The sequence below is a fragment of the Asterias amurensis genome, chromosome 5, assembly GCF_032118995.1.
Source record: "Asterias amurensis chromosome 5, ASM3211899v1".
Classification (NCBI taxonomy): domain Eukaryota; kingdom Metazoa; phylum Echinodermata; class Asteroidea; order Forcipulatida; family Asteriidae; genus Asterias; species Asterias amurensis.
In genome coordinates, this window is record NC_092652.1 from 4,664,193 (window position 1) to 4,780,649 (window position 116,457).

Below are 116,457 nucleotides of genomic sequence, written 5' to 3' on the forward strand. Positions count from 1 at the left end.
TTATTCATCGACCATTTTTGCACCCAGATCGGAAAATTGAAGTCGGCGACGCTATTAATTCCGCCGTAAGTAGAAAGATGGAGGAAAGTTAACCGTTGCATAGTCTATAGCTCTTTTCACACTCTAGTTATTTCCCGGGAAATTCACGGGAACTTTTGGTCGAGTTTTTTTCACACTACAACACACTCCCGGGATTTTCCCGGGAAATAAATTATTCCCAGGAAATACTTAACCCTGCTCAGGGGTATGGTTTAGGGAGTTAAACGAAACGACCATGCATATATTCACAGGAGATAGTACTCCCGGGAGTTACCAAATTGGGATAGTGAGAACGGTTGCTGGGGTGGCGGTGTGGATACTGCCGGGATTTTCCCGAGAGTTAACTTCCCGGGAAATGGCTCAGAAGTGTGAAAAGGGTTATTGCAGCCCAAAAACATTTTCACACAACTCTATCTCCCGGGGTTGCCCCGGGGAATAACGGACGGCCCGGTTCACACTTTCTCCCGGTAAATGGGCATATTTGGGAAATAGCCACCTCCTGATCTGGAGTAGGGGTGAGCGGTAAAACCCGGGGTATTGGGGTAAAAAAGTCCCTGGCCTCTTCAGGAGAACTGTATGCCTATTTCAAGGGGATAAGAGTTAGTATGAAAAGATACAACTGGTTTTCAATCGCTAATGAGATGCAAATGAGTCATTATAATAGCCTGGTAGTAGAGCCACATAGACAATCTTTTTAGTTTCATTCCGGAAGCTAAAGTTGGTCATAATTTGTGGAGCAGTACCAATCCCGTACCAAAAGTACCCTGCCTTTACAGCGACTCCGTCCGTTTGGTTTTATTATAAAGACTGCCCTCACTCGGTCAGCTGTGATGGCGAGTTGATCGTCTGTTTCCAGTTTACTCTGCGAAGAAAATATTGCCCGATACTTTGCTCTCTCTGATATGAGTCTTTAATTGTGACCCCGTCTTGCTCGATCTTCAATGGCATTTTAAAACAAATATTGCAAAAGGGCATGCCCACCCTCAAATATGGATTTTAATGGTTTCCATATATACCTTTGAATATGATAGTTTACCTTCCCCCCTCGCCCCTGATCAAAAAGAAGAAAAACTTCTATGGCGTGGACTAGGGGGGTCCAACACCAATTAAGTCCCAAATCTATAGCTGGCCCGTCGAAAGGGACCACCGCTTTTCTTCAAACGTAATGAAAACACAAAGAGTGCCCGGGCAAGTTTTATGGCTTCACCCAATCCCAGCTCGTTCTCTTCTTGTTGTACTGTCAATCCCCACACGGAGCATCCTCCCGTGGTGGTCTTAAGGGGTTGAACAAAAGCTCTCTCCCAGACAATCCTAGAACCGGTCCAGTGACATCACTTTGCGGGAGATTAAAGTATAAAGCTTTTATCATTGCTTTCTTGTCCGCATGAAGTGCTAACTTCACATGAGTCTGGTGTCATATCATCGCGTAGACCCATGGGTATTGGTTTACTTTTTGTTCATCCTCTAAACCTCCACGTATTAGAGTGAGGGTCTCTTTTTACACACAGGGGATGGTCTGCCCATACTGAATGAAGCAAATGCAAGAGAGGAGATCTTTTTGTTGCTTTCTGTGAAATACTATGGGAAAGAATTCGACAACTCAACTCCTCGTTCGATCACTTTGTTCGGTGTCTCAATTGTGTTCGATCACTTGGGTGTTTGATCATTTCACGGTCTGTAGTTGTGAGCCATTTACCAGGAAATGTCAGAGACCTTACACCAGATGTACGTGGTCAATAACAAACGTGTTGTGGAAGTACTGTTTGTGACTTCATGATCTTTTATCCAGCCCTCATGAATTGAGACAATACTTGTGTATGTTCATGTGGTTTATAGCTACGAGCAGAGAATGGTATTATATCACGCAGTGTGCAACAACGTGTTTGCAGTATATCCAGAGGACACTGGCACACAGTTGCCCGTGAGGGTAGGCCTAAACTCGTTGTCTCGAAGTGGGTTTATCTCAAAGTGAAAAAGGCAACAGGGTCGTCTCATCGTTTCTGATTAAGTCAGGTAAGAATTTTTTTTAAAGTCATCTGCTTTTTCGTTTTCGTATTTTGTTGACATGTTCTTGTCTCTTTGAGATACTACCTCTATGCTTTTGACAGTCAACATATTTCAATGATAATTTCAATTGACTTATCTGTCAGTCATGATGTCAGTGTAACAGGAAAGATGTCAACGGAGAGCAAAATTAACGATCTTTCAAATCGAACTCTCAATTTGTGTTACAATTTCCATTGGTAAACGTCGATTACTTATGACCAAAGATGCACATCAAACAAAAACACATAGGCCGATATAGTCGGTATAATTTCGCCAACGTCACCATAAATTATGTTAAAAAACCGTCACAGCTTTTAATGTTATTTTAAGTTTTTATTTGAGGGCTTGAAGCACCACCAACCATTAAAGGCAGTGGACACTATTGGTAATTACTCAAAATAATCATCAGCATAAAACCTTACTCGGTAAGGAGTAATGGGGAGAGGTTGATAGTTTAAAACATTGTGAGAAACGGCTCCCTCTGAGGTAATGAAGTTTTCGAGAAAGAAGTAATTTTCAATGAATTTGATTTCGAGCCCTCAAGTTTAGAAATTGAGGTCTCGAAATCAAGCATCTCAAAGCACACAACTTCGTGTGACAAGGGTGTTTTTTCTTTCATAGTTATCTCGCAACTCCGACGACCAATTGAGCTCAAATTTTCACAGGTTTGTTATTTTATGCATATGTTGAGATACACCAAATGAGAAGACTTGTCCAGTGTCTTTAACTATCAAAGCCAGTTTCACATCTTAATTTAGGACAGTAGGTCTACGCTTCTACCAAGACTTTGTTCCAAATTTGGATCCTTTGCCCAATATTACAAAATATTTTTCCCCCATTATTGCAACAAAATAGCGCCCGGCCGAGTCATGTGTTCTAACCAACGGCGCTCTATGATCTTTGGTTCTAACCAAACGAAAACAACAATCGTCCGGTTCGCAAATGCAAAAATAGACAATGCTTTACAGAAAGAAAAAATCAATCATCTTCCTATAGATTGACTGTTGATTTGAAAAGACAAATAATCGGCAACACTCCACTCTTACTAACTAGGGGTATGTTCAGACAGCGTGCTAACTTAGACCCGAACCGGTCTAACTTTTACGAGCAGCGGGGGGTGGTCGTAAAAATAAAAACCCATTGCGTTCAGACAGCACAGAGTTAAACCCGATCCGGTTTATCTTCGGTTTTAAGAGGTCAAAGTAGACGCGACCCGTTGCTCTAACATCCGGTTTTGTTCATCAGATTCACGCACCGAGTATGCCGAGATACTGAGTGTCCCATGCCCTGGATGATCAGACAGGGCATAATTATTGGATACAAATGGCTCAATCGAACGCGGTAACAGTTTTACCGTTAGGAGGATATGGGCACTTAAAACAAACATGAACACGACTCGAAATTATTTTTTTAAACAAACAAAATATTGATACAAACCGCCGAGAAAACTCACCAAAATATTGTCCATATTCCATGAAACAGAACACGTTTCATTTTTGTGTTTTGTTTTATACCACTGTTTCCGATTTAATAAATACTTTTAGTTTGTACTTCAATCGATTGGAAGTTGCGATCTCTCAAAAGCTGGTGCCGCGATTTTTATTCTGATTCGTTCATAAACACAACTACACACGTGCAAGTTACGTAAATACATGTACTTTGCAGTATTTTCCCAACTTCCCAACAACGTGGTGATATTGCTGGCGTAGGGAATTTCCCCTACACACAGCCTCGCGCCCACTGCAGTTCATTCTCCAAGATTGAAAGTAATAGAAAGGCACATCCACGGGATCGGTGATGGATAACTATGGGATATCAGAGAGTGATCACTATGGGATGGCAGCGCTGTACATGTGAGAAGCATTACAAAAATGCTTCTTCGCTGCGCTCGTAGTATACGCATGAAAAACAGTTTCAATTTATTGTAGGACACTCAACAAAAAAAGCTTGGAAAATATAATTTTGTTTCAGAATTTAATAAATCATGGGCGTGGGCCTGTGTTAAACTGCATACACCGATCGAGAGGGTTTCGCCAACTCGGTAAGCGGCAAGAAAGTAATATAAATACTCGGTGCTTTTCAGCATCAGAGGCAACAGAAACCGTATACAAATACTCCGGGTCCCGGGCGTGTGCATTGAACCACACATAGGGTCGTCCGTTGTGAGTTAAAACCGGATGTCATTCTGTCCACACGCAGTGTTAAAAGATAAACCCGAACCGGTTTAGACTTAGACCGCCTCGCTGGACGGTTTAGGTTTTGGGGTTTAAACCCGATCCGGTCTAACTTTATTTGCGTTCACACGCACAAAAGTTGAACCCGAACCGGTCTAAGTGGACTTAGACCAACTTTAGTACGGCGTGTGAACGACCTCATAATGGGAACCCAATCGGATTAACGTGAGGATTATCTGGGATAATCCCTCACATGGATACATTTTTTTTTAGACTCTGAGCTAACATTGTAAATGAACAAAATGGGAATTGTCTACATCATCTCAGCGATCAATACAATCCGAAAGGTAAAGAAACACTTAAGTCACGGCACACGGTTGAATTGGCAACCTCAACTCCAAAACCCAGTTGCAGTATTCCACCCCACCATTGCGATGTCTCAATAATAATACGACCATACGACAGGTAGAATGTCAGACAACTCGTCAGTCGGACAACTCGTCCGTTCGGACAACTCGTCCGTTCGGACAACTCGACGGTTCAGACAACTCGACGGTTCGGACAACTCGACGGATGATTTATTCAACCGTCAGACAACTCGACTTGGGGTCAAGACAAGTCGACGGATGGCCGTGACGGGGCTCAGCGCGGGGCGGGAGGCGGTAAATAGCGGCCTGGGGTTGGGATGTACTTGCATGTATTAATTACATGTACATGAATGTTGTAAGGGCCTTGTCACAGTGATTAGCAGGCAATGGAGGGACGAACCAACCGCGCGCAGTGCGGGCTACAAGATCACTTTGCATGCCTTCTCATCGCCTCCATGCCCCCTGGTCATCGGCTTGGTGCCCTTGAAATGCTCCAGTAGAAATTTACAATTTCCTCACAGGGTTCCCTTTTACCATTGAAAAACACCTTGGTGCCCTTACATTTCCTTAAAAAGGTGACGCAGGAAGCATATACAGGCCTGACTTTGGTAGCACATGAGTAACTTTTCAAACAATGCAATGAATGTCTTGCGATCACCAAGTTCTGTAAACGTTCAAATTTGAATTGATTATCTTTTTTGGGGATTGTCTTGAACTGGTTGCCTGTACATTGCCTCATGGACATGGCCCTTTTAAGACGCACCCAGTTCGTTTGAAGATAACCTTCTCTGAACCGCAATTCAGATGGAAAAGTTATCTTCTGCAAAATCTGATCCTTAGGGTCAGGGGACTACAGCATTGTTGTTCGAGTGCAAAAACTTGACAACACTTTCAAGAGCAGATTTTCATGGTTATATAAACCAGACAATGCTTGTATCGGTAACGAATCTTTTTATTATTATCTTTCAAGTCAATAAAGCAAGACATTTAGGATGAATAAGACAATATTAAGCCTTCAATCCATTTGTTTTGAACATCCCATTCTGTGACAAGCCTGCATCTAGCTGTCTTTTCAACTTCGGGCAGAATATTATTCTCACAAATAATTAGCAGACGATAACCAAACAACTGTGCAAAAGTGATCACAATTTATGCTGACCAACGAGGCCCTCCTATTGGCCAAGCGATCTGTAGAACACGCCTATTTATATTAGTTTTGTATTTCTATTGGATGAGGGCAATGATTGACAGTTGGAACGCCAAAACTTTTGCATGCATTTTATATCTACGCGCACGTGATTAAACACACGAAGCTTGACTGTGACAAGTTTGTCTGTGTTGGCCGTTCATTGTGCAGTGTGGATTAGTTTCATATGCAGGTGAATGCATACAATTCCAGGGGACGTGGGTCGAGATAGACCATAGACATACAAACACGTGTTGACACAATTCGTTGCTGGGAAAATTTAAACCGTGTTCGTTGAAGAAAACATTGCAATATCGTTCTCGACAGAGCTAAAATCAGATGGTAAGTCACTTATCTTGGGGATGGTCATGAACTTTACCTTTTCCCCACGTACTGTATGTTTTTAATGGTTGGCAATGGTCCCGAACCTAATGCATGCTACAGGCATGACAGACGTTTGGGAGAGGCATATCTTGCTAAATTCAAAATGCTTCTCAACTTAGCTCAAGTTTAAGCATCTATCACTACTGTTTGGGTCTACAAAATATGCCCTAAATTTTTCGTTCACCAAGCTTGACAATAGATGAACAGTTGGGCAATGCAAACCGTTTGGTGAATGGGTTTGTTCAACCTTGTCGGGGTTCTACCCTTGTCGTTTGTTGAACGTGGACAGTTATACAACTTGAAAGATAAATTTTTGTTTGTGCGTGTTTTTGTTAACTTTTGTTTGGTGCGGAATGTGCCACTGGTTTGTTATTGAACGCAATTTCAATGGGCCAATCAATCAACTCAAGTTCAGCAAGATCATATCACTAGATTTTGATCGATTTAACATATGTTTTTACAAATTGAATTTTGAGGGGTTGTCCTCGATCTTTTTGCCAGTAAAGATAAGAAAATAATTGACTCTCAACCCTGCTGTTGAGTTGTTGTAAACCACTTCAAATATGACAGATATTCCATCAAAATAAAGGCCTACAATGAAAGATATGTCAAACTTTTAATATAAAAACACAAAGGGAAAAATATAAAATAATTGCAAAACTAGAAGAAAAAAACAACAACAAAGTTTTTAATTAAATCTTGCTTTTCCTTGATGGAAAGCTAACTTAAAATTCGCAACTGTATTTCAACAGTTATTGTTAAACCCTTCACCGTACAGTTTAGATTTGAGTGGGACAATTTCGCTTCAATTACCATGATTTGCAGAGTGCAGCCCTTCAAAGTTCCATGTGGTCACTTTGAACAAAAACAAGCACAGTGATTATCTGTTTTGCAATACTACCAGGGCCCAATTTCATAGCGCTGCTAAGTACACAAATTTGCTTAGCATTATGATTTCTCCCTTGGTAAAAACAGGAATGCCAACAAAATTTCCACGTGATTTTCAGGACAAGCAAACAGCAGCTGAATACCAGTAAGTAGCAACATGCAACAACTGGAAATTTGGTTGGTAATCTTGGTTTTTTTTTTAAGGAAGAAATGCCATGCTAAGCAAATTTGTGTGCTTAGCAGCTCTACGAAATCGGATTGGTAATTACTCAAAACAGATACATGTATTATCATAAAACCTTTCTTGATTACGAGTAATAGGGAAAGGTGTAAGTATAAAACATTGTGAGACACAGCTCCCTCTGAAGTGAAGTAGTTTTCGAGAAAGGCTTAATTTTCCACGAATTTGATTTTGCGTCATCAGATTTAGAATTTGAGGTCTCGAAATGAAAGCACACAACTTAGTGTGACCATGATGCGACAACGGTGTTTTTTTCTTTCATTAATATCTCGCAACTTCGATGACCGATTAAGCTCAAATTTTCATAGGTTTGTTATTTTATGCATATGTTGAGATACACCAACTGTGAAGACCAGTCTTTGATAATTACCAATAGTGTCCAGTGTATTTTTTTAAAGAGGCAGCAGAGATAGGGCATGTTATATTCACAGTATTTATTTACTTGAAATCATCATTGTTGTATTTTTTGTTGTACAAATGGAAATAAAACAAACAAACAAACATCCATCCAAAGTCTTTGAAACTTTGAATCAGAAAAAGCACCCACAGTTTACCCAGAAATGGTCTGATATAAAAAACCTACAGTTTTGATCCAAGGGTTGTTTTGCCATTGGAAGGGCCGAGTGATGGCAATGTGTTTTTTAGTGTACATTTTTTTGTGCAAAATAAAATCTTGACAGTTGGAATGTCATTATCAGTTGGCACCTGTGAATATATCAAATTTTGTAAGATAACAAACTCTGATTACATAAAATCAACAGAAAAGCAAGATAAATCAAGCAATTACAGCCGTTAATCAGTACTCAAAACACTCTGGTCAGATGTATGTCAGCAGTTAATAGCAGGAGAGGGCGGGGCCAGCATCATATGGTATTGTGGAACGCTGATAAAAGAACTTGTTAAAACACAATTTGTCATCTTTTTAACCACATTAGTAGTAATGCAATTGCTGTTTTGTTTTATGGAAGCCCACTTTGTTCACAATCTACCTAATGTACCTCCTTTTTGGCATAAACAGTTTTTTCTTTATCATTAGCAAAACAAATGTTTTTTTATAAACCAGTAAGTTATTTTCAAGCAATGGGGATTTACTGTTTAAAAGCATTGTCCAAATTGAGCACATTTTTCTTATTTGAGAGAAGAAATACAAACGGTTCTTGGTTGCAAGATAATACAAAAATAACTTTGTTATAAAATTTAGGTACATTCATGTTTTGTTCTGTCTAAATTTTTTTTTATGTGGCTGTGTTCTTGAAACAATGGTTGAGATTGTTCATCAGCGTGGGAGGCATGAAAATGTTAAGAGTCACTTTTCACTCTTGAACATTTGCAGCTTGTCAGTGCATTTTAGATGCCATAAATTACAACAATTTTCAAGTTAATATATAGCTAGGTTTAGTAGCTAGACGTCACCGACCATTACCCCTATTTAGTGTGAACAATAGGTGCATGTATGCCTTTATTTTTACCAACCAAAGGGACCTATGACTGGTGCATCCAGACATTGATGAACATAAAAAATAGACAAAAAATAGTTAATGGCCTGGCATTTCGACCCTACATGTAGCAGAGTTGTTGCTCTGCTAGCAAGGGTCGAAACGTCAGGCCATTAATTATTTTTTGTCTATTTTTGATGTTCATCAATGTCTGGATGCACCAGTCATGGCCATCTTTCAGAAAACAAAATATCGTACTAGACCAGTTATCATGGTCATCGGCTATGTAAACATTACCATTTGTAGGGAACCTAGTTTTTATCAGCTTCCTTTGTTGATACAAAATGGGCTTTGTGTGTGTTTCTATAGCAATGGTCAATGGTGATAAGGATCATATCAAACTTGCTGGAGGTCCAGATAGCGCACCAGCAAACACCACAAAAGAATTTTAAGTGACCCTGAAAATTTGTCTAATATAAATATTTATTTTATAAGCAATTTTATAAAAGGAGTGCTTAGTGGGAAACGCTTGTCTTTTTAAGTGAACTGGAAAGTAGTGAATGGTTTGACATTGTGTAAAACCATCTAAATAGCTAGGTGTTATACCCATACAGCATACATTTTTATTTTATGAATATTACTTTGATCTATATACACTGTAAATCATTCCTGTGAGAAAACTTTAAGTTTCGACTGTAACATTTCAAAGGCATTTCAAAAAATTTGCTTAAGCACGGAAATAGCTCGCTTGTTTTACACATGTTACTGGCCAAAATTTCATGCCATATACATTGCTTGTGACTGGTAATTAGCTGTTGTTTACTTAGCATAACAATTGAATGGAGTCTTGGCCGGTAATCTGATTTTACTAAAGCAAGGATTTTTTTGCTTAAGCAAAATTGTGTGCTTAAGCAGCTCTATGAAATTGGGCCCACTGGTTGGTGGCATTTCAATCGTGATGCAGCATTTGTTGTATACAAATCAGGTGGAAGAACTTTGGAGATGTTTTTGGACCATTCCTCTTTTTTTATTGGCTTGGTGTTTGTTCGCTGTTATGCATCCTCCTGTAAAGCAAGTATTCAAAGTCCTTAATTTACCAGTAATGTACTGTGAGATTAGCATTCCTGCAGTCTTTACATCTAAACTGTTTGCCGGAATGGGAATTCTTTCTGAGAATTCCTACAATTATAGGGATGCAGCTAGGCGTACAGTCGTACCTAATACCCATAAGCTGGAAAGTTTACAACCAATTTACCCATTGAACAAAAGCAACAAGCATGAATTCCAGGGACAATACCTGCTGCACAAAGTGGTGACCACCTATTGCTACAGGCAGCAGACTAAATTGGTCGAATAGATTGACGACCACCATAAAATGGATTTAAGGAAGATCCACGAATTATTCTTGTTTTGAAGTGAATTGAGGAAGAAGTAGATCTTTAATGAGGCCGGATAAAGTCTGTCATTTACAAATTGATAAATCAGCAGCTATGATTGAAGAAGCTTGTAGTTACATGTATTCTTGAAGTGAAGTATTGGTGTTTTTATTCAGAAAGGCTGTACTGCATCCCTCCTGAGATGTATCTTTCCACTTAAAAGTATGTCATTTTGAACAAAGTAGGTCATTTTGATCGGATGGCCATAGTGATAATGTCATCAAAGTTTGTGACCATCGTTGTGAAAACAGTAACATCAATGGTTTATAAAAAAAATTGTCACAGAAGTAATTGTGTATATCTGGGTTATTTCAATTGCAGCAGTTCAAAAAGGCAAATGATTTATAGGGCTTCAAATGCTGTTTTCTTTAATAAATTTTCTCTTGAGGATCAGGGACTGGTATGAACTATAAGTGATATCCAGATTGAACCTAATAACATTTTTATCCACAAGTACAACGCATTAAAGGAACACGTTGCCTTGTAACGGTCGAGTTGGTCTTTGAAAAGCGTTTGAAACCGTTTGTTATAAAATGCATATGGGTAGAAAGAAGTTGCAAAAGTAGAATACAATGATCCACACAAACATGCCTCGAAATTGCACGGTTTTCCTTTTACCTCGTTAACTAACACGGTCGGCCATTTATGGGAGTCAAATGGCCGACCGTGTTAGTTCGTAAAGTAAAAGGAAAACCACGCCATTTTGTGGCAAATTTGTGTGGATCATTGTGTTCTACTTTTAAAACATCTTTCCAACCAATGTATTTTATAACAAACGGTTACAAACGCTTTTTATAGACCAACTCGTCCGATCCAAGGCAACGTGTTCCTTTAATATTTTGTGCACAAACAATACATTATGAAATAAACTTGTTTAAGCTGTGTATCAATTAAATCTTCAAAGCCTATTTTTGAGGGTACATGTATGTTTCTTGGAAACTACATTAGGATTAAAACTGTACTCTTCAGAAAACAAATAGGTCACCCCTTTAAGCATGGTCACCAGACTCTTATTAATATTTTTGCAAAGTCTCCAGTGATTTCTAAGATCAGACAACCTGAGATGTCTCGTTAGATGCTTTTCTTTGATGTACTCCATGTATTGTCTGGGATAACTATCACCCGTAGATCAGGAAGTTCAATTTTGTTTGAGTCACTTCCCTGTGCAGACCTGATAACCATACAGGTGGCCAAAACAAACAGTATAGTTTCTGTCTGGTGTATAAACCCCAAACACCTCCAACTGAATCGTGTTCACATGAATTTTACGCTGGTATTATTTCTTGTGGCGCAGTGTTATTTTTACATCCTTGAAAACTGTTATTTGGAAAAGATATAAAAAATGCTAGTTTTATAAACCTCTGGTTGTAACCCATGGGGTTCTCCTCTTTGTTCAATTGTAAATATTATCATAGTTGAAATTTCAGACCTTCAAGGATCTCAGCTTGTTGGTTCAAGGTCCATCCATATGCTGTCATAAATCTAGAGCCAGGAAAGACCAGGGCCCAATTTCATAAACCTGCTAAATTTTGCTTTTAAAGCAAAAAACTCCTTGCTTAGTAAAATCAGATTACCGGCCAAGACTCCACTCAAGTGTTATGCTATGCAAACAACATCTAAATACCAGTCACAAGCTATGTATATGGCATGAAATTTTGGCCAGTAACACGTGTAAAATAAGCGAGCTATTTTCATGCTTAAGCAAATTTTTTGCTTAAGCAGCTCTATACGCCTTTTTGAGATATGGTGGACACAATGCTACAACACTGTAAAGTTGTTGTAAATTTGTGCGTATTGACCATAGAAATAGAACATATGTTATTCAGTGAAGTGCGCATTTTAGGCGACGCGGCGTTTACACGTAAACCTAATGACCACCAACATGGTGAGCGTGGCATCAGTCGCGGCGTGTGATGCGCGCGTATCACGTCCGCCATACCTCAAAAAGGCTTATTAAGTTGGCCCCAGGGTCCAGTTTTATAAACCTGCTAAGCACAAATTAGTGTGCTTAGCTTATTAAAAATCTTGCTTGGCAAACAAAGGCAGCCAGCCAAAATGTTGTGTGATTTATGCTACTTGTGGCTGATATTTCCCTTACAATATTATTTGCTTACAAAATTAACTTGTTAAGCAAGTGTTTCTGTTTCACAGCTTTGTGAAATTGGGCCCAGTTGTGCACAGAGTCTATGGTTGGGTTTTAAAAGAAAAATCCATCAAGGCAAAAAAAAAAAAAACTAAAGAAGATAAAATTAAACTTGACAAACCATCTGGATAGTTTTTAATACCATCTACAAAATTCACAAGGTGCCAGACTTGTTCAACTTGCAACCCTAAACTTGTTTCAATCTAAAAAATTCTTTTTTTTAAATTATAGAATTCACCTTGACCCAACGCTTCCAGGCAGTTCTCAGATGCCACAGATGTTCAAAGCATGATGTTTTAAACAGACTCTCGACAAGATGCGAACTTTTCGGCTGAGGAGGAAGCTCACCCATCTGATAGGGCTTCTTCTATGCTGTTTCCTTGCCATACAGTTTATCAGCGTCAGTTTAGGATCATATGAGCGCGAGGTGAAAGACTCTCCTAACCTTGCCCTGCCAACGTCTCTAGACCCATGGAACATTGAAACCAGGGGAGAAGGCGAAGGAAGAAAAAACGTTGGCAGGGATCTGAATTTATTTCGAGCTGGATTATTAGAACAAGCGCGTTCGTATGAAGATAAGAATTTAATAAGTGAAACTTTGGAAGTGTCCAAGAAGGATGAACATATTGAATCATTGCAAGCTTCTAAGAGGGCTCCTTCAACAATGAGACGGTTTTCTAGGGTACCACCAGCAGCCCTCCAAGAGGAGACATGCCCAGGCTGCTACGGCACTTCACTCTGTGATAAATTTTACGCTGGAAACATCACGCTGGATATGGAGACGGTTGGTCTCACCAAGGAGAAAGGCGTCTTTTACGGTGAGATGGATGGACAGAAGATCGTCGGGAAATACTTGGCGAACCAACAAGAGTTCAAACGTTTGGATCATTTTATTTGTCAGAACAGTAGCCGTAGAGTCCAACCCAATCAGCCGTGTGATGTGAGCTGGGATGTTCTACACTCTCATCTTGCTAAAAGGGCAGCGTTAGATGTCCGATATATAAGAAATGATTTACACAAGGTGGCGCAAAAAGAAGCATCTTCCTTGAGGTAAGTCTTTGAAAAAGTATGATTGTCTATCAAAATGTTTACTCTGGACAAGCTACTATTCATATGTCTGGCCTGGAACTTAGGAGGGCACGGAGGCCATCTGTTGCCCCTTGAACTTAGCCTTGGTGCCCCTTCAGAAGTTTCTAACAGACTTTAAGATTTTGCAATGCTAGTGCCCTATGCAGGATCAAGATTACCTACATTTTATGCCCACTTAAATATGAAATTCCAGGCCTGTATTGTACTAGCTTTAAATTGCTGTCAGTTAAAAAAAAAGTTTTTTTAGTTTACTCTTGTTAAATGCATTTTAAAAGCATTTTCAATTAATCAGTTTTGTTTCTATACAAAAGGTGGGTGTTTTTCCCAATAGTCAAATCCTATGGTGATTCTTGATTGAAACCACCTTGGACGTCCTAGTCATGAGTTTGTACTTCCAAACCCGAGTATTTATAAACTTCTAATGTCTGAAAGCAGAATCAAAGCAAACAAATTTGACTTTGACAATGACAAGCAGACCTTCGTTTCCAATTGTTGATATCTAGAAATCCACTGGCTTTGGTACAAAGCCTGTTATTTAAACCAGCCATCCTGACGGCATCAGTGAAAATCCAAAGGGCCAAATGCAATATTGATTTAATTGGTCAGTCGGATCTTTTTTTAGGCTGAAAGAAAGAGAGGGTACAAGCTTTAGTAACACTACAGGGCACAGAAATGTGATCTACATGTATATACATCAATATCAAAACAGGAAACTTGTAAAACCATGACTGGACAGGCTTTCAGGGCAGATTGGCAATTACAGGTTCTTCAGTCTAAAACCATCACCTGTGAAGGTTGTTGGCGCTCATTATACTTCCCCTGATGGTGAACTCATGCAGTGAAACAAATAAATTGAATTTTATGGATGAATGTTTTTGTATCATGTCCAAGTTTCAATCTCCAATCAGCAGGAAGTGAAACTGTTGTACACGTATCGTAATGACATTGAGTCTTCCGGTACCATCCATGAAAGGAATTGGTAAAGGAATTGGTAGTGTCTGCTCAGTGACCGCTATGGTTTGCATGTGTCTCGTGGACCTTAAATTTGTAATGACTACCACTTGTTTGATAAGCCACCTGTTTTAAAAATTCTATTCGTTACAGAGATCGATTCAGTGAAAGAATTCACACCCACAAATTTTGCGGTTTCTTACATGGCTTTTTTTTTTATATTGAAAGCGCCGTATTGGAAAATACAAAACAACAAATGAAATTCCAATGGCAACAAACCCTTGACTTGGTATTTATTTACCCTTTTTCCTCCTTTTTTGTTGTTGTTGGGGGGGGGGTGACAGGGTCCAGAATTAATTGCATGAGCTTTCCAGCTTGTTTCTTAGGTCAACCTTTTAGATGGGGCTTGGAAGAGGTATTTTAAGTTTCTTATCAATGTAGTGACATCAAGTAATTGAACACAAAATCTAAGGCTAGATTTCTGTCATCAATCTGAAACTGAAGCATCAATCACTGCCACCTCCTTGACATTTGAAAATATAATTAACTGCTTTCTTCTCTGATTTATTTCTCATCGCTGTAGTTCTGTAATGTCAGTTTTTGTGAACCACACAACCCACCTTTTAAAGGGTCTATGTAACTTTTGTGGGACAAAAAATACAATGTCCACAGATTTACACTAAACTTACACAGTTTGAAGATAATGATAGTAGACAGCTTCCCTGAAAATATTACGAGCTGAGGTGCTGTTGTTTTTGGGAAATGAGTAAAACAATGTCATTAAAATAATTTCTGTCTCATGAGACGAAAATTATTTTAATCATTTACAAACGTATTTTCATGACATTGTTTTACTCATTTCTCAAAAACTACAGCACCTCAGTAAGTAATATTTGAAGGGAAGCTTTCCACTATCATTATCTTCAACCCCTAAGTTTAATGTAAATCTGGATGCCTGGTGTTGGGTTTGGTTTATTGAGTGACTACTGACAAAAACACACATTGATACCCTCCCTTTTGACACCGGGGCCCAATTTCATGGCTCTGCTTACCGTAAGCACGGAATCGGCGCTTACGGAAGCAGGAAATTTTGTGCTTACAGCAAGCGTATTTCACGGGTTAGCGGAAAATTTTGGCTTCTGCGCGTGCGTACTCCACGTTACTAGGCATTCTACGCTTACAAGGCTAGCGCAGAAATTTGGCGCTTACACGTAAGCGGGGAATCGTGATCGTAAGCGTGGAATTCAGCGGTAAGCAGAGCCATGAAATTGGGCCCTGATATTCAGAGGTGTACCTGTGTTTCTATCTAGACAACCAGCAATGCTATGCCATACAGGGCTGAAATTTTACACTGGACTTATGGCCGAGGCCAGTAGTTTCAGTGTCAGACCAGTAAACTAATGACTGGACAATACATTGGTCTTGTGTTTTTTTCCTGTTGAAAAGGAAAACTCTTGTGATGTCATGTTCAAATGTTGACTTTGAGTCTGATAGAATACTTTTCATTTCTCGTTAGGAACAGGGTAGGTTGACTGACACTTATAACGACTCACTCATTCTCAAGTTTAGTGTCGACTTTAATGTATGTCATGGTGACAGCGAAATGGCTTATAGTGCTTAGTTTCGTGAGGATATAGACCTTTATCATAGTGCAGCCACCTTGAATTTATCCCAATGATGTTACCAACCCAGTCTGGTTTCTTTTTGCAAAATGATTATTAGCATTCATTATTGTCAATCGATACGAGGTACATGACCAAGATGGAGGCAGCATGATAAAGGTCTCTTAGTTGTGAGACAGTCATTTCGATATCACCATGACAGACATTTTAACAACTTTCAAGTCTCTTTCTAGTGGTGGCTGTAGCCTTGCTCAAGGCAGTCGAATTATTTACTCAGAAAAAAGACCGCCGCTGTATAAAAACCCACACGTATTCACTGTGCGTAACATCGCACGAAACGATGCCCCCATACACTATCCGCATGCGCCTGACGGCCTCCGCATGCGGATAGTGGTACGAGTGCGATGAGTGTGTGAACAGTATTCGTACGATGTAACTGTGTGTGTACTGGTGGGTAATGCGGTGTGATTCACGCACCACGCACAGGGTATACGGGTGGGTTTACAGCGGCGTCTTTTCGGAGCGAATGCGACTGCCTTGAGCAAGGCTATGGTGGCTGCTGCAAGAGCATGTGAGGATTTCCTTTCTGTATTTTGTGTGTCTACAAATAGTTTTTCTTTCTAGGCAGGGAAGGTTTATCTCTGTCCTTACTCTATAGATGCACTTACAACATCTCCTTTCTTGTGGCATGTTAGGATTTCCTTCCTTTATTTGTCTGCATGTCTGTGGTGAAAAAGTGACCACTGTCACCCTGTCCATGTCCTAGAGGAATCCTTAATCTCTATGGATCCAACAGACCCAATGGGCCTCTAATGGCTACAGTATTTTGTAAACAACCCCACTGGGTGATGACAAAGGAAGTCAATCAGACCATTGGGTCCAGGAACAAAGACTAAACAATAGGTTTGGTTAAAAGCTGAGAATAGCCAGAGAGGAGATCTAGAATTGAGTGGGCTTGGGAGGTAGGGAAAGTGGGTTGAATGACCCCTTGGGTGTGTGCGCTTAGGGAACGTCTGTGTCTCATCAGTAGGTTTACATCAACTGATTCACCAGAGGTTAATTGACAAGGGATTAGTGACAATGTAACCCTCTGGGCTGGGAAACCTGCTTCATTGGAATTGACAGACTTGGACAGAGAAAAAAAACACATGAGAAGAAGATAGACAAGTCAGAAAATGACAGGAAATTTCTTTCGCCCTGGTGTAATTTATAACACTATATAACAAACCCTATTCCTAGGCACAATACTTTTCATGTAGGTGACTCTAATTTCCATTCTTGTTTTTCTGGATGATGGGAGTATTTACCAACTGGCCACACCCAAAGGATCTCAAAGGTTTATGTCCTGGGGACCTGTTGATTTGGGCAAGTGAGTACCAGGAAAGGTAACATTTAGTACACAATACTGGCTGGATCTGTTGTGCCAGGGGATTTTAAAGTCCTTCCTCTATGCTACAATTACAGGCATTAGGGTACAATTGTTCGGGATGGTACAACAGAAGCTTTACATGAAGGTTCCAATCAATCCCATCCCAGCACAATATAAATAAATGAATACTTCCCAAAAATATTTCATTATTACAGCACTGCCTGCTTATTATTGAGATAACAAGTAGCCGCCCTCAGGGCCTGAATTTGACACCAGAACCAGGGCCAGTGATTATTGCCCAGGGCCAGTATTCTAGCCAGTAACCTCATAACCTAACAAGTCTGGCAGTCTTGTTTGTGTTTTTCATGGCAGTCTTGTTTGTGTTTTTCATGGCAGTCTTGTTTGTGTTTTTCAATTGAAAAATAACTCCTAACTGTGTATTATTTTTAACAGAAAGAAATGACGTTCAATTGTTGCATTTGAGTTTGGTGATTCAATTCTGTTGAGTATCAAAATGTACTCGCCCATATTAAGACACAAATGAGAAAATACAAACTGAAACAATTTACATAGAAAGGTCTTTCTTATGAAGATTGTGGTCTTGTTTGTAAAGTAATGTTCCGGTCCAGTAAACATTTTAAGCAACTTGAGTTCCTCTGGTCATCAGAGTTTTACTTGTGAAATCTGGTTCTGAATTGTACTTTTGTCAATGCTAAACTGGAAAACCACCCTTTTTAGGGCTAGATAGCTCTTTGGGTAGCGTGCCGGAATGTATATCTGGAAGTTACAGTTCAAATTGTACTGTGCTGGTAGGAAATTTCACGTTGTTCACCCCAAAATTAAAAGTTGCTTTGCACAAAGATGTTTTTCAAAGGGTTCTGTACGTCAGACACATTCTTTTCAAGTAGTGTTAACGTCAACACATTATCCCTGGCTAGTTATTTCACTGATTGAGTTTATTTATTGGTGAAATGTCTTTCTAGATATTATTTCTTTTTTGGGGGCAAAAATAAACTTCGTTTTTTTATGAAGACATTATTCTATTTCACCTTCAGCAGATTTTCGTGTATAAATACTTATGAGTAGAATGCGGCGCTGCAAAGGTCATTACATTGGGTGTGTATGTAATTGTAGTTAAAACAACAAACGAGCTCTAGCTAGCCACAAATGGTTCTGTTTTTGGGATGTGGTTGACAATCTTTTTATTTGTACAGCTTCCTTGACGTAAGATTTACAGCAGGATTGTCTTTCAGTTTCAAATTCTGAGAACACCCAGAATAACAAATGTATAAATAATCCAGCCAGCCACCATTGTCAAGCTGAAAATGGACAGCCAAGTTGGTAATTTTTGTATTAGACCTCTACACAATTGGCATTCAAGATTACCGGTAAGATAACATTGAAACAGGAATAAAAGAATGTTAAGCTCCGGGGCCCAGCTTTTGACTCAAATTAATGTTGTTGGGTAACAAATTTTACGCCTGGGTTCTCACAAAGTGAGTCATCATGTGTACAACTAAATAAACAATAAAATCGCAGAGGGCTTAAATCTGAAAATAGTAAAACCCAGGCAACCGTCTCGACAACTTGTACTTGAGAGAACAATAGTTGCCATGGTTACTTTTGAAACATAGCTTTTTTGTTATCGCCTGGATTCTAGACTGATTTTGGTTCAGAGCATGGGAGCTAGGCGTCCCTGTGGGGTTGTTTGACTAATATCTTGTGGAGTGGCATTACATTTAAGTGACCCATTGTGATGGGAAGCCCACTGTTACAATAGTTCTTTTTGGTGCTGTGTAGTTACATTGTGTCGGTATAAGTGTGCTTTTCTTTGACAAAGGGTGGTGAACCTTCACCGAAGGGAATTTAAAGTGACAAGTAAAATCATTCAGGGCAAAGAGGTATATAATACATGGTGGGGAAAAAGGGGATAATGACATTTTAGTTTGACAGACTATTTGGAATGTATTTTACACCTTCATTTGAGTTGACTATCACAGGTAATACATGAACATAACAATTCTCCTCATGAATGTTACAAACAAAATAAAATAGTGGGCAGACAATCTAATTTCACACCACTTTTATTGAGATTACAGGCCTACAAAAGCCAACGACACCCACAGCAATTGTCGTGGTGCCCTGAGCTTTTGCTGTGGCGCCCTTTGCAAAGTTTCAATACAAATTTACATTTTCCTCATAAAAGTGCCCCTGTACCAGAGAGAAATTGTCCCTTCAACTGCAAGAGGGAAGTTCATGGTCTGTGATCATACACTTTAAATCTAAAGATCTTTAAATCCCAGATCTTGGGTAGATCTTGGGTAAAAAAAACACCTCTGATATTACAGCTCATGCGATAATCAAAATTGCTATTTTATAAGACCATGTTGTTATTTTATTCCTGTGCAAACATTTCACACTTTGGGTCAATTTCTTAAGAATTCTAGTTTATAGCGTGCACATGAGTGAAATGTGTGTCAATCCGAGGTGTTTGCCAGAGGGGTGTCTGGGCATCGTTTGGGTTTGGTCGGCCCTGTGTTTTTGATCATGTCCCACTTTATCCATTATTTAGGCTACATGTAAAAGTTGTGAAAACTTTTCCACAAATTTTGACACCCAAACTCTTTTTTCAGATCCTGGTTTTACCTTTTGTCAATCTGCCCATGGACTGACCATACAATATTTGTGGCAGGTGTTGACACTAAACATTTACATGTAGCTTGTGATCATCCATTTGGGGCAAAGAAAATTACCAGAGAATTTAACAGAACTCTGTGAATGAGCACACACTGTATTTTGAGCAGAGAGTGACCTGTTCACACCTGCCAAGTCTATTGTGTAATTGGATTATTAACTCGACCTTTTTTTTCAAAGGCTGAGCGAATTATTTCGGAAGGTCACAAATTTCACAGGGTTTTAAGGAAGATTTAATTCTTTGACAGGGATTTGTTGATTGTGTCTCATTCCGGAAATAAAATACTTTGAAAATTGAGGAGTGGGTTTTCTGTCCCAGTCCTTTTGATGTCAAGGCGATCGCCCCTGCCATCAATGGCAAAGTGACAATGGGGAATACTAGGTTATGATCCACTGAAAAGAAAGTTTTTTTTCTGAGTGAACTAAAGGGATTTCTGAAATCTAAAGTTGCGTTAGAATTTGCCATGAAAAGCAGGATTTGCATTTCGTTTCCCTCTCTTTGAATCTGTGGCCTGTTTTATATATATTACAACTTTAAAGGTCATTTTTTACATTTTATACTAATGCAAATTTGTCCCAAGCAAGGCTCAGTACCAATTCACAAAAAAACCCACAATAGTATGAAAATAAACCCGAAGAGCTGAAGGTGGGAATTGATATTCCTCTTTACAGTCTAATTTGATTGTTAAATGGGGACAAACAGGCAAGAAGATACAAAGAGATGCATATGTGGAAAGGCTCTTCGTTCTACATGATCTTAGCTTTTGGATCAATTTGAAATGAATACTATATGTAAAATGAGAGTTTTTCAAGAAAACTGTGAGTTCATGTTAAAAATAGGGATAGGTTACAGGACTAGGATTTGTACCTTAAATAGATCCAAAGTTTGTGCTCATATTTTTAGGGTAAATGCATTAACATCTTTCAAACTAATGCTATGCTCCTTTGACCTTAAACTCTGAAAATGGTTTGTGTAAATAAAGTATGTGGAAGTTTTTGTGAACCCAGTTCAATAAAGTTCATTATTTCACGACTGTCTTGGGATTTTGCAATGCATCGGTAAATATGGAAGACATTTATTGTGGCATCCAGCCCATGGGGCCTGAACCATATTCCACAAATTCCTAGTCATTTATTAATACCGAGTGGAAGAAGGTCATAAATAGTGCGAGGTGTATATATCAACATAAAAATCCATAAAAACCACCAAACCATGGTTGAATTTTATTAATTTCTGCCTTTTCTTCCTTTCAGCATGGCATTGTGTGTGATCGTTTTATGGGTTAGCTGAAAGAGTTCACCTATATTGGAATAACAATCCATAAAAACCACTAAACCATGGGGTTAATATTATTAATTTCTAACTTTTTTTTTCCTTTCAGCATAGCATTGTGTGCCAGTGATCGATTTATGGGCGAGTTGAAGGAGGTTTACGGTTTGAGCAGGTGGAACCGAGAAACTTCCCCTGAGGTGGCTACCCTTATGACTTCACTTCTCCTGAACCCAGAAGGGTTACTACTCAAGGTAAATGCTCACTTGACAGGATCCTGGTTCTTGAGAACCAAGACTTAGGCTGTGTGTCCGAAACGGACACTTCGGCTACAGCTATGGCTAGATCGCGCATGTCTTCCTATTTTTCAACACTGGCAGACGCTCATGTACATGTAGCTGTAGCCGAAGTCACCGTTTCGGACACAGCCTACACCCAGAATGGGTGACTTCTGGGATGCTAGGTGGCAGCAGAGTTAAAAATACCAGCAATTCATTGTTCCATGTTCTCTGTAATGTGCGCATGCTCAGAGCGTAGAGCAAGGACCGGCAGGACTACTTATACAATTAAAAGTCTGCTTTACTGGTGTACGTTAGAGGGAGGGCGTGGTGGCCAAGGAACAGATTCATTCTTGGGCTATATTGAGAAGATTGGATGCACATCTACAGGCCTTATACTTCACAGAGGCAACAAAGATGATTGCCTATTTGCCCCCTGGTCATTGCCTTGGTGCCCTTCAAATGCCCCAGGAGAAATGTACAATTTCCTCATAGGGTACCCTTTACCAAAGCGAAAATGACTTGGTCTTCTTTTGAGTCCATCCTCTACTCTAATTCAAATGTTTGGCCAGGCTGGGCGCATCTCACAGCCATCTCGATTGCTGCCATCAGATCTTCTGGGCAGCACTGCTTCTCCAGGGCTGGGCATCGTAGAAGGTGTGGCATAGATTTACTTGGTGTCCTTGGCTTTTCAATAACGAAGTGTACACAGGCCTGCATGAGGGCATCAACAAGTTTGGTCATCTAGAGGAGGCATGGAGTGGTTCATTGATGAGGGCTCTATTTTAAGAATGTAGGAGGATGCATTGTTGTAGATATTCCAAGAAGAGCTGGCGATTAACAATATACATACCTAGGGTAGGCCATAAATAAGATTTAGGTGAGAATAGTGGAGAGGGGTTGGACAGATGCACAAAAAGGCTTGTCAAAACAGAGGGTGTGGTACATGAATTCATCTTGTGCTGAACAAGCATATGGGACACTAACCTCCATTCCATCGATTGTGATAGCTCAGAATCACCTGATAAAAAATGTGTACAGGTAGCAATTAACTGAGCTAAATGGATTCCAATGGGAGGTATTTCTCAGCGAGAGTGCTGTTTTTTTAAAGAAATAAAGCTTTGTTTAAATCTTTTTCTGTATCTTTGTTTAGAGTATGTGATCTTTGTCATCAGCCTGTGTACACCGTATTTCGTGTTTATTCTCATCCTATATAGAGCCCCTATTGAATACACTTGTCTAACTGTTGGGGTTTTTTCCTTTTTAAAGTTAGATTTAGGAATTCTGAGTAACAAAGCTTATTGTTTGGGTTGTCCAGATGAGCGATTGACATGCTGGCTGCTGTAGGTATTCACGATCCCACATTGAGTGGTCGTATATCAGCATTTATAGCTTAGAATTAGTTTTGTCAGATCCATTTAATAAAGAGAGGTACTCTATAGATTTGTAAATTTGTGAAGAGGGACGTACTCGTGGGTGGGGTGGGTAAAAAAAGGGCTAATGGAAGATAAGGTAATACAGTGAAAATTCACTCTGTTATACTCTGGCGACACAAGTGGCTACTTGAGATGAGCACACAGCTGTGTTTATGGTGTCAACCTAGGACTTCTCTTTGTTCTCCCATTGTTTGGACACAGTTTTTTTAAGACGTCCCCATAGGTTTTGTACACGAAATCGAATCAAGGACGTCCTCGGTGTGACTTTTCCCATATTATCCCTTTTTTTTTTTAAAGTCCTCGGTTTGAATGCATAGACATGATACACACGCCACACATCAGCATCACTTTTGTAGGCTGTAGTTCATCTTAGTATCCAAACCTGAATCTTTCATCGTCTTCCCCATGTTCTTGTTTGGCCTCCTGCTGCTTGGTTTTCGGTGTTTTGATTACAGAGAAAATTGGTTCTATGTAAAACAACAAGTCATTTCCAGCCTTGGCTGCAATATGGTGTTTATAGTGAATATACAAACTCAGGAAAAAATGCAGTTGCATGTGTTTGTAAGATAAACCCTAAGTGTTGAGGAAAGAAACATGCCCTAAAAGATATAAGGTTGTATCATGGGCAGGACTAAGAGTAAACAAAACTTTTTCTGAGAAATATTCAACTTCTATTTCATGGGGACATTTATAACAATAATACAAAAAAGTGCACATCTCCTATACAATGTAGATAAATAAAGAATCAACACTAAACAACAGTTAAGTGTTCAACAGTTTCTTGAATTTAATCATTGAGTCAGACTGGCAGACTTCTGGAGGGAGTTTATAACCAAAGGCGCCCTGACCAACCAGTTTATGGGGGCAATCACAAATTTGGGGGGACATTTATGGGGGCAATCACAATCAAAACCAGACTAATTTTGGCAGAGGCCTGACTACACAAGTTTCTTTAGCCTACGAGTAATTTCAGACCTGGTGTTTTAAAAGTTGTACAGTTAACATGATTAATAAGTAGGGCAACATAACCAAGGGCGCCCTGACCAACCAGTTTATGGGGGCAATCACAAATTTGGGGGGGACATTTATGGGGGCAATCACAGTCAAAACCAGACTAATTTTGGCAGAGGCCTGACTACACAAGCCTCTTTAGCTTACGAGTAATTTCAGACCTGGTGTTTTGAAAGTTGTACAGTTAAAGGAACACGTTGCCTTGGATCGGTCGAGTTGGTCTTTGAAAAGCGTTTGTAACCGTTTGTTATAAAATGTATGTGATTAGAAAGATATTTTAAAAGTAGAATATAATGATCCACACAAGAATCACTCGAAATTGCGTGGTTTTCCTCTTGTCTCGTCGACAAACACGGTCGGCCATTTATATGGGAGTCAAATTTTTGACTCCCCATAAATGGTTGACCGTGTTAGTTCGCAAAGTTAAAGGAAAACCATGCAATTTCGAGGCAAATATGTGTGGATCATTGTATTCTTCTTTTAAAACATCTTTCCAACCATATGCGTTTTATAACAAATGGTTACAAAACGCTTTTTATAGACCAACTCTCCAATCCAAGGCAACGTGTTCCTTTAACCTGATTAATAAGTAGGGCAACATGTAATGCTTGGTTGCTTACACTTTATCCAGCGGCATGCTTTTATCTTTATCCATTAGCCTCTGCTAGACACTCACGCCCCTTTCTCCAGATAATGAGAAGCTTTATTACTTTAGTAAACTGAGTGTGCAATCATTTCTATTTGAGGAGGGGGGGGGGGGGGGGCTTTTAGTACCCATTCAGGAAAGTTAATCATGCTTGTGGTGAACTGTTTGCTTTTATGAACAGTTAGGCATACATCTGATATTAAATTTTTCTTTAAAAATTACACAAAGCTATGTCCATTATGCCATTATCAAATGATAAGTGCAAAGAGTGGCATTTTTGTTATCACAATGTTGTACAGAAAGATGAGTTCAGCCCCGGTTCAGAACAAGCTGGATTGAATTCTGAGTGGCTGACTAACACACTCATTTAAAAGGCACTGTACACTTGGTATTAATTAGCAATGGAGAGCTGTTGATAGTGTAAAACATTGTGAGAAACAGCTCTCTCGTAACTTAGTTTTTTAGAAACTGGTAATTTCTGACTCAAATATTAAAAGACTTCAGGCCTAAAGCCTTTTCCAGGCATTTTAAAGAAAACTTATTTTGTGCAACAAGGGTGTGTTTTATTTCATAACTATCTTGCAACTTTGATGACCAACTAACTGACCTAAAATTTGCACAGGTTTGTTATTTTATGTACAAAACTGTGAAATAAAAAGTTTTAAGGAAAGGGAAGGGCAAACAATTTTGAAAATTTTGGACTTAAAGGAACCTGTTGCCTTGGATTGGTCGAGTTGGTCTTTAAAAAGCATTTGTAACAATTTATGGTTAGAAAGATGTTGTAAAAGTAGAATACAATGATCCACACAAATTTGCCTCGAAATTGCGTGGTTTTCCTTTTACTTTACGAACTAACACGGTCGGCCATTTATGGGAGTCAAAAATTTGACTCCCATAAATGGCCAACCTTGTTAGTTGACGAGGTAAAAGGAAAACCACGCAATTTCGAGTGATACTTGTGTGGATCATTGTATTCTACTTTTAAAATACCTACTAACCCTATGCATTTCATAGTAAACGGTTTCAAACACTTTTTAAAGACCAACTCGTCCGATCCAAGGCAACGTGTTCCTTTAACTAAGATATTAAAGCCTATGTAAACCTCAATAATTTGTCTGCTGTTTTACAGTGGAGAAAATAGCCACAGTATTACAAAGCATGGTCAGCGTTTATCTCATCTGTCACTACAATAATCCAGTAATTGGCTATAGAGACTTGTCCTGAGCCGTTTAAGGTCAATCCGAGGTCATTAACCAGGTGTTAACTGATCCTATTATCTAGCCCCTGGGACCACGAGGGTGGTAGAACCTTAATTTATGGACAACCAGAACCAATAGGGTCAGTATAGGAAGCCCTTGAGGGCCCAACCAGGAAATGGAACTTAATATGCCTTATGATTGCAAATTTTTCCCCATGGGCAACTTCATGCAATAACATCCCCATATGGGTTAAAAACACTGGCCATTGGTGTTGGGGTATCCAGTTCCACCTTATTACTAGCTCCATGCTTCCTTCCCATTATGATCTAGGCTGTAGCTTTTGTCAATGATCTAGGCAGTGGCTAAAATGATCTAATAACAGTCTTCAGTCTAGTGACAACTTTATCAAGTTGTAGACCCCTAATTACTTGCTACAGTTTCCAAGTACCCCAAAGTACAACAACAAATCAAACTATTATCCGTTAGCATTCTTAGCAAAAGTAAAACATTTTTGTGCAAAGACCAATGGTTATTATTTGTATATCCTGTGTCTCAATGATTTCTGCCCTACTTCTCCCCTCTGAAATTCTGCCTCGCCCCATTTAAAAAGTTATCTACAGGCAGTAGAGTTCTTTGCAAAGTGTTCTTTCTAACACCCTTTCAGTCCAGTGAAAACATTACCAAGTGGTATTTGTTTCCAAAAAAACAATTATGATTATAGCAACATATCTTAGAAAGAAATTCCTCTAGGTAATCCAACCAACAAATTAAAATAGTTTTGTGCAAAGAGTTAAAGGGACACACCGGCTCACCGTTTACGCAATTTTGGGGTGTAGAATCATAAATAATGTTTTTATAGATGGTTGCTGTAAAAAAAAATCATCAAAATGTCACGTATTTAGCGAAAAATTATTTTAAAAAACCAAAGCGGCCATATAACAAGCTTCCGTTACACGGACTCTTTGAATGTGAATCTTACGTTAGATTTCTCACCATTATTTACATTTTGTAGCGATAATTTGAATACATGATCTTTTTCGTCAATTATTCGTAAATAATTTTGTAAAAAAAATATTTAAATTTGGTTAAGTAAGTTACTTTTAGACGGCTGAAAGTAAAACTAGCCCGTGTTTGTACCACTTTTTGGTTAGAACAATCACGCGACCTGCGTTTTTGTCTTAAAATGCTCAAAAACGGCTAAATTTGATGATTTTTATTAAGGACTGTTCGTCTTCATTCCTGGAAGACCGTTGAAGTCATATCTATTTTGTAGCCCAAATAGCCCAATTCGGCCGGTGTGTCCCTTTAATTTGAGCTAATCAAATGCTACAGCTATGCCTGTTGAAATCATTAAAAAGAAGTACAACCCAGCTTGTTCAATGGAATTTAGTGTACTTTGATGATAAGGTTGTACTTGCTGAATGATGTTTTTTTCACAACAGTTGAGGTGAAGTTTGCTAGGTTTACAACCAGTCATGAGTCAATTCAAATTTACTTTATTGCCCCAGCTTGCTTTATTATATATAATTGGGTATATCTTTTGGGCATGATGTAGTACCATGATATTGTTGCACCCTAGTGAACAGTTTTTTTACCAATTGCTACTTGAAGTCTCAGTTGTTATCATTAATTTAAAGGCATATGTTGAAGCCAGTTTTTGAACTCTGTTTTTAAAAAAGTGTATTCTATGTTTCATTTTGAATAGGATTTTTTGAACAGTATGTTATAATGCATGTTGACAATTCTACTTTGGGGGGAGGAAGGTGGCTCTTGCATTCTGCTTTCTGATAAACCTTGACAGCTGGAAAACGTTGGAATCTTCAATGACACAACAACATACCAAAATAGAAATTGTAAAAGCTCTTAACTTGTCATCAAGTTTTGTTTTGAGGATTTGATGTCTTTCTTGTTGATTGATCTGCTGCTTAACTATTCTTAGAATGAAGGATGGTGTGTTTTAAGAATGACTGTAACTGTGTAGTCTGACTCATCATGGGACACCCATCCAACTAAACTCCTGACTTTAAAATGGCAACTGTAAAAGGCCACTCATTTCTGCAAGGTCATATTTTGTCTAGAACAGGCCTAGGCACTGGACTTTATTGGCAATTGCTCAAAACAATTGTTAGCATATAAACCTACTTGGCAATGAGCAGTGGAGAGCTGTTGTTGGTATAACACATTGTGACAAATGGCTCTCTCTGAAGTAATGTAGTTTTTGAAAAAGAGGTAGTTTCTTACTCAAATAGTAAAAGACTTCAGTTGAAGCCTTTTATTGTGCACCTGAAAGCACACAATTAATGCAACAAGGGTGTTTTTCTTTCATTATTCTCTTGCAAATTTTATGACCAATTGAGCCCAAATTTTCACAGGTTTGTTATTTTTTCATAAATATTGGGCTACACCAAGTGAGAATACTGGTCTTTGACAATTACCAAACGTGTCCAGTGCCTGGAAATTGGAAAAAGTCACATTTCACTGGAGATATGTTTTTCAAAGTGGTTTGAGCTGTAGCATGAGTATATTATTAATCATCTAAAACAATTACTTCTTGGAGTTCTTTCCAAGATACTTTTTAAGATGTCTGGGTCTCTGCCCTTGCTCTATGGCTGAGGGAAGTGACTGATCCCACTGGATCCCCAAGGATGTTGTCAGAGAGAACATTATGGGGCGTGAAAGTACTTATACTCCTCAAGTCCAAAAGGATTAGTGACTTGCCAAGATCTTTTTAATTGATGATGGGATACCCTCTGGTTTCCTACACTACATGTAGCTCATATCCTGATCTAGGGAAGCGGAGATCCCAAACTAAAATCTTGCTGAGGACCTAGGTCATTTAAAGGAGCTGAAGAAACAAAATGAGAAACCTGGACTAAAATTAACTTTAAAGCCTGGTTCATACTTCCTGCGAATGAGAATGCAATACAATTTTGACGTCTCAAATTTGCAATGAGTAGCTTGCAACAGTTGAGCTGTGATCAACTCCTGCCAAACATTCACTACGGAAACAGCCATGTGACGTCAAAACATGCTTCGCATTTGCATTCGAGGGAGTATAAACCGGGCTTTGAGCCCTTTTCAGACATCAGCAATTTAGCAAGGGCCCTTTGCTTATTTTTTAGCATGGTTGCAAAATTTTACAAAACGCACCTCGTATGAAAGGAAAACAATGTTTGAACTGTCCATAAAGATCCGAAAGTTTGAATGGGGACCTTGGACACGAAGTTCAACTTGTTTCACAACCATGCTAAATAAAGCATGTGACCCCTGACTAAATTGTTTTTGTATGAAAATACAACAACACTAATACTTCACGGAGGCAGCTAGGCGATGGTCTCCATGCCCTGGTCATTTCCTTTGTGGCTTGAAATGCTGCAGTAGAAATTTACAGTTTTCTCATAGGGTGCCCTTTACCAAGGAGGAAAATGCCTTGGTGCCCTTGCCCTTTCAAAAATGAATCATACAGGGTTAATAATAGGGCTAAAATGTTTTTGTTAAGGATGGTAGAGTGGTGGGCAAGACAGATATTTGGAGATAATGAGATGCCATTCCAGTCCCACACCCTGGGGGAACATGGCCCTGTAGATTCCTTTCTAAAAAGGACTAATCTGTCTGTGCTGGATCATTGAATGGGAAAGTGATCAGCAGACCAAAAGATGCTAATCCTCTAATGCTCTAATCAGCTTGTGATGATCCAGTAATCTACAATGACATCACAAAGCTAACCTCCTAAATAGGTTAGAGACATCAATGATCAACCATTGCCCGTGTCCACTGAATGGGTTTATTGTACTTATTGTGTGGTAAATTTGTAATCAACTTAAACCCCCTGTCTGTGAAACTGAAAGGTATAGAAGAGAACCGGTCATTTCTTGTCAACAGATAGAGCCAAAGAAAAACGTGTCTGAGAAAGTTGTCATTGATTTCAAGGGACTTGATCATAGGATGCACAAAGTAGTACCACCTGTTGTAATGTTCAATAAGTTAAGCTGCATTTATCTTGAGTCTGTCAAGGGATCAGTAGTCTTTTGGATCTTTAAGATGGCCTTTTATTAGTCACAGCTGGAAGGTTACTGAGTAGGAAGAAAGATTCTCAGAAGAGGCTTTTTGCCTACCGTAATTTCCTGTTCAGCTCAGCTCGAGCGATCGGTCATCTCCGACAAAAGGTCTTATGTAGCCAATCTCGATTATCCTGCAGTTTCTGAAAGACTTTATTTTAACTTTAGTAAGTTTTAGGTTTAACAACTGATTAGGTAGAATGCACTTGTTGAAAAGGTGCTGGATCAAGCATGCATGGAACAACTTTAAGAAAAGTCCTGCATAACCATTTCTTCTTAGAAATTGTATAAAGAACTTATTACAGTCTTAGACCAGATAAGTTTGATCTTCTTATTATTGAAAAAGTCAGGTATTGCTGAAAGAACCCAAGGGGGAAAGCCTTTCAGTCCAGTTCGAGCGATCGGTCATCTCCGACAAAAGGTCTTATGCAGTCAATCTCGATTATCCTGCAGTTTCTGAAAGACTTTATTTTAGCTTAAGTAAGTTTTAGGTTTAACAACTGTTTAGGTAAGAATGCACTGGATCGAGCATGCATGCAACAACTTAAAGAAAAGACCTGCATAACCATCTTGTTTTCTAAGACATTGTATAAAGAATTTATTACAGTCTTGGACCAGATAAGTTTGATCTCCTTAGAATTGAAAGAGTCAGGTATTCCTGAAAGGACCCATGGGGGAAAGCCTTTCAGTCCAGTTCAGATAGGAGATTAAGATTAATGGGGGATTTTTGATTCTCAAATCCTGCAGCAAGTTAAAAGAAAAAAAACAAGAAATAAGCATAACCTTTTGCGAACACTAGGAACACCATATACTTTAGATAAAGGAGAAAATGATTATTTCTGTTCTTGTTTTAAACCCTCAACTTCTAACCTAAAAGTTTCCACTTTATAAATGTTTCACTTTGAATGTATAACAAAAAGTACTTTCCCCTTTACAAAAACTGTTTGTCTTTCTTGTGCCTATGTTCTATTACTGTTATTTGAGTAAACCTGAATGTCTTAAGATTTTAAGAATTCTTTGAGCAACCTCTTATTTATTTATCTATCTTTTAAACTTAAATTCAATCACTTTTTTCCTTGTCTGTATAGTTCTTTGAACAGAAGGTTCCAGAACTCCAGAAGTATTTCCCTGCCTACCTGGGAGAGTGTGGTCGGATGATCGTAGTGGCGGAAGCCGGCGTACCTCTCAGCGAGTACCGCAATGCATCCTGGGACATCCGGGCAGATCTCGCCAGACAGATCTTTCAGATGATTCACGACTTCCAGCACGCCAGTCCTGATTGGATGGTCATACTGGCTGATTTCAGCTTTGATAACTTTGCCGTGACGCCAGACCGACGCATCCAACTTCTGGATCTGGAGGATATTTCAATCGTTGATAAACAGGAGATTGCTTCAGGTTTGTTTGTTTCATGTCAAGACGAACCACAAATGAAATGATTAATACTTAAAGGCCCTGGACACCTTTGGTAATTATCAAAGATCAGTGTTCTCACATGGTGTATCCCAACGTATTCATAAAAAACAACTCTGTGAAAGTTTTGACTTATGTAATTGGCCATCGAAGTTGCAAGAGAATAATGATAAAAGAAAACACCATTATTCCACAAATTTGTGTGCGTTCAGCTGCTTAATTACAGGCTTCAGCTGAAGTGTTTTATTTTTTGAGTGAGAAAGTACCTCCTTCTCTCAAAACTATGTAATTTCAGAGGGATCCATAATTCACAATTGTTCATACAATCAACAGCGAGATCTCCATTGTTCGTTACCAAGTCAGTTTTTATGCTAATGATTATTTAGAGTAATAGTGTCCAGTGCCTTAAAGTAAATGATTCCAGATGAGAAAAAGAAACTTATAATAACAACTTTATTTTTTTACAAGTTAGTAGGTTCTTCTCATTTCCTATTTATCCTGTTATTTGTGCTAATTTTGCTGTTAAGCAATCTTCTACCTAATTTATTTTACTTTTATGTTATTTATTTATTACTCATCCAAAAGTGCCAATAACAGAATGGATAGGAAATGTGATGAAGTGTTGAGTTTTAGATGTGGGAGGAAAACACTAGGGAAAACCCACATGATCAGGTAGGGAATGAAACCAAATCCACGAGCAAGGCCCGGGGTCTGAAGTGGGATTCGAACCAGGGTTCACAGAGGTGAAAGGCAGGGAAAGAAACCACTGATCCCATGATGATTATATTGCAACTAATGACAGATTTCTAAAAAACTTACATGGGAAAAGTTGTAAACTTGGGCAAAAAGATGTTGGCTGTACTTTTCAATATATAACGTCTGCCTGGCAAAGCTTTCCCATATTTATAAATCGCTGTATTTGGAACATAAATCAGCCTTTGGCAGTGATGTTTGAATGTTTATAATAAACCAATAGTAACAATATTTATCCCTAACAGATAACAGGTGTTGTATCAATAAATTCTTGCCTTGGACTAATTTTCTGCTCATGTTCTTGTTAAACCAGTTATGCCACGTTGAAATTGCCCTTTTCGAAATGCCAAATGAGTATTTTTACCAGCTTGGCATTTAAGCCTAAAAACAATATCCTGCTTAAGTCACATGATTGACAAGTTGTTAAACACTAGCCTTGTCATCTATAAATATAAATTTCTTCTAATACCCAGTGAAGGTGAAAGTGTCAAAGTTGAGCCCAGTGTCAAACTTTCCCTTGTAAAAGTGTCGAAGTTGAGCCACCTATAAATACATAATTGGTAGAAAACTTAAATTTGTTTTTATTTTTCACCCCAGCCAAGAAACTACCTCCCTTCAAGGAGCCTTGCAACGAGGAATGCTTTGTGACTTTCGTCTCAAATCTATACCAGAGTGGTGGCAAGGACTGCGCTCATGTTCCTATGTATTCTCAGATCATGCTGCTACACGCTTGCCATAGACTCCTATCCGACTTAGAATCCACCAAGTACCTACGGTTCTTCTATCCGGAGAGCGAGAAACAGAAGCCCAAGGGTGAGATTATTAGTAAAGGGCTTTTATTTTGATGACAATATGGGAAAAGAAGGCGGGTTGACCAACATTTTAGGGGGGCCAACCGTTGACCAACATTTTAGGGGGGCCAACCTGATGGAGCGAGTGAGAAGGTTTTTTTCTGTGGAGTCTATAGGGCCCGCTTAAGGGTCCGAAATTTGCATTCTAAATGGCCAGTTAGTGACATAATTGACAAAGGAAATAGAACAAAAAAGCCTTCAAAATTCAAGCTGTAGAATTTGGGCTTTTGGGGTGTTGGCAACACTTTAATTTTCATCTTGAGCAAAGTGCAGCATCAGTTAAAGATTTATGCAACACAGTAGTCAGCATAAGGTCTCTCAAGTTGGCCCCCCCCCTGGATCCTCCCTTGGGTTGATAAGAGGGGGGTCTTTTGGCACAACATTGGCCCAATTTAAAACAATTGCTACATGTAACCATAAAAATCAGCGCATACAATCCCTTGCACGATCTCCCATACTACGCATGCACTTTTCCTTTGTTAATACATTAAAGATGGCAGTCTGCAATCCATCTGTAGAATCGTCAAATTGGGACCATCCTCCATTCAACCGCAATCTAATTAAACTTAGTCCGGACTGAACTAAAGAAAAAACAAATCATCATTTTCATTTTGTATCTTAAGAAATTTGATGAAGATAGATGCAGTAGAAACGTGACAGGAACGTGTAAAAGGAGGGGTGGGGAGCAAAGTCATAACAAATTACTTCCATGTGCTACTTCCCCAGTTGTGAAAATGTTTAATAATGATGTTGTGGCAAAACGTTGGACGGGATGGGATGGGTGTGTAGAATAGCTAGCTTTTTAAACTGGTCTGGTAAGGTTAATGGCTCTCACTAGTGTTGTAGCCACGGTTGGCGGTGCCGCAACTAACAAATTTTGCCCAGCACTCTGAGCAAAGTACACTGTGCTGCCCCCAGCACAGATTTCCCCCAGATTGCACTTCAGCAATGATGGCCCCATTTATTATAAAATTTTGTTGAACTGCTCGTCGTTGGTGGGCTGAATTGTAGAGCCCACCACTAAAATTATTTTAGCTACAACAGTGACTCCTACCCCCATCCCATTCCTCCACCCAAATCAAGGGTACTTTAAAACGTTTCCACTTACTTACTTTGGCTCTAATGTCATAAAATTTCAAAAATCAAGGGTCAAAATTACGAATTTTCATAATCTGTTTTTGGAGGAATCTCTGGTCTTTTTCTTAGTCCTCCAGCCAGGCTGCTCAACCCTGGAGTAGGGGAGAAAAGGCCTTGACCTTTTCAAAGTAAAACCAGGAAGGGGAAAAACAATCCGTCCTGTTGAAAAAATCAGCCCTCTACATTAACCACACTTTTCGGAATTCAACGAAATTGATCTAAAATTAAATCTTGTTCTTCCCATTAGGTTTGATCCGTTAGGGATCCAGGAAGTGTCAAGTTAACAGTGTTTTTATTGCTGCATCAAGGAAGGGCAGTAGGAAATAAACTATCCAACATCTCAAAGGAACCTTGCAGAAATTAAGATGAATGTCCAAAACTGTTTTCCTTCTCAGATTTTAACTTGTTTTGTCGTTTGTTTGAGATATAATTGGCTTATCCACCACATATCTGAAGTAAACAAATTTTGCAACCTGATTGTGTTGATCATGTGAAATTGTCAAAGTCGGCTTCACCGAAGACCTCCAACAGGAAAATCGGGCTCAGTTGAAACTGAAAGTTTAGCTGTACTGCCTTGTAGTATCCACAAATAAGCTTGGGCGATTAGTGAAAATTACAAATGAACTAGTCGTGCCTCAAATGGTTGTAACTATTTTTGTAGGAGTCGTGGCAGCACAATTAACCAAGTAGTTGAAAAACAGTTGTGACTTGGCTAAGCAATCAAGTCGTGACTGGGACACTGGGACACTAGTCGCACTTGCCCAGGCTTATCCACAGTATCTTGTGATATACTTTGACATTTTTTTCGTCCATTTCAGTGGGTCTTCTCCACGACATTCCAGATGTTCTTGAGCCGAATCTATCCAACCTTCTCTTCAACTGTGTCTTTGAATCCATACCAGGACAGAGGCGCCAATCAGCTAATATTATTAAAAGACTTCTGGAGGCAATTGGAAGACATCTTACACAGTGAGGTCATCAAAGGAATGGATGTATATTGCCGACAATTTATGCCCTTTTTTTTGCTGGTAAATCTCTGATGGTTTTTTGAGCCTCAAGGGCTCATTTGAATTTCAATTGTGCAAAAAGTAGTTAATGTACAAACCTTTTGACCCTAGCAGAGCCTTTCTCAAAGGCTAAATGACAACACAACAAGAAAATCATCTGTGATCGGCAATGTTGATACACCTCTTCTCTTAAGAACGCTTAGAGATTTTCTCTTGGGAGAGTTCAGGTAAACTTGGAGAGGAAAGTGAGAGGTCAAAGAAGTTGTGCATCATTGCTTGACTCACAATAAACTGCCTTAAAAATTTATGTGAAGTTGGTAAAATTACCAAATGAGAGTCATACAGTTGTACAAAACTGGTTTTACAAAAGAGTTTAGGTAAATATCTTTTGAAATCAGTAGGGAAAAACTTTGAGTGCTGGATTGGTTTTTTTAATGCCACCAAAAAAATCTGTTGTATGAAAGGTTAAAAGTAGGGTAATTAGTTGGTTTCTTCCAACATAGATCACATGTGAAAGTTCTTTTACATTTCCTTTCATTTGAAAAACCAACAAAAAACTGTCTATTTACCAATCTACCTTTAATGATAAAAAAATAACATTTTATTCTATTACAAATCTTTCTCAGAAATGTTTGTCACAGGTTAATTTGGTAAGACCATGATAAGTTTTTACTGTTTTCAAGCATGCTGTTTTGGAACCTGAGAGATTAAAACTAATTGTTTTATCCATTTTTCAAAAAACTGTAGCTTTTCAAGCGAAAATAATTCAAGAGAAGTTTTCCACCATGACCATCTTTGTACCATGTAAGTTAGGTTCAGATCTGTGAAAATTTTAATAATTTTTTAATGTTACCAAATGTTGCACACCTTTCAAAGTTAAGTTATAATTTTGTTGATGTACCACCTCTTTCTGTTGTGGTACGTCTCAATTATTTCAGGGTTGAATTTGTATTTATTTGTTGACATGTGCAGCTTGACCGATTTGTTTTTCATAAACATGAAATTATGATGAATCATTTTGGAACTTCAGAATTGGAGCGTGAGTTTGAGCCATAAATCAAACATTTATACTACTGCTGAATAGCTGTCACCACTAATTTCACTTATCCTGGCTCACATAAGCTAACCAACAATGAGACCTAACACTATGAAAAAATACCACAAATAGTGGGGAAAGAAATTTTTTTTTATAGAAAGTAAACTATTGTTCCCTTTCCGAATGCAAGAAAAAGGTGCAACAATTTATACAGGTGCTAAAAATGAAAAACATATATTTGAAATAGTTTTGACACATGGAATTTTCTTTTGTTGCTTTGAGTTGTTTTGTATTTTGTATTTTACTTTGCTTTTTAACCATGGCATACCATCTCAAAAATTCATTTCCATTTAGTTTGATGAAATGGACATGATTTTTTACGGATTGACCTTTTCCGTTTTAATGGCATTGATTAATAAGTAGTTTGTGGTTGCCCAACTTTTTGTTATAGTTTGGTTTATTTGTTAAACTTTCCTTGCACATTTATGTAGGCCTGGAATTACACAGAGACCATGACCTATGTTACCCCTCGTATTGGCCTTGGTGCCCATTTCCCGTAGACCTCTATTTTTTTTAGGGAAACCCTTTGGAAATTGGCTTTGCCCTTCGGAAAGTGGCCTTGCCCTCTCAAATATGAAATTCCAGGTCTGGTAATGTAAAGATACTTTGCATGCCAAAATTGTTCTACACTGATGTTACAAATAAAGGTACATACAAACCATCACACCACACAGTTATGATGAAAGGGGCTTTATGGTCATGATAAAAGTAGGCCTGTGGCATCATATTGCCCCCTGTTGTACAATGCAGAATGCACTTCTGCATGTCGAGGGCCAATTCTCGTGTGTTATTTTGACTTCCAAAATGGCAGACAGTATAGGTCCTCTATAGGCAGGCCCAAAAGGCGTTGTGCGTTGTGCAAGGTGTCAATACAGCACTATTAAAACTCTTGCTTAGTTCCTGCACGCCAGCACAGTCTCAACAGATTTGGATGGACAAAGCGTGTGTGCAGTAACGCATCATTTGTTTATTTTTATTTATTTATTTATTTGTTATATCTGCACTTTTTGTTTTTGGTGTGCATTGATTTACTTTTTATCACAAGTTGCTTTCAGTTTTGTATACTATGAGTGGCAGAGGGTGTCCCCCGAATGTTCTAGAATTTTTCTGCTGATTTCCTCTTTTTTCAAAACAGTGCCAAAGAAAATGAATAAAAAACACTACAAAAAAATCAAGCATGGTCAGCCATATTTTTTTTTTTTTTTGCAATTAGAAAGTTGCATGTCAGATACTTAAACACACTCTTTTTAATCTTGTGCAGCTAGAAGTACCCTCACAACAATTCATGAGACTTCCATAACAAAATGAAGACACAAAAGACAGGAGTACACCATATCAAGCATTTTTGTGTTTATTTTGTGTATTGGAAACATGGCATTAAAGGCAGTGGACACTATTGGTAATTACTCAAGATAATTATTAGCATGGAAGCTTACTTGGTAACGAGTAATGGGGAGAAGTTGATGGTATAAAACATTGTGAGAAACGGCTCCCTCTGAAGTGCCATAGTTTTCGAGAAAGAAGTAATTTTCCCACGAATTTGATTTAGAGACCTCAAGTTTAGAATTTGAGGTCTTGAAAACAAGCATCTGGAAGCACACAACTTCGTGTGACAACGGTGTTTTTTCTTTCATTATTTCGCATCTTCGACGACCGATTGAGCTCAAATTGTCACAGGTTTGTTATTTTATGTATATGTTGAGATACACCAGGTGAGAGGACTGGTCTTTGAAAATTACCAAATAGTGTTTACTGTCTTTAAATGCACTGGTTTTCAAAAATTGTGTAAAGACTGATAATACACGCAGAGAGAACAGAGTAAAGCATGAATCTGGAAGGGGTGAACATAGCCTACTGCAAAAGTTTTTAAAATGTAAATATTGCAAGGGAATATAGAATTATATGGTCTTCTTCTAGCCCTTTGCTACAGACTTTTATGTCAACTGGAATTATGACCGTTTGTTTGATGCACTTTTGATTATTTTTATCAATCTTTGAATTATTTATGTATAAATTTGCCATATGAACAGTACTTTAATAATTTTAAGATTTTATGTACAGTGTTGTTGGGTTTTTTGTAAATAGAAAAATGTAATTTTTTTTAATATGGAAGTAACAGGGTTTGATTTGAGTTTACTCATGTAAATTGGTTTTACCATGACCCCTGGCAATTGTGTAAGAGTCATGATTAAGGCTTACAGGGTTAAGCCACCATGGATTCTCACAAAGAATGAAATATAAAGTTCTAGTTAATCTAACAGTGTGTTGAGTTGATATTTCTCAAAGTGTTGAGTTATTTTTTAATTGTTACATATCCTTTTTGATCAGATTTTAAGCCATTTCCTTTCTTTGGTAAGGTGTATTAGTGTTGCACAACCCTCTCATAATGCTTCTCTAGCTTTGGGAAGTTTGCCTAAGTACATTTGCATCCTCTCCACAGAGTCTTCAAGACACAAAGCTCTGTGTTGCCTACACTCAATTGTGTGGACAGATTTTGTTCCCAGGTGGTCCAAACATCATCAAATTGTTATATGCATCCCTGTAGAGCATTCTATTGTTTTTCCATTAGTCCCAGGACATAGCATCTTCCAAGGAACATACAATTTATCCGTTTATTTCCCCCTTTCTTTTTGTCCCATGGTCTTAAAGGCACTGAATACTGGCTTTATACGTATAGAGTAAAGGCCGGTTTATAGTCGGTCGCGCGATGGTCGCGCGACGGAAATCTTGGGCGCAATCCTAAGACTGAGGCGTAAAAACCGTGTCTTTTTATGATCGCGCGTCAACATTTCCGACGCCCGACCATCGCGCGACCGACTATAACTCGGCCTTTAGGGTACACGTTATACAGTTGACCCTCATAACAATTAGTAGGCTGGGACTGGCCTTATTAATATTACCTCTTCATAGCAGGAATGTTGTCATAAGAGGATAGTAAAAAAGAAGAAAAACCAGAAAGGAGAGTCGGGTCTTCAGGAAGCTGAACCCCCTTTAAGTGCTCTTTATACAAGGGTTGACTGCAATTCACTTCAAAAGAGTGTATTCTGAATAAAATTGTTGCTTTCTTTGTATTTCTTCAGGGCATGTTGGTTTTAACAGATAATACTATAGGATAGAGTTGATAGGTAGAGAACCTAGACAAGCAAGACAGAGAGAGGTCAAAGTAAGTGAAGTGTTTTTAATAACAAGGAAACAAAAGCTTTGGGTAATTCAGATGGCAGGAGGAAGTAAAGTATAGTCGACTTTTTAAAAAGTACATACATATGGTTCTTATAATGTGTGGGCATTAATGTTTTTGACAGCAGCAGCTATAGCCGGATCTTCTATGTGATGTCTTTGCAGCCATAGCCGTTGCCACAGGCGTTTTAAGCTTCGTGACATTAAATCAAATCGAGCCAGAATGGAAAACGATCTCTACCCTAATTTCATAAAACTGTTAACTGCTAATGTTTGTGCTTGCTAAGCATAAGAAACTGCAAGGAAATGTAATTTCACAAACGGTCGAGACGAATTGACAGCGTGGTTCTCATTCATAAATTAATTTGCTTTTGTTGGGTGGGTCACTTGTCCTGCCATCAGTGGTAGGCTATAGCTTGACCGGATTCGAACCCAGGACGCAGTGACTCTACATGTCCTGCAGTCTAACCACCAGTGCCCAATTGCATAGAGGTGCTTAAAAGCACAAAAGTAGCTAAGCACAACAAAATCATGCTTACCATAATAAGGTTACCAGCTTAACTATGATGTTATAATAATATTTATGTGGAACTGGAGACTGGTATCCTGCTCATTGTTGCTAATAACAGACAATTGTTGAGCATATTTTCTGCCTTCTTCCTTCATGACCTTAAGCAGCTCAATGAAATTGGGCCCTGACCTCAGTATAGTTGTAATCACATTATAAAAAACAAACAAGCTGGCTTGAACATTCACAACAGTATATGATTACAGGAGTGGCTAATTGGTAGAAGGGGTTTGGAGTTCAAGGGACGAAGCTCGTACTTGGGAAGTTCAGTGAACTCATCAGCAGCCATTAGCCACAAAATTGTACTGTTTACAAGACGCCATGTCAATTAACATCGACTTCATGAAATAATGAGACTGTAACTTCTTTAGTATAGCCGCAAGGGGGTAAGGTAGGTACACCCTCTAGGTGGGTTAAAACCCCGTAAAGCTGTATCGTCCATTACCAGGTGAACCTCATTGCCAGTTCAATTTGTCTTTAATCCCTACAAGTAATGACTTTAAAAGACCTGCCGAACTCGCATGTCCCAGTGAGGGTATTGTCCAAATTAAGAGGAAATTGTTGCCGGAAGATACGGATTTGACATCGGGCGCCCGGCTGGCGGTGCTCTTTGGGTTAGAATGGAAAAGCCACTTTAATTTGAGAGCGTGCCAATTCGACGTAGACAGTGTGAGTGTAAAAGACATTTAAAAAGTCGTTACGAAGTTCTATAAGGCTAACAACTTGGAATTTGATTTCCTTTGAAAGCCCGTTTTGTAATTTGATGTCGCCGTCATACTGGCAAGCCATTTTTAAAGACACGTGATGGGGGCGCCCTATATAGATTTGAAATGATTGTGTGTTGATCATTCCATGGAAATGCATTTAACAGGTATAACAAGAGTTGTCTGCAATGTAAAATCTTCGTAGTTTTTTCCCGATCTTTTTTCTCGGCATTCACGGACTGACATAGTAAACAGTTTGTTATAACGACATTCATACTAAATTCTATCCATAAATTTTCTTCACATATTATTTTTCTCGAAACAAAATAAAACAATTTACAAATGATGTAATTTCCCTTTTACCTCAATGAAAATGAACGAACAAATTCAGTGTAGTTGTTAGACGTGGTAAAATTGTTTGTTGTTTTTGTGTGAAAAAAAATCCGTCTTGGTTGAGTAAGGTTAACTTCAGCTTGGGCTCCGTTTACCAAAATAACTGAGACATAGCCTAAGGCAGGCCTAAACCCAAGCCGTCGACATCGGTCTTATGGTAGCGTTTGTCGGCTATCCAGTGTTGGCCTCAGGTTATGAAAATTGTTGTCTTAACGTTAGGAAACGACATGTGGAGATATGGTATCAAAGATAAATGTAAACATAATCTATAAGTGGTTTGGCGGTGCTTCATAAAGTAATTATACTGTATCCTTTTTCGATACAGGGTGGGAAGCGATGACGGACACATAATGTTATTTAATTGATGACGCCTTAACACACTACCGGTAATGATTAGAACATTGAGACAGGTGCAGTGTGGGGAAAACAATGTCATTAAGCTGTTAAAGAGACTGGACCCTAATGGAAATTGTCAAAGAACAGTCTTCTAACTTGGTGTATCTCAACATGCATTAGAAAAATGAAAATTTGAACCCAATTGGTCGTCGAAGTTGCGAAAAAAACTATGAAAGAAAAAACACCCTTGTCACACGAAGTTGCTTACAGACGCTTGATTTCGAGACCTCAAAATCTAATTTTGAGGTCACGAAATCAAATTCGTGAGAATTTACTTCTTGCTCGAAAGCTACGTTACTTCAGAGGGGCCCGTTTCTCACAATGTTTTATTATCAACAGCTCCCCATTACTCGTTACCAAGTAAGGTTTTATGCTAATAATTATTTTGATTAATTACCAATAGTGTCCACTGCCTAAGAAGCAGAGACTTCTGCATAGCAAATTTCTTGGCTAAGCAAGAAATGACCGAGATATCAGTTGCCCCCATTACCTGGCTAGAGATAATTTGTATAAAGTTTGGAACATCCCTTAAACATCTTGTGACCCAGTGGTGCCCTGTCCAAGGCATCAAACGTCATTGCATTTCTTGTTAGTGCATATTATTACGCACGTTAATTTAATTAAACAAATTTGATTAAAATATATTGGCACCTTTGATACTTTGAATACTGTTGTGAGGATTTCCTGGTTTCAAGAGACATTCGCATGAAAATTTGATGTGACATTGATATCAATTTCTACAACTATCAGGGCGTGTGCACACATACATAATACTAATAGTGAAAATAGAGGCGAGAACGGACATTTTTTGTTTATGCAAATACTAATAGTGAAAATAGAGGCGAGAACGGACATTTTTTGTTTATGCAAACTATGCATATTTCTTGAACTTCCTTCTTTCTACTTTGTTATGCTTTGTTTTGAGGGGGTTCAAGAAACTTTTGAAAATTTGATGTGAAAATGAGATAAATTACATTACTATTATATCGGGCGTATGCATGCAAACATAGTTAAAATAGAGACGAAACGTTTATTTACTTTATGCAAAGTATGCATATTTCCCCTGCTTACTTTAAATTGTCCTACTATTTTTTTGATATGTTGTTTTGGAGGGTTCAAAAAGACTGTTGCAAAACAAATTGTTTTGTCTAGGTTAAAAACATCAGATTGACTAGACTAGAACTATAATTGGTGGTTCTTTTGCTTGTGGTTTTTGTTGTGGGACGGGGAAAGGAAGCGTGGCGTTTTGTCCTCCCGTGGGAAAGGCGTTACGGCTCATAGATGAGGATTTGTCACACCATAGAGCACATTAGTCAAGGTCAATGTAAATGCACTATATTGGCTTAAATGTTGCTGTGAAAAACTTATGTTATAATACCCGAGGAACTGTTTGAAATAGTGCATCTTTTATCTAATTGAACTCACTCAGGAACATGCAACATGACACATATAATTGTGGCTTTGTTCAGGTCTGTATGTTTCATTTGTGAAAAAGCAAGAGTATCAAATGCATTTTCTTCTTGGTAAAGGGCACCCTATGGGAAATTGTAATTTTCTGTTGTAGAAATTTTAAGGGCACCAAGGCGATGATTATGGGCAAGGAGGCAACTGCTTCGTTGCCTCAGTGACGTATGAGGCCTCCAATCCCACTCTGATTGTCGAACACCATAACAATTCACTGGTCTGTTTGTGCGCGATGATGGCGCCCTTTACAAACCCAGCAAACTGAAAAAGTTGTTCTTGCAGAGCATTTTTTGCCGGTGTCAGATGCAAATGTGTCCGCCATGCAATACTGTCCGCTCCGGACACTTTTGCATATGCAATCGTGTCCGGGGCTATGTGAAAACCGTCCGGTGGACACGTACATGACTGTACATGTAGGTGCGCAAGTAAGCTACGCAGCATGACTATTCACGTGTATGATTGCAGCGAATACCCAACGGCCGAACATTTCCCATGTCATTCATGACATGCACTTAGCTTGTAAAAAGAAATGGCGAACGTGTTCTGTCGGCCAAGGGCGTTTAATTCACTGTAAAGTTTTGCACGGGGCGGACACAACTGCATAATATGCACGTGTGTTCGGGCGGACACGATTGCATATAAAAAACCGCCCTGCGAACATTATTGCATATGCAATAAGTACTCCAGAAAGTATTGCATATATAGAGGACATATTGCATGCGACACCGGATAACCAACAATAGTGCCTGTGACAAGTGACTTTGTTGTTTCACATCTCCACAGTTTGTTATTTCTATTTAGACCTTTTTGTAAATTGTTTGTTATTGTGCCGAACATGATCAATGACTTATTTTATTTAACTTCTTTTTCCACATTATTTTTATCTCGTCTGGCTGGTGTTTCTGCTTTCATTTGACAATAATTTTTTGGGGTCTTGGTTTTAATACGGTGGTTGTTGTATTTTATCGTTTTGGTATCTCTTTTATTACTTGCAATCTTGTTAACCTTTTTCCCCACTAAAATATTAGATTTCTGCTTTCTGTCTTTGTATATAAAATATTAATTGATACTCTTTTTGTGAGCAATGTCTGGGAGGGCGTAACTAACCGTCGCAGAACAGCGTAAGCAACTTTCCATATTAAACCAATCAACAGAGGGCGCTGATTGGGTCCCAATATTTCGACATTACTCGGGAGTCTCCGAACTTCTTAGAGGAACTGTACTTGGGAGATATACTTTAGCCTCTTTTATGTACCAAAAGCTACCACAACAGACAAAGGATAAAAGGTTTATTTAGCGTTGAACAATAGTTTACAAACTATGGGGGGTGGGGCGCTCAATGGGGGCACTTCTGGCAAAGTTACACTGTCAGTTTCTTGATACTACAATTTTCTAAACAATCCGCCATTCACAATCTTGTTATTATTTGCTATATTTTTTATGTGTAAAACAATAATGTGTGAAAAGAAACGCACCGTTTGATTGTAAACATAAACATTATGATTGTAATTGTAATTTAACCCATCGCTTTTGGCAAATGTTGAGTTGCACACCTTGCTCGTGCTTTTACACCGGTGTGTGGCAGGAGGTTTAATGTCCCCCAATAATTATGGGGATCTGTGTACTTATGCTAGCGCCATCTTTTGACTCATACTTCTCCAGTCCATGTTAATTTCTCATGACAGACTGTATGGAGGACGGACACATGGGGTGCGTTTTGGCGGCTGTGCGTGTAACCAATAATTGTTTCTGACGTCATAACCAAAACTGTAACCGATCGAGCTCACAACTCGGTTATCGTTCAGCAGTCTGAACAACAGAATCAACGACCAGCAACCGAAACAGCTTTAGGTTGGGGTCGCCAAAACGCACTCCTGTGTGTGTGGCAGGATGATTCTTTCCCCCTAGAGATTCTATCCCTCATTTTGGCAAACTGGGCACAAATACTTCAGATAGCGCCCTCTTTTGAATCCTCCGGTCCAGCCCAAGTATAGAATTTCCAGAGGGCCCAATGGGAGACTTTTTGAAAGCTCTGCCACTAGAGGGCAGCAGACCTACCAGGTAAGGGTGCACAACTCCTATAGCAAACAATGGTAAATGCTAAAAATTCAAAAATACTCAAAAAATATTTAGAAGTCTCTCAGCCTCTTGAAAACTAAATCAGATACATTGTCATACACTAAACTTCAGATTTCTTCTCAATTTTGTTGTAGGTCAGCATTTTGGAATTTTTGCTAATTACCCTAGAAGAAACACTCCCAAAAATTCATGCACACCACTTGTTATCCTTGGGGGAACTCGTGTCCAGTACGTCCTGTTCCAGAACAGTGCGGTTTATGCTGGCATTGTGTTATGAAAAACAAAATACAATTTGGCTAAATCTAAATACAAAATCAAAAACACGCAAAACACAAGGTATTTGCTGTCAGTGACCGTCACTCATGCTTCTTCTATTCCTAAGTTGTTGACATTACCTGGTGAAGAGCGCCCTCTCTTGGTGAATGGCAGATAGTCTAAAGTTTCCCATTGCCTTGGGCACCTGTGTGGCAGGAGATTCTGTCCCCCAATAAATTTTGTCCCTCCTTTGACAAACTGGGTACAACCTACTTCAGATAGCGCCCTCTTTTGAATCCTCCTACCCTCTCTCAGAATATAAAGGCTCCACGATGACGTAATTAAACTTTACCCCTCGGTGCAAACACTATTAAAGGAAGCGTATACACAAAGCCCTGGTTCGGTCACCATGGATACTCTGTAGTAAACACCACGTCACTTATTATAAACATTTAACCAATAAGAAAGCTGCAAAATAGCGTGCGACGTGATCGCTCCACTGATTGGAGGAGAGCTCAGTATAAACCGTCACATAGAGGTAAAATAGGTGGTTTACAATAATAACAATGTTTTTCCACGGGCTGGTTGTTTGCATCATCGCTTTAATAACAGACTGATATTCTAGGAATGTGGGTGCGTATTAAAAAGGTAGCCAGGTTGAAGGTCTTCATGTAAAGCTCCCTTTACACTAGAGCAATTAAAGCTAGGGTCCCCATGGTAAACTGTAGCATTGATGTTATTAATGCTGAACTCATGCTATTCCTCATGTGAAAGGACGAACATCTTTGTTCTGTCCAAGGTCCCTTGCGAAATCTTGTCAAGTGCTACATTTTACAACCACGGTATAACATTTATCAAGGTATCCCTGTTGAATTTATGTCATGTGAATAGAGCTTAACCTACCAACCGACACTGAAATACTATTTAAAAACCTGCTGCATGTATGGGCCCACGTCAATCAAAATGAACACCAGACTTACTCCCAAATCTGCTCCAACAGGAGTTCTTCCCACTTTTGATAAATTCGCTAGTTCATAAAGCATGCAGCCTACACTGGTAATCGTCAAAGACAAGGGCCCAATTTCATAGAGCTGCTAAGCACAAACATTTGCTTAGAATGAAATTTCTGTGCTTAGCAGCTCTATCAATTGGACCCAGTTTCCACTTTTGGCCCACGCACTTGGCCCGACTTGTATTGTGAACGAACATGTGAAAGTTTATGGAGTCACAAGAAACCGTAACAACTGTTTTGAAGCATCGAATTTCGGACTCGTAAGATCAAAATGCTAATTTAACTCTCAAATGTTTAAAGTTTTCCCACCATGTACATGCATGTTCATATTATTATTCTGTAAGTTCTGTAAGAACGTTTATAATTTCAGAGAAAACAGAACCTGTTGCAAACAACTTACCAACCAAATTGACCGATGGTATAAATGCAAGAAATAGTTAATGGCCTGACGTTTTGACCCCAACAAAGTCTTTCTCGAAGGCTACACGACATTACAACAAACATAAACATGTGACTATTAAACTGATACACAATTATAAGTAACTAGGGTAAACTGAGTTTACTTAGTCATCTGTTCGTGTTTGTTGTCCTGTTATTATTAGCCTTCGAGAAAGACTCTGCTAGGGTCGATCCGTCAGGTCAATAACTATTTCTTGCATTTCTATTTTCAGTCCTCACGTGATGTGTAACATACAACCTTTAGTACGAGGTTAAGCCTGACATTCATACGTTGACTGACGGGCTTTGTACTTGGTTTTATACTCTATGAGTCATGGCTTTACAGTATAATACTAGTAATGTTACTATGGGGTTAATAGCCCTTTACCATGGTAACCTTAAAACCGTAACAAAAACATGTCTGGACCTGAAATGTTGATTATTTCTTTTGGTGACGCCCCTCTCTGTTAGTTTCAAGGCCAGCTGTTGGGCGCCACAGCAACCGAAATACAAAATATCAAACAAACAAGAACAGCAAAAACAAGTTCGAACAAAGAACAAGAAGTGTTTTGAGTGATACAACAAACAGACCATCAAACAGACAAACACAACCATCAAACAGACAAACACAACCATCAAACAGACAAACACAACCATCAAACAAACAAACAAACAAACACAACAACACCCACAATAAACCAACAGCCACTCCAACACCCCCAACGAACCAACAAACAAACACCCCAACAAACCCCCAAAAACTTTTGGTGAATAACTTTATGAGCTAACTGTGATCCACACTACTTGGAGCTTTCATCAAAATCACATTTTCTGATAAAGCTACCCGGCAGTTACTTTATTAGCCCTTTTGATGATTCGGCGGACTATAATTATACCTTTATCATGGTGGTGCAGCCATCTTTAATTTATCCCATTGATATCACTGTTACCAAACCGAGGCTGGAAGAGCGAAATAGTCTGGTTCCTATTTGCAAAATGAATTAATGATACTTTTAAATGTGTAGGCATGGAGTTTGCATAAAAAGGGTACCGCTTACCCCCATCCAAACAGACTAATAACTCACACAGAGAAAGAAGTGTTTAGTATATCGAAGTGTGCTTTTGAGCCTGAATACTTTGACCCAATTCTTCACTGAGGAACACACAAAGCTATATCGAAGAAAGAAAAAAAACGAATCATAAAACAGCATTTGATGGATACAACTATATATAAGTTCACGGGTTTCACGTTTTAAGTTCGTGTTGGTGCCGACAGAAGCAATGTTTCCCCATTTAAAGCATTGAAATCGGTTGATGAAACAAGGTTATACACAATGTAATCAGTGTTAGTACAAACAATAGGGGCGGCTTATCAAAGGCATGGCAATTTGATTTACACGTCAAAAACCAGGGGCCAGTTTCATAGAGCTGCGTGAGCATAAAATTTGGTTAAAGTTGTCAAAGACCAGTCTTCTCACTTGGTGTATTCCATCATAACCATAAAATAACGAGCCAGTGAACATTTGAGCTCAATTGGTCATCGAAGTTGCGAGAAAATGATGAAAACAAAAATCACCATTGTTGGATGGACGAATTTGTGTGCTTTCAGATAGGAATAAAATACTTCTAGCTAGAAGTCTTTTGTTATTTTAGTGAGAAATTACCTCTTTCTCAGAAACTTTGTTACTTCAGAGGGAGTCGTGTCCCACAATGTTTTATATTATCAACAGCTCTCCAATGTTCGTTACCAAGTCAGTTTTTAAGTTAAAATTTATTTTGAGTAATTACCAAAACGTGTACCTTCCCTTTAAGCACAAAAACGGCTTGGTAATATTTTTGCACATTGTTACTGGCCGAAATTCCATGCCATATACATTTTTTCTACACTGGTATTTAGCTGCATTCACAGAAATGGATCAAACCAAGTAGTTTTTAGAAGAGTATACTTCTTACATGTATACGTTTTCCACACAGTAGACAAATTCATTGTTTAAAGGCAGTGGACACTATTGGTAATATTGTCAAAGACTAGCCTCCACAGTTGGTGTATCTCAACATATGCATAAAATAACAAACCTGTGAAAGTTTGAGCTCAATCGGCCATCGAAGTTGCGAGATATTAATGAAAGAAAAAACACCCTTGTCACACGAAGTTGTGTGCGTTTAGATGCTTGATTTCGAGACTTCAAGTTCTAAATCTGAGGTCTCGAAATCATTTTCGTGGAAAATCACTTCTTTCTCGAAAACTATGGCACTTCAGAGGGAGTCGTTTCTCACAATGTGTTATACCATCAACCTCTCCCCATTACTCGTCACCAAGAAAAGTGTTATGCCAATAATTATTTTGAGTAATTACCAATAGTGTCCACTGCCTTTAAGCACAAAAACGGCTTGGTAATATTTTGCACATTGTTTTTTGGCCGAAATTCCATGCCATATACATTTTTTTCTACACTGGTATTTAGCTGCATTCACAGAAATGGATCAAACCAAGTAGTTTTTAGAAGAGTATACTTCTTACATGTATACGTTTTCCACACAGTAGACAAATTCATTGTTTAAATGCACCCATTTGCCAATAGATGTATGTTGTGTATCCCATGGAAACAAACTCAAGTCTCTTAAAAGTCACAACAACGATGTGAAGTGTCGTTCTCTTTGAAACTCATATATACACACAGCGAAATAATTTAAACAAACTTATGAATTTCAGAAATGGATCAAACCAGGTAGTTTTTAGAGAGTATATACTTGGTACATGTATACTTTTTTCCCCCACAGAATACAAACAGTTCTGCAATGCACTCATTTGCCAATAGATGTATGTTTGTGTATCCCATGGAAACAAACTCAAGTCTCTAAAGTCACATACAATTGTGTGAAGTGCCGTTCTCTTTGAAACCCGTACAGAGCGATATTTTAAACAAACTTAATATAATGGATTTCAGAAATGGATCAAACCAGGTAATTTTTTTCACACAGAAGACAAATTTAGATTTTCAATGCACTCTTTTGCCAATAGATGTATGTCTATAAACTCAAGTCTCTAAAGTCACATACAATGGTGTGAAGTGCCGTTCTCTTTTAAACCCGTACAGAGCGAAATTTTAAACAAACCTTTGGATTTCAACAATAAGGTTTATTATATGCCCGCATACTTTTTTTCCACAGTCAAATGTCAAATTCAATGCCATTTTGATTGAAAATCATAAACATCGATGCAGGAATGACCTGTTTAAAAAGTACAGACGCATTATATTTGAAAATGTGACGTCATTGGATGTTTTTAGATGTGACGAAATCTGGCACTGGAAGGCTGTGCATTGCAGTGTCATTTAACACTGTTTTAACTTGGAGTGACGTCTTTTACAAGTGTCCAGGGGTCGATTTCACAAAGAGTTAGGACTCGTCTTATCTCGAGTTGGGACGAGTAACTCGTCTCAACTTAGGATTAATCTTAAGGTCCGCATGCTACAGTGCAGGGTTGGGACTCGTCCTAAGTCCTAAGATTAGTCTTAAGTTAGGAAGAGTTTTGTGAAATCGACGGCACTGCTATCACTATTGGTAATTGTCAAAGACCACAGTCTTCCCACTTGGTGTATCTCAACATATGCGTGAAAGTTTAAACTCAATTGGTCGCGAAGTTGCGAGATAATAATGAACGAAAAAACACCCTTGTTACACGAAGTTTTCAGGTGCTTGATTTCGAGACCTCAAAGTGTAATTCTGAGGACTCGAAATCAAATTCATCGAAAACTACGTTACTTCAGAGGGAGCCGTTTCTTACAATGTTTTATACTATCAACCTTTCCCCATTACTCATTACCAAGTAAGGTTTTATGGTAATATTTATTTTGAGTAATTAGCAATAGTGTCCACTGCCTTTAATGCGCATCGGTGTATGCTAATTATATTCACGTGTGAAAGTTTCAGCTTAACTGTGAAAGTTTTTAATGTGTCTGGTTCACGCATGCATGAGTGTGTCAATCCCACGGAATTGAATATAAATGGACGCCATACTCATAAAAAAGTGATCACATTCGATAACTGTATAAAGCATGGCCCAATTTTCGTAGAGCAAATTATTAACACAACGAAGCACAAACAAATCTGCTTAGCAGAGAAAGGTTACCAGCCAAAATACCATGTCGTTATGCACACTATGTGACTGGTACCCTGCTTAGTTTTGCTTATGATATAAAGCCCAGCCGCAATTTCTTTTTCCACTGTTCATCAAATTGCCACGGTCGTAAGCTTTTTCAATGGGGATTTTTTTCCTCAATCGATTAAAAAAAGGAATCCTTTAAAGAAATCATTTCGAAAATTTGTGGAAAAATAAAAATTACCGGACCATAAAAACGAGTGAAGCTTAATTAAATTTATGCCGTTTACCATGCAGTGCCATTTCCATCAGTTGTTCCTAAAGTATGCAAACATCTTCACTAAGATTTATCGAAAACCAAAGTCCAAGAACTATTCAAATTTCCACATAAAGAATCTATATCTGTAACTTAACAACAAAAATGGCAGAGAGGTTTTAACATGTGTTTCGGTGCAAGTACATGTTTTGTTGAACTTTCTTTAGACCACATATCTCCATCGAATATAAAGGCAGCACTATTTCAATAGCAGCCTACAAACAACAATAAAGCAGGGGAAAATACTCAACATTCCCGTGTTGGTTTTGATCCAGTTTGTTGTCAAGAGTTGATGAATTGTCGATAACAATAATTATTTAGGAGGAAAAAAAGGTAAACCCAACCAAGGTAATTTGAATACAGCGGTACCGCTATTCAGAGTTTCTCGTCTGGTGCTTTGTGGCGTGCGTGACCCGGTGACCCTGCGTGGGTCTTGTGCGTGCCTGGCACGCGGAACAGCCATGCGACAGTCACACCAAATAACCACCATATAAGAAAAATCTTGTGTTTATGTGGACAAAGGAATTTTCTATTTGGCCAAATATGTACTTTTCGTTTTTGAAGGGTATTCAAAGTCCTGGAAATGGTTTTTTTCAAAGTAGACAGAGAATGTTTATGTGGAGGATATTGATGTTTATCATTGGGGTTTTACCCAATATACACCGATTTGATGTGTGTTAGTACTTTTCCGAGTCTTGTGAACAAAATTACAGGGATATTGATGTACGAAATATTGATTTGAAAACTTAAAAAATCTTCAGAAAATACCTAAAATAACGTGTGTTTTTTGCTGCTGCCCGTCTCTTATTTTTTTTCCGCGGAAGGGTGTGTTGTCCCCGTATGGCTGCTTAAAAACAACGATACTTTCAAAGTTAACGCGCCACTAAAATGTGAGATACATGGGGATATATTGTGATGTGGCGAATTCACAATCAAAGTTGGCTTAGGTACGTTGTACTTGTATAGTTGCCTCCCCGTGGCATGGTGCAGGCGGTTTTTCTAAAGTGGATTTAAAACCGGTTTTGACGCCGAAACAGTACACACGATTTAATTGCTGTTAAAAAATTGCATCATTTACAATGTTTTGAGTTGTTTGTCCTGCAACCAGCAATTGGTGTTTTTCCAATGTGTTCTGTGTGTGTTTACAATAACAGTACAGAGCAGTAACCAAATCAATAGCACATTTTTTGGTTATGTTGGAACACATGTTTTTTTTTTACAATGCTGCAAATAGATCCCCTGCTGCGTTGGCCGCCATCTTTGATGAATAGTGCACGCGTGTAAGGCTTTCGTAAGGGAGGTTTAGTTTCACGTTCCACGTCAGAAAACGTCACGCTTTTAGCATACGCGAAGTTACCACTTTTCACGTCAGGTACGTACGTGCTCGCAGACGTCTTACGTGAGAATGCAATAAGCCTGAAGTGGTGACGTCACATAGAAACAATACGCGTAACGTGCAGCTAAACCTCACTAGCGAGGTTTAGCTGCACGTTACGTGAGCAAAACATGAACGTAAACGTAAAAAAATGTGTCATTTCTAGGTGACGTCGCCACTTTGGGCTTATTTCATGCTCACGTATGTACGTACCTTACGTGAGGAATGGTATGCTTAACACGTGAGTCTTTTACTGCAAAGCTGTTCGACGTTCACGTTCACTTACTCGCGTAACGTGCAGCTAAACCTCCCTACTATTGGCTGAGAGTTGTGCGCAGCGCGTACACGCGTGCACTTTTCAGGAAAGATGGCGGTCACTGATGTCATTGTGTGCCTTCCATCCATTGATGTCAATAATAATATAAACCAATTAATCCACCTACGGCAGACAAGCACTTATAAATCGAGACTGTTTTTTTTTTTGGTGTCGCACACTTGCTGAACAAGACAGACAGTCTGTCTATCATTACACCATCCGTTTTTTTTTTGTTCAATTCTACTTTTGGGTTTTGACAATTAGATACTTGACAATTGATGCACTTTTTAGTCTAGGGTTTACCAAAGATTCCTGTCTCTCTCTATAGTTGCCAAAAACTTGTTTAGGTGATTTATTAGGATTTACCTCTTTTTAATTTGCCGTATCTTTTGGCCCATGAAGTCATCTGTCATTTTGTTGTTGGTACCTTTCCTTTTTATATATATATAATTATCTTATAAAAGGCCATATTTCCAAGGATGATCCCCTTTTACAGTCCCCCAAATTGAATACAGTCATAAATAGCGTTGCTTCCACAAAAAACAACTACGAAAGTTAAACAAAACCAACATTATTTTTGTATTGAGTGTATGAGAAACATCAATTGCATCGCTTGACTAACATCAAGGGTATTTCGTTCAAGGTTCTTTGTTACGGACTGGCTAAGTTTCGGAGGGGGGGGGGTTAGGAAGGGGGGGGGGGGCTTTGGATTGCTTGCATGGATCTCTTACAGAAATAAACAATTGTACATGGGATTCCGTCAAATAGATTGGTTTCTTATTGCCTAATGTGTTTGGTTTATTGATATAGATTGACGTGATGGTTTGTATTCCCAGTTAGAATAATTCCTACATTTCTCACTTGAGGGCGCACTCAATAATCTACAAGATAGCCCTTTGAAGTGTTTGATCTTGTTGTCGGGTTTTGTCACGCTATCTGAAGACCGTGTGTCTAAATTTGTGGCTACGGCTACTCTCTTGTAGCGCTCTCTCTTGAAAAAACACTCTTTGAAGAGCCATATGAAGGACAACTCTTTTTCGAGTGGTCTTCCACTCTTTTTAGATTGAACTTTGCATCTTTTTGAGTGATTTTTCACTCTGTCGTGGGGTGATAACCACCACTCTTGTTGAAGAGCCGCATGGAGGACAGCTCGAAATGTAAAGAGTGGTGTTTTTCACTCTTTTACCTTTAGAGAGTACGTTACGACTTGTCGGGATTATGATAATGTTTTCAAAACAGTTGACGTGGCAAGCAGGTCCTTAATTTCATTTATCTGCTCAAAATACTTGTAATCATAAAAACTTACTTGGTAACAAGCAATGGTGAGCTGTATAGTATAAACATTGTGAAAAATAACGTAGTTTTTCAGAAAGAGGTGATTTCTCATTCAAAAATAGTGATCTACTTCAAGCCTGAAGGCTTTTCTTTCATCTGAAAGCACACGAATTTGTACAACAAGAGAGTTTTTTCTTTTCATTAATCTCTGGCAACTTCGATAAACCAATTGAGTCTAAACTTTCACAAATTTGTTATTTGATATGCATAAGGCATACACCAAGTGAGAACACTGGTCTTTGACAGTTACTAAACTTGTCCAGTGCTTGTATACATAGAAACCAGTATTGGAACATTTTCATAACAAAACTCGTGTTTTTCTGTATAAACTGGCAATTTGACAAGTTTCCATGGTGTATTAACACAAATAAATCGCCTTTTATGGACCAAATGTACCCGATACACTGGCTTTGCTCCCTGTTATTCTGAGGGAAGTTCCACTCGATGACATATTTTATTATTTGGAAGTCATGCATTTCATGTTTTGTGTGTAAAGGGTGACAAGTTTACACCTCACTCAAAAATTCCCCAATTTTTGTTCGCCTCCGGCAAAAGCCCAACTCTTTGTCAGTTAGTACACAAGTCGTGTTCATAAAAAACCACCAAAAAGTAAAATTCCTATTATTTGTTTGTAAACAAAACTGAAGAAAAAAGATCAGTTTCAATATTTCTTTTTCATCGTCCAAAAGTGAATGATTAACTTTCTTAGTTTTTCAATAGAGTATTCGTGTAATTCACGGTCTGAAGGGTTTACCAGAATGCCATTTAAGGCCGGGAAAGTACACATAAACCCCTAAAACTTCGCCTTTGATCACAAACCACAAAAATAATGGTGTATATAGAGCAGGCTAGTCGAAACGATGAGACCAATAATTGAGAACTCATTCCGTGGTATAGTGAAGTTTGAAACTAGAACTCCTCCATTCAACCAACTAAGCTAAATAAGTAGTCCTGGCCGAGTGTCTATACAGACAGTTCTTTTCAGAGCTAAGTAGTCTCCCGAAAAATCCAAAACATCACAACTAAATAAATTATGCTTATGTTAAAAAAAGTAACCAGCGTGATCTTTCCCAAACCTGTGGAAATTTGAACTCAATTGGTCGTTGAAGTTGCAGGATAGTAATGGAAGAAAAACACCCCGAAGTTGTGTGCTTTCATGCTTGATTCCGAGACCTCACGCGTGAGGTATCGAAGTCAATTCAAATATTTTACTGAGAATTTACTTCTTTCTCAGAAACTATACGTTACTTCAAACTATCACGCGACTCTACGGTTTTTAGAAAAATTCTCAAAAACGGCTAATTTTGATGACTTTTTTTTAGGGACTGCTCTTTTCCATTCCTGGAAAACATTTGAAGTCATATCTTAGTCTATTTTATAGCCCAAATAGCCCAATTCAGCCGGTGTGCCCCTTTAAGCAATATTTTCTGCTCAATCGGGTTTATGAAATTAAAACCCTGGTTTGTTGTTGGTCTGTGATGTGTCGCATGTTCTTGGTGTTTTGGGTGTGGCGTATATGGTTGTCGCCATGTTGTCGCTTTCTGCGTTGTCGCCCTTGACAGTTGCTGCTTTTATCTACAGGAGGACCATGCCAGTCGTTTTGATTCTTGTTGTGTTTTGGCGGGAGCTTCCTTTTGTGTGGCCTCTGCATTTTGTGATCACAGAAGTATAATGCATTTGATTGTTACAGCGAAACGGGGCAGTTTTTTGTTTATTACATCAGATCATTGTGGCGTGTAAGAGCGCCAGACAGAAGCTCTGGTGTTCCTGATCAGCAGAGTGTGAGTTCAAGTCCCGGTCGTGGCACTTGTGTCGCGGAGCAAGATTTGTACAGTCGTAGGTTCCGTGTACTAGGATTAGTAGCTCCCGTATAACAGAACCCGGAACACTTGCAGTGGAAAAGTGGGTGCGTTCGTTTAGCTTCCCTAGGTCATCCCCGGTCTGCCCCGGTACGTTCGAATAGCTTTGACGTCATTCCAGGGGGGCTCACCAGGGTCAGCCTCCAGTGCCCTGCTTGTGGAGTGGGTCACTTGGGGGTGACCCGAGGTAAACGACGTCACTACGAGAGCGGTGAGTGGTCGTTCGTTTGGCTCTTGTCAGGGGCACACCGGAGTGAGCACCGCGGGGTAGACCCATGGAAGCTAAACGAACGCACCCTGTATTGGCGAGCCCTGGTGTTCCTGGTTCACAATCCTGCACCCGTGTTTAAATGTTATGTTTGCGTCCCAGAAATCTATGTTTTTCTGGGTCAATTTCGGAAAATGAGCAGCCAATTGAATTTCCATGCGTTCGAATTAAAGCCCTACTGACCCTTTTCAGTAGCATTCAATTTCGTGCGAAATAGAACAGGCTGGTGGTTAAATTGGCTGCTCATTTTCCGAAACTGAGAAAACCTATACCAGGTCTATGACTTTCATAGTCATCTCTTTAAAACAGCATAGCAGTTCGCTATTTATGGTGACACTAAACAAGGGAGTTGAAGAATGCAGAAACAGAATGTAGGTGTTCTCCATTGCAGTTATGTGATAAAACAATTGCACGAAAGCGATTTCGCGGCTTGCTTTGTGTAACGCAGGGTTTCGGTTTTAGTTCCTTGGTCTCGAGTCTACTTCACAATGTACTTGGACTCATAGAGAAATTGGAGACTATCCGAAGCATGAAGACGGCTATGTTATGGCGTCTTAAGTTCATCACAAAAGTATAGGCATATATTTTTCCGGAGAAAAAACTATAATATAATAGGCCTCATATAATTTTTTTACTGTCTCACTAAAAACAAATTTACGGAAATAAAACCACATCATATTTTTTTATAAAAACCTTTGACAAAAATATTTTCACCAAACATTTTATCACCCGGGGTCATACGGGTAATTCATTTGTTAAAATGTTTGTGTAGGTAAGGTGTAAAAATAATTAAACTTGAAGGATATGCTTCGTAAAACTTTTATTATTATAGGCCTAGGAAGCAGACAATGGCTAAACTGAAGGTTTGGCAAGCATGTAGCTTCTGTTCACTGTAACATACAGAAGAACCATTGTTGCTCAATCTATGACTGATTTAAAGGAACACGTTGCCTTGGATCGGTCGAGTTGGTCTTTGAAAATCGTTTTTGACCGTTTATTATAAAATGCATATGGTTAGAAAGATGATGTAAAAGTAGAATACAATGATCAACACAAATATGCCTCGAAATTGCGTGGTTTTCTTTTTACCTCGTCCAATAACACGGTCGGCCATTTATGGGGGTCAAAATTTTGACCCCCATAAATGGCGGACCGTGATAGTTCGCGACGTAAAAAGAAAACCGTGCAATTTTGAGGGATACTTGTGTGGATCATTATATTCTACTTTTAAAACATCTTTCTAACCATATACGTTTCATAACAAACGGTTTCAAACGCTTTTTATAGACCAACTCGTCCGATCCAAGGCAACGTGTTCCTTTAAGGTTTTTTTCCCCCACTGAGAGTATATTCTCAGCACATTATAGTAAAATGTTGATATGTTTCTGGGCAACGATTTGTTTGGATAAACACAGAAAAGAGAAGAACACGGGGAAATCGAGGGACACTACCTAAGTTGTTCCCAAGCCTGTACACTCAAAGGTTGTTTGATACATTTTTATCCTGGGGCGAAAGATCATACACTGGATTGGTTGCGATATAGAGAGAGGTAGTGGTATTTTCCTGAGTCTATTGACGAATAAACCATTTAATTCAATTCAATTCAAATCATGTGAACTTTTAGAAGTTAGAACCCAAACTCTTTACACAAAAGGAGCCCGTGAACGTGTTTTTGCGGAAATACGGCTAACCCTTATACGCGATAGATAATTAGCTACGTTAAAGGCAGTGGACAATATTGGTAATTACTCAAAATAATTATTGGCATAAAACCTTTCTTGGTGACGTGTAACGGGGAGAGGTTGATGGTATAAAACACTGTGAGAAACGGCTCCCTCTGAAGTGCCATAGTTTTCGAGAAAGAAGTAATTTTCCACAAATTTGATTTCGAGACCTCAGGTTTAGAACTTGAGGTCTCGAAATCAACCATCTAAACGCACACAACTTCGTGGGACAAGGGTTATTTTTCTTTCATTATTATCTCGCAACTTCGATTTCGATGACAGATGAGCTCAAATGTTCACAGGTTTGTTATTTTATGCATATGTTGAGATACACCAACTGTGAAGGCTAGTCTTTGACAATTACCAATTATAGTGTCCACTGCCTTTAAAGACGACTAGCGGGATGCCGCGCTTCGCGCGGCACCCCGCTAGGATATAAAAATCCTTTACACAAATATTTCGAAATGTGGGTGAGGGTGTTATACGCCTCTCTCAATATTTATGCATGGCGTCATAATTCTAACCCAAAATGAAGCTATTCCGCATGTCCACCACTACTTGCAGTGGCTGTACCCACCTCGTTTTGGGTTAGACAACGTACCTTATGCACCTAGAAACTATAAGGCTCCCCCGTGATCCTTATAGGGGTCTAATATGTTGGGCCTCCCTAACGTTACACGTTTTTCAAATCAGCGTTGATAGGTGAAACTGACCGTTAGCCAGCAATAACTAAAGTTTCTTTTGTACTACACTACCAAAACTTTCTCCACACACTCAATATACATTCATAATGCTTGCATTTCCTTTTTAAAAAACATCGTCAAAAATTTTTACGTCCCACGATACATAGCGTTGCTACAGCACTATAAGTAAAGCGAGTTTGTGGAACATGCTGTGTGCCACAAATCTAATTTATCTACTGTTTTTTTTTCGGGGGGGGGGGGGGCGGGGGTGGTAAGAGCGTAGGCCTCTTTTAGTTTATTCTCATCTGAATTGGTCTTGTAAACTTTCTGGTGAATAGGCTGCATGTATAACGGGAGCACTTAACGTGAACGTCAAAAAAGTGTTTTGCAGGCAGAGATGCCAAGTCCAGAGGCTAGCTATGTGTGAGATTTTTCAAAGCTCAACCCCCATCCCCCCGGAAAAAAAAATTGCCAGTTTAAGAAGGCCTTTTTAAATCGCCGCCCAACCTTTTTTTTTTTTTTTTTTTTATAAATAAATAAAACAATGTGAAATTTAATTGTGGACAAAAAGTGTTTAAAAATGCATCAAAAGCCTCCTCAGAATAATTAAAACTCACTTGAGGTACACAGGAGATGTTGATGGTTAATGTGGAGGTTCGATTGTGTCAGATTATATCCTTCCAAACTTGAAAAAAATAGACTAAAAATGATGTCCAAAATCAATCGCTCACTTCTGCCTGTTGTGTCTTCGCTAGTGGAGCGCATTTCAACGAATTTGCTAAAAGAATCGGAACAAACTTGTGCGCAATAAGCGTTTTGCGCTCTGCCGAATTTGAGCTGAACCTACTGGATGAGCAAAAGCGTGCGCAATCTGCAAATTTGCGCTCTGTTTGTACAAATTTTGTACAAAAAATGTCGTTAATTTTTTTTCCCGATCTCGCCCCAATAATGGTTGATGTGCGTGTGAGCGTGAGACAAAGCCCAAATGCGTGAGTCTCACGCCTAATGCGTGAGACTTGGCAGGTCTGGTTTTGTTTTATTGTCACTTTGGGCTTATTGCATCTCGCGAAATTTGAACGACAAACGACACAATTTCTGACCGCGTTCATGTTCACGCTGCTCTTGGAACAAACCTCCATACATCCCATATCTCTGGAACCCTATATCGTACAAACTAAATAAAAACGATAAACTCGTCCCCACTCCTTAATTTTCTCTAACTTATTTCACTTTCAGAAAGCATGTCAAGTCATATTTAGGGTTTGTTACGTCCAGTTTGGGTCAATAGACAAACTCCTAAAAATGTACTCCATTCAGCCGCACGAGGTCTCTTTTGTTAATATTATCTCCATCAGTAACCAACCCGACGGGCCGATGGCTAAATTAATCTTCATAATGGATTTGGCAAAATGTACATTCTGAGACCTGACCGACACACTGCTCTAACCAATTTTGTGAATGGACTTATTCAAAATGAAACTTAATGTCGTTTTGCTTAACAACTTTGACCAAATGCAAAGCAAAGTTCTTTTTTTTTACAGCTTCAAAACAGCCTTTGACGTGTGTGTATAAGTTTCACCATAGAGTAAGGAATGGTTTCACAATTCTACCGCCATGGTTAAACTCTGAAACTGCAACATTATACCTCCATGAACAGACCGTATTCTAAAACGGTATTCATGTACCCATTTGAGTTTACTGGCAAAAGGTCCAAGGTCGCCACCCACTGTCAACCTAAAGTGGTCCCACGGCGACCTTCTTCACCAAGCAACAGGTGGCCTGTCTCAAACCAGACAACACACCACTCACAATACACTGACCAGAATGGCTCTTTGTGTAAGGTCCCTTATTAATGATAAAGTTCCCTTAGACACCTTCCAACCTATAGCCGGCCCTACCCAATGTTTCCAAATTATTAAGCTTCCGTTTGATCCCATCCTTGTTCATCATGATAATTCTCATGCCGTTTGGAAGTGAATGCTTTTTTATTAATATTCTCCATTTAATCTTTTCAACAAATGAGTCACCCGCAGAAGGATTTCTATGAAGTCTGATAACAACGTCGACCAGTGGTTGACACATGGTCACCTGCGAAACATCAATCTACGGTACTTAATTCATTCAATGCAAATTCGGTCAAATTCGTGAGATTGGTTTCGGATTTGTCCTGGCACCCAGCCTCTTCGACCCTTTCGACCCTGCGCGGCAATGAATGAACCAATCCGGAGAACCATGCTTAGTACAACGCGAAAGTAACCTGACCAAAAAGGGCGGATCGAATGGCGGGTGGGCGTTCAAGGGGCAATGAATGAACCAATCCGGAGCACCATCTGCGAAACACTGTCCAATGAGTCGCCTGTCAGAAAGATTTCTAGGAAGTCTGGTAACAACATCGACCAGTGGTTGACGCACGGTCGCCGCCCAAACTTCCTCCAATCACATGACTTGTAAGTGCGAGTTTGGATCCGGGTTTTGCAGACTTGCAACCCGACGTCTGAAACCACACAAACGTATTGAATTCCACACAAACAACCGTGTTGGATTCCACAAGGATGCCATACCACTGGACCTTCTAATTTTCAATCCAAGATGGCGCAGGTTACGCTTTTAATAGTATAGAAGTTTGCAAAGCATGCAGTTGTAGATGTTGTGGTGGTGAATTAAGCGTTGGTTTTGGAACAGTTTGGGCTGGTGGTTGGGGTGAAGAGGGATGGAGGGGGGGGGGCTGTTGATGATCATGTGTGTTTCAGATCCCAGTTTCTCGAATGCCGCATCTGTAGAGAACTCTTCTTAACGAATGTTCGACTGCACGTATGCCGACATAATACACATTGAATCTTGTTAACGTATGATACGAACAAATTCAACACTCCTGCAAACTCTTACAAATACTTCCGACAGTTTCGCTATTCCTATTGGTGGAGAGCGCGTCACGTGGGTGTGTATAGACCTTTGTTTATGACCAGTAAAAAGTGTTGAAACATGGGCGTGACATGCGAGCTTGCACCTGTGCTTATAAGACAGTTTCGTCATTCCTATTGGTAGAGAGCAACGGCCGACACATCACGCGATACGCGCGACGCGCACAGCATCTCCTTGTATATAATGAGTTGTTTACCCGAGGGCCTTACCATTTCATAGCTGGAGGGGTGTTGTGTTGAAAGAAATCATTGAACAGGTATAATTTTTGCATTTATTTTACTTTTTGACCAAAAAGTATTGATGGTTTTTGACCGAAAAGGTATTTATGAATGGGAATCAAAGTGTGTTGAATCGGTTTTCAACTAGTGGTTTAAACCCTGGTTCTTGATAATTTACCTCGACATCGTCTCGGTAAAGTTATCAAGAACCATGCCTCCGAGGCCTGGACGATATGACGATAATATCGCCACGATACGATATTGAAAACAATATCGCCAATATCGATGTTGGTTTTGAATTTATCGAAATATCGTCTCAAAACGATATTTTTTTTCATAGACGATATCTTTCAAAATATCGAGTATTTCCCACGGATTTCTTACAATCTCATAGGTAAATAAGATTTGTTAGGGCTGATGCCGTCTTTTACGACTTCGAATGAAAGTTGTGGCTGAACGCATACCTTCATATCTAGACATAGTGGTCTCTCTTTGCAGCGCTGAAGCATGACCAACGTTCTTGAACCGTTTATGTGCTGTGTGAATACCCGGAGCAGTATCTATCACCTCGATCCCACTGTTATTATGGTACTTTATTATTAGGGGATGCATGAACTGAGTGCTGCCGTGGCCAAGCGTGGGTGCAAAGCTGTAGGGGAATTTCCCTTGGCCAGAAATCACCACGTAGCAGTATCCATCACCTCGATCCCACGGTTATTCTTATAAGTTGTTATTAGGGGATGAATGAACCGAGTGTTTCCGTGCCCACGCGTGGGTGCTAAGCTGTAGGGGACATTCCCTTGACCAGAAATCACCACGTTGTCGTCAGGAAATGTCGGACCATGTCGGACGCACTGAAAATACGGGTCCAACTACTTGCCGTCAACTACTTGCCAACTCAATGTCAACTCGCTAGGTGCCGTAAACTCACTATCAAACCTCCAGTAATTATTTAAAATCCTCAAAAGAGTCTTAGAAATGTAAAGTATTAGCCAAAAGAGAATTTTTACTAGTTTTGGTTACATTTCGGTAATAAAATGAGGTGTTTTTTTTATCGTGAAAACAATTATCTTGAGGCGGCAAAAGCCGTCGGCCGCCATCTTGCTTCTTCACAGAGCTTGTATTGTACATCATAGACAACAGAGGGCGCTTTCCTGCATTTGGAACTGTTTTGGCCATACAGCTATATAAAATAGCATCGGTCGTGTTGACGGTGAGTTGACCAACACAAGCGAATCGACTGTGAATATCCATGCACATGTATAGTGATGATTGTGAACGCATTGGAATAAAAATAGCGGCACCAGGTTCTTCCTCCATGGGTTTTTAGAGATCGCAACACTCCAATCGATTGAGGTACAAATATGATTTAATTGCTTCAGAGCCACTGATGTAAAACAAACAAATATTACGTTTTCTGTTTCATGTTTTGTTTGTCTTGTCTTCGTCCTTGCGGTAAAACTGTTTTTAGTGTGCGATTGGGCCATTGTTGTCCCCTTCTGAAGGGTACTTTCGATTTTCAAAAATCTTCACGATGTATCGTCATATCGGCGATATTTACCTGACGATATATCGCCAGTCAAAATTTTTGATATCGTCCAGGGCTAAACTTGGGATTAAACCACTAGTTGAAAACCTCTTCACCACACATTGATTCCCTTATTTAAAAACTTAAATACATCCCATGATTGGTTGCTTTGTTTCCAACGAATTCAGCACATTTTTTATCATGCATTGTTACCAACTGAAGCTATACCCGTTTTTCCTTTGCATGTATGGCTTTTCATTGTTTTTCGACCTTGGTTGGCAAACACTTGGGGTGTGACGTTGCAATAGAACTGTCTATTAAAACCACACATGTTGATGTTAATGACGTAGGCTCATCCTTTTTCCCAGTTACTGCCCCTTTTCGGCATCATGTGAAAGTCAAGCTTCGGCACGGACACGAACTAAAATATTTTATTACGTTCCAATGTGCGAATACAGGCAAGACTTGCACAAAGTTATGAACTATTATTAACTTCAAACATTTATTTAGCTTACAGTAACACCGTATGATGATATAGAAAGCTACTTTTCGTGTAGATTGCAACTATAAGAACTTGTCCTCCTGCATTATCTAACCATGCTGCCCTTGAGTAGGCTTACCAGTACATTGGAATAGGGAGTCTATTATGCTACCGAGTTCAAAATAAGATTTTGCTCCCTGCTAATCCTCCTACCATCCACGGAACAGATTCGGAAATCCCGTAGACTGCTTTTAAGTTCTGATAATAGGTTGTCCTGCCATGACATTAAATATTTGAATAAACATACATTGACAGTCATTACTGTATACAAGTATGCGGTGCACATAAGTTCGGTTCAGGGTTATAATATAGTATTTTTGAAGCGATCTGAAAAAAACCCACAAAAAAACAAACAAATAACAACAACAACCGTAGGGGCCGAGCTCATTTTTTGGTGGGTAGGATACATGGCGAGCTAGCTGCAACACACAGCGGTTCCGGTGCCAGCTTTGTTCAAGTTATTTTGCCAAACTTAATTCGACCAGAAACTTGTTTTTCTTTAACTCTCTTTATCAGTGGGCGTTCGTGAAATTCGCTCTTTCAAATAGGATTCCTAAGTGCAGGTAAACAACTTTTTACCCAAACTTTTTTTTGGCTATCATATTAAAGTTCAGAGTATAAAGGGTTTTTGCTTGTAAAGTGTGAATGGAATGTATACAAATAAATTATAAGTAGAACATGAGGTTATCGTCACTAGAGGGCGCCGTCCATATATTATATGGACGGCGCCCTCTAGTGACAAAAACCTCATGTTCTGCTTATAAAGCGTCACTCTGAGGCGTAACCAAAGATTATAGAGCGCCGCAAGGCGCAAGATGCGGAACTGAAGCTTTATTGTTGGAACGTGAAATACGCATGGGCGCCATTTCAGCAAGTGAATGTTTTGTTTCCCATTGATAGGAATGGTCATTGTCTGCACTGAACTGCACTGATCTATTGTTGTATAAAAAGAGTTACTTGCCGAAATGGTATCCAGTGGGATTTCACACTTCAGCCCGAGTTCCGCATCTTGCGCCTTGCGGCGCTCTATAATCTTTGGGCGTAACGTATGAAGTCGATGTGATTTTAAACCATATTTGCATAACCCTTTTGTTTATACATGTATATGGAACAGTAGTAGGGCTACAAACACAAGCTTTGATGAAAACCAGTTATATAGTAGGTGTGGTGACGAAAGTAAACGAAGCGAAAAATTCAATTTCATATTTTTTTTTTCGAGTCCATAATATCATTGTTCGGGTATCTCGCCATCTCAACATGCCTTTCTGCCTGCGTGAACTTGACACAATGAAGGAAAACAAGATATTTATCTCACGGTAACGGGATCAATTTTTTTCGTGAGGGGATAATTTTTGCGTGAAAAAAAAAATAACAATATGAAAGTATGTGAAACTTGTTAGTAAAACACTGCAGGTTAGAGTGGTGTTGCCCAATGGCATGACAATGTAAGACACGTTACAAAGGGTGTGTCGGCATTTGCCGAGTGGATTTATTCACTTGCGCACCAACGAGTATTTTGAAGACCCGATTGTAGAAAGACAGTGAATTTAAAAGGAATGTTTGGAATATTATGGAATAAAAAAACACCCTTGTCACACAAGCTGTGTGCTTTTAGATGCTTGATTTTGAGACCTCAGCTGAGGCATAGAATTCAGTTCAAATATTTTAGTGAGAAATTACTTCTTTCTCAAAAAACTATGTCACTTCAGAGGGAGCCGTTTCTCACAATGGTTTACCACCAACAGCTCGCTATTGCTCGTTACCAAATAAGATTTATGCTAGCAATTATTTTGAGTAATTACCAAAAGTGTCCAGTGCCTTTAAAGATCCGACTTGAAAGTGCACACATTTTCGTTTGCGCTTTGTTGAGTTGTAAAATTCCCAGTTTCAAGTTTCATTTCTATTATTACACTGTAAAAAATATCCGTTAAATGTACGGCACTTTACCTGGCAGCTAGGGTGCCAGGTAAAGTGTCGTAAATTTCACAGTGGAAGTTTTGTAAACTACCCCATCAAGGCACAAATTACAAAACTTCAACCGTGAAATTTACGGCACTTTACCTGGCACCCTAGCTGCCAGGTAAAGTGCCGTAAATTTTACGGATATTTTTTCTTTTTACAGTGTATACTTATTTAAAATGTCATTGGCTCCACGCCAGGCGGAACAGCTCAAAGTATTCACTGAAAACCACACTATAGCGACCAGTTTGCAATAGAAGGGAATATGTACCATACACTAACAACTAATTGTAATACCAAAAGGTACATGGAGTATATCATTAGCTTTGTGTTCGGACAATGTCTGTTGGTGACGAGGAGAGAACACAAGCCGTGGGAAAGGGATTCATTAATAAATCTAGAAACTTGTTTATGTAATAATCCCTCGCGTCTACACATCGACAGAAATATCAACAAAGTTTGTTTGTGTTGGAACGCACCCAACCGCATGAGGTGATGGCGGTTCCGCGTTGAGTTTCAAAAGATTCCCAAAACAGCAACACAATGTAAATGGTGTGAGACAAGTTTTCAAAAGATCTACACACACAAGACAAGTTGTCAGAAGAACATAATCTACACAGCAAGACAAGTTCTTAAAAGAACATTATATACTCATCAAGTAGAGACATGGTGTGAGACAAGCCCTCCAAAAAACATAATCTACTCAGCAATTACACATGGTGTGAAACAAGTTCTTTAAAGAACATAACCTACCAGCCAGCAAGACAAATTCTCAAAAGAACATAATCTACCCAAGCAGAAAGTAGATTTAAACGGTGTAAGAAAAGTTCTAGCAAGAGCATTATTCTACCCATCAGCAAGAAAATCTATCAAAAACAGGCCTGATACTTCACGGAGGTAATGAATGCTCCAGAAGAAATTTAAAATGTCTTCATATGGTGCCCTTTACCAAAGAGAAAATGCCTTGGCGCCCTTGCCCTTTCAAAAACGAAGCATACAGGCCTGCAAAAGAACACAATCAACACAGAAAGTAAATATACGTGGTGTAAGAAAAGTTCTTAAAAAGAACATGATCTACCCAGAAAGTATATGTGAGACAAGTTCTAAAAAGAACACAATCTACATCACAGAAAGTAGATTTACATTGTGCAATTCTCAAAAGATCATAATCAACCCAGCAAGACACGTTCTCAAAAGAACATAATCTACCCATAAAGTAGATTTAAACAGGTGTAAAAAAAGTTTTCAAAAGAACACTATCTACCCGAATGAACACAATCTATCAACATGGAAAGTATATTCATGGGACACAAGTTGTCAAAAGAACAGAATCTACCCATCAATACAAGTTCCTAAAAAGAACACAATCTACCCCCCAGCTACTGGTATAAAGTACACGTATGATGTTTAAAGTCACCTGGAAGTGGTATTTTTTTTCAAAATAAAGCTTTTGTCACTAATACATGTGTTTTGATGAGTGGAATGTGAATAAACAGTTAACTAAGGTTTTAAAGAAATCAGTTATTATGTTATTTACAAATGTTAGAGTAGACCCCGACCTGAGAGGGCGCTGTTCGTGACGTCAATCGAGGCAGACTTTGCCTGTAATGCGTAGAGTAAACACAATTGCAAAGTACATGTACGGACCAAGTCGTGAGTTTGTACGTTAAAAAAAAAATGCCGACCAGGTGTATTGCTGCTGAATGCAGAAAAACACTTTTTGAAACGTACCAACTCACGACTTTGACGTACATGTACGTTGCACGTGTGTTTATACTATACGCATTGCAGGCAAAGTCTGCCTCGATTGACGTCACAAAAAGGGTAGGCGGAGTCAGCCCCCAAACAACTTTATATATTTTTTAAACATATAAATCGTGACAAACAAATTACTAAAAAAATTGTTTTATTGTTCGTAAGCATATACTCTTATGTTTGAAAGAAAAAAAATCTATTTCCAGGTGACTTTAACCGCGAACCAACTACGCAATTTTGTTCTTGTTTTTCTTCCCGCCCAAAATATTTGTTTCCGTATAGTTTAATCAAGCCGACCTTGTCCTTCAAGTTTTGGCAGCTTAAAGGCAGTGGACACTATTGGTAATTACTCAAAATAATTATTAGCACACACAACCTTACTTGGTAACGAGTAATGGGGAGAGGTAGGTGTTTTTAAAACATTGTGAGAATCGGCTCCCTCTAAAGTGACATAGTTTTCGAGAAAGAAGTAATTTTCCACGAATTTGATTTCGAGACCTCGGGTTTAGAACTTGAGGTCTCGAAAACAACCATCTAAATGCACACAACTTCGTGTGACAAGGTGTTTTCTTCTTTTGTTATTATCTCGCAACTTTGATGATCGATTGAGCTCAAATTTTCACAGGTTTGTTATTTAATGCATATGTTGAGATACACCAACTGTGTAGGCTAGTCTTTGACAACTACCAATAGTGTTCACTGCCTTTAATCTTGCCGCTCACCTTTACCGACCCCCCCCCCCACACACACACTCTGCGATATCATTTTTTACAATCTCTACTGTGGTGCAAAACGTTGAATTGTTGTTGATTGGTTGTCGAACAGAATTGTCAAATAATTCTTGTGTTACATACCGTATGGAACAGATCGTGTGAGAGCCTACGCGCTACACAACAACCCCAAGCCCCACACAGCTGAGCGACGCCGAAACAAACTTCTTTTGTTAGAATCTCCCAAGGAGAACGACCAAAAAAAAAAAAAAAAAAAAAAAAATGTTAAAGAAAACATAGGACAACGTGAATCCAGTGAGACGGTTAATTACGGAAGGGGGTTTGTAATTTTTCCCACGGCCGAGACTTCGATCAATCCAAGTCCGTTTGACCATGAAACACTCCGACGATGGCAATAGGCACTTACAAACAGTACCGTTAAATGGAAATTTATTTTGTGTGTAGTTAAACAAAATCAAAAATGGGCGGACTGGAGCAAGTCTCTCTCTTTTTTTAGCAGCGACTTGCCTCTCCCAAAACAAGACTGAAGTATACTCATTTTGTTTTTACACCGATGCGTGTTAGCAAACCAAACTCTGTGAAGACAATCACATGCATATTACTCGGGTGGGATTGAATCTATTTTGTGTGAACAAAAATTTGGCGGGAACACTTGACAGACTGGTACAAGTCTCCTTTTTCAGCGATCCGCCTCTCCCAAAACAAGACTATTTAGAGTAAAATCATTGCACGAACACCACTATGAAATTTTATTCATAAATACCTAAGACAGTTTATCCATTCTGATTGGTCGAGAGGCCATCACAAGGGGTTGTTTGAACGGATGATATAACATCAGTAAAAGTGTTGAAACATGGGCGTGACACGCGAGCTTGCACCTGTGCGTATAAGACATTTTCTTCATTCCTATTGGTCGAGAGCAACGGCTGAAACAGTTGTGCAACATCACGCGATACGCGCGACGCGCACAGCATCTCCTTTTAAGGAGTTGTTTACCCGAGGGCCTTACCTTTTCAAAGCTGGAGGGGTGTTGTGTTGAAAGAAATCATTGAACAATTAAAATTTTTGCATTTATTTTACCTTTTGACCAAAAAGTGTTGATGTTTTTGACCGAAAAGGTATTTACTAATGGGAATCAAAGTGTGTTTAATCGGTTTTCAACTATAGTGGTTTAAACCCGCCGAAGCCTGCAGCCGATTTCACGAAACTTTACGCAACTGCGTAAGTCCACTTACTTGCGCAACGTTTATGGCGTAAGTTGCGCCATAAACGTTGCGCAAGTGGACTTACACAGTTGCGCAAAGTTTCGTGAAATCGGCTGCTGGTTCTTGATAATTTACCTCGACTTCGTCTCGGTAAAATTATTAAGAACCAGGCCTCGGCGCGGGTTTAAACCTCTTCACCACACATTGATTCCCTTATTTCAAACTCGACCAGAAAACTATACAACGATTAAAAAGATCTCAATATTTGAACTAAGATAAAGCGACTGGTTGACAATTATATTATTAAAATCACTTTATTAAGTTAATGTTGATCTATATGACTAGCTATGGGGGACTCGGGAGGGTGTGTATTCACCTAGTCGAAACGTGACAACAGAGTTCAAGGTTCTTTAATTGGACTGTCAAAGTTAGAAGGAAATGAGTAAACAATTATTTGTATCGATGGTCATGCTTCAAAAATCCACTCAACGTAAAAAAAATTACAAAACCGCTAAAGACACACCTTTCACTTTAACAATTGCCTTCAATATCGGTTAATTTTTGAAGGGCAAAACTTAATTTCCATTCTATTTACTTCTGTACTTTCAAAAAGCCCAATTAAAATAAGAAAAGATTACAAACCATTTCAGCGTAAAATTTGGTTTAAGCGCTTGATATACGTGGATGCCAACATTTCCATTTACGTCGATAATTTTGGTATCCAACTTTGCATGACTCCGTAACTGTGCTTTAAGAAGTGCATCAAATAAAACCACATCAATCATGTGAGACCAATTCAGAACTGACTCCGCGGCAGTACAGTTATTACGATCATATAAGCTAAAGTAGTAGTCCAGTCTAATTTCTATACCATCCGCCCTGGTAATAGTTATAAAAAGCAGGACAGTTCTTTTTCAGAACTGAGAAGTCACCCGATTATCTTCTCCACGGCAGTAGAATAAAGCAATCACTGTATGTTGACTTGCCCCTAAGAACAACTCTACCTGGCAAGTAGATACACACATGGTGTTACCGCAAACCAAATATATACATTGATACCCCACCATGCAATGCCTCAAATCCTATACACATCAATCATGTCTCTTGTATCGGTATGTGTGATTAAAAGACCAATTCTGTTTTGAATAAGTAATTTTCTGTCACAACAATGCGAGCTTTTGTCACGTGCTTTGAAACGGTATTGACAGTTTTTTTTGGCGGCGAAATAATAGTTCAAAGCAAAAGGCTGCTCTTCCTCTGCGAAGCATATATTATGGCAGAACATGCGTAAAATTGAAAGTATGAAACTATCATTGTATAAAGATTGTTATGTTTAGAAACTTTGGTTTGAATATTATTTCCTGAAATGCTACAATTACAAAATAGTAAAACAGTTATTCGTTCTGATCTCGTCAGTACAAAAAAAAACCACACCTGTAAATGTGAGGTTTTTCGTCCATGTGTCATTACAGTTTCATTGAAAGACTATGTGACATACGTTTTGATTGTCATTCATGTTTAGAGTACTAGGGGTATATCCTCCGTTTAAAACACAGATAGGCCTTCACTTAGATGGAAATGTATGTACGTAAATGTAATAAGAGCACCACAAGACATGCAGTCATACAACAAACTTTTCTCATCGAAGACGTATGCGTCAAAATTATAAGGTGGCATTTGCGAGAGTGAAAAACAGCATATTTTTGTGTATAAAAGCCTTAACGTCAGAGAAAAACGCAACCATTTAAAAATAAATATCAACCCATTTTAAACAGATCTTTTGATAAAATCACTGTATGTTGACTTGCCCCTAAACCCTTCCATTCAATCACTTTTGAAAACTCCTGAAGGCCACGGCATGCCTCGCAAGTTCTTTTGGAAATCTTGTAAGCGTTACTAACTTTTTTTGAAAGCCATCTTCTAAGTCAACAGTAGTGGTCCTTGGGAGGAAGCCACATACTCCTGCATTTTATTTGGGGGTCATTGTAAAGATTCCATTCGTGACTAATACGGTCAAGGTTGTCAGATCTGAAGGGCACATATCCTGGTCGTGAAAGGAGACAAGAAGGAACTTGAACGAAAAAGAAATCTCAAAGTTTATACCTGACATTGTTATAACAAAAGCAACCCATTTGTGTTATTATTATTTATAAATTGAAGTACAACAAATTCCTGCGTTGCGTGCGTGAAGGTGAATGCCACCCATTCAAGCGGATTCTCTCTTAAACCAAACTTCACGCCCTTTTGTCTAAATTGTATTTCACGGATAACTGCTGATCTAAGTTTGGAATTGAGGTTTATTTATTGGGGGCGGAGGTAACCCTGTACTTTTTATGATAACTCAGCAATTTTGCTGATTTCAGTGGCGTAAATCTGCGGCTTAAAAGTTTGAAACTGGGGTAGGGGCGGCGTGGGGGGTAGGTGCCATTAGAGTAGGTATCAAAATGGGGACCAAAAGAGAACAATAGGGTGCACGGTTCGGGAAACGCCCACAACTGGAAAACGTGTACAAAACCAATGGGAGCTTTTGCGAAAAAAAGGTATTGAGTATAAACAAAAGCGGTATAATAGGAGTTCCACGATTGCAGGCGCACACAAGCTTGTGAGCTTTTGTAACAAATACAACAAGATAAAATCAAAAAGAGTCAGTGGTTGTGGGGTACTGGCAACACTCCCTTTTTTGTGAAGGGTGGGGGGGGGGGTCTTCATTGAAACGCTGCCAAGGTTGAGAAAATAGAAATTCAATGAAATACCAGTGCGTGTTTTTAACAAACCTTTTGGACACAATCATTAGTCGATGTTGCAAGAGAATGATGAAAGAAAAAAACACACTTGTTGCAGGAATGTGTGTGCTTTAATAAAAGGCCACAGGCCTGAACTCTTATGATTTAAAATCTACAGCCTTCTCAACAACTAGGTTATTTCAGAGGGAGCCGGTTCTCTCAATGTTTCAGACTACCACCACCAGCTGCCTTTCCATAAAGCCATTTTGAGATATGGTGGACACATCACTAAGACACCATTGGATTTGTGTAAATCTGTTAGTAAATCTGTTAGTATACACCCAAACCAAACCAAACCAAACCAAACCAAACCAAACCAAACCAAACCAAACCACAAACCAAACCAAACCAAACCAAACCAAACCACAAACCAAACCAAACCAAACCAAACCAAACCAAACCAAACCACAAACCAAGCCAAACCAAACTAGTGCACTCCTTTCCACCATCTCAAAATAAGGCGAAGTTCTCTTAGTGAGTAAGTTTTTATGCTAACAGGTATTTTGAGTCATTACCAATAGTGTCAATGCCTTTAACCCCCCCATATGTACTTTTTCTTTTCATGTTAAATTCCATTGACAATGTGCGTGCCCTTTTGAATTTCAAATAATGCGATATGGCGCTATGTTTTCACATACTTGTTGACTAGCCAAAAATGACAATGGTTTATAGTTTCCTCGATTGGCAGGGATTTTCTTTATATCCATTCATACTCTTCAGACTGTTGTAATCTTTATTCATTGTAGGGCTGCCAGTCGAACAGATACCTTTGGGGCATAAAGGTAAACTGCAAAAACTGGGGCTTTAAAGTTGACTCCAATGTGTTGACAAGTATTAAATACACCCCAACAACACCAAAACAAAAGAGCAAAACAAAAACCAATCCAACATGGTGTTAAATAACATCAATTTAATTGTGTTGGCAGACGTTAAAGGAACACGTTGCCTTGGATCGGACGAGTTGGTCTATAAAAAGCGTGTGTAACCGTTTGTTACAAAATGCATATGGTTGGAAAGATGTTTTAAAAGTAGAATACAATGATCCACACAAATTTGCCTCGAAACTGCGTGGTTTTCCTTTTACTTTGCGAACTAACACGGTCGGCCATTTATGGGAGTCAAAAATTTGACTCCCATAAATGGCCGACCGTGTTAGTCGACGAGGTAAAAGGAAAACCGTGCAATTTCGAGGCATGTTTATGTGTATGATTGTACTCTACTTTTACAACATCTTTCTACCCATATGCATTTCATAACAAACGGTCACAAACGCTTTTCAAAGACCAACTCGACCGATCCAAGGCAACGTGTTCCTTTAATGTTATTTGAACGCATCTATCATCTCAAAGCATCAGAGTGCAAAACGTCACCAGCTTGAGATCGTTGAATAATGAGTCGATAACGACGATCAAAGTCTCTTTAAAAATAGATAAGATTCCCTGTTGCCAATGGCAGAGTGGATTGTCTTATCATCGGTGTACAAAGAAAAAACAGTATAATATGTAAATAATCAAGCCGTTTATCTTGAAAACTATACGGGTTTATGTTTTTACGCTACCATGCTACACGTTGGTTCCGGTGAAGAAGGCAGAGCTGACAGGTCACACCATAAATACTAGTTCTCAAAACATGCAGGGACCAATTGTATAAGAACAAAAACGCGATAAGTACGGAAAAGGATTGCTTAACAGAAACAGGTTACAAGCCCAAATTATATTAACTTGACATTGGTGTGACTGGTTCCCCACTCAATTTTTGCCTAGCAAAGAGAATTGTCAAGCAGTATCTTCTGCTAAACGGCTTTTATGAAACTGGGCCCAGGTTGCAGGAAGCCCAGGCTCTGTCCATCTTTTGCAAACATATTGTCATTGATGCCGCAGGTATGGTTAGCACTGCCACCATCTTTTGTCTGGTACCTTGTGTGAAATATTGTCCCCATCCATCATAATAATTAGATACCCGACTATTTTTTCCTGCCTCAGTTTGGTGAATACTTAAACTACCGACCTTTTCGATACCACGACTTTGGCTTATAGTTCCGGCTTAGGCTTCACTCAGTCGATTTGGAAACGTGTGCACTTTCGGTTCGGGGATTGGACGTGGAAAGCCTAAGCCGATGAGCCCTAGCTGTGGTTTTCGAAAAGGGCACGGGACTTGGATGAACAAACTGAAAACAACATACACACAGAGATATGACTCACTGCAGTATAAATACAATTATTTACAATATAAATACAATTATTTATCCGAAGAGGCAACCAATTGTTTACAACGACACAGTGTGCATGGCAGCCATAAATGGGCCAAATTTTAATTGAGATAATTTCTGCCATATACAACATTTTGTACACGTTTCATTTTCATATCATTTATGTAATTTTGACAATATTTTATTATTAATATATATTGCATACACAGTTAAAGCTTAAGGTCAGTTTCTCAACACTGCGTGTATAGTGGATACCCGCATTAGTAATTCTGTTCACCCATGTGGAACCAGAATAACGCCAAATAAAAAAATGTTTAGCGTCTTCCCTTTTTGAAAAAAGAAAAGAAGGAGGGCCATTTTTGTTTTTGAATGGCAGCCCGACACATGTTTTAATACAAACGGCTGGGCTATTTTTCGAAATAAATATGTTGTTGAACACATTAAAACATTGCATTTTGTTCGCGAAAACATTGGGGTTTTGTTTCGGGGAAAAGGCATAAAAAACAACAACAACAACGACAAGCGGCTTCTACAAAGGAAGCGGGCGAGACCACTAAACATGTTTTTATTTTTATTTGGCCTAACGCCAGTGTACCATGATGATATATTATAGGCATTTTGTGTGCATAATATAGGAGCATAACTTCAAGATGGCGGCCTTGGTTAGGCGTGACAGAGGAAAATGGCTAAGCGATGTGTGTATTGTCTTGTTGTCCACTATGAGCTTATTATTCTGTGACATATTATTTCTAGTGCAATTATGCCAAACACCGTCGCTGACGACAGCAACTGTGTCGCGTACCCAGCATGCGATAGCATAAAATGAATACTAATTATTGTTGTATTAAAAGGGCTCAGACTGTATATATTTTCCAAGCCTCTTGTTGTGAACCTCTCCATTGTAAATGTTTGGGAAAACAATCAATCAATTAAACAAAAATTGTGACAAAATTCAACATTTTCTGTATGGATTCATGAGCTGAAATATCCGTTTTGATTTGTTGACTTGTTTAAAAAAAATCAAAAAAAAAAAATCAACATATTCAATTGAATTATTTGTAACCTTTCTATCAACTGGCATTTTATGGCTTATTGTTAAGAAAAAAAAAATGTTAATACAAAAATAAAATAATAATAAGTCATGTATTTATAGATTGCTCAAAACACTTACTGATGCTGCAATTCCAACAAACACTGTGAAACCGACATGATAAATCAAAATTAATACATTCAAAAAGCCACACCGTTGTTTTCCTCTTTTTTTTTCAGCAATCGCGATCGCCTTACTGTAAAGTGGTTCTCGTCTCAAGTTGTCTAGTAGTAACTAGACCGGCTATGATTAAAATTGAGACAACCACAGCTGCGCGCTGGTTATGCTTGCTAGAATACAAAAACAGGTATCATCATGCAGTTTTGTATTTATCTGATAAAACCTTACCAGATACCAATCGTAATGACGAGTGGGAATTAGATGCAGTTCTAAAAGTAGAATGGAGAGAGAGAGAGGGGGGGGGGGGGCTTTTTTTACCAAAGTGCTTAAAGGCACTGGGGTGGATTTCACAAAGGTAGTCCTAACTTAGGACTAGTCCTAGGCAATGCTAAGAGATAGGACTGGTCCTAAGTTAGGACCAGTAACTCATCCTAACTTAGGACTGTTCCTATCTCATAGCATTGCCTAGGACTAGTCATAAGTTAGGACTACCTTTGTGAAATCCACCCCTGGACACCGTTGGTTATACTCAAAATAATTGTTACACCACAAAAACTTACTTGGTAACGAGCAATAGAGAGCTGTTGATTGTATAACACATTGTGAGGAACGGCTCCCTCTGAAGTAACGTAGTTTTTTCGAAAGAGGTGAAAAATTCTCACTATAAAAAAACAAGACTTTAGCCGAAGCCTTTCATAATGCATCTGAAGGCACACATAATATATTTGTGTGCAACAATGATGTTTTTGTGTGTTCATTATTCACTTGCAACTTCGATGACCAATTGAGCCCAAATTTTCACAGGTTTGTTATTTAATGCATAGTTTGGATAAACCAAATGAGAATACTTGTCTTGACAATAATTGCCAATAACTTGTCTATGCCTTTAAGATAGAGTAATTATAGGTCATATAAGTTGGCTACGTTCAAAGTGACACATTATCTTACGCGCAACACCTGCATGTATTGTGTAGAGTCGCATTGAAGCCTAATCCAATACAAAGTGACGTGCTGTGTCAGAGTGGAATATAATAATGCATAAAGCATGCAACATAGTGAATTCGCCCAGTATATTATAGTACTGCACCATATAGGATGCTTGAATAGTGTGAATACTCAGTGTATAACGCTGTCTAGTACGAAACTACGAAAGCCCATTAGTGCCATATTTATTTATAATTTTCAATGCATGCATTTATATTTTCAATACATCTATTTATATTTTCAACACATCTGTGAAAATATATATAGATGCATTGAAAATATAAATAAAGATGGCACTAGTGGGCTTTTGTACGAAACACACATTTTAGGCTAAATAAAACGAGTAAAGGCAAACATTTTCAATATGATGGTAAGGTGCTAGCTAAAGCCCATAAGTCTAACCACTCCCCTACAGTTTCAATGTTGTTAAATTCAACTTAAATGTTTAAAAATGTATGCATTACAGCAACATTTTTTTTAAAATGCTTTGTTTGTTTCACAGACAGACAATGCTAGTTTAACCCTGTTTAACAAAGGCCTACTTTGTCACAATGACGTCACAAGAGTAACAGGTAGGTTATTTGGCAATATTACAGTAAACACTCATATTATAATTATTTATTATTATATTGTATTTTAATCGGCAAAAGTGAGGTGTAATAATATTATATGACGACATAAGTCTGCGTTTGACGATAAGGATGAATATAAAACCTTAATTGACATAAATAATTATGAAAAGAATAGTGCATAGAACTGACTATGGTTTAGCTACTAAAACTCACGAGTAAAAACCTCTCTGCAGAAGCCTGTCGATGCTCTAGAGTCCAACGAGTGTAAGGTGTTCCCATAAGCCCTTATCAGTTCTCCGTCCAGCAATTTTTCAAAATGGCAGCTGGGCGCGGGAACGATAAGGAGTAATAAGAAACAATGAAGTAAGCCAGACTAGAGACGATCTTGAGTCGATGTGTTGGGCTATTTTCTTCGTCCAGTCAAAAAAAAAAAAAAACCCCAGAGACATTCAGAACCTTCTGTAACACAAAAATACAATTATGATTAGACGTTAACTGTGAAAGGGCGAGTAACTGTGAAATTAAAAGCACCAGCAACACTTAAAGGAACGCGTTGCCTTGGATCGGTCGAGTTGGTCTTTGAAAAGCGTGTGTAACCGTTTGTTATGAAATGCACATGGGTAAAAAGATGTTGTAAAAGTATAATACAATGATCCACACAAACATGCCTCGAAATTGCACGGTTTTCCTTTTACCTCGTCGACTAACACGGTCGGCCATTTATGGGAGTCAAAATTTTGACCCCCATAAATGGCCGACCGTGTTGGTTCGCACAGTAAAAGACAAACCTTGCAATTTCAAGGCAAACTTGTGTGGATCATTGTATTCTACTTTTAAAACATCTTTCTTAACCATATGCATTTTACAAAAAAGGATTACAAACGCTTTTTTAGACCAACTCGTCCGATCCAAGGCAACGTGTTCCTTTAATCACATGGAGTATAAACAGCACGACAATACGCGCAGCTTAAACCCTGAATTAACCGGAACCTGTTATGTTCTTGTCTAAAATGAGCTTATGATACGATAGAATTCCTTCGAGCAGCTCCTAGGCAACAGATACATAAGGGCAACAAAGTACCACACAAACACCCCGATACTTGATATTTGGGGTTGGCTATAATAAGCCAATGACGTCATAATACTCACATGAACTGCATAATGCTTTACGGAAAAAAATTAACATCATGTGCTGCTTTCCTTCCCAGATGAGGAATGTGGTGAAACAGTATGGATACCATGGTACCAGCAACAAGTTGTTTCTAATAACAGAGCATCCTCGACTTGCGCATAAATTGTCTGAGCAGATACATGGTCAGATCACATAATGGGCATTCCACTGAGCATGCGTTACAGTGGTTGCTCTTTTAACTATGGGTATTCTTAAGGGTAAATGATGGATTTGTGTAAGCTTGGAATACAGTGTATTGTCTGGGGGTGGGGGGTGGGGGGGGGGAGATTTGGTGTTAAAACGTGTGTTCCATTTCTTTTGATGTGTAAAAGAAACATACGCCATGGGGCATGTTGACATAATGCTTTTTTCGAGCTCCAAGAAAAGCAAAGCTTATGTTTGCGGAGAAACAGGGTGCGTTGTGATAAAAGGTTCCCAAAAAACCCAACATGAAAAAAAAAATCACACAAACAATAATCATTGGTTTTGTCCATCAATCGATCAAACGCCATTCAACGACACAAAGATGCAAACATGAATTACGAGCAGTGGTTTAAAGGCACTGGACACTAGTGGTAATTACTCCATATAATTTACCTGGTATGCAAGTATGAGAGCTGTTGATATCATATAACCCATTGTGAGAAACGGATCCAAAAGTAACGTAGTTTTTTGACAAAGAGGTAATTTCTGACTCAAATTATCAAAGACTTCAGGCCTTAAGCCTTTTAATAATCATCTAAAACACACAAATTTATTGTGCAACAAGGGTGTTTTTTTTCTTTCATATTCTCTCGCAACTTCAATGACCAATTGAATCAAAATGTGCACAGGTTTGTTGTTATACGCATAGCTTGGAATATACCATTGAGAATACTGGTCTTTGACAATTTAGCAAAAGGTGTCAGGTACCTTTAAGCTATCATGTGTACTAAACAAAACCTGCTGGGATAACAAAGCATGCTATACCTGGGTGAAATAACCCCCAAAATAGCTGTCAACAGGAGCCTACGTGACTCAAAAAATAAACCACTTGAAGTTCCATTTTGTACCCACCATGGAATCGCCAACAAATCTCAAACTAGTTCTATACGTCCTACAAGGCTGCCCCTTTCAATGGTCCGTAACCATTTCTTGAATGAAGTATCAACAAATAGGCCATCGTACAAAGCCAATTGAGGTCTTACTTTATGCAACATTCTTGTGACACAATCAAAGTATTTACAAAAAAACAAAACAATGGGGAGCTCAACGACTCAGTAAAGAGGAGTAATGCATGTTTTAAGGCACCATACACTACTGGTATTTACTCAAAATAATTGTTTAAATAATTAATAAAAACAGACTTGGTGCCTATGGATAGCTAATGATAGTATGAAACATTGTGAGAAACGGCTCCCTCTGAAGTAACATAGTTTTTGAGAAATATGTGAATTTCCCACTCAAATAATAAGATACTTCAGGCCTGAAGCCTTTCATTATGCATCTGAAAGCACACAACTTTGTGCAACAAAGGTGTTTTTTCTTTCATTATTCACTTGTAACTTCGATGACAAATTGTGCCCAAATGTTCATAGGTTTGTTATTTTATGCTTAGTATGTTGGGATAGACCAAGTGACGATACTGGTCTTTGGCCCTGACAAAACGTGTTCAGTGCCTTTAAACCATATGACAACTTTTCACATGGGTGTTGATTTTCGCCATAACTTCATATTGCATTATTATGGCCTTGGTTATGAAACCTGTTCGCGTGCGTTTCGTTGTAGCACGATGCGTTCGCCATATGCTCGTCACGGGGCCCGTACAATATCATGTTCACAACCATAGCTAATTAAAGCTTATAGCATTAATCCCCTGCATAATATTCTGATGAAATTCATTCACACGCCTACAAGGTGAAACTTATTCATGAATTCACCTCTCCATAGGAAACACATATTTGAACAGGAACTGTTATGTAACAATAGTGGAGTAAAGAAAAACGTCGTCTTGAAACCAATGAATATAAAAAAAATGTTAATCTACAAGTAAAGCTCGTGTACACACAGATCCATAAGGATTATCAGCATTAACGCCTGATCTTGTTTTAAAAGCAAGTTTACTCTGCTAACAGACTTTGATAAAGTTGTGATATACACACATAATGTTGTAGCAAACATTACTGGTTCCGTGCGGATTCGGCTGCGCCATCGGCTCCCTCTGCAAGCTTATAAACACCACGCCCAAAAGGCACACTGAAACATAAACTTCATCCATTGTCTTCTATTCATGGTGTTATTGGCCAATACCTTGATTTAGTTAGCTTTTCTGTGAGTCATTGGGCTCAATTCACTACCAGAATGAATGAATGAAATGAAGTAAGAAAATGAAAATGAAAAAACAAAATACCGCACACTTTTACAATCGCTGGTGGAACCTAAGTTGAGACCCGGTTCAATCTGTGGTTTCGAAAAAACGCCCTATCCTCTTGCCACAGTGACGTCATAGTGTCGTTCATAATTCAAAAAGCACACGTGGTAAACCTTGGGTATTGATCTGATCCATTGCAAGAGAGTGCATAAGCTTCTATAAAAACTTTTTTTTTCTCAAAAACTCCAAAAGTAGAGAAGATAACAAGATTTATAATTACATCAAATAGAAAGGATCTGGATATAAACACCGCGCGGTATAACCCACATGCATTCCAAATGGACCACTTATAAGCACTGGATATATTTGGTACTTATTGTCAAAGACCAGTAGTCACTTGGTGTATCTCAACAAATGCATAAAGTAACAAACATGTGAAAATTTGAACTCAATTGGTCCTCGAAGTTGCGAGGAAAAAATAGGAGGATAATTGAAAAAAAAACCATTATTGTCGCACAAGTTGTGTGCTTCAGATGCTTGAATTCCAGCTGAGGTCTCGAATTCAATTCAAATGTTTTAGGTAGAAATTACTTCTTTCTTAAAAACTACGTTACTTCAGAAGGAGCCGTTTCTCACAATATACTATCAACAGCTCTCCATTGCTCATTCCAAGTAAGTTTTTATAACAATTATTTTGAGTAGTTATACCAACAGTGTTAAATGCCTTTAAAGCATTTTTTTCTTTAAATCATCCACCATTAAGCTATGCTTAGATCCGTATTTAGAGGACTGCAGTATATTTTGACTGCCTCGAGAGAAAACCTTTTTCTCCTCTATTAGATCTTTTCAATTTCCATCTAAAGAATTACCCGCTTTCAGCTGCAGGACTAATGTCCAACGGAATTTATTTCTCGCTATAAATATCAGGTTTCGATAATTCGTTTTTTGTTTTGTTGACTTGAAAACCTCACCGCCGTGAACTCCTGCTTTCGAATGGGGGAGAAGAAGTTAACGATACCGTTAAAATACAAAGCATTCAGATGAATTGATAACCTTTGACATTTAGTCGTATTATTGTTGTGTGGTTATATTTACATCTGCCTGGGGCTGTTCTATTTTACGTTGTGTACTTGTCATAAAAATCTGTATGAAAATAATTTATCGTGATTTTTTGTTTTGTCGTTATACGCGGCATTGATGTAATCTGTGACGGTGAAGTGACGTCATTTATAGCTTTAAGCGTTTACTAAACGCAGTGGCCTGTAGAATGGAATGCGGGTTTAATTGTTATTAGAAAATGTAAACAGCCCTGTTTTTCTGCTTATTTGTTTGGTACAATTATATTATTCGATCAAATCATCTTGCAGGAGTCAAGTGTGGGCTGATTGGTGAAAAACATGGGACACGATTGAAAACATAGATGTATAGAAATATTTTGTTTATGCATACAAAGAAATAAATACAATTACCGTCGCAAGCGAATGTTTGCAGGAAAACAATATTATGTAAACACAACACTTTCGTATGCATTTATAAGAATAACATCGAATTTTAAAAACAAGTCCAGCAAGAAATACAAAAAAAAATACAAAACACAAAGAAGTACAGAAAATTGTTATGATTACATCCTGGTATAATTGATAAATGTCATGAAACGCATGTTTAGAAGGTCAGAAAATCACACAATGTTGATGTTGATGTAGTGTGCAACACGTTGTTATCTTTTTCCGCGGTTCACATCATAGATGACGTCAAAGAACAACAACAACACAAAAAACCTCTTGTGTATACCAGTATATTAACTCTCTTTGAAGTAAAGAAAACAACAAATGGTCCGTAATTCTGGCTCAACATAATGGTACTGCTGTGCTTTACTGTCTTTGAATCAAGATAATGCACAGCCTTGAGAATGTGTTACTTACATTATTATGTACTTTACTTTTATCAAAATACGGCGCAGCGTTGGAAATGAAAACAGCTAGGGTTATTGACTGATATCTATTTACTTCTGCAGGTACCTTCAATCTGAACAATTCGGGGTCAGAATTTACCCGGATCCCCTTGGAGACCTGAACCGTTTCTTAGTAAAAAACTGGTATGCTTATTCTTTTTGAATCAAGAAGAGGCAGAGTCTGGAGAATGTACTGTGTGTTTGTGAATGGAAACGGCTAGTGACAGGTGTTCTTGTATGAGATCGACATTTCTCTGGGTACTTTCTCTCTAAACACTTTGGGGTCAGAATTGACCCGGATCAGAATGACTCAGAAATGGTTCAAAATTACACAGAAAACGAGTTAAACCTCGCTTTCCACTCGGGTGATCCTGACCCGGAAATGATTGAAGCCCACCTATAGGACCCGGGTAGTCAAAATAACGCCCTTCCTCCCTAATGCTCTCAGACGGGATCCCTTTAAGCCCTTTCTTATTTCAGACATCTATCCATAACAATGTTAAAAATTGAAGCGAATACACTCGATACCTTGAATAAATCATAGAAACAAAATTTGCGTAACATGAAAACATGTTTTCATGACTCGAAGTGACCAGTAAAAGTGTTCTACATCTCACATAAACATGAAAGCCATTCGTTGCGATCGTGTTCGAGATGTATGAAAACGTGCCATTGATGCTGACCGAACCGCCATTATATTAGGCCTGTATATGCTGCTGTCCCTAATGCATACATTTCTACTATAAAGTTAAAAGGAGCGAACACGCAAATTCAATAAGAGAAACTGGATGATGGGTTACCCTGGTGATTTATAGGAAATGCGGGATCTGTATGAAGAGGAAGAGACACTCTTCTTTCCCAGTGGGATTTAACAGTCTTTAGTATTTTTTTTCTACCGACAAAATAATGATGTTTTTAGGGAAACCAGTCACTCTACAAAATTGTTATTTCTATACTTTGATGTTTGTATTGGTTCTGAGAAAACCGCGGTTTTAATCCAATGAACAGGCAAAGCGTTTTCATATTAAGACTTTCAACTTGTGAATTACTCATTTTTTGTTAAGCAAGTGATGAAAAAAATCAGAAAGTTTTTGGTCAATACAGAGATAGCATTTAAGGTCTGGGAGGGCACGTATTTTTTTTTTTTTGAAAGGCCTCTGCTTGTTGTGATGATTGTATATTGTCCGAATACTTAAAATAAATTGAAATAAAATAGGCATTACTCTCGTCAAGATATTTTTGTGCACATTACAAAGGCTATAAACCACCTGCAAATTTTCAGAACACCAAAGAAACAACAAAACAGCTAAAATGACGCAACCAAACAATATCAGTCAAAGGTAAAAACCATCAGGTTTTTGCCATCTTACATTAGCAAATTTCAGAGCATCCAGAAACAACCGAACGGCTAAATGGCACAACCAAATAATATAAGCCATTACAAAATGACAAAACATAGATGTTCGAGTTTCACAAAGGCAGAATAATAATATTCGTCGGGCGGTTGCACTTTTCCATCAAGCAGCATCAGCGCGCGACAAATAAGTAAGTAACGGGAGTATCGGAGCGGAATGACCGGGCGATATTACGGGGAGGGAGTGCTCGCTAGTTTGGTCTCATCATAAAGAACGCTGCCACGCGTCTCGAAAAGGTCGTATGCATATCATTAAACGATCTGTCCTTAGAACTCGTTCTTACAACGTTCTGAAAAAAATAATGTAGTCTTGTTGCAAGGCTGTAGTGATGTGCGCGGCGAGGAAGGGAGCGAGCGGGGATCGAATAACAAAGTCTTGCACCAAGACTATTTTCTTTTTCAGAACGTAGTGAGAAAGAATTCGGTGTAATATGAGGGGGGGATTAGTAGTCTTTGAGCTGAATGTGTTTGCCGACGTTGGTGGCGCGCTATATTTGCGACCTTTCAACGGTCACGTGTTGAAAGGGTGAGGCTCGGGCGGTTGTCCTATGAACAGATTAGAAGAAAAAAATCCGAAAAATCTACTTCGCGGTAGTAAAATATTTCTCTAGAGAATAAACTCTACCTGGCATATGGTGTTACCGCAAACCAAATATAAACAAAATATACGTTTTTTATACGTGGTTCCTGAGGAAACAAAAATTGCGACTTACATAAAAGTATACACGCGATAATCCCATCGAAGGTGATTGGATGAATGCAGATTAGACGGATTAAGGGATTACAGGTGCCATCATCAACAAACAGTTTCGCTTTACCTTTGTAGGCATTTCCCTCACAAGAATATTTCAAGAGGTGATACAGCGGACTCCCGTTCTAAATAGTGTGGGGTGAAAGTTCTGAATGAAGAATGAAACCCGCAAGGTTCGAAGGACATGTAATCAACCGGCGATAACTCAAGTGGTCTTCCAAAATCTGAAGAGAATATTTCAGAAGAAATCTCTGCCTAGCCATAGCAACTTCAGACAATGGATGCACGGACCGAAATTGAAACTGCTAAATACACACAAATATCTTAAACATCAATCAAACATTCTTAGTTGTACAAAATGGTCACCAGAAGTTTTAAGATGGCATCCACTGTTTGTGTCCACTCCAGCTTACTGTTGAGTATTTTTTGTTGTTGTTGTTGTTGCTCGTAAAATGATGAAACCTTAACACTTCAAATGTACCAGCTCAATTTCATGGCTTGCCTTATAACAAAATCTTAAAAGAAAATGCTTCTATATGCTGATGACCACGTTTTTGTAGATAATTAAATCCTTTCACTAAAAAAACCCGTAGCTATACACACTGCATGAGTTGCACAATCAGTTTACAAGTTGAACAGACCGACGTAAACATTTTTTTTTAAATGGTGTTATTATTATTGTTTGATTAGCATTCACTGGATATGTACATGTATTGTTGTGTCTACTTTGTCTCTGCTGCGCCTTGAACATCTGTAAAGATTGATTTGGCGCATTCAAATACCTACTGTTACTATTATTATGATTGTTTGTATTATTATTGTATTGAAATCATGAAACTGGTTTGAGGACAAAAATCTCAAACAAACAAACAAACACACAAACACTTTTTAACAATTAACGAACAAAACACCAAAGCAATTGATACATTTGACATGAAGGGATTTTTCATATTGTACACACAAATAAACTTACCCCAGACCATACATTTCAGATTGTGCTGCAGGATGTTAAAGGGCTACTTTATGTCTAAACAATTAAAACATTTTAAATTAGGTTTTTCGTTGTAAAATGCAAGGCCAGCTTCTTCTACAAACTTGTCTTCGTTGATGGATATGCCTAATAATGTGGTTTCTTATACAACGCAGAATTTGAAGATTTGGCAAAGGTACAAGTGGACACTATCACAGGTATGTATAAAATAAATCCCTCCATTCTAGCTATACGTCTTGAACTTAACAAAGATTTCTCCCACCAAACTGGAAAGCAAACACTAGCTGCACAATCCATACTTCCTTCGCTATTATCAGAGGGCTCACAGACCGAGCGGAAAAATAAAGGGGCTATTAATCACAACCAACCCAGAGCCACTACTTTTCCCAAATCCAAAGCACAAACAAACTTGTCAAGCCTCGAGGATGAAAAAAAAAAGAAAAAAAGAGGAAAAGTCAGGGGTGGTGGAAGCTTGAGAAAAAAAAAAAAAAAAAACCCGGACTTGTGAAAAAAAGTAACCACGTGATTCAAAACTGTCGCCAGTCTCGCGTGCCGATTTTATTCCTTCTACTTCGAACAAAAAACATTGTACTATTCCCTTTCAAACAGAGAACCATTCCGCCCCGGGCCACGCGACGCAGAGTGAATTCGTTCTCACACATTTTACGTATAAATAGCACCCCCCTTGTCTACTTAGAATACAAATGCATTGGAAATGTTCATTTTCCAGAAGAACACTGCTGCAGCCGGTGGTGGAGTTTTCTCTTTTTCTATGGAAAAGCATCAACTCTTTAAACTACAATGGCATAAATGGGCCCCTTTCTCTTTCCGCCATGAACGCACACAATACACTTCTTTTTATATTTATATTAATGCCCAGTCCGGGTACAATGGCCAATGCGACCACGGGCGCCAAATTACCTTAGAAAAAAACCCCCAATATTGCAATGAACCTTCCCACTATTTTTTATGATCAGATGATTATTAATTTACGAACCTTTATACCATTGTCACGAATAAGCTTGGTTTAAGGGCTGTTAACCCCCAAAACTGGCGATAAAATTGTGAAAGTATTATTGTTTAGTTTCAGGCCAGTTTTAGCCTGATGGTATCACTTGATGGTGGAGGCTCTTTGTTAGTCATCGAAAGTTCCCGCCAAAAACAATTCACGTGTTTTCTATTACTGTTACGATCAACTCACAGCATAACTACTAAATAATAACCCTGAATTGAACTACCTTAAAGATTGCCAGGGAAGAGACCATGAGGATGACAAGAAAACCCCACAATTATTGTTTACCAAAAAAATTATACGATCAGTTGCATATACACAGACCTTCAAAATAACAATAAGCTAAACGGCACGAGCCAACCTTACTGTATTTGCATGCCTGTCCGGACAAAAAAAATCACACGGTATACTTAAATACTGCGTGCAGTTTTCTGCATACTATAAACAAGAATACTTTCACATTATAAAATAATGGCAGGAGAACTGATAAGGTAGTCATAGCCAAGGCGTAATATATAAATATTAGCCAAACTCACACACATCCATTCCAACACACCACACAGTACACAAACAGAGATCAGACGCAATCGCATCTGCTTCATTGCTCGCCGCGTACGTTTTTTTTTTTTTAAATAGACAATGATTAAAATCATCTACGAATTCCTCATGTTATTTATACTCACCTGTCAAAACCTCCCGACTCCGGATGCCGTAAAAATGCTGCTGTTACATCCACATTAAGACGCCGGTTCGCTCAGCTTCAAGTCCGTAGGTGTTTCTAGCTATCGTGGTGCAGTCAGTACGGGAGATGGATAGTGGATGGATTGCGAGAGATGAAAAACTGACCCCCATGAGAGTGGAGATGGTCAAGCTCTTGTCACTTATGCTGAGCCGGCAGATTGTCATAAGAGGATGCAGATTTGCTCACCCTATTACCTGCAAGCCATTACACGAGAGGAGATGTGCTCCACGTCACCGTATAAAGGAGTGGGGTATAAAAAAAGCAGCAAGGTATAATGATTGAATAATATCTGACGTGGTGAATCATACCCCACCAGACGTTGTGTAGGGTAGGGAGCATCTTATTGATGCAGAGTACATGCAGAGAGAGAGAGAGAGAGAGAGAGAGAGAGCGAGAAAGAGGATGATGAGATCGGCGTGACGACATCTTTCAGCAGTGGGTAGAGATCGATAGCGAAGCAGGTATCATCATCATCAGACGCCGAAGCACGACGCACCAGCTGGTCCGAACCGTGGTGGCTTGAATTCATTCTCTCCCCTGTAATGATGAACGTCTCGCTAGTTTAGCTTGTTGCTCGATGGAGTTATGGTGTTCCGGGGAGTTATTCTTCTCTCTCTTTCCACTCAGTCACCTACAAACAGGGCGTGGCTTCAGGTCCCAGCCAAGGCTATCGCCGCACCAGCCGATTCGCCACCGTCATTGGTGGTGGCGAGTCGCCGTACATGACGAAATTTCCTCGTCCTCGGTTGACCGCGCACCAATAAAGGCATGCAAGCGAGACGTAAAACCACAGGATGGCGACATCGAGCAGTCACGAAAAAGTCTCGTGTGCCCATACTGTGCTATATTATTATAGCTACACACTGTAGCATAACATACGCAGTAAACACACCTCTATAATATCATGTTATCACGACGGCATAGCTAGGTTTGTAAAACCGTTGACGTTAAGCGAACATGATCATAAAATATACCATTATGACGAATACTTTTTCTGAAAAACAAATTTTCTCACCTCTATTTTTTTCTTCTTTTACAAATAATCATCAGCTCGTGGTGAATATGTCATTCACTTTTAAGTTTCCCAACATTTTATGCATAAAATAACAAACCTGTGAAAATTTGGGCTCAATTGGTCATCAAAGCTGCAAGACGACAAACAATACCACTGTTGCATTATTTTGTGTGATTTCTGATGCATAATAAAAGCTGAAATCTTTGAGAATTTACCAATAGTGTCCAGTGCCTTTGAAAGGTGTGACGTAAATTGGGTTAAAATGCCCAATTCTCCAGAGATATCTACAAAAGGAAACCGGATGCGAGACCTATCGATTTCAGAAAGTTTTTTATTTCCGAAATCAAAAGTGAATTCATGTTCAGACAAAGCCGGTCAAATGCAAACAAAAAAACCACGAAAAAAAAACCCACGAATTCCATAGACCACTGAACAGAACACAAAAGCCGAAGACCACACAAAACACAGGGTCAATGTCACTGCACGTGACTACACGTCTACCGTGAACTCGTTGCCCCCCCCCAAAAAAAAAAAAAAAACCATTTCAAGCACATGTACGTAATGAATCATTTGAATTTTCAAAGTTTCGGTTTCAATTTAAGAAAATCACGCGAAGACAGGTTGAGGGCGCAATATTGTTGCAGATGGCAATTTGGGTTGTCCCTATTATGTTTATTAAAGACAGTGGACACTAATGGTAATTGTCAAAGACTTGTCTTCACAGTTGGGTGTATCTCAACATATGCATAAAATAACAAACCTGTGAAAATTTGAGCTCAACCGGTCGTCGAAGTTGCGAGATAAAAATGAAAGAAAAAACACCCTTTTCACATGAAGTTTTGTGCTTTCTGATGCTTGATTTCGAGACCTCACATTCTGAACTTGAGGTCTCGAAATCAAATTCGATGAAAATTGCTTCTTTCTCGAAAACTACGACACTTCAGAGGGAGCTGCTTCTCACATTGTTTTATACTATCAACCTCTCCCCATTACTCGTACTCGAGAAAGGTTTAATGATGATAATCATTTTGCGTAATTACCAATAGTGTCCACTGCCTTTAATAGTTAGTTTTGTTTTACCCATAAACACCGATGTACAGCACTGTGTACTCAGTACTTTCCCGAGTTCATAAAATGATTGTTATTCGTGAAAATAGAATAGCCATGGTAGTTCAAACAGGTACAACACTCAAAGTTAAAGGAAAACATGTAAAGTTCTACCACTGGTTCTCGCAGACAAAATTTAACGCATTTCTACTTGTATATACTTGGCTTTTCTTTCTATTCTAAATTGCAAACAGTTTTTATTGAACCAGGTTCTCAATCGCACTATAACTTGATCGGTGATTTCTAGCCCCTGTTTTCGCAATATTGGTACAAAGTCCGACAACGATACCAATACAATAGATAAACGTGTACCACTTAAACCTTATCATGTGCGTTTAAAGGCAGTGGACACTATTGGTAATTACTCGAAATAATTATTGGCATAAAACCTTTCTTGGTGAGGAGTAATGGGGAGAGGTTGATGGTATAAAACATTCTGAAGTGCCATAGTTTTCGAGAAAGAAGTAATTTTCCACAAATTTTGACTTAGAGACCTCGGAATTAGAGTTTGAAGTCTCGAAATCAAGCATCTGAAAGCACGTGTGAAATCTTCGGGTGACAACGGTGTTTTTTCTTTCATTATTATCTCGCAACTTAGTTGACCACATGAGCTCAAATTTTCATAGGTTTGTTATTTTATGCACACGTTGAGATACACCAACTGTGAAGGCTAGTCTTTGACGATTACCAATTAGTGTCCACTGCCTTTAACCTTATCATGTGCGTGTAACGGCAAAGGTGGCTCCGATACTAACTGTTAGGCTATTTGTAGTAGCTACTTGTGTGTGAATATAATAATGTAGCTTGCACGATGGCGACAGTTTTAAACTTCCATGGTTTTAGTTGCTACCACAGTACTGTCAATTTTGTTGCGAGCAGGCAAGGAAATAATTATTAGAACAGCAGATGAATAAAGGCCGCAAAAACCACAAATTTAACACCTACCAGTACTGCAGACAAGCACGAAGTCGTCTTTTCGTTCACAGCGCATTATTTTTTCTTCGACTTGTATACGAGCCACGTGTCGCTGATGGCCGAGAGAGGGCGCCATTCAGTTTCTGGAAAAAATAATATAATTTTGACACCGTTACGACACACGGATTACAATCACGTGTAGGACCTAAGAATGTAGCTAAGCACAACAAAATTATGCTAACCATAATAAGGTTACTAGCCAAAATACGATACCATATGTACAATTGGTCATTTCTGCTAAGCACGTTAATTGTTAAGCAATCTGCTTAAGCAGCTCTATAAAGCTGGGCCCTGCTGATGACCCCAAGCGTCCCTGGCTGTACATTATTAATAATAAACGACAGAGAGCATTGCGTGCGAGCGTGCACTGTGTATAACTACTACCGCTGTGTAATTATGATTTTGTGGTAACGACACAGGCAGGTAATTTGGAAATTATACAAAATGACGAAGCACCGGGCCGTTAACCTTGACTTTTTATCACTCGTATCCATCCGCACCCTAAAAAAAACCCGTCCCTCATAGCCAATAAAAATGCTGTCCCCCCGTAGAAAAACAAGTAGATGGAACACTTTTTTGAAGCCGTTTAGTATAAAGATTGCACATTGAAGATGAACATCATCAATTATGACATTTGTTTTGTTCTCCCTACGAGCTCTGAGAAGACTTGGAGACAAGTCTAGTCATGTAATCGTCATGATTACATTATTGTTACATTTACTAAACCCGTTCAGTGAGACTGCGCAAAAGATAAACTTATGTTGGCATAACGTGCTCTCATTACGAACAAATCAGAGAAGACTTGTAAACAAGTCTAGTCCAGTTTTCGACACGTTACTCATAGCACTAATTATTATCCATTTTGCTAAATCCGCTTAGTGAGACTGCACACAATGAAGATGAACATCGGATGGCATGACGTGCTCTCCTTACAAGAAAAGCCCTGAGAAGACCTGGACACAGGCCTTGCCCAGAAATCGACATGTGTATGTATTTTCTTATCAAACAATAATTTGTACATGACAAATCCGTTCAGTGAGGCTGCGCACTATCAACAAAACTTATGGCATAACATGGTTTCCTTACGAGAAATGCCACGAGGAGACTTGGAAACAAGTCTAATCCACTAATCGACATGTATAATTATTCATCACAACAATAATATTAAGAGTTGATAAGGAGTCTAGACCTTGAAGCACAAACTGCAATGACGAAGTGATTACACAGCTAATGGGTAATGACAAATAACTGACATCCTCAGGCATGGCTCTTCGGAGCTACCGTAGTCTGTTAATGGACCTGCGTGGTATTTGCTCCACTCCATAAAATGACATCTTAGCGTATACACGCTGTCCCTGGAGTGTCGTTTAATTTTCCCATTAGTAAATAGCATCAGTTTCGTATATATTGCTAATTCATCTTCAGCTATCTGCCATCTACCGTTAGATTATAACACAAGCATTATAACGAAAATAGTAATGGAGATAGCTACAGAGTTTTTTTTAATTATTTTTTTGTAGGGAGTTTAAATTCTCTTCAAACATAACCTTGTCGAATTTAATGCAAGCTAAGAGGGACTACTTGTCAACAACTTTCACTCGGGCAAATTAATTATATTTTAACTTTGAATTAGTCACGAGATTGTCAACATTATTATTTTTAGTTTGCCATTATTCGGCATAATAGTTTTGAATGTTCATGTCTGTTCACTCAAGCAGAAATTACAATTCCAACATTCTGCATTTTGTTCATTAATAATTAAAAAAATAATGATAAAAATAAAAATGTATTACATTTACTGTGCGCTTTCTCCAACACCAGCCTGTTCGACGGTGCATAAACAATATTAGCAACATATTAGTAGGAAAATTAGCCAAGTAAACGTTTCAGCAAAATTACTACTGCCAGTAAAAATCAGCACAATTAGAATCAAATCCCAAAAGAAAAAAAAGGTACATGAACACCACAAAACTGTCTAAATAATTACAAATTTAGATACACGAGCATATGAAAAGTACACAATGAAATATAAACCATGCTAGTTGTTTCACAGAACTCGAGAAAGTACTGAGTATACAGTGCTAACAATTCGGTGTATAAGGGTAACAACCAAATACAATGGTAATAACCAATACATTAGAGCAACAGTAGTAGACACTTTTTGGGATTAGCCGGAATTTGGGAATTTTTTTTATGCAATTATGGGGTCAGTTTGCAACTAAATTTGACGGAGTGTCAGCAGCTGTATAACACGAGCAAAGCAAGAGTATATACATATAAAAAAACCTTTGTCTCAAAGAATGAATTTTAAACATCATGTTATTTCTTAGCTGGCCGTCGTCTCTCGGGGTCCCAATTTGCAAACGGCGTCATAGGAAACCAAACTCCCTCGAGCCAGTATATATATATATATAGGTTTGCAGATCAAATCAGAGTGATGAGATCTAAGATGGAATAATTGTGACTTTAATAAATAAAATATACCCCTATTGTAACAAAAATTCCAACCACTCGTCATACATTATCATACATTGTACTTGAATAAACATTGCGATAGGGCAACACATCCTGTGCTTGTTTAGCTACAGTCAAGATGTCGAGTTATAGACGGCTTGTTTCCTAACCTTATGGAATTCAGCGGATTTCCTTTTTCCAACCCTAGCATAATAAACTTCAAACTGCAACACAACACATCGCTAAGCCTGCAACAGCCATGGCCCAATTTCATAAAGCTAGCGTTATGCAGAAAAAACTGTTTGACAAACTTCTTTGCCAGGCCCCCAAAAAATAGTGGGGTTCCAGTTACAGCAATGAAAAATGATGTAATTTTGGCTGGTTACCCTTTCTGTTCATTACTTTCCGTGCAGTAAGCACCTGAGTAAGCATGCCTTTTCGTGTGCTTACGGCCGTTAGCGGCGCTATGAAAAAGACATATTACAGTAAGCACAGAATCAGGCGTTAAGCAGCCCTATAAAATGTGGCCCATACACCTTACACTGAGCTGTTTCGGCACAACAATTATAACTAAGAAAAACAGCATTATGCTTACTATAGTAAGGTTGCAAGCCAAAATTCTATGTCCCATGTACAATCTGCGACTGGTATCCTGGGCCCAATTTCAAAGAGCTGCTAAGCACAAAAATTTGCTTAGCATGAAATTTCTTCCTTGATGAAAACAGGATTACCAACCAAATTTTCATTTTTTGCATATTATTTATTGTTTGTTCCTGTATTCAGCTGTCGTTTGCTTATCCTGAAAATCAAGTGGAAATTTGGTTGGTAATCCTGTTTTTATCGAGGCAAAAATTTCATGCCCTGCTCATCATTGGATTTTTAAGCAACACTTTCTGCTTAAGCAGCTCGAAGGAATTGGGTCCAAACCAATAGTCATCTATAATTTGTTGCTATACACACAGACGTTCGCGGTATATTATACAAAGACACAAAGCACGAAGCCATAACTGCCTTTGTCTCTCATTACTCACCTATGGTATGGAGGTAACAATAGAAAAATCATACACAATTACATCCACTTGCTGAACAGGGCAGCTGTTGTCTCGTGCATGGTTCTGATTGGCTAGTACCAAGCAGGGGGTTAGGTAACCATGGAAACCGAAGACGCCCTCGGACGGACTTAATGAAAATGGGGCTGGAATTATTCGATAGGATTTTATTGGGTTTTGTGTGATTAGTTTTAGTATTGTTTTCCAGGGTAGATTTTATAACGGACGATGCCAGACCGTGTTTGTAAATAATGTATAGGGTATACAAGATACAGCCCAACAAAATTGGAGAGAAAAAAATGTTGATTTTTAATAATGCATAGACATAATTTTTAACGTCCATTACAAGAAACATCACTAACAAAACATATACAAATATATACATGGAAATAATTATTTGCTGTTGTAATTTTTTAATGGGTTTATGATTGCCGGGGGTGGGTCTTGAGACTAAAAAAAAGGTTACATTATTTGTTGCATTTTTCCATGAAGGACATATACAAGTTTCCATAACAGGGTATTATTGTGTATGCCTGATGCATGATCATCTTGCTTAGATGACACGCACTATACTACACAGGATGGACTGCCAATCATGTACAGCATTCCGCTACGTTCTCGACATTTTCCTTACGCGGACAATTTTAGCTTAGTTAAAACATAACAGCCAAAATACTGAACATTTATGTAGCATAAGTGATACGGTTTCTGGGCAACAATCTTTTGGTTTGTTGGTATAATTGCAAAAACAACTTTCTATTGAGTATCATAAAAACTCACTTGGTAAGAAACACTGCAGCTGTTGATAACAATATTTTGAGAAACAGTTCCCTCCATAGGAACGTGGTTTTCGTGATAGGGGTTCATAAAGAAAAAATAATAATCTCAGAAACGTTGGATGAAAAATACCTTAAAGGCAAGGTACATGTTTGGTAATTACTCTAAACAAATGTAACTTAAAAACTGACTTGGTAATGAGCACTGGAGAGCTGTTGATAGCATAAAATATTGTAAGAAGCGGCTTCCTCTGAAGTAGCATAGATTTTGAGAAAGAGGTAATTTCTCACTAAAATAATAAAACACTTCCAGCTAGAAGTCTTTTATTCCTATCTGGAGCACACAAACTCGTCCAACAAGGATGTTTTTTTCTTTTATCATTTTCTCCCAACTCCGGTGACCAATTGAGCTCAAGTTTTCACAGGTTTGTTATTTTATACATATGTTGGGATACACCAAGTGAGAAGACTGGTCTTTGACAATTACCAATAGTGCCCAATGTCTTCAAACACGTTTCCAGTCTTCCATAATTATTTAAGAATCTGCAACAAACAATCGACGGATTCACAAGAATAATACACAATCCACAATCATTTCCCCCATCAATCCATAGGGGAAAAAAACCCACAACCAGATGCGCTAATCCAGTTATTTAACAGACCTTGAGCACAGTGAAACAGCGACCAGCTTCTGTTTAAATGATGGATAACGGGAAGTACATGCAAATTTACTTAGTTTTCCCCCCCTCTCCTCTGTAGAAACTAAAAGCCACTTAGTAACCAGCTAGTGTCTTTTAATTTCATTTTCTCCGCGTTCAAATATTGCTGAAGAGTATAGCTGGAATAGAGGTGGGGGGGGGGAGGGGCTTGCGTGCTAGGTTCCGTCCGTTATAAATAATTAAGGAAGCCGAATGAAGGTAATTTGCGCAAAAAAGACTAAGAGAGAAGACTAATTGGTTGACAGGTTATGGAGTAATGTGTGCATAGAATGGAATGAAGAGATAAACGGCCCCGAGTTTAGAAAACAAACACAATTTGGCTTTTCATTCATCAAAAGATTCCGCTACATCAACTGACAATGTCATTGTTTTGCAACGCCTGTCACAGTTGGTTAGAGTAGAGAACAGGAAACGTGCGTTAGAGCAGTAACAATACAGTGGTGTTTTTGTAGTCTTGCTGTGAAAGCACAATATGTTTTGGGAATATTGAAGGTACTGTTTTGTATCCCTTTTTAGCACAGTGGTATCTCGGGGACCGTCTTTTTCGGAACTCTGACAGTAGATCGTTGCTTTGTTTACAAAATGCTCTATCATTAGCGATGATGCTTGTGTTCTGTCAGTAACTCCATTGGGACTGAAGTTGTTTCCTTTTTATTTTGGACACTATGTGTGCGTTGGTGGTCCAGGCAGGTCAGGCGTAAGATGTCATTCTTGTTGTGCCACTTTTCTTGACATGAAACTTTATAAACAATCAGTAAAACTCGGGAACGTATAGTGTCCAAATGTTTGACTTGCACTTGTAATAGGGTATATAGGTTTACGCGGTTGAAACACCTTAATAGGGCACACCATGGCTGAGACAGCAGAACGAAAGTTGATGTTGAATGGTTTATACTTGTTTTCGCTGATCCGACAGAACCAAATGTTGACCGTAAGGGAGCACGTATCTATTTAACCGCCCGAGGGCTAGGCCGAAACGGGCCGAATCTGGCGGTTTGCCGATCAACAAAAGAAATGACTGGTGTCATGAATAATCCGCATATCAGGGGTTAAAGGTGCTCACCTTTGCTCATTAAACCTTCACAACCTCAACACAATGGTGGTGGGTCTGGATGGGCCAGGGGCACTAACAATAGGCTCGACGGGTCCTTTGTCAAGTGGCTGACAATTAAGGGATTATAGGATTACTGCCTGCAACTACAGACTGAATAAGCTGGAAAGACTTCGCTCCCAACGTTTAGCCAACAGCCGTATCTACCTCCTTTTCAAATTGACATATGTAGTCAGCATCTGATATCAAAGCTTAATATAATCGTTTAGTTTGAACATACTCATTAAAACAACTGATTAAAACAAATTCGAATAAATACTTAGAAGTAAATCTTCACTAGAATCTGTCGTCGGTTTGCTCACAACAATGTCTTCACAGGTCGTATGCCAGACGTGTTGGTACGTCTGCGTGCGTGATACAATATAAGGAACCATGCAAAAGTGCGCCCTCTTGTTTGAATAAATCTTTTTTTTCTGTACCATGCAGCCTAAGCCAAGTGTTCGTTTATTTCAAAGACATGTATCTAGAAATGATTATACGTTAGTAAACTTGTGTCAGTACACAATATAGATAGTGCGATAAAAGTATTTATATCTGACTAAATTTATCGTGTAAGCTGAATAAAATATTGAGTAATACATTAAGGTTGTTGTAAGTTTTTTCCCTGTTGGGCTTAATTTTGCTGTCGTCAATGAAGTAGGCGTGATGAGCAAAAAAAAAAAAAAAAAAAAAAAAAAAGAATGAACACAGCCCGTTTAAATCGTGCAACACCATAATTTAAAGAAACAATTTGTCAGTTGTGGAATGTAAACATGGCTGAATCCACAATTTATTTTGGGATTATAAATGGAGATTAGGTATTTTAGGGAGAAATATTTGTATTCTTCTTTGGTCCTGTGCCGTTAAACTGTAAGTCCATCCTTAAATTCGTATTCATCTCTGCACCACCAAAGATGTCCAATCAAGGGTTAGTAGCATTTTAACATCAGCATTGAGCTGAGATAATTCCTATTTTGTTTACTTATTTTTGCAAAATAAATGCAGTCTATAAAAAAAACCGCAATAGAACTCATGGTTTCCAGAACACCTTTCTATGGACTATAGTTGGAAGTTAATGGTATCGGACCCTTCTCTAATCCGGGCACAAAGGGCCTTTGTCCAAGTCATCAGGGATTAACAGTCGCCCATCTATTCCTTTGTGTACCAAAAGCTGGGTAGCGGGGGCAAGGAGATCATGAATATGCAGGCTAGGAAACCGAGCGGTGTGCATTCACCTGTTGATGATGAAGCTCATTACAGCGCCGGGCGATTCGGCCAGTTTCGGCCTACCTCTCGGGCGGTTAAATAGATACGTGCTCCCTAAGGGGGCGCTCTCTTACTAAAATCATCAGATCTTGGATGAGACCCCATGAGCTATAATTTCGTGTTTAAATTTGTTCCGATGTTCCAATTTGAAACACATATGAAATATGACGTTGCACTTAAAGGCAGTGGACACTATTGGTAATTACTCAAAATAATTATTAGCATAAAAACTTACTTGGTGACGAGTAATGTGGGAAGATTGATGGTATAAAACATTCTGAGAAATGGCTCCCTCTGAAAGACCATAGTTTTAAAGAAAAAAGTAATTTTCCACGAATTTGATTTTGAGACCTCAGATTTAGAATTTGAGGTCTCGAAATCAACCATCTAGAAAATAATGCCACATCTTCGTGTGACAAGAGGGTGTTTTTTCTTTCACTATTATCTCGCAACTTCGACGACCAATTGAGCTCAAGTTTTCACAGGTTTGTTATTTTATGCACATGTTGAGACACACCAAATGAGAAGACTGGTTTTTGACAATTACCAATAGTGTCCATTGTCTTTAACATTTCAATTGTCTCAGACAAAATGCTCTCACCAGAAGTGATTGCTGGTCATGCAAATCGATTATGAATATTTGTCAGATTTACAACTGCATTTATCCGGTGTAAACGGGGAGCGTTTCCGGCGATGGTTGGGCCATTCATCTGGTAATCGCAGAAGGAAATGGGGTCATTTGACCTTTCTAAAAGCGAACAGTTATGACCAGAATAAGTGAAAAGACATATGCAATAAAATTACCCATTAATTCATATACGGAGATTAGGGAAGTCGTAACGTGTACTTTTTATTTTGTGAATATCACGACGACAAAACACCTCAGCCGCTCAACAGTTTCTTTACAATCTAACTGCACTTTACAAATTTGGTAAAAATGCTAAATTTAAATGGATTAATAAAGTGCTGTACATGGTATTTGCAAAGTGCTACAGTAAGAGTGCTATACGAGGGTCCCCATCTGATTTAGAATGGAGGTCGTGGGTTAGAAAGCCCACCAGAGTTGGTTTCATTTTTTTTTTGCATAAGATACAGAACCTGTGAAAATTTAAGCTCAATCAGTCGTCAAAGTTGCGAGATATTAATGGACGAAAAAACATCATTGTCGCAGTATGGTCACACGAAGTTAGGTGCTTTCAGATGCTTGATTTCGAGACCTCAAATACTAAATCTGAGGTCTCGAAATCAAATTCGTGGAAAATATCCTCTTTCTCGAAAACTACGTCACTTCAGAGGGAGCCGTTTCTCATAATGTTTTATATACTATCAACCTCTCCCCATTACTCGTAATCAAGAAAGGTTTTATGATAACATTTATTTTGAGTAATTACCAATAGTGTCCACTGCCTTTAACTGATACATCAGTGGTTTTAAAATTGTTGAAATGGACACGTGTATCTCTAAGAAATATGCAACAGACGACGAACATTCGTCATTATTGTACACCATGTGTTAATCTCTTCGACGATGAATAAATAATATCAGGCTCATTTTCAGAAAGTGTAATTCGATTCGTCACCAGGACTCATGTACCGTAGCCGTTTAAGTGTGATTGGTTGCAAAATAATGTGCCAACGCACTTTGAAGGAAAGACAATCTGGTGTTATCCGATTACAAAATAAAACATGATATTGAATCTAAAGGCACTTGCCTTACATTGCATTTTTTTTTTTTTTTATAACTCTCTGACTTTCAAGGAAGCAGGCAAGAGATGTGGTATAAAAGCCAGATAGACGCCGGTCGGTAAAATTTGAGGGGGGGGGGTGCTTCTTTAACCAAGGATTTATAATATTTGAGGACTCATTTTACACAAGTTGTCACAAAAGTGTTTATACAAATACAACAGCAAACGAATTTAAGCTGAAAGCTAATGATATAAAGATGACACTTGACAATTGAAATGCTGGTGGGGGGGGGGGGGGGTCAATTGACAACCAAAATGGTGGCAAGTATAGACGCGCTATCTGCGTACGTGCGTTCAACGCGTCTGCAAGGAGTAAGTACGTACGGACCACCATTAGAGACAATTTGTTTTCTTCCCCAAATGAGGAAATATCCAAAAAGCTAAGTTAACTAAAACTATTTGTTTATTAATCTACACAGGTGGTTCCACAATAAACTTGTACCGTTGGAGCATACTTACCGACTTATTAATCTGAAGTCTACAGATGGACTCGCTACGGTGCATTCTCTCAGGAGGTTTCTGCGAGGCTTTTGTTCTCCAATCTGCTTTCAAGCCGTACGGAAGAATTACCGGTAAGTGCTTAATATACATTACCAAGCATTTCTGTGATGGCTGCTCGAGTTGGCAGCAAATTGTACTGCACAAACAAATACCCAAACCCAATTCCTCTGAAAGACCAAGTACTCTCATCAGTGGGCGATTTATACGAAGAAAGAGATCCATTCACAAGGAAGTCCTGACTGATCGTACCATCTTGCTCTATCGGTACCATAGAGCATGCTTCTATAGATGGTCGTATACTGTTTGCTGTTGATGTGTAGTTCGATTGAATAAAACTTGGGTAGATGTTGAAGTTAAGTACGAACTTTGTGAGCAGAGAAACTACACTTGTCTCATCGACTTGGATCACCATACACTTCATACTGGGGCTAAGTGAAGAACAAGAATTAAAGCACATGCACCGAAGCCAAGAAGCACCTGAAATGAGCGCCGTACTGACAGCTGAGCAGTAACACACCGAGTGGCCCGTGGGTTTGGGGTTCGTGACATGCAGCAAACACACAAATTGTAGCAACCACTATCACCAGAAAACAGTCACTCCCTACCCACACTATTAGGTTGGCAGGCTATGGTAAGCGGAAGTCAAGGTACATTATCTAGTGGAGTCAAGGTTGCGCCTAGGCCCTATCTGTCACCTACCCGGCACGGGCTGCTTCCTGGGTACGGTTTGCATGGAAGGTCAGCAAAACTCAAACAGGCTTCCGGTTTCCAATTCGAAAGTTAACGCGGGCTAATGACTTAACGGTGAACAATTTCCTCCGCGTGCGAACCACCGAGATTAGGGGAATTGGGGAGGGGTAGGTGCCCCTCCCATTTTGTTCGACTGTTAACAGTTGATAGTAAAGCACTTAGGGTGTGGTTCGTGGAGACATAAGTGAACAATGGGCAACGTGGGCAATAGCTGGGAGTGCTATAGGTAGAAGCTGTGCGTAGCAGAGACATTACCCACCCTCCATGCAGCAGTCCCAGATAAGAAGAGTTTAGATACAAGTTGTTTGTGTGTGTGACGTGACTTGTTCCCTGCACTAAGAATGTTCTCAACAATATTTCCAGCAGCCCCATGTAATCGGGCACATTTTGCCAAATGCATGGTATGCTAAACATAAATGTTCCAAAACTACTTCAAACGAGGTACCGTAATCTGGAATTACTTCCGGGTCAGATTGACCCGGACTCCGGGTCAATGCCGTGTCAATGCCTGACCCATTTCTGGGTCAGTCTGAAATGTGATTTTAACTCATTTCGATCTACTTCTGTGTAATCGTGATATAGATTTCGAGTCAATATGGTTATCAGACCCCAAGGGATTCAGATCCGGGTCAACTCTGACCCGGGCGTTGAATACTGAAGCAAATGTAGTGCAACATTATTGATGTTGTACATAATTACCCAATGGTTCTGTTACCAGAAATATCTCTTAATGTTAAAGGGCAGTGCAAACTCATAGAATGCATTGAGGAAATAATTGAAGGTACGCAAATTAAACAAAGTTCGATTTTGCGGCACCGTAAAGAGGTTTGCGCGAAAGCGCGGTGGAAGCCGCAGTGCCCCTGCCTCGGTGATTAAGAAAATTAAACGGCCAACCAGACTTCCCTTCCAACATAGCGAGGCAGTCTTTTTGGCAAGAAGTTATGCATTTTAATTCACTAAACGTGGTTTACTCTTGCAAAGTTAATTCCCAGCATTTCAATCTCGGGGAAATGCCTCTGACAACCACCCCCCCTCTCTATCCCCTCATTGACAAATGAACATTCGGGTTAATTTAGATAAATTTTACTTAGCTTATCTGCCCGGGTTTGCCTCGTCGTTTGCCGGTAATCACGTTAGAGTGAAATTAGTCGAATGTGCATCATCACGGTATATCGACGTCGGCCAGGTACATGACCTTGTGTACGCGGTGTGTGCAAGCGCTTGCTTCTAGATTAAAGGCACTGGACACTATTGGTAATTACTCAAAATAATTGTTATAGCATAAAAACTTACTTGGTAACGAGTAATGGAGAGTTGTTGATAGTATAAAATATTGTGAGAAAAGGCTCCCTCTGAATTAACGTAGTTTTCGAGAAAGAAGAATTTTTCACGAATTTGATTTCGAGACCTCAGAATTAGATTTTGAGGTCTCGAAATCAAGCATCTGAAAGCACACAAGTTCTTGTGACAAGGGTGTTTTTTCTTTCATTATTATCTCGCAACATCGACGACCAATTGAGCTCAAATTTTTACAGGTTTGATATTTTATGCATATGTTGAGATACACTAAGTGAGAAGACTGTTCTTTGACAATCACCAATAGTGTCCAGTGGCTTTAAGTATAGCTGGAGAGAGTAAAATTCCTATAGCTCTGGCTTATCTCTATGCATCTGTGAGGTGTACCAGTGACGCATAATATTTGTTGCCATTCGTGCCTTCATAATTTTGGGGAAATTCCGAAAGGAGCTCTTGGTATCCCTTGGTGACATATGGCATAAGCTATACCTCTGCTGCGCTTAAAAGTTACCCCATATCCCCCCATACACCAACCACCCAATTAAAAAAATAAAATAAAATCAATCAATTTTGTGATTAACATTTGTGACGAGTTGTATTGATTTGCCAGAATGTCAGTAGATGTTCGAAGACCATTTTCATGTCAGATGACATATCTCTCTGTAAATCACTGTAGTTTGACGGTAGGCTGGTAATATTATGCCAAACAATCAAGAATAGCCAGTGGTATAATATGGGAACTCGGTTTAATAACACTAATTTGCGTGGTTTTCTACGTCTACTCAAAGAATCAAGACCCCTTCATGCTGATGAAGTCTTGTCTTGATTAAGGTGATCCCTTTGAAGCACAAAATGCGGCTATACCGTGATGGTGCAATGGTATGGGAAAAAGTTGTTATAAAATCCTAGACGTAGCTTTTGTTTTGATTACTTTTTAAAGGCGGTGGACACTATTGGTAATTGTCAAAGACTAGCCTTCACAGTTGGTGTATCTAAACATATGCTTAAAATAACAAACCTGTGAAAATTTGAGCTCAATCGGTCATCGAACTTGCGAGATAATAATGAAAGAAAAAAACACCCTTGTCACACGAAGTTGTGTGCGTTTAAATGGTTGATTTTGAGACCTCAAGTTCTAAATCTGAGGTCTCGAAATCAAATTCGTGGAAGATTACTTCTTTCTCGAAAACTATGGCACTTCAGAGGGAGCCGTTTCTCACGATGTTTTATGCCATCAACCTCTCCCCATTACTCGTTACCAAGTAAGGGTTTATGCTAACAATTATTTTGAGTAATTACCAATAGTGTCTACTGCCTTTAAGTGCTATACTACAACCAAGGAGGTTCCTTTCTTGATACAACCTTCCTGATATTATATATCGCTATCCGAAAGTATAACACGGCTAGTTTTTATTTGAGAAACTTCAATATCCTACAAGGAGATTTCAAGAACAGGTCGAGAAAGTACGTTTTCATCGAAGTTCAGGTTGTGATCCAAAAACTGGTGAATGATATCAGTATTCGTATGATTTATTATTCGTTATTTGAAGAAAAAGAATCCCTGTTCCTGCCTAGCTTTACATCAAGCTATGCAGGGAAGTTTGAAACCGGTGGTTATAGCAAAGATGTATGTGTCTGATTTGGTTCCCGGAATGTCCTCCAAAGCGATTGAAGTTTTCGTATCGTGCAACCATCTGTGTATGGAAGGGGCAATTAAAGGTGACCATTCTGACACTGCGTTTAAAGGAAAAAATGTCTGCCTCAGAATTGTAACGGTAGCTGTGTCCAATTTAACAATTTTAGACAGGTGCTGAAGTGTGCATTGTTCTTCAACTGTTGCACCTATGACCATCATTTCTTGATTCGGACACACCAGCAAGTTCTTATGCCATGATGAAAATTAGCCTTTTTGAAATAATGGTGAACACAATATTAGCCAGTGAGTGCACTGTTTTGGGTGTAACGAACAAATTTGCCCAAACCTATGGTTATAGTATTGTGTCCACTATATTTCCAAATGGCTTTATGGGGATATGATGGTCGAGTGAATAAGAGCATCAAATTCAAGTTCTGGTGGTTATAGTGGGTGCGTTCGTTTAGCTTCCCTGGGTCGACCCTGGTGTGGCAGTTTTTTTTTCCAGGACGAACGTGCTGGGTAATTATCTGCACACGTTCGTCCTGGAAAAAAAACCCCGCAACACACCGGGGTCGACCCAGGGAAGGTAAACGAACGCACCCATAGTAATCAGAGTGTGGGTTCGGATCACCCTTGAGCAAGATCGGGGAATGCTATATTGGCACAATGACCAGGGTACTAATGTCAGGCTCATGGAAATGGTTTTGTGAAAATGCGCTATATAAGAACTAGTTATTTATTATTTTTTGACATTATTATTTTCCATCCCAATCTAAAAATTGCAGTATCACCCAATTACCTCCTCAAAAAAACAAAAAAAAACAAAAAAAACCAAAAAAAAAAACCAGAAACAAACCTGGACTCGTAGTTACAAGCCCGGTGCGACTTCTTAAATTGACAGGTATCGATCGGGCAGTAATTAAATCCCGCATGCACTTGTCAATTACTATAAACTTGAACATCGTAATGAGAAACGGTAACCATATTAGGCCCCACCAGAAGGGTTAGTCATACTGGCCGGCGTATTAAGTCCACTTAGCGCAGGAAACCAGTGGGGTAACAGTTGGTGGTGGATAAGGGGGTGTACTGGAAGGGGGTCACGGCCAATCACTGTTCTGAGTCGCTGCCTAATTAGTGATTGGACAGTTTGGACAATTTGCATAAGTCAACGTGTAAGTCGTGACCCAATTCTCTCAGTCTTTGAAGAGTCCCCGAACTCTGAGTGGGAACATTCAGGGAACATTGGAGCTGTTCAAAGTTTCTTCAAAAAGGCCTACATTTCTTGCTAAAGAAAGCCCATAGGCCCCTATTTTCAGAAACACACAACAATCTGTGTTAACTTGAACGCCATCAACGAATTTAACATGTTTTCAATACGAGCTGGAGTCGACTTGGCACTTTCTCGAGTGTTTTCCAACGAAAGTTCTTTTCCTTGCAGTATCAGGAAATTACGTACACACTGCTTATATCTGCATATCACACGCCCAGTTTACACCGATTCTTTGTATTCGTTATCAAAGTAAATAATGATTTAATATCTGATGTATAATAAACTATTCTATTCTTGTCAGATAGAGTAATGCTTTGCAATGCAGTAATGTGCAAGGCCTAAATGGGAAACAGGTTTAATTGTTTGGGCATACCCTATAGGTAAGTAATAAGTAACTAAACGTTTTAGTTTCGGCTCTATCAAACAAAGTGCTGAACTAACGTGTGTATCACGGCAGTTGGCAAATTAGTAGCGTTAAAAAAGAGAGACCGTATATAAAATATAAAAAAGGGACAGAGAAAATAATTATTGTTTCATGATCGGCTCATGTTGTATTTTTAGTCGTTTTCTAGAGAGAACAAACTAAACCACGCGATGGTCATCCATGGGAAGTATTCGCACCCGTCCTGGCGCCTGGTTCTTTATTGTCTTTACACAAACTGATTAGAACTGACTAATTAATTTCATTCTACGGAAGGCCGGACGGACTATCGCATGTAATCGATTAAGACACATATGCTACATCGTGTTTTAATTGTCTGCTTTCAGGGACGTTAAGACCGACTAGGGGGTTAGGCTGGAGTGAAGTCAAGGTGCTGAAGCATTGATTCGGATCGCTTTGTAATTAATTTTTATCGATGAGACTTCTTGGGGATGGTGCCATTGGTGTTACCTCGGTAAAAAAAGAAAAAGAAAAACATGGAGAGTGAATTTGATAAACTAGGGTAATCATACCCGTGCTGTATTCGTTTTGTCTTCGCGGAATTAGTTTCTCAATGCCAAGTTGATTGAGCGACAATTTTGACAAGAGTTAGAAGTCCTACTTTCAATGGTCACGTGTCGCCGTTGACTCAACTGTTATCTCTGCGCAGACAGATCAAGTATTCTAATGAACAAGTCGTAATGTAGGCCCGGCGCTATAACTTCTCGCATCTTCTAGGCCTATAATATAGGAGTCCAAGTTTGACTTTTGACTTTGTTTTACCCCCTCCCCCCAACTGCACCCACCATTTTGTGTAGCTGTACCTAGTGCAAATTGCGTCATTTGAGTAGGGCGCCCCCAGCTAGAGGTAGATCATTGGCTGAGCGCTGCGCATATAGATGGGCGTTTCCTATTTTTTTTTTTTTTTTTTTTTTTTAGTTACTTTTGGATATTATGTCGGGATCCGACGTACACGTACGTTAGCCACAAACAGTTTTGCATGCTACATTTTGTGCGTGGTCCATTATTGTATTTTTACAAAACATTCAAAACTCGTTCAGAATTTTTATTTTGTTTATTTCAATAACTCATTCTTTACCGCAATGACGAGATGTGCCTGTCTGACTCTACCAAACATAAACGTGTTCATAATATTATTAAAATGAACAAACTCAGCCTTCATCCTAAAGACAATCAGAGCATACTGATCGGTTGGGTTGGGTTGTTACCCACCGGGTTAACGTTGGGTTGTTACCCACCGGTTCTTTAGAACCGCCACCACTCAAAATAAAAGATATTCACACGGTGTTACCGCAAACCTCTCTTAATAATGAATAAAAAAAATAAAATAAACATCTCTCTGTAAAAAAACAACAGGCCATCAACTTCAGAAGATGTTTTAGTCGGGCACTACGCAAGAGGTAAATAAAGAAGGAAAGGGAAAAAAAAAACTCAACGATCGAAATTATTTGATGTCAAAGACCCGTCTGTCTATTTTTCAGACCACTAGTCATTACTGTACTGTATGAAAGCTTTTACGGAGTGGACCGTAGAACGGGAATATACTTAGCACAACAAATAAAAACCGATATTATTACGTAACCGTTAAGAGGATGCAGCAATTAACGTTTAATAGGATTTATTAACGACCCTGAAATTTGGTTTAAGTTATTTAAATATTTTAAATTTAAGTAAGGTTGCCAGATGCTTGTAGAAAGTGGATAGTAAAAAGATTAGTGATGAGTGGATATTACACAGATTAGTGTCTGTAATCTACATGTAAAAATCAGTATTGCTCTACTGGTGCACGTGAGGGTATTATACACTAATGACTCCTGCGGGTCCAGACCTGAACAGGGTCCGGGTTCCGTGCGCAATTTTTTGTTTTGTAGTAGTATAGGATTGCCACTCACGATTTTTTTTTTGAGGATTCCCTGTTTTGAATCGATTAGAAAAACGAATAATACCCGCTAAAAAGCACTGCGACAGTGGCATTTTTTATGTACAGAAAAAAAAAACACCTTGGATAACAAGATCCGGGTTCTGTGTGGAATTTTTTTTTTCTGTAATATAGTATTGCCATCCTCAAAAAAATTGTCCCGATTTATTTTCAAGGATGCCTTTTGTTATCGAGTTAGAAATAATACATTCACACATTGGTTGGTTGGTGACCTTATTATGGTAAGCATAAATGCACTTAGCTGCTTTGTGTGCTTCCAAAGAAATTCTATAAGAAATTTGGCCCGGGGCAGAAATTATTTCTTAAAATTCTGCTTAGCACAACTTAGAAGGATGCCACTTTGTACATTTAAAATCGTATTTTAGCTAGAAGCTTTTTATCTTTTTCTTTGGTAAGCATAATTTTGTTGTGCGTAGCAGCTTTTTAGGCTTGTATATAAGCATCTTGTGAAATGTAGCCCTTATGAAGTATTGTTTGAAGCTTTGCACATGGTTGTACCTGCAAGTTTACTATTTATTTATAGTTCTTCTTAGCCCTGATGTGTTTAGTACTGCAACCTTGCAAACTTAAATATTTCACCCTGCTCATCATAATTGCACATAACTATTTTTTGCGCTTCTAAGCAGCTCTGTGCAAATTGACCCCGATGTGTTCAGCCATCGGCACGGCAACCTTCTAAACTTAAATATTTCGCTCGGCTCCTATGATGATAAGTGACAAATATTGCCAGTTTCCGGAGATAAGCTCATTAACGGAACTAAAGACAGGCCCTGATAAAATCAACCACACAGTGAGGGTAATTTCCCACGTTAATACTGCCATTTTATTTTCTAATAGAGTATGAAAAGCGCATATGGTTTCAATACGTGGACACGCCTCTTTTGGTTTGACTGAAGTTTCATGCTAAAGGCAGAGTGTGTGTGAACCTGTACTGTTTCTGAACTTCTCCATTACGCAATGACGAGACCATAGAAATATACGCCTACTTTGCAAGTTTGTCTTCCTCTTCCGTAGTATAGAATTGCCATACTAAAAAAATTCGAAACTCAACGTTCCCCATTGAAAAGCACAACGACAATGGTAATTTGATGTACAGAAAAAAAAGATGATACGTCCGGTGGATTTGTAAAAAAAAAAAAAAAAAACCTTGCACAAGCGTTTCTTTTAACAGGAGAGCACAGCGCTTTCCAAGGTAAACTAAGCCCAATACTGTTTTGCTGAGTACAATTTTAATTAGAGAAATTCCAGTACTCACACCTTTATTTTCAAGGTTCTTGGAAAAACACATTTTGAAACGTTATTTCTAGGTGTAATTAGATATTCCACCATTGGGCCTTTGAACAACACTTCAGATGGTCATCTTGAAATAATTGATATTAACTTGTAAAAAAAAATCATAATTTTTTAACACTTCTTTACATTTACAATTAAAACATATCGATAATTATGGGAGCTGCACTCTAAAATTTCCCTGGTCAGAATTTTCCCGGGTTCCAGGTTCTTGATATGGCTTAGGTCATTTCTAGGTCAGTATGAGCCGGAGTCTGTGTCAAAATGACATAGACTCCGGCTCATACTGATGGGTCATATCTGACGCAAAATACCGAGTTGAAATCTCATTTTAAAATCAACTTTGGGTCAGCCTGATCAATAGGTCAAGCCACTTGGGACCCGTATTGAATCCAGGTAAATTTTGACCAGAATTTGTGTTTGAGTGCATATAGCAAAAACAACGATAAGACCTACACCTTAAGGTGTTTAGCATAAAATGTGCATACATGTATATGCAGACAAGCCACGTGGGCCAATTGAATCACAGTGGTTTGCTACCAATTTATATTTAGGTATCAGGGGGCAATTGATATTCCTATATAGCTTTGGTGAAAAAAAGCATTGCATATTCACCATGCATTTATAAACCGACATCGTACCATTACAAGGGCGTTTTCAATTTGGAGGCATCTTCGTTACAGAGGGTCATCATGAAAGTTCAAACTCCTTGACCTGTTCGCTGGTTCCCATCACCCCCCCCCCCCCTAAGTATATTGCTCACTGTCCATTATATAGTTCCGGACTGGTATATCAGCTTCATGTTTGGTTACCGCCCAAAAGTACTACTTCCACGTATTTACTGTAGACTGTATGTTGGTCTGTATTGAAAAACAGTATTTCCTGCCGAGTGCCAACGCAGACACTAGGAATGATTTCTGCAGATTATAAGTGGTGCCAGCAGTGATATAATACATGGTGTTTTTTTTTTTTTTTTTTTTTTTTTGCATTGCAACGACTGTTGGCGAGTCTGACAATAGAAATGTAGGTCCCTAATTAATTAAAGCATTAAAAGTATTTCCTGTTCGCTATAAAAAGAATGGACTCTGCAGATTATAGCTCTATATATATTAAAGCCATTATACACTTTCGGTAAACAGTATTGCCCAAGTCCCACACTTCGTGTATCACAACTTATATATAAAATAACAATCCTGTGGAAATTTAGGCTCAATCGGACATCGGAGTCGGGAGAAAATAACGGGAAAACCCACTCCTGTTTTCGCGCGTTTCGCCGTGTCATGACATGTGTTTATAACAAATCCGTAATTCTCGTTAACGAGAATTTATATTGTTTTACCGTTTTCTCAAAAAGTAAAGCATTTCATGGACTAATATTTCAAGAGAAGTCTTTCACCATTACCTTCTGTAAACCCTGTAAATTATTTGTAAATCTGTGAACTTTTTTTTTTTTTTTCGGTACCGAAAGGATCCAATGGCTTTAATGACGACTGTGGCTGGGTACCTTTTGTGTATCCCAACATATTCAAACAATAACAAACCTGTGAACATTTGGTCATCCAAGTTGCAAGAGAATAATGAAAGAAAACAAAAACCCTTTGCACGAGAAAAGGAAGATAAATAGGCCTATACTTTTTGAAACCCAATGGACGAGTCTTCCAACAAAATGAAGTAGGCCTTTGGCATTCTTTTGCCCCCTTACAGATTCCCATATTATACTTTGTACACAAATGTCCTTGTGGAGAACCCAAGTCTTTAGAATTCATCTTTGGAGTATATTTGTTTTCCGTCTTCTTTTGTTTTGTCCATGGTCTTCATAAGGTACGGACATGAGTACACTTCCTTAAAAAAAATTGTACTTTTTGTAACACAAAACACAATGTCCACAGATTTACATTAAACTTACACCGTTTAAAGATAATGATAGTAGAAAGCGTACCTTAAAATGTTAGTTGGTGAGGTGCTGTAGTTTTTGAGAAATAAGTGAAACAATGTAATGAAAATACGTTTTTACATGAGACGAAAATTATTTTCATGACATTGATTTACTCATTTCTCAAAAACTACAGCACCTCAGCACGTAATATTTTCAGGGCAGCTTTCTACTAATCGTTATCTTCAAACTGTGTAAGTGTGGTGTAAATCTGTGGACATTGTGTTTTTTGTCCTACAAAAAGTACATAGACCCTTTAAAACATGACATCCACTCACACAAGTGTGTTAATACGCCTGCAATTACGGACCTCCAATTGTCCTTTTGTTTATAACTTTTTGGCAAAAGCTCCCATTGGTTATATACACGTTTTCCAGCCGTGGATCTTTCCCGGACCACGGACTATAATGTCCCGGTTTGAATGTCCCATGTTTGTATTCCTCGATATAAATAATCTCCTATACTTCCGCATTGGTCTGGAAATGTTTGGTTAACTTGTTTCGAAGATCCGCTGCACGCTATGTCAAGTTTCAGGAAATATAAAAAGACAGACTCCTCAAAATTGGTTTGTGCTCAATTATCAAAGGAGTCCAATATTCGGCCTATCATTAGTAATAATCGGAAACTATTACAAACAAAATGTTTCTTATTTATGTGAAGTTGTAAAGTGTTTCTGTAGCCATTTTGGGTTTGTAGCAATAAACGGGACCATTAACCAATCAGAGAATGACAAAAAGGAGAGAAACAAAAAGAATCGACAACACTTCTTTTCTGTTCAACATCTGTATTAATACCGCGGTGTTTCAATTTTCAATATAACATAATGTCAGCATAATTAGACATCATATTGATCGCTTATTTAATTGCTGAGATTTATATGTTTTGTGGCTCAGTGTTTAACAAAAGGGTCTGGGCTGTGATCTAAGATTGCAAGTAAAGCCACAATCCATCGAAGATAGAAGCAGAGTGATTTTTTTTCTCAGCTCGAACTCGGCTTAATTTCATCACCAGCCAGACACACCTAAACCAGCTGCCAGGCAATAAGAGCAGCTCAACTCCTTTCTCTCACAGATAAAACAGTATAACTATTTCAATACAATAGTAATAGACAATTTACTTACCACTGTACAACTTGACTCGCCTGTAGAACCGAAGAGGAAATAAGGGTTTAGAGTTGAAGTCTCCTTCCACTTAAATGCAACCAACGCAAGCATTGGTGCAGTCTGGAAATGCTGTACGTTGTAGCCCTCTTTGTGAAACAATGTGTTTTGTGACCAATTAGGTCTGTATGCCGAGTGCCATCATTTCAGTGCACCGTGTAACACCCTCCTCATGGCTAAAGCGATGATGGAAATTTTAATAACAAAACACTGTATCAAAGGGACGTGCCATATGGCGCAGCTGCTGAAACTATGACGTCACAGGGCAGGTATAATTACTAGCTTAATCCATATCTCATTTGGGGATCATGATAGTATGAAGGTTTTTTCTGTCGCAGTCATCTCATATCACACTACGCGAATCGAAAGTGACACCACTTGTATTGTCGTTATCATATAGCTGCACGTATTGTTTCAAAACTAGGTCCGCTGAACTCTTGTCCGTGGTTGTAGTATTAGTTAAAGGGAAGGTACACTATTGGGAATTGTCAAAGACCAGTGTTCTCACTTGGTGTATCTCAACATATGCATAAAATAACAAACCTGTGACAATTTGAGCTCAATTGGTCATCGGAGTTGGGAGAAAATAATGAAAGAAAAAAAAAAAACACCCTTGTTGGACGAATTTGTGTGCTTTCAGATAGGAATAAAAGAAAATCTATGCTACTTCACAGGGAGTCTTTTCTCACAATGTTTTATACTACCAACAGCTCTCCAATGCTCGTTACCAAGTCAGTTTTTAAGTTAATATATCTGTTCTGAATAATTACCAAACGTGTACCGTCCCTTTAATGCAATTTCCTTACTCCATGGTTTAGGTACTTGGCACCTTTGGTTATTGTCAAACAGTATTCTCACTACCCCCAAAATATATTGCTGAAAATAACACAACATTTTGACTCAATACTGCTCATGGAACTTGGAAGAGAATAATTAAAGAAAACAAAAAAAACCACCACCGGGTGTTGCACAAATTTGTTTGCTTTAAGATGCCCAACAAAAAGGTTTTCTATTCAGGCCTGAAGTCTTTTAATAGTGTTGAGTGAGAATTTACCTCTTTTTCAAAAGCTACGTTACTTCAAAGGGAGCCGTTTCTCACAATGATTTACACATGCTCTCCTTTGCATGTACCAAGTTTGTTTTTGTATGCTAGTTGATAAATACCAATAGTTTCCAGTGCCTCTAATGTCAATGTATTTAAAGCGAGTAATAATCGAACAGGAAGAGGCACTTGTATGACATGTTGGTTCAATGTGTCGCGTTATTGTAACTATCACATCTGTGCCCAAAAAGCTGCTTAATAACAGAAAGCACAACAAAATTATGCCTTTACCAGAATAGCATTAAAATCGTGACTACAATGGCCCGATTTCATAGAGCTGCTTAGACACAAAAATTAGCTAAGCAGTACAAAATTACGCTTAAATTGAACTCACCGAATCAGTGGAAATAGCCGAGAAGCTTCCCTCAGAATGAAAAATTTAGTTGCCAAGTGCAGAATATTTGTGAAAATCATTCGAGAACCATTGCACAGCATGTGTAGGTTGTTTTGAAAGTTCAAAATGAACCATCTAAAAAATAAACAAAAAAGTGCAAGAATTAGGTCCTTCTGGATGTTATGATAATTATTGTTTATCATCGATGTGAAATTAACGGTTTATGTCACATTTTTATGAAGATATTTCCCTCTGGCTGCCACCAATGAGGGGAACAGATGGCCCCCAAAATGGATATTAAGTGAAATATAGATCAAAGCACTGACAGAGCCCTGTCTTATTTTCTCCCAAAATGTCAAATTTGCTGAAGGTGAAACATTTGAAGAGGCTTTTCATGTAAAATACGGCAGTTACTGGAATGATGATTTATAACGCACTTTGCTGCAGTTATGGTAATGCATTATAATAGGAAAAGCAATTAGTATGGCTTGGAAAATTTGAACACTTTCCTCTATAGAATGTAAGACCGTTAAAGGCTGCGACTTGATCATCTGGAACAAACGGTGAAGCGTATATAATGCCTATAGCAACACCCTTAGCAACAGCCGTAGCCACTAGCCGTAGCAGTAGCCGTAGCCGCCAATTTAGACACGCCCTCAGGCATAATCGTGATGTGCATTTTCTAAATGAAAACCGGCTTTGGCTTTGGTTGGTTCCATCATTAAGTTTTGTGTGCATTTTACCAATGGAGCCCAGCAGAGCTGGACAGCCTATAAGCCGATTTTTGGAAAGCGCCCGAGGTATCCATTTCCCCTTCCCAATTAAAAACAACGTAAGCAAACGGAGGCTCGAAGCTCTGGCTTCATGATGAATTTAGTCAGAATTTTTCAGAATATTCGAACCCCCGAGTAATGTCAGCTTACTATTCACAATACAAGTTTTATAATTCCTTCTATCTTCAGTAAATAGGCTTACATCTACTTCCTTCTGTTGTGACCAAACACAAAACAACAGTCGTTTTATTTCCTTATCAACGATTTCCGCAAAGGGCATCCGTAATAGATTCTATGCATTGGGGAAAAACCCGGTTATTTGTGAATTTGACTTATCAAACCAAGGGAAAAATAAAAGCACATGGAAACGAACGATAATTCTAGGCTTGTAATGTAACCTTCAAAATTAAATAGATAAGAGTAACATGATTTGCAAACCCCACCCAAATTAAAAACACAAAACAAAAAACCCGCCCCTAAAAAACCAACAACACCCAAAAGCAAAACACAAAAATAAACCCAAACAAATCAAACAACAAACAAACAAACAAACAAACAAACAAACATCACAACAAATAAAACACTGCTTTGCACAAATCATGGGCAAAAAACTGTTAGTTTAAGCAAACACAAAATTATATTCATTCCTTTCCCAAAACTATGATCCCATCTTACGAAGGCTATAAATAGTATACATCTACACTATAGTTGCCTACGACAAACCATCAGCCCCAAGTCAACACATAACTCTAGTATTAAAATTCACAGGTGTGACATTCTTTAACTTGCCAGCTGTAGCGAGAACCGGTTCCAACCGGATCGTTGTTGTCTGCTCAATGGCTTTTCTTGAGCAGACGACCGTTTACGGACTGTTGACCAATGGGATTCTTTTATATGGACAGCCACGTGTGCTGGGCGGGATTTTTGTACTGTAAATGAAATGACAGAAGGAACTATTGCGTCAGGGGATTGTTTCGATTGGAAAATGCCAGAATTTGTTAGATTATTTACGGTTACACCATTGAAACTGACGTGGGGAATGACCACATCTACATGGATCTTCTAGAGCTAAAAACGAGGTAAATACTAATATGGATGACCTGCACAAAACATTAGACAAAAGTGTGGAAAATTTAAACCATTGCTGACAGTATTATTATTTGTCAGTCTCTCAAATGCCTTGAAAACATGTGTGGCCAGCGCTCTTCTTTTTCTTACATAATGGGTGGGTTCGATTAGCTTCTCCAGGTCGACCCCGGTGTGTGGCGATTTCTTTTTCCAGGACGAACGTGTGCAGATAATTACCCACGTTCGTCCTGGAAAAAAAACCGCGCCACACACCGGGGTCGACCCAGGGAAGCTAAACGAACTCACCCATAGTGTGCAGCCATGACCTATATAATTAAAGGGGTAAATCGCACCCATGCATGGAAAGTAACACAACTGTTGTGTCATTCTTAATTACAGCCAACCTTTATTTTAAAAACTCTACAAGTGTTTCAGATTTATGCCTATGGATAATTTCATAAAGCTGTTTAGGAGACTGCTCAGCAAATGTCTGTGCTTAGCAAAAATTGAGTGGGGCACCAGTCGCAACAGTGTTAACATTCAATGTAGTTTTGGCCGATAACCTATTTCTGTTAAGGAATGCCTTTCTGTGCTAAGCAAGTTGTTGTTCTTACCTACAGGCTTCATAAAATTGAGCCCTGACCTATGACAAGTTTATTCTGGCATGCAGTACAGTAAAAAAGCTGACCGAAAAACATAATCCCCCATCCCACATTTCGCTTCTTGAAACATAAGAATCCCTCAAATCCTCTAAAGAATTCCTGAGATTCCAAGAACACAATGAGGACACAATAGGGGCGGGGCACAGCCCAATTAAAGCCATTATACACTTTCGGAACAGAACAAAAAATAAAAGTTCACAGATTTACAAATGACTTGCAGGGTTTACAGAAGGTAATGGTAAAATACTTCTCTTAAAATATTATTCCATGAAATGCTTTACTTTTTGAGAAAACATTAAAACAATTACCAATTCTGGACATCGAGAATTACGGATTATAGTAAACACATGTCATGACACGGCGAAACGTGCGGAAACAACGGTGGGTTTTTCCGTTATTTTCTCCCGACTGCTTCTTGGCCC

At 38.8% G+C, this 116,457-nt stretch overlaps 1 protein-coding gene across 2 annotated transcripts; it reads left to right on the plus strand.

The window, feature by feature from the left end:
* The first annotated feature begins 1,379 nt into the window (after positions 1–1,379).
* On the plus strand, positions 1,380–38,479 carry LOC139937442 (divergent protein kinase domain 2A-like). Of its 2 annotated transcripts, none has more exons than XM_071932582.1 (6): positions 1,380–2,052; positions 12,573–13,391; positions 21,449–21,590; positions 31,053–31,362; positions 32,728–32,943; positions 34,937–38,479. In XM_071932582.1, exons 2-6 carry the CDS (start codon positions 12,658–12,660, stop codon positions 35,089–35,091), a joined length of 1,557 nt encoding a protein of 518 aa, XP_071788683.1. In that variant the 5' UTR covers positions 1,380–2,052; positions 12,573–12,657; the 3' UTR covers positions 35,092–38,479. The 2 variants fall into 2 exon arrangements, with proteins under 2 accessions (XP_071788683.1, XP_071788684.1); XM_071932583.1 differs by lacking the exon at positions 1,380–2,052 and adding an exon at positions 5,978–6,155.
* Positions 38,480–116,457: the final 77,978 nt, after the last annotated feature.

What these genes read in the sequence shown, in the direction of transcription:
- LOC139937442 (XM_071932582.1), top strand. Translation starts at nt 12,658, where the DNA reads ATGCGAACTTTTCGGCTGAGGAGGAAGCTCACCCATCTGATAGGGCTT. An exon ending in TAAACAGGAGATTGCTTCAG is followed by an intron (nt 31,363 to 32,727) that starts GTTTGTTTGTTT and finishes TTTTCACCCCAG; the next exon opens with CCAAGAAACTACCTCCCTTC. An exon ending in CGAGAAACAGAAGCCCAAGG is followed by an intron (nt 32,944 to 34,936) that starts GTGAGATTATTA and finishes CGTCCATTTCAG; the next exon opens with TGGGTCTTCTCCACGACATT.